A 140712-nucleotide genomic window follows, 5' to 3' on the forward strand; every position below is an offset into this window, starting at 1 on the left:
CTTTACAACAGCTGGTACCAGACTGGCCACTGTGGTTTTAAATTGGCTACAATCTGAGGGGTTACTATATAACCGGCCACTTGTCAGGAATAATAGCAAAGACATGACCTCAGTGTTTTCCTGGTTGCAGCGACGCCCCTGACCTTATCTTTGTTAGTAAGTTACTTTGCAAATCCAAAGTAGGACAAAAGTTCAAGCACTGCATAAGTAATAGAAGCTAAACGACGACACATTCACACAGAGTTATAAAGTGGTGGTTATGCCCCTTTCATGTGTTTGAACAAGGTTGTACCATTCGGGAGTAAAATACTTTTCTTTTCCTCCATCGAACCTCAACATGGCTCATACTAACAGCCGCTGTTTGCCTGCTCCTTCACTTTCTGTATGTCATTTACCATCATGGTCATACACGTGGACCCTAGGAAGAGCCCAAACAGAAAAGAAGAAATCCTCCTCCTCTCTAGCTCATCTCTATTCCATGCTCGAAATCCATGACCGGTCTCTTCTCTGGCGTGAAGTCCCTGTCCGCCCTCTCCACGTACCGCTGCAGAGTGCTGTAATACTGCTCGCTTCTGGAGAAGGTGTAGTGTGCGGAGATCTCCTCCCAGGCCTTGTGATTGGGGAAGGGAAACGGATCAGGGTGCTTGTTCTCGAAGAAGCTCTGCAGGTTTCTCTCCGCTAGCTTGGTGGCCTGGTCCAAAGCGAAGGTGTCAAAGAGCTGCTTCTCCCTCTCTGAGTAGCGTTTCCAGAATGTGAGCTGCAGGTAGCTGACCTGGGAGCGACAGTTTTTACAGCAGGTACCCAGGAGGCCCACAACGGCCGAGAGGATGATGATGCACCAGCCCAGGATCTGTCAACATACACAAGTATGACATGAACTGATTGTCAGTCAATACATTATGATATGACACTAGTAAACATATATTTAATACATTACAATACATAGAGCGGCTCGACACGATCATTTATCTCAATAGTCGAGAAAAGAAAATACCTGAAAATGAATCTACTAAGTCACAACATAATGGATAGATATGTCAAAGTTATCTATCCAAGACCATTTCAAATCTTCGAGATCATGAAAAATATGTGTAATCTACAGCGTTCTACCCTATTTTTTTTTCAAGTAAATCTATCTTTTTATGAAAACATATTTTTATCACCTTCTGAAATCGAAAAAACTCCCCCCCCCCCCCCCCCCCCCCCCCCACACACACACACACACACACACTTTCTTGGTTTCTGCCAGGGAGCTTTTAACTTTATCTGAGTTTGCACGTCAACTGTTATCATGTTTGCTGGACTGAAGTTTTACTAGGTTAAGATTGTGGTAGTAGAGAGGTGGAACAACCTGTAAAACACCTCGAGGCCAAAATCCTGAAAAACTTGCTCTGTACTGTAAAGTGCTTTGAGAGGTCGATTAGATGAGAAAAGTGCTTTTACAATACAGTCCATTTATCATTTGTACGGTCCTTCTCTAGTCTTATCGACCTCCCAAAGTGCTTTACAGTACAAGTACCATTCACCCATTAACAGACACATTAATACTTCCTGAGCCACAGCTCCGCCCCCAGATGTACAGTTGTGAGTTGAAAGGAAGATACATATACTATGTCCAAAACAGGACACACCAGGATCCAGAGATTCAGTAACGTAACTGACAAAAGGGACTATAGCACCTGCGATATCTGTCTCGTCCCCTAAAATTGTGGAACAGCAAATACTAATTTATGTTGACCAAATTGCATTGAAGTTAGTCCTTTTGTCATTTTGTCCATTCACTAAACTCCACCTGACTCATATGACAGTTGAGGCACATTATATATATCCACTGGATTTAGAAAAGGAAAAATCCTGTTTTTATCCGCCCACTCCATGTGGCTTGAGGGTTTCTCCAGCAACTTACTATATCACCTCAATGAAGTCAAAACTGGCGTGTTCTCCAAAAACACTGGATCCTACATATCCCATCATGCATCTTTCAGTAGATCATCCCTGCTTGGTAAACGCCCTACTCATTAGAACTCCAGACCAGAGTTTAATCATTGTGTTTTAACAACATCAGTCGATCTCCGTGAGTGGTCCAATCCTCAGCTTTGGCTGTAGAGCAGTTTTCAAATCGGGGATGGATTCAGATCATCCTTCCTATCATCTTTTCCTGTCTACTGTTCCTTGACCTCAGTGGAAAACGTCATGAGGCCAAGGAAAGGTGTAAAGGAGGATTCATAGGACTTAGGAAAAGCCGACAGCGCTGCTCAGAGAAATCCGACTTTCACTAAACTACGTCATCATGCGACGGAGGATGTGATTGACGTGCGTCAACTTTCCGAAACATGGACTACAAAAACCTCAGCGGCTCCATCAGTATGTTTTCAATGTGTTTTACTGCCGTGTGACATGTAAATGATTCATATGTAACAGTAACTTACATGATGACGTGCATCTCTTTTGGGTCATATTTATACTCTTCTACTACTTCTACTTTTATTTCGGATTGAATCGTTTACGTCTGTACATGGCGCGTCACGTTAGATATCACTGCCGCAATGAATTGTGGGGCATCTATATCTCCTTTCCTTTCGCATAGGAAGCTCCAGTGTACCCTATGCTAAAGGAGATAGGAAAGGAAGCATTGAAGCTCCTTCCCTTTACACTTGGAGAATCTGAACAGCTCTTATCATGGCGGCCGATGAAATACTTCCGGGTCACTTTGAGATTTAGGAAACTTCCTAAGCCAATTTGACAATTCGACCTCACCCCTGGTCATGTTTTCTTACCTGTGACTGGGCCCTGAGCATCAGCAGCAGCTCCATGCGCTCATCACTGGACAGTTTGGAGCGGTCGCAGGGCACTCGAGCCAGCTCCTCGCGACACGTCAAGGTCTTGTTCTTACAGAACACACCCACCACCAGGTTGTCGTCGAGACCGCTGACGGCACACTCATAAAAGGTCCCGTTGAGCAGGGCCACGGAGAGCCACATTATAGGGGCCACGCAAGCCCCGGTGAAGATGCTGGCGAACGACCTGAGGCAGCCGAAGCAGTTCCCGCGCGGGCAAAGCTTCGTGGGATTGAGACAGCAACCGGTGTACACCCTCCACAACCTGGTGCTGAAGAACAGACCGAAGACCAAGAGCACGGCAGCAGGACCCAGCAGGAAAGTCAGCCCATAGGCAAAGTTCTGGTCGTGGTTGCATGGACACTGAAAGGAAACCATGGAGAAGACTCGCTCCCCGCCTATCGTCAGAAGAGCCATGAAGCTGTAGCCAATGGTGGCCTTCTGGTCCAAGAAGAAATGCAAAACGGTCTTGAAGTTGTCCATGTTGTTGGCGGAGGACACTATCTGTACAAGAAATGAAATACAACAACAGTAGGGAGTATATGGAGAGAAGAAGTTGAGTGTCGGTGCAGCGTCGGTGCAGCCTCCCAGTCATTCCTTGCCTGCTCTTGTTTCACAGCTGAAGACAAAACACAATTGCCAAGCCTCTCTATGCCCCTCCCTACGCCGACTGACTCTTCTCCTCAGGCTCTTTGAGTCGGTGTGACGCTCCCGCCCGCCCCTCTGCCTCTTTACTCAGCATATCTTCTCTCGTCAAAAGGAAAGACCGTGTCTGTAAAGCCCCTTTCTTCAGGTCACATTACATCCCTGTTTACGTGCCTCCTCCCTGCAGCTCCAGTCGCTAATTTGGAAGGAAAAAAAATCCTGCTGGTCTGGTTCCTTATGATTACCAGTGTGTGTTCGTTGACAGGGATGTTGTGTGGAATGCTGTGAGGGGAAAAAGGAACTCCACTGGTGTCAGCTTCTTGTTTCGGTTGACTCTTCTGTAAAGCATTAGAGAAGTTTGAACACATTCTGGCAAGGCTTTATTCCGCAGGAGAGTGGACAGACATAAATACAGTACATCATGCAGAATGAGAGCATGTTTTCATTTATGTTTCCACGGAGACATAAATGAAACCATTGTTGCAGAGACAGAACGAGGCAGCGGAGCGGGGAAGTGATCACATCCTCTCGTGGTTTTGTGTGTTCAATTCCCACCCTGAGTGCATTGTGCAGTAAATCACATTATTATCTGTTGGCATCATTACTGTCAAGTTTTTAAAAAAAGAGTACAGAATGTTCAATAAGTGTTGACAGGGTGTCACGTATAAAAGGAATACATCACTGATGCTCATACGCCTAATGTTTGCAAACATGTATGCAGCAGTGCACAGGAAGTGGTCAACTCTTGAGATCAAAGTACAAACGTAACACATTTCCTGTTTGAGCCTATACACATCGGCTGCAGGTGAATCTCTTTGCGATCCTCACCTCGTTGCTGTCGTTCAGGTTGTTATGGGAATATTCTTCTCAATGACATTCATGGTTCCTCATAATTCTCCATCTCGACGACTGTCGGGAGTGATCAACATGACTATCGGATCAGACGTTAACGTTCTCCTCGGGGTGGAGTGTAAAAAAAACCTTCTCTTTGTCATTAAGTGCCATCGTCAGGTTTGGAATTTCCGTTTGGATTATGACCAAACAAATCTCAGCCTCCTCTCAGAACTGCAATCTCAAAGCGAAGCCTTATATGGTTTTTTTTTGGGGGGGGGGGGGGGGGGGGGGGGGGTGCGTTGGTTATACTAATTTGCCATCCTCGTGCACGCTCGCTGAAATACGCTCAGGTGAGCTCACGGTGCAGAGGAGAAATTGAGGATAATAAAGGCAAATGAATATTATCTCGACTGTGTTGATTTACTTGTGTGTGTTACTCATCCAGGGCAGTCCCTACAGCAATGCTATTGAGGATCACATAAAAACACACACATGATGGGTCACATGATACAGACGTTGTCACTCATTTCTCCCATTAAACTAAACAATATGAAAATAGAATCTTTTCAGCGTTTCTGTGTCGAGACGCAGTTGTATGGCTACACTGGGTGCCAACAAGAAGCTAAGCAAATCCATCCTCTTTCAACCGCAACACATGAAGTGACTCCTGCAATTTAAATCATATCAGCAGACATGGTCTTAAGCCTATCTTAAGGTAATCTTTTGATGCCGATTATCCTCACAATGGATTGTGTCCATCATCTACAAAGTGAAGAACAGCAGGGATGTCGTCCACACTGTCGCGTGACCTAACCGAAGCCATCCTCATCATGTCGTCCGACTCCACGTACTGGTGCAAGGTGCTGTAGAACTGTCCCTTAGTGCTGAATTTGTAGAGGCAGGAGATCTTCTCCCAGTCCTTGTTGGAAGGGGTGACGATGGGCGCGGGCGGCGTCTGGTTGAAGAAGCTCTGCAGGTTCCGGCCGGCGAGCTCCTTGGCGTGTTTGGCGGTGTACGTTTCCACCAGCTCGCTCTCCTCCTGGGCGTAGGCCCTCCAGAACTTGAGCTGCAGGTAGCTGATGGGGGAGGTGCACTGGGCCAGACAGTTCAGCAGCAGGTTGAACAACATGACCGAGGCAATGAGCAGCCAGCCCAGAATCTGTGGTCACCATCAACACACGGCATGGATTAATGCTTAAAATCATTCAACAACTTGATATTTGACACACGTTAGAAGGTGAAATGAGAGGAAGATAGATAGAGATAAATTACAAAAGAACAATGTTTTATGCAAATTTGCCTGTTGTTTAACTGACAGAAAATGGGTTGAAGTTGTGTACTGAAGGGCTGTAAGGACATGCTAGCTGTGATATGTTCCTGACCACTGTTTGAAAGATTATGAAGGTAAACGTGTTGTTCGTGGTTCAGAAAACTTCTAAAAAACACATGAGAAACACATCAATGAAAAGCATGAACCTGAACACTGACATTTGGAGAGAGAAGAAAACTGGTCAACAGTGATTTCAAAATCTTACAGTTTGAGTATTGAGTTTTGCAGAAAATCATTTTGCAGAAAATACACATCTTTCAAGACATTGGCTAGCTGCTGCACTTTCTTTCCGACATAAATGTGATCATGGCAAGATTGTTTGAGTATATGCAGTACGTACGGGTGTAATGGTTCACAAAATTCACGGTTCGGTACGTTTTTGATACAGCAAAAAAAAGTAGAAATATCCTTGATTTTTAAATAACACAATGATGTTCAATGTTTTTTGACTTTGAACAATGAGCCGTCTTCTGGGGTGTCTTCATAGCAGCATACAAAACAAAAGCATATTTTTTATAAAATAATGTGTAGTATTGTTGTAGTTAATTATTGTCACACCACTCACAATCACATGACATAAAGTGCTTGTTGGAGAGAGTGGGCGCAAGTTGTTCAGCACTGACCTGGGACTGAGCCTTCAGGTAGAGCAGGACATCCTCGATTTCAGCTGTCGGCACGCTGCTGTCTCCACAGGGGAACCTGTGCAGATTCTCACACTGGGCCGTGGAGTTCCTCTTTTCACACAGATGCTTGTTGAAGGCACCGATTCCCGTCATCAAACACTCGTAGTAGTTGCCGTTGAGCAGAGCCACAGCGATCCAGCTGGCGGGCGCCACCAGCGCTGTGGTGGTGATGTGGTAGAGTACCACTGCGGTGGCCCTCAGCCTCCTGCAGCTGCACGGTGAGGCCTTTGGCCGACACCGACCCGTCATCAGCTTCCACGTCCGCTGATTCAAAATGTAGCCCAACAGCAGCAGAGCCAGAGCAGGCACCAGCAGGAACACCATGCCGTATATGAAGTTCAGGTCATTGCAGGGGCAACTGAACACCGCCGAGGAGAAGATCTGCTCCCCTCCCGCCGTCAGCAGGGCCACCAGCCCGAAACCAAGGTTGCTCTGCTTGTTGGCAAAGTTCAGGACGACTCTGAACTTATCCATCTTCGACGGCAGCAACAGAGCGACTGTTTTCTAACTGTCATACTTTCATTTCCACTTTGTTCCACCTAACTTTGAACATTACTCGCCCACCCCCACCTTCCAAAACCACCACAACCCACATGTGTTATTCACTCAGTTCTGACGAATGAAAGGAGGACGCAGTAAGTTACAACAGCGGAGTCACTGAAAATTATTGATTTTTGAATCGACACAAACATACAAGACTAAAAGGGTTTAAAGAGAAATATGTTGAAAGGAAATCAAGGTCTGACGGTGAGATGTTTGGATACAGTTGAGTCACTGATGTCACCCAGTATGACGCATTATGAAGAGTATACAAATCAGATGCAAATGCATATGTATCTAATGTGCTCACTAGAATAGCAATGAATCTGTTACCGACATGACATGGAGGTTTGTTTTGTTTACAAATTATATTTTGTACACCTTTGAAATAAAAAACAAGACAATAAAGTGAGTGTGTTTTTTGCAGAAAGACACAATTGGCTGATAATATTTTGTATAAGTGCCAAAAGTCTGAAGTGAACAAAAAATCGATCTGAAAAAAAGAAATCTGAAGATTTTATTTGACACTGTAAAAGATTAAATCTGAATCTGAAAAAGAAAAGACCTCAAATGTCGTGAAAAATGTAAATAAACGATTCATTCAAAAGAATTCCAGAATTAAATCAAAATAATATTAAATTTGAAAAAAACAAACCCTTTTCCCACACTGTTTTTTTTTTCAGTGTTCAAGATCAAAAAGTGAACTTTCAGTTTCAAAGATTTTCTTCAAAATAACAAAACATTTGGCCCCGATTTCTCTTTCTCTCTCTCTCTCTCTATATATATATAAATATATATCTCCTGCCACTTCCATATCTGAGCGGGCGGGGGCGCTGTTGCCAATGACTCGTCGGCCGCAACCAGCGAAGAAGAATCTGTTTAGAGTGGAACAAACGGATTTCGGCCACAACATCAGCGTGAAACAAACTAACTGCTGCCTCTGCAATTTAAACGTCCGCGCTCCCGACCTACGGAATATCACGCATCACTATCTAATATAGTCTCATCCTCCACGGGGGGTTCTAACTGTCCGGAAAAACGAGCCCGGAATGGCAGAAAACGCAGGTAAGTGTGTCCGCTAACGCTAGCTGCGCGTAGCTAGCTGCGGGTAGTCATGGAGCTAGCTTGTATGTTCGTCAACGGACCGCGCTGTTAACTGCAGTTTTCTGGGGGGCGAATACGCGGCGAAGTAGTTTTGCGTAGAATCGGTCACTGGGCTGTGCTGTGCCCCTGTGGTCCCTGCGACCTCTCCCTCCCTCACGACCGTCTGTCACTGTTAGCTTAGCCGTGACGTGCGTTGTTGCCCCGAAGTCTCGTCCGGGGCAAAACTTCATTCACAAAAACAACACACACACACACACACACACACACACACACACACACACACACACACACACCCATCAATCAGACATGCACATGAAACTGGTGTGAAGTCGATCGACTGCAGCCGGAGCCAAAGAGGACTCTCTAAGATGTTGTCAAAGTTGAACGTCCGTGGATGTCAACATCTTTGAACGTGGCTCTCTGACCGTCACGTGATTCCAGGGGCCACTTCCATCACAGGTGCACCTGCCCCCCTCCATATGGATATGTGATCGGTCAATCATGCAGCAGCAGTTTCCTAAATCTTGAAGTCCCCCTTGAAGTATTTGATCGGCAGCCATGATCAGAGCTGTTTGGATTCTCTAAATGCATAGGAAAGGTGCTTCGATGCTTCCCTTCCTATCTCCTTTAGCATAGGGCACACTGGAGCTTCCAACGCCAAAGGAAAGTAGATATAGACGCCCCACGTGACGCGCCATGCACGGACGTAAACGATTCAATCTGAAGTAGAAGAAGAAGTGTAAATATGACCCAGAGGAGACGTCATCATGTAAGTCACCGTAACATATGAATCATTTACATCTGATGTCACACGGTGGTAAAACACTGAAATTGTAGTTCATCTTCAGAAATTTGTAGTTCATCTTCGGAATCACGCTATGATCAAATGTAACCGTAACTTACATGATGACGTATCTTCTGGATCATATTCATACTCTTCTTCTTCCTCTTTTACTTCAGATTTGATCGTTTACGTTTGTTCATGGCGCGTCACGTTAAATATTGCTGCCGCAATGAATTGTGGGGCGTCTGTTTCTCCTTTCCTCTCACATAGGAAGCTCCAGTGTACCCTATGCTAAAGGAGATAGGAAAGGAAGCGTTGAAGCACCTTTCCTAAACATTAAGAGAATCCGAACAGATCGAATCATGGTGCCGAGGTAATATTTCCGGGGTCACTTCAAGATTTAGGAAACTTCCTAAGCAAATGTGACAATTTGACCGCACCCGTGATCCCCTCCACTGGGACGTGATTTCCCTCCTGCAGAAAACTCGCTGGTCTGATCACAACCGATTGTCTTATAATGGGCGGGGTTTATACCATGACGTGGGAGAGAAACAACTCATGTAAACAACCAAGATGGCTGCCGCTGCCAAACGAGCATTTGACTAAAAGTACGAGATATTCTCACATTTCTCCCACAAAAAACAACAACAACACTGGGTCACAGACATTGTGGAGTCATCATCACAGACACATCTCCTCTGCTCTGGTCTGTTGCTCAACAGACGTCACATGATTCATTGCTCTCACTGGTTTCAGGTCTGTCCAATTGTGTCTGGAGGCTTTTTGGCTCTTAAATGAAAATTAACCGAGAGGTCCCAGACTAATACGTATTTGAGTATTGTTCTTCCCTTTTTTAACCTTGGTGAACACCATTGTAAGGATGTCGATATGATTTTCTCTCTTTCTTTTTCACTTTGATCAGAACAAGACGAGGCGAAACACGACGGCTCAATGTCCCCAGGAGTGACGGACCAAGAGAAAGAAATGGCGACCAGAGCATATGAAGCTTTTTCGGTAAAAAGACAAACAATTATCAAATAGTTGGCGATTAATTGAGTAGTCGATTACTGATCGATTAATCGATCAACTGTTGCAGCTGTATAAATTTGTCTGTTAATAACCTCATAAGATTTTATGAGGTTATGAAAGTCATGTTTCAAATATCAGAGGTTTTATGTTTAATTTAGTGAATTACTGATTCAATATGAATGAAAGTTGAGTCTCTGAAAGTGACGTGAAGCAATCCTTTTATCATATAAGTACAGGGTATGTTTTGATCCATGAATCATGTGAACAACATTGTCGTAGAAAGAAAAATTCTAATGTTGCAAATCAAACATTGGGTATTTGGTTGAAACGGGGTTCCTGTTTTTGTCCTCGCAGGCCGGCAAGTACGACGAGTCTCTCAAACACCTCGAGGCGCTGCAGGAGCTCAACAAAGAAGACTACAAGATCGCCATGAACAAAGCCGTTGTTGAGTTTTATAAAAGCGACCAGTCGACAACAGGGACTCTGAAGCAGACACTAATGACGATAAAGAACCAGGTAACTGCTGAGTTATTGTCTTTTTTAAGAAAAAATGGATAAAAAAGTTATTTTCCTTTTTTAAGAAAATCACTATTTTTCGCGTAGGCGTGATGTCGTCAATCATCCCGTCTTTTATTTTTCAGGTCCACACATCGGCGGAAGACGTCGACGGATTGGACGACGTCGAAAACAGTTTGCTTTACTATAATCAAGCCATCATCCACTATCACATGCGACAGTACTCTGAGGCCATTGCCATCGGAGAGAAGCTCTACCAATTTCTGGAACCGTTTGGTATGTTCTGAATGAGTCTATTTAATAATTAGATAATCATTCAACATGATTGACCTGATTTTTCTGGCATCAGGTCAGGAATCTAAAATCAAATTTCGACTTCCGAGTTTTGTGTAACCCAGCGTGATCTAGGTAGTTTATTTAGTAGCTTTGAGTGGCATTGCAGTCATCCTGTCTTTTTCCACCGGCAGAGAGGTTTGCTCAGGCCGTGTGCTTCCTGCTGGTGGACCTGTACCTGCTCACCTTCCAGCCGGAGAAGGCCCTCCACCTGCTGGCCGTGCTGGACAAACTCTCTGTGCAAGGCGGCAGCAGCAAGAATGGCAAAGGAGAGGTACGGTACCTCGCTGACAGAACGGTACAGTCTCACACAACAAGGTTGAATCATGCTGATTTTTTTTTTAAAAGCTGTGGATTTTGAGTGCTGTGCTTTGATTTGCAGAACAACAGTTCAAACAAAGACGGAGCCAACCAGAAAGCAGAATTCATGGCCATGATAGAGGCGGCCAAATCAAAGATGCACCAGGCAAGAGCGACATCCGCAGTGTCTCCTCGGTGTGAGTCTCCTTCGTGTCGACTCCGACCAACTTACTGACTATCGTTTTCTTTTACAGTACAAAGTCAGAGCCTACATTCAGATGAAGTCTTCCAAGGCCTGTAAAAGGGAGATCAAGTCGGTGATGAACACAGCGGGGAACGTGAGTCATCGTCACGTTTTAGTTCAGACAGTGTGACATCACTTGTGTTGAGCTGGGAACACACACACTTTGCGTTTTTTTTAGAAACACTGTTGTTAAACTCCAACTCACTGTCAGAGTACGTCGTCTGGGATGTGAAGCCAAAGCAACTTGACTGCTCACGCCGAGCATTTGAAATGCTCCTTCTGAGGCACAGAAGTTTGTGTTTACCATAGAAGAAGAACGCTGACACAACAGAAATGTGCGTAATCTGTGAGCTGAAACCTAAAAAAAAGAGGCACCGCTGTATATGGACTCACAGTGCGTGAGTCCATTTATAAACATTTAACAATAATCCTCCAGCAGTGAAGGGACCCTCCACCCGTAGTGATACGCTCCAACACACTGACTCTTTATTATATTTATATAGTATTTGTTTCTTATACTCAAAGCAGGGTTCCTACGCAGTATGGAAAAGTATGGAATTTGGTTTTAGTAATTTCCAAGTCTGGATAAGTCTGGAAAAAAGAAAAGCGAGTATGGAAAAATATTGTTTTTTCCAGACTGAAGTCTAAACAGACGTGAATCCAAAGATTTTAGATACTAATGATAATAATAGTTACTTAATAAACATCTAGCTATTTGTACTGACATCTATTATTTCTGACATCGGACCGCCCGACGGCCGCTTGCGAGCAATTAATCGCTGTTCGCTCGCAAACGACGCTCGACGAAGCCTAAAGAGTCGGACAGCTCGGGCTTTAATCGCACAATGTATGCCCAGCTTCAGCAGTGAGGATTGATGACCTCCCCCCCCCGGTTTTCTTCTGTGACCTCTTTTTCCCTTTTTCTCGCCTCCCATCAGTCTGCGCCCTCACTCTTCCTCAAGAGTAACTTTGAGTACCTGCGAGGAAACTACCGCAAAGCAGTGAAGCTGCTGAACAGCTCCAACATCGCGGAACATCCCGGCCCCATCAAGACAGGTGACGACCACTGTACCTCGCACAAATTCGAAAGCCTTGCCCTAAAAAAAAAAAATCTTTTGAGTTTGAATTAACCACGTCTTCTGTTCTGATTTGTCTCGTTCAGGTGAATGTGTTCGGTGTATGTTCTGGAACAATCTGGGCTGCATTCACTTTGCGATGGGGAAACACAACCTGGGCATTTTCTACTTCAAGAAGGCACTGCAAGAGAACGACCACACCTGCGCACAGCTGGGAGACGGCAACAACGGCCAAGGTGGGTCACACGGCAAGCATCGTGTCCTGACACTACTTCCTTTCATCAACGACTTACGTCCTGAAGGCCTGGAAGGTCTCAGCAGCTCCATTTGATTAAAAGCGGTTACAGTAGATTCATATCAAACCTTCCAAATAATTAATCAATATTAATATTAATGATTTTTCTGTTCATTTTAGTTCAAAGTTTTAGGTTTTAGGGCATTGACGCTGTTTACTTGACATGCGTGGGACAAATATTAATGTGTGCAAAGCAGTGGAAATAGATGTTGAATTTACGGAAGAAATGGCCAAGAGGAAGTAGATAGATGATAAAACAGAAGGGGCCACAGGACAGAACCCTGGGGAACACCGGTAGTGAATGGAAATAGCTGGGATTTGAATGTTTTGAGTTGGATGAACGGCCAGAAAGATTTGTGTCAGTGATTCCAATGGAGGTAACCAATATTTGAAACCGATATTTGTCTGGAGTAAAACAAGTGTCAGAATTTAGAATAACACAAACTGTCGACTTCCCCCCAGTGGAAATCCATTAACATGTTGGTCCTTCGATCATAACACGTGCATTTCTTGTGTTTGTTGTCTTTATCCTTCAGCTAAGAAGTTCACGGGGATTCCGATGTGCGCTCTACTTGCCAACAAGCGCTACGAGCTGCTCCACAACTGTGGCATCCAGCTGCTGCACATCGGCCGGCCTCTGGCGGCGTTCGAGTGTCTGATGGAGGCGGTGCAGGTTTACCATTCCAACCCTCGGCTGTGGCTGCGGCTCGCAGAATGCTGCATCGCCGCCATCAAAGGGGTAACGACTGAACCGACATCCGTCCTACTGTGTAGCTTATTAATTTTTTTTCCCAGATTTATCTTTTTTTAGTTCATTTTAAAGATAATGTGTCATTTTGCACATTGTAATATGCCTAAAAAGCTAAATATTTTCTAATAATGATTTGAGCTGCAACAGTCAATCGATTAGTAATCGATTACTGAATTAATTTCCAACTATTTTGATAATTGATTAATCTGTTCAAGTATTTTTATGGGAAAAAAGTCAAAATTCCCTGATTTCAGCTTCTTAAATGTGAATATTTACTGGTCTCTTTGCTCTTTTGTGACAGTAAACTAAATATCTTTGGTGTGTGGACAAACAAAACATCATCTTGGAGTTTTGAGAAACACAATCAATATTTTTCATCATTTTATGATATTTTATGGACAAAACAACTCATCGATTAATCGAGAAAAATAATCGATAGATTAATCAATAATGAAAATAATCATCAGTTGCAGACCTAATCATGATAATAGTTTTGCTTCGGCAATTATTCAGATGCTACCATGTTCTAAATGGTTTAAAGGATGAACAGAAAATCACAAAAACTTGTTTCCCGTCTCTTGTTTCCAGGGCTCGGAGCAGGAGAGTAAAGGTTTACCTTGTAAAAAAGGAATCGTTCAGTCTATCGTCGGGCAGGGTTACCACCGCAAGATCGTGCTGGCGTCACAGTCGACCCAAAATACCATCTACAGGTCAGTGTCCGTCCTCCAGTCCCGAACTGAGCTGAACTCTACATTCATTATACACTATATACGCTTACAAGCTGCAATACATTACAAGACTATTAACAACAATATAAACACTACAGTGATGATGATAATGATGATGAAGGTTAAATTCAAGAAGAAAGAGCTAAATTGTCGGTTGGAAGTCGTTGGAGATGCATTCGCAATGGATTATGGGACGAGTAGTTCCTTCGCTGTTAAAATAATTATGTACACAGTCTTGTACCTTTTGCCCTTTTTTTCCGTTTTCCCTTTTTTTTTGCTCCAAATAAAACGTTTTATGGTAACGATTCATCTCGTAGCTGATTGTCTTGGTTCCAGGATTAAAACTCTTTATATAAGTAATTTTATGAAACATCAATGGGAGTAAATGATTGAACGGGAAATTCACTTCCGGAACCAAAGCTGTTCAAGAAGTGTCCGCTTCCTGTTGCGCTCGTTACATGGTGTTATCGCTGTTTAAAAAAATCTAAAACTCGAATACCGCTACATACAACCAATGTCAGCAGCATTTCATTGTGCAAATGCGTTACGTCTTGTGTATGTGAATGTGCCTGATGCTCTTTGACCTCCTCTGCGTTTGTGTTTGTGTGTCTGTGTGCAGTGAGGGCCAGTCGGCAGCGATCCCAGTGGCCAGTATGGAGTTTGCAGCCATCTGCCTGAGGAACGCGTTGCTGCTGCTGCCTGAACACCAGCAGCCGGACGCCAAGACAGAGAACGGCTCCAAGAGCTTCAGTCAGTCGGCGAGCACAGAGAGTGGCAGCGAGAACAGTGACGCCTGCAGGTCAGACCCCCGACAATGACGTCGTAATTCAGTGATTCTCCTTCTGAGAAACAGCAACTGGCAGCAGTGAGAATCTAACACAGAGCAATGGGAACAGAGGAGGCGTCAACCGATACCGATTATTACTGATCTAAGAGACCGATAACCTCTGTCTGCCGTAAAAAAGAGTCAACATTTTAGAATAACACAAACTCTTAACACAAAACTTGTCTTAAAGCACATGTTTAGTTTTGTCTACTTTTTGTTATGCGACATATTGTCCCAGAAATGATTGCGATAAACAATATTATCGTAATTTTACTGAATCATGTGAGACACGAGTTGTGTTGCTGCTGAGAGAAATGTTATCCAAAGTTTAGACTTCTGTTTCGGCCTCAGACAAACAAGCAATTTTTAGACATGGTGCTTTTTAGAAAAATACTAAGAAATCCATATTTTCTGACATTTTATAAACCAAAACCACTGGTTTATTAATCATACGACAAGAACAGATGAGACTACAGAAGCATCGAGACTTTGCTGGACTGTTGTTGACGTTCATTCTCATGTCAACACACACATGTCGACACAATGGCTGTTATTGAGGTCAATAAAATTATTGATTTCATATTCATGCATCATACGATAAGTCGATAATTAAATTATCGTGACAGGCCTAGATATATTTAATACATCGAAGTTTTGACCTGACCTGAACACACGAAATGCAGGGAGCTGTCAGCAGCATTATTATGAAGCTTTGCTCAGCTTCATAATAACATGGACGGGACATTGATAAAGTCCAGAGAGTCGTGACTGCGGCTGCATCAGACACAAAGTAGCACATTTTAAAGTGAAATTATCTAATCGGTAAATCAGCTTTAAAGAAAATGGCCGATAATGATAATCATAAAAAATGGTGAATATCGGCGCCTATAATCGGTTCCCCCCCTACAACTGAGGCATCCCCCTTCACTTGGGTAATGTGGTCACGTTTTAAGTAAAGATCAGCTGGTTCCTCGTGGTGGAGATTAATGCGAATGTGAAAACACAGAACCACACTCGTAAGGAACAGTATTTAATTGGAATCGTTAATGTGACACACAGGATCAACTAATACAAACATAACAAGATGGCCGAAAATGTCCATATCGGTGGATATTTATCACAATATAATTATTACGATTAATGTCAGACTGTTTCTTTCCAGTTTTTAAAGACTGATTTTTTTTTCGCTCCTGTGGTTTCAAACTCTTCTTTATGGGAAGAGAATTGAACAATGACACTTTAGAAAACTGAGGTAGAAAATTGATGATGCATGAGCAATATGTCGATATACGTTGAGCTTTCGTTATATTGCTATCGATGAAAATTATATTGCGATCATTATTGTTAATGTTTTGTTACCCAGCAACTACATGATACGTTTTCCAAAGCTGCCAGTCTGCTCATATTCTCACATTGAAACACACACACACACGTTCTGATGGATGGTGTGTTTTACAGTGGGAAAGGTCCGGAGGCTGATAAGTTCTTGTCTGCAGCTCCATCGTCTCCTCTCAGAAAACAGGAGGTAGAAAATCTCAGGTAATGATTCTTCTCATCTCTTATTATTTCAGCTGAAACACGATTCATTATTAAGCAGCGCAAAAATTATAACATTCAGAATCCTCATTAGTGTCACGTCCACCCGTTTTCCGTGCAGGTGCTCCATCCTGGCCTGCAGCGCCTACGTGGCACTGGCATTGGGAGACAACCTGATGGCACTAAACCACGCTGAGAAGCTGCTCCATCAAACTAAGGTGTCTGGATCTCTTAAGTAAGTGATCCACTTACTTACCGCATCATCAAGGAGGAGGCCCTCTCTCCTCCGTTAGTTCACCTGCTCCGTTTCTCCACAGCAGCCACCAATGACCGACCACGCCGAAACGCTTTAGGGTTTAGTCCGAAAATCCTTTAAAAGTACCGAAGCGCTGAACTGCATAAAGGGGAATTAAAAATATCTTAGGTGTTTCTCGTTGTTATGACATGTTTTTCTCGTTATTAAGACATGTTTTTTGCGTTTTTACGCCATGTTTTTTCATTATAACAAGAAAGTTTCACGTTAAAATGCGATAATTATCCTGTTAAAATGTGATAATTATCTTGTTCTTAAGAAGTCGAAACCTACTGAAGAGTGTTTCGCCAAACATTTTAGGAAACAGGTCGATTTCGACTTCTTAAGAACTTACAGTCCCTCCACGTGTCTCTCCATCCTCTGCCTCCCAGATGAGACGTGAACAATGTGTTACAGATTTCGTTTTAATGAGAAAATTATCACGTTTTAACAATAAAAATGTGTCGTAATAACGAGAAACACCGAAGCTATTTTTTCCACTGTGACAGTTCCGTATAAAAGAACTTGGATGCAGTCGAATTGAAAAATTTTGCTGAGGAAGTTTCCCATGTCCTGAAATGACCCGTAAGTATTTCATCCGCAGCGATGATAAGAGCTGTTCGGATTCTCTGTTTCCTATCTCCTTTAGCATAGGGTACACTGGAGCTTCCTATGTGAAAGGAAAGGAAAAAAAGACGACCCACAAGTCATTGTGGCAGCTATATTTAACGTGACGCGCCATGAACAAACGTAAATAGAAGTAGAAGAAGTAGAAGAGTATGAATATGACCCAGAAAAGACACACCATCATATAAGTTTTTTTGTTGCTTCGGAAACGCAACGTCGATGACATCCGCTTTCGCATAATGACGTAGTTTAAATGTAAGTGGAGTCGGTTGACTTTTCCTAAATCCTATGAATCGTCCTTTACACCTTTCCTTGAACTTGTGACGTTTTCCACTGACGTCAATGAATAGTAGATAGGAAAGACAATCCCAAATCCACTCCCTGACTTGTCTTTGTGCTCGTCCTCATGTGTTCAGGTTCCTGGGTCATCTCTACGCTGCTGAAGCCCTCATCTCATTGGACAGGATCTCCGACGCCATCGCTCACCTCAACCCAGAGAATGTCAGCGACGTGTCGATGGGCGTGCTGAGCAGCGAACAAGACCAAGGTCTGTGGATTTAACTCGGTACGAGACACGACATGACTTGTAGTCGTGTTTCATTTATATCAATGTTTTTTTTTTCTTCCAACAGGGTCTGAGAAAGGAGATGAGCCTGTCGAGTCATGTGAGTATTTCTTTTTTGTAATGGATCCTTCAATCAAAAATCAACTACAGGACATTTAAACAAGAATTAATGGATATTAATTGTACATCATTACATAAAACTAAATTTAAAATCATCATCATCAGTTATGACTATGAAGGTTCCCTTCACGTATGTGAATATATGTGTGTTTGTGTGCAGCAGGGAAGCAGACTCCCCTGTGTTACCCCAGCAGTGTGACGTCAGCACGGGCCATGATGCTCTTCAACCTGGGCAGTGCCTACTGCCTGAGGAGCGAGTACGACAAGGCCCGCAAGTGCCTGCATCAGGTAACCGGGGCAACGGCAACATGACTTCTGCAGGTCCAGGAAATTACGTAGATTAAAGTCCCCCTCCACTCAAAAAAAAATTGACTACAAGGACTTGTATCTGGTGTTTTCACATTTCTCTCCTGGAGAAGGAGATTTCTATGTGACTTCTCTGCAATTTGAAATTCAAACGAATCCTGTTCAAGCTAGATTTTGGTACGTCACACATACAGAAAACCAATCGCTGTCGTATATGCAAATGTGAGGCAAAGAAAACCAGAAACTTCCAGTGCAGCAGAGGCAGCGCATCCACGAGAGGACGACCGGTGTCAGCAGACAGTGAGCGTTAGCATTAGCAGTTAGCATCCACGAGTGGACGGCAGGTGTGTTGTTAGCACTTGATGCGCACATTCTTCCAACGGTCAACCTAGCGCGAGCAGCTCGAAGGGCGGGGCACGCTGGTCTTTGAAATTTGCATATCATGAGATATCATGATATCATGATTCATAGTCTCAGAATTCCTCAATGAGGGAGAGAGAGTGGATTGTTTACAGCCCCATTTGAGAGTTGTTGTTTTTTTGAAACTTTTTTTTGGGTAAACAAAGTTAAACAAAATATATTAGGCATAGCAGATTATTTTTTGATATACTTTAAAACGTGACTGGAGGCGTGCTTTAAGATTATTTCAAAAGTCCAACTCAGAGAAACCCTGTTCTCTGAGTGTGGGAAAAGTTGTTTGTCTTAAGTCTCTCTTGTTAGTTTGACAGTGAGGTCATAATTCAGAGGTCATCCCAGTTATGATTTGTGGTTTATCTTCATCAGGCTGCATCTATGGTGAACACCAAGGAGATTCCACCTGAAGCGATCCTTCTGGGAGTCTACCTGGAGCTACAGAACGGTGAGAACTCCACAAGACGCTCGCTGACTATCTGATCTTAAAATTAACTCGGACGACCATGATATTCGATACAGTGGACCCCGCAATTCTGCTTCAGCGCCTTGAACTCTGTTAAGGCCTCAGAGGCACTGTTCTTAACTGATTTTAAAGTTGTCAATAGAGACGGAGGAGGTCCAGGTGATGTAGATATTCCACACGGAGTCCCTCATGGGTCAGTTCTCTGCCCACTGCTGATCAACTTGGTATATGCTCCCGCTTGGGACCATTGTTCAGCAGCAGGACAACATTTCATATCACTCATACGCTGATGATACACAGTTATACATATCTGTTCGGACCAACGACCTCAGCCCAGTCAATGACCTCATCCGATGCATTACTACCGATATCAAAATCTGGACGGCTCAAAACCTTCCGACAGCTAAATGAGGACAAAACCGAAAATCTTTTAGTAGGTCCCCGAGTCAACCCCCCTGTCCGTAAGACACTGTGAGCAAGCCAAAACAAAGAAGCATATATCAAATATCTCCAACATTGCCTTTTATAGTCATAGAAATATCTCCAAAATTAGAGAATTGATTTTAAATCTACGAACGGTGTAACTCCTTCCTACATGAGTGACATTTTCACAGAACACAGACCAGTTGGATCCCTTCGATCGTCATGTAAAGGTTTCACTTTACCCAGAATTCAAAGGATCGACTAGATCAAATTTGCATTCTACATGTTTTTATTAGAGCCCGACCGATATGGATTTTTGGGGTCCGATGCCGATATCGATAGACATCGGCCGATGTATATATATATATATTTATTTTTAAAATCTCTTAATGATGCATAATGACATTTATGACAGAAATGTAATTGAGGCTTGATATTTTAGTTAAACCATTAACTTTATCTTAGATAACTAGAAATTGAAAAAAAGACAAATACAACCAAATAAATAGAATTAAGAAAATAATAGTTTATTTTGCATAAAATCTAAGCATAAATGCACATTTAAAGGCTCATATCACCTGATAATATCGGTCGGGCTCTAGTTTTTATCCCATGTCTTGTCGTGTCATTTGTTTGCCTTTTGGTTTTTATGCTTGTCAAATGAAATGTGCCATGAACATAAACTCGACGTGACTGATGTTTGTGTGTGTGTGTGTGTGTGTGTGTCGTCAGGAAACACCCAACTGGCTTTGCAGATCATCAAGAGGAACCAGCTGCTGCCCACGGCGGTGCAGAGGGTCTCGCCAGACTCGCGCAAGAAACAGGCTCCGTCCTTCCAACCGCCATCATCCTTCACACAGGTTCAACGCAAATGAGCCTCCACACACACACACACACACACACTCACACTCACTCACACACACACACTCAGCATCAGCAGCCGTATGAAATGCGGGTGCGGCCGCTGACTGCTGAGTGACGTGTCCATGGACTGAGACAAGCCAAGCTTTTATTTCCATTTCACTACGGTATCTGTGTGTTGTCTTGAACAATGAAAATAAAATAAATTTTATTTACTATATGTGATGTGTAAGTATATTCTTGCTAGGTAAAGCCGCGGTGGATCACAGGAGATGTAATAGGGACATGCTGACGGCGCTCAGCAGAAAGATGGGAAGTGAGCTCTGATAAATATAAACACAGCTGTGTTTATATAATGAGCTGAACGCAGGTTGAACGTGATCACTGCTGTGAAATGTCAGCTGAAAATTCATAAAGTCAGCAAACATGCACGTAGGTATTAGAGCCCGACCGATATATCGGTTAGCCAATTGGCCGATATTAGCCTTTCACAGACATATCGGTATCGGCCAATATGTTTAGGGGCGGAACCAATTTTAACGGTCAACTGATATGAGCCTTTAAATGTGCATTTATGTTTAGACTTTACGTAAAATAAATGTTTATTTTCTTAATTCAAGTTCTATTTGGTTGTCATTTATGATAGTTTATGGTTGAACCAAATATCAAGCCTCAATTAAATTTCGTCATAAAGGGTTGATAATGACATCTTAGGAATCATTGAGATATATATATATATATATTTACACACACACATACACATATATATATATATATCGGCCGACGTATCAGTATCGGGAAACTTTTACTCCCTAATATCGATATCGGCATCGTCCCCCAAAAATAAATATCGGTCCTGCTCTAGTAGGTATGAGTGTATAAATGTCCAGGAAGCGCTGATCACGGCCCTGATCTTCAGGTATAAACATTGGTAATATTGTGGGAGTGTCTACGGGCCACTTCACTGTGTAGTGGTGCTGGGTTAGTCAGATGATGGGCAAGTCGGCAGGTGTGAGGCTGCGGCGGATTTGTCAAATTTTGCTTAGGAAGTTTCCTAAATCCTGAAATGACCTGGAAGTATTTCCGCAGGAGCCCTGATAAGAGCTGTTGGAATTCTCTAAATGCTTAGGAAAGGTGCTTCAATGCTTCCTTTCCTATCTCCTTTAGCATAGGGTACACTGGAGCTTCCTATGTGAAAGGAGAAATAGACCCCCCACAATTCATTGCGGCAGCGATATTTTACATGGCGCGCCATGTACGGACGTAAAGATTCAATCTGAAGAAGAAGAGTATGAATACGACCAAGAAGAGACGCACATCATCATGTAAGTTACATATGAATAATTTACATGTGATGTCACACAGTGTCATGGTGATAAATGAGTGGAGCAAAACATTCTCAATGTCACAACCTGTTCATTTCAGTTTCATTACCTAGATTATTGATTTTATTTCAATTCCAACCTCGGTAATGAATGTATATATATTTTTCACTGTGTTTCCTCAATGTTTAGCATGCATCAACACGCTAAAAGAACTCACAAGGCCAAGTCGCCTACAAGACGTTTTTTGTAGTCCATCTTCAGAAATGTGAAGTTTCACCACAACAGACGTACGTGGATAATATCTGCCATCGCATGATGACGTAATTTTGTGAAAGTCGCGTCCTCCTCGACACCTTTCCTTGACCTTGTGCCGTTTTCCACTGAGGTCAAGGAATAGTAGATAGGAAGGACCATCCCATCCACCCTGTCAGAGTGAAATCCTCCTCCGCTGCTGCAGCTACCTGGCTGTCTTTGTCACCTGTTGGTGAGAGTTGTGGATCCTTACCTGCTCATCTCTCCACCACGACTCTACGCCTCGATCCCGCCGGTTCTCCTCCCGTCCGTTCACAACCATCAGAACCTCCACCACACCCACTGGTGGATAATCCTGGTGTCTTTGGAAGTTGTGGAGAATATGGATGAAGATCAGAAGAGCTTGGTGCCTCCTCTTACGCCCGTAACGACAACTACTTTTTGTAGCACGATATATTGTCCAAGAAATTGTTGCGATAAACAATATTATCGTCCTTTTATGACCATTTCTTTATACTAAATTGTGTGATCTCGCCTCAGACAAAACAAATCAAGTTGTAGACATGGTGCCTTCAGGAAAAATACTAAGAAATCCATATTTTCGGACATTTTATCGAGCAAAGCAGTGATTTATTAATCATGCGACAAGAACAGGAACAGCGAGACTTTGTTGGACTGTTGTTGACATTCATTCTTGTCAACACACAGAAGGGCTGCTATTGAGGCCAAAAAAAGTATTGAGTTCTTATTCATGTATCGTACGAAAAGTCTATAATGTAGTTATCTTGAAAGGCATCCTCTGTTTGCACCTGATTTTGATATTCATTTTTTAATAATGGAACATAAACAACAGTATTTAATAGCATTTAATTTACAAAACCATCAACAACATCTGCTTCTCTGACTTTCTGTCAAAAAAACTAACATTTTATGCAGCATTAGTGTTTTTAATCGTTTTCATTTTCATCATTTCAATGATGTCCCCATGGGGGGAGCCCTCAATCTGACCATCCATTTCTCTTTCTCTTTGGCTCTTTCCAGCGGGAGGATAAAGTGCTTTTTGTTCCGAGTCCGCATTAATCTTGAACGAACCACCTCAGGTCTCCATCCGTTGTGACGTCCTGACATGTTGAAGATGTGTATAAGTGCTGCCAGAACAAACACCTCTGTCCGAGTCTGGACTGAGTGAAACCCTGTGTCTCTCTCTCTCTCTGGGAGTTCAGCTCTTCCAGTTCCAGGGGAGACACAGGTCCCCGTCCTGCATGACCGAGTAGAAGTGGGAGATGCAGACGTGGAAGCCTTGCATGAGGGGCGAGCGCTGCTCCACCAGCCTCTTGCAGCACTGGATCATCTGCCCGGAGCTGACGCTCGGCTCCTTGCTCAGACTCCCCAGAGACAGACTCTGGAGACAGAGCTTCACCGCAGCCTCCTCCTCCGCCTGCAGCCTGGACACAAGAGTCAATAACAAAGCTGACGCACCAGAATGAGGTGGCCGAGGTCGATCTGTGACGAGCGGCCGCGATCGTCGGACAGTATCTCAAGCCCTTTTCGGTTTTTCAGGTAACTAATGCCAAGAACACACTACACGGAGTCGTAAGATCTCCGTACCCTTCATACTAATAATACATTTATTTGTAAAGCCACACACCACAAGGTCCTTCAACAGGAGAAATGTCTCAGTTAGCTCACTGGGGTAGCGTCGGCGCCCCATGTGCAGAGGCTTGGGTCCTCCTGCTGCAGGTTCTTTGATGCATGTCCTCCCCACTCACTCCCCACTTTCACGCTGAATACTATTATGTCATCAAAGGCTTAAAAATCCCCAAAACTTTTTTTTAAAATAAATGTCTCCAAAGTACCTTAGTCGTGAGAGAATATGCGATACAACCCACGAAACAGGGATTGTTTGTCACTTTCTTACATATTGAAGGATACTCTTATATTGAAAGGGCAGAAACGGGAAGTAGTTTGAGCGGACGGTCTGTGCTGTGTGTGTGTTGTGTGGATGGAGAGAAAATGACTTGACGTATTAATATGTGGCTCGAGCTCACGTCATCTGTGGCGGTGAAAACGGACAACGCGACAGAAACAAGACCTGCGAATAGTCTCCGTGATGATTTGTTCAGAAACACAGAAAAGGAAAAGGCAGAGAATATCGGTGAAGAGTGTTGTTGTGCTACAGTTCCTCCCCTGTGTTTCAAGGCTCGCACTACAGGAGAGGGCTTCACACATTGCGAACGAGTGCCGGTGAACGAGCCCTGATTTCACACCGATCTTCCTCCGATTTGCGGCGAGCTCCAGGATTGGTCGGCGAGCGGGAAAAAAAATTGGCCTTAAAATCGCAGAGTGTAAACTCGGCATAAGACTTAAAGCCCCAGTGTGTAATTTTTGGCATCTGGTGGTAAAGTTGCAACCGCAACCAACTGAGCACCCGACAGGGGACACTTTATGGCGACGCACCGCTGATTCCATTTCCGGTTTCCGACAGCGTCTGAAAATTCAACTCGAATGCGACGTATTCTTGACCGTTTTGTGCAACAACCGTATTCAACGCGACGTAGCAACCATGGAGACTCACACGGAGGTCGGGTCCACCTCATGTAACTATATTTAACTCATTCAGAGTTGACGAAAAAACATTGTGATTATACATATATGAGCACATAGTTATGGACGATATATTAAATTTCTGTGAATGACTTCTTCTAAATATTACACACTGTAACTTTAATAGAACAAAGTGATACGTTTGACTCACCGGTTTCTCTGTTGTGTGCGCCGTCTGGCTTCGGCGGCGTGGCCCTGCAGGAAGACCTGCAGCCTGGGAGGGTCACAGTTGGCGGGGATGATGAAGTGACCCATCTCGTGAAGACTGGGGTTAGTGCGGTGGCTGCGATTGACACAAGTCAACAGATGATGTAGGACGCACGCAGCAGTGAGTCGTGTGTTCTGAGGCGTAGTGCTGAAGTGTTAACGTGTGACTGCTTACTTCTCCAATAAAATGGAGAGCCCCTGCAGGCTCCGGGGGTGCAGGCGGAGGTGTGGGGACACCAGCCTCTTGTGGAAGGTACTGAGGGTGCCGTAGTGCTCGGCGATGGGCTGAACTGGGCCCAGCCTCTCCACGTGGACCACCTGGGTGCCCCCCAGCAGGAGGCCGATCCTCTCCTTCAGCCAGTCCGTCTGCTGCTGCAGGCTGCGATAGCTGGGGAGCTGCTGGAACAGCTGCAGACACATACGAGCAGAGCAGGGCTCAGAAAAAAAAAGAGGAAACACTCAAGGTAAAATGTGACAACAGGAGCTCTGTCGCTTGCGTTTACTTTAATCCACTGACTGTGAACGTCCATGGTTCCCAGCATGATGTGTCCAGAGGCGTTCATCCCTGACTGGTCGGCAAACACAACAGTGTGTCCTGCACAGACGTTGGAGGAGAAGATTGAAGAGGAGCTTCATCCACTTAACGGGGCAGTAAGCGATTTTTGGAGAAAGCTCGTCTTTCTCTTCGTTGTTGTTGTTGTTGATGATTTTACTGCACTGGCCGACCCGCGAACCGGCCCTGAGAATGGACGCGCTACGCAAGTCGTAGCGTCTGTCGCTAGCATGTCTCTTAAGGTGTCTAAGAGTGATGTTGTTGAATGATGCGTTTACATGCAGTTTAAAAATCTGATTATATTCAGGTTACGGCAATACCCCGGTTTCTCAAACGCCATGTAATGTAGTTCTCACACCCCAGTTCACAGACCTAGATAACTGTGATTTTGACAAAAGTCGGGCGGAAGAAAAAGGCCTTATTCCGACCTGTTGTACGCTGGCAGAGCGCCACCTACTGTACCGGAGGCAGAGTTACTCCTGTCATTCTTCCCTCTACTCACTTAACCCTGTGAATATAAACGCTGTGACTGTTCTGAGGTGTCGTCCATTTTTTTGTTTTCGATTTCCGGGGCCTGGGCTGAGCCGAAAACCCGGATTTTTGGTCCGGCAGGGGCACAGAGCCGACAGCTAGCGGACCGTGAGGAAATATCCGAGGCAGAGTTTTACAAAACATGTATTGCTTTAGAATCACTTACTGCCCCTTTAAGTCTGTTTTGATTGCCCAACCCCCCCCCCACACACACACAAAAAAACTTGCACAGTTTAGCCCTCTAAGGAAAGGATGCAAATGAAGAATGTAAGGAGACAATTAAGACAAACAGGAAGCATCCTGAGGAGATCACAATGAAACCTGACATGTGTTTAGCTGTGGCGGCCCTTCAGTTAAAGTGAAAATAAATCACGAGCTGTGGTCAGGAAGACAGACCGTGTTTAGAGGCGTGGATCACTGTCCTCTGCTCACTGACACTCTGTACCTTGAAGGTGGATCAGAGCCTCTGGGTTCTGCTGAGACAGGCGGCTCAGACTCTGTAGCTGACAGCACCGGTGGGCCACTCCCCAGCTGCGCTGCCACCTGCACACCACACAGTCATAGTAACATGCTGTAAGATGTACACTACTGTCCGACTAGTTCATGCACACATTCCCAGTCCAGATCGGGAAACTATATCCAAATGAAACCAACGTGATGGAATCCAAAGGAGCCAGGACTGAGCTGCTGATTATTATGAACAAGGCTCATCGGATTGTTGAGACAGGGGCAAATAGACACATCCAGGTGGGCTACAGTGTTTGTCAGTGGAAGAACTGAGTACTGTACCTGATATCAGCCAGATTGAATCTGTGACACAGTTCCTTCTTCAGTCTCTTCAGCTCTTCTCTTCGGGGAAGACTAGCGTTGTGCTTCTTCGTGGCCTCGGGTTCGTTGTTCCTCAGCCACAAGCTGACAAAGAAAAGGAAACGTGAAGCCACTATGTCACGACGGACATTAGCATGGAGCAAGAAGACACACACACACACACACACACACACACACACACACACACACACACACACACACACACACACACACACACACACACACACACACACACACACACACACACACACACACACACACACACACACACACACACACACACACACACACACACACACACACACACACACTTCTCTCCTAACCCTGCCCCTAACCCTAAATCCAATTTTAACCCAAACCCTAAAATCAAGTCTTGACCCTCAAACATTGAAATTGCTAAAATGTCCTCACAACTTCAAAATGTCTTCAGAACGATGGTTTTGAACCAGAAGGACAAGGACAAGGACAAGTACACACACACACACACACACACACACACACACACACACACACACACACACACACACACACACACACACACACACACACACACACACACACACACACACACACACACACACACACACACACACACACACACACACACACACACACACACACACACACACTTCTCTCCTAACCCTGCCCCTAACCCTAAATCCAATTTTAACCCAAACCCTAAAATCAAGTCTTGACCCTCAAACATTGAAATTGCTAAAATGTCCTCACAACTTCAAAATGTCTTCAGAACGATGGTTTTGAACCAGAAGGACAAGGACAAGTACACACACACACACACACACACACACACACACACACACACACACACACACACACACACACACACACACGCACACACACGCACACACACGCACACACACGCACACACACACGCACACACAAAAGGCATAAGGGATTGTAGGCCTTGGTGAACAGGTGGGTTTTAAGGAGTTTTTAGAAAATGTCCAAAGAGGGGGCAAATTATTTGACCAAGGGAGACTATTTAGATGGTGAAAAGGGGGGTCCAAGCATTGAGCCTTGAGCCTTGAGGCATGCCTTGAACTGTTTGGTATATCTTTATTGAGGTATAACGCTGAGGTTTTATACAGTGGCCCACATTGGGTGCTATATGCTCGTGAGTTGAGGTTCCGTCTTACTAACCCGAGTGTCGGCTCCACTCGTCTGGCCTGCTGTAGCTCCTGCTCAGGGTCTGTGAAGCCAGTGAAGGTGTAGTAGCTCTTATCCCACCTGATAGGTCGGTAGAAAGGGACACCTGCTTCAGGTGGACTTTCACAGGTCTCTGTACTCGCTTTCAGTCCCTTCATGTGGTCCACCGACAGGCTGCAGGACTTTAAGATATTCACCACTGTGCTCAAGACATCTTGAGTATGCAGCGTGAAACTCACCGACCGGAACCCTGAGAACCAGACGGGAGATTTTTGAAGATAGAGGTCTTAAAACAGAACAAAAGAAACATGATGAGCAATATCAATGGAACCAGTACCTGAGATGAGGAGGTCTGGCTGCATGTCACCGCTGTCTTTTGTGTCCCTGACGTAAAAGGTGAGCTTCACAGGCTGAAGTGAGCGGGAGTCGGGCTTCTGCAGGTTTTCCAGATAGCCATTTAGTCTCTTTAATGAGTTCTCGTTTACTTCCTACAACACAACGTTGAATGTTCATGATCATAATCACAGATGTGCGATGAATATTGCTTAATAACCCACTATACCGAGACACATAAATGACTTACCCGTTCTCTGGGATGTTGACCAAAGAAGTCTGGATGGACGGCAAAATAAAATGGTCTGAGTGCGTAGACAGCATCTGCCCCCGACAGAGCTCTTTGCAGGACAAAACGTATGGCCACGCGTTTCCTCTGTAGCCTGCAGGGGGGGGGGGGGGGTTGTAATATTCACAGAAATGGAATATATTGTCCTTAACTATGTGTTCATATATGTATAATCACCTGCAACAAAGAACAGGTTGTTCTGAATGTTTCTTGTCAACTTTGAATGAGTACAATATAGTTTTGTGAGGTGGACCCGACCTCCGTATGAGTCTCCATGTTTTCTACGTCGTGTTGAATACAGTTGTTGCACAAAATGGTCCAGAATAAATCTCATTCGTGTTGAAAATCAGCCCCACCATAAAGTGTCCCCTGTTGGTTGCTCAGTTGGTTGCAGTTCATTAAGGAAAATCTCTTCGTTAGCCGTGGACTCTCTGACGTCGGCTTTGTCATGCTGTCAAATCTCTACGTCAACATGTCTGACCAACGACTGCTCATGTTCCTTAAGCCAATAAGGCAGATTGTTAAATATCATTGAAAGTATCACCTACTATTTTGTGTCCCATTACCACCATAACCTACATATTGTCCTCTGGAGGTTCCTGTCCTATTTCCACCTATTTCCACATCGATCGCCAAAAAAGAAAGAGAGAAATCTCTATGTTATACCTCAGCAAATGTTTTTTTTTCCTTTTATATTTGATATCTCATTATTGAACTATAGTCAGAGCTGCTGGGGGGGTATCGCCACACTCTTTTGTGTCGAAAACAACAAATGTAACAAATCATTATTTTGATTATCGTTCAATCTATCACTTGTTTTTCAGAACAGAACTGGACAGGCGGCCTTTGCAAACGTTAACTCTAGTTGAGGAGACTGAAGTGCTTTGATGTCTGGACTAATCGGTGCATCGACAGTCATCAACGATGAGATCAGGAGCATCTGGAGCAAGAGCTTTTTAATGAGGTTAAATGTTCTCACTATTACAATCTGAAGGTCATAATGTGTATGGTATAGCGCATCTGTGACACAATGTTCTTTTGCAATCGATTCGTTTGATTTAGGTGTCGGTGTGTCAGACGGCTGTCTCACAGATATGATGGATCGCCATCATACTCTCATACTGTGTACAGAGCTGGTACAACAGCTACAGGTGGAACCATTACACCACCACGTCGTCGTCGTCGTCTCAGATCAGTGTTACCTGAGGCTGCATCGCAGGAGCGAGTTCACAGACATGGCCGGCGCTGCTCGTCATCAGATCGGCGTTGAAGTCACGGCCTCTCCGGCCTGTCCATCAGCAGCGCAGCCGTCACGGGAGGCGCCATGATCTCCCCGACGTGTCGTCACCCTGCGTCCCGGGAAAATGAATTAATTCAAGCAGGAGGAAATCACTGACTTTGCAGGGACGTTCTAAAACGCTTCATGTTTTAACGTGACTAAATGTTACAAACCAGCGATCAATAAGCGACAAATTTCTCAGACAAGCTTAGTCATAAACACTTACGCCTCATGTTATTATGGACATTTCCTTACGCGATATATCGTCCCCCCACCCCGGAATGATCGTGATTTACACAATATTACTGTCCCTTTAAGACAATTTTTTAAAATACTGAATTTATGTGAGCTTGCGTTTTATTGGTCCTACACGATTTGAGTGAAATGTCATCCAACATTTTTTGAAAAAATACTGAGAAAAAATTCATGTTTTCGGACATTTCATAGAGCAAACCAGTGATTTATGAATCATGCGACCAGAGCAGATGAGAGAACAGGAGGAGCGAGACTTTGCCGGACTGTTGTTGGCCCACTCTATCCCATGTCAACAGACACACACGTCGACGCCGTGGCTGTCACTGGACTTCACGATGATGTAATCGTCGTGACGGGCCTCAGTGCAGCCGGTTTACGGAACAAACGCGCAGAGATAATGCGTAACGTCCTACGGAAGCCGACAGGTCCGTGCTTCGGCGTTGTTTGAGAGTCCAAATTAACGACGCACACAGAAACTATGGCCGCACTTCGCGACTCCAGCGAGCGTCTCTAGCCGTCGACAGCTCCGCACGGCGGCTGTGAAACGTATCGCGGTTCGTGCGCCCTCCTCCTCACCGTGGCTCCTCACAGTCCGCACCGCCGAGTGACCTTCCCCTTCCCCTGCCTTCTTCTTCTACTTCTTCTTCTTCTTCTACTTCTTCTTCTACTTCTTCTACTTCTTCTTCTACTTCTTCTTCTGTTGCTGCTTCGTCTGCCCCCGGCTGGACCGGAGGAGCAGCGTCCGTCTGAGGCCGAGCAGACTGCTTTGCGCATGCGCGTTGTCGCGTCGCCTGGGAATTCCAAGGATGGCGGACAGTGACGTAACATCTCGCATATTTTTTGGTTGGTTTTTGTTTTTGTTTTTTTTTGTCACATTTAAAGCTTTAAAAATGCTGCGTTTGATTTGGTTACGGTTGTACACTACGTTTAACATCTAACGATGCCTTTTTTTTCCGAACCTCAACCAATCAGAACGGACAGTATATTGGTTTTAAAAACAAAAGATCACTACAGACGATCTCTCTTCCGTCACTTTGCCGCCAATTTGCAGCAGAAGGTGACGATACTGCGCCTGGTCACCATTAAAACGAAGAATTTGATTGATCGGTTGATTTTGATTCATCTGGAACCATCGACAAAAACAAAAAACAAAAATCAGATAAAAATACAAAGACAAAAACACAATCAGATAAATCGCTCAAAACAAGGATGCGTTTGAAAAGGAACAGGGAAAAGTATAGTGCTTATATAGTCGTACCCCAACTTTATGATATTATATTATTGCAAAAAACAAAACGAATATGTGGATATATGCTGCATGTATATATGCAGGTCATACAATAGCGTACTGTACAACAATACACAAAGTAATTGCAAAATATTATATTTAGATTTTCTCCTTTCTGTAGTGGTCAAATATTATTTTCTTGTATCTATTTTTTAACTGAATAATAGTATGGCTTGGGGTGCTGCTGACGTATTGGCATCCCACCGATTACATAACGAGATGAATGTAACTATGAAAATAATACTTATACTTAATATTATCGTATTACTACATGATGCTGATGTTGATACGTGCGGCGGAGATTGTGTTTTTCGTCACGGAGACAAAAGCCCTTCAAAAGTTGTCATGATCATATTGTAGGGTAAATTGCCAAACACACAATACAGGTCTAACCTTGGTTAAGTAAAATATTTTTAAAAAAATGAATGCACTTCAATCTGTTAAAATAGATTTTAGCAGAGAGAATGAATAAATACTTCAGCTATGATGTTGCCTATAGATTAGATTTGAATCTTTATTTCAGACAGTGAAAGGTCCATATCAGAAAAAAGAAAAGAAAATATAGAAATTCAACACAAGGATGACAAGGTCTTAGGTCCTTGCCTAAGGAACTGGGAATCGAACCCCCAGCCTCCTGTACCAAAGTCGGCGGTGTAACCCACTTCCATAAAATCCCTCAACTCTGCATTAAAAGGTCGGAACATTTCTAGTGTGACTGTAGCACTCGGCCATGTTTTGTTAGTGAAGGACAAACAAAATATTGGGCCTGTGATGTTCTGTGAGTTTTTACTGCATTGGTTCCCATTGGCTGGCTGGAGGGGGAGTGTCCTCTACTGAGGGGGGCGGGGGGGGGCAACCCGGGATTTCCAAAATAAATACGCAGTGACGTCAGAGAGAGAGAGAGAGAGAGAGAGAGAGAGAGAGAGAGAGAGAGAGAGAGAGAGAGAGAGCACCTCCGGTATGTCAACAGTGGGGCAGCAGCAGGATGGAGTAACGCACCGCAGCATCACCTCCTCAGTACCTGCGCGGAACCCCTCGCACCTCGGCTCGGCTCGGTTCGGCTCGGCTCGGCTCGGTTCTCTGTGGATCTCTGCGCCGGTCGTCCATCGTCACGTCCAAAAGTCGGAGGGCAGCGAAGCGGAGGCGGCAATGAACCGCGCCGCGCGTCCCGAGAGCCCCGCTCGGAGCCCCGGCTGCGGGAGGCAGGAGCGGCGGGGCGGCCAGCCGCGCGGACCGGATGCCGCTCAGCGCGGAGTGTGCCCCGGGACCGGGGACGGAGCCACCGGGTCGGGCCCCTCAGCCCGCCGCCGCCACCACAAGCGGCACTTGGAGGGGGTCCTGAAGAAATACACCAACCTGCTCCAGGGCTGGCAGAGCAGGTAGGGCGACGGTGTTCGTCGTGACGCCCCTGGTCACACATGATGTCACACTGTACTTTATTCCCATAGTAGTCCTGTCGGTTTCTGGCTGCTGCATCCTCCTCAATCTATGGTTCACATGACACCAACATGTTTTTCGATTCTTTTTTTTTCTCCTCTCCCACTTAATCTGGTTACTGACAGTCGATCCAAGTACACGATATTAATGTTTGATGTGATTGCTGTGTCCATCACGCCTTGACTTTGTTCAAACAGTAAAAACTTTTCATTGAGTATTGAGCCCCCCCCCCCCAATGAGAGGTCAGAGGTCTTACATTTAAATAAAAAAAATAGCACGAATGCAACAATCCCAATGTGTATAATTTAAAAATAAACTTCAATGTCAATTCTTTTTCATTGCCAAATCAAAATTTTGACCAATAGGTCACGTCGCAACCAATATGAACCAGTAACAGTAGGTCTGCATTCATCCTCATGTGCATCATTCAGTGAAGCTTTCACCCTGTGCTGACGTCACAGTGAGGGGAGATGAGGGGGGCGGAGTCCCAGAGGGACAGAGTGAGTCATCCAGGCTCAGGAAAGCCCCCCCCCCCCCCCCACCCCCATCTCAACACTCTCACTCTCTCATGTGTGTGAATCGATAGGAAAAGCATCCAATCGTGTGATGAGCTCGAGCTTTGACCGTGTGTGTGTGTGTGTGTGTGTGTGTGTGTGCGTGTGGTGTACGGTGTACTTAACTTCACACATCATGTCTTACAAACGCAGCTGTACTTGAGTCCTGAAACAGAAAAAAAAATTGTGTGTGTGTCCTCCAAATCGACCATTTCCTAAAATAGCGCCTCTAGGAGGTTTTCGCCACAAATACTTTTCGCCTCAGAGCATCGTGGGGTTTGATTTGATTTACCAAAGCATGCTTCTTAATAATACTAATAATCATCATAATTGTATTTATTTAGCACCTTTCAGAAGCAGCTTCACAAAGTGCTTTCACAAAAACATACAAATTACAGACAATTCAAAAGGCGTTCCGACAAGAATACGGTGCGCAGGGCTCATATCTGTATAAAAACAGATCCAAAAAGACATAAAAGGACGACATCACATACGTGATGCTGTCTATTAAAACCAGTGAGAAGCCTAGCTGCTCAGTTTTGGACTAGTTGGAGGCGGGCAAGGGATTCTTTTTTTTTTTTTAGATGAGCTGGCAATAGTTAGGGTTAGGGGTTAGGGTGACATTGAATCAGCACGATTGCTTTACAGAATATAAGCAAATCCATTGAAAAACACTACAAAAACCTGAACCTTGACTTGTCCGGTCTACGGTACGTCTACTGCTCACCTCCTGCGGCCATGTTCATAACGCCGCGGCCTTTAAAAACGGCCACATAAGTGGTAATAAGCTGCTTGAACAAATGAGTCCATGTCGAGGACATGCCTGCTTTTAATAGTGGTATGAATATGTTCATCCGTCACAAAGACAGTAAGAAAAGAAGACGACAGAAAATGTTTTACCCCCCCAGAAAAAGATAAATAAATTAAAATCCTTATTATATGTATGCAAATATTGTGAATTTTAAGATACATTTCTTATTCTATAAACAGCCTCCACTGGATATGATGTCTTAATCTAGTGTACGAGCTTCAGTCCAGATTCAAACCTTTCCAGACTGAAGTAAATGACTTCCCCCCAAATTTTTCAAGGTGTTGAAGAATCTGTATATCTGAATATCACTTTATTTTGGATCTCTCATTTTTCCTCTCCTGCAGATATTTTGTACTGGACCCAGAGGTCGGCCAGCTCCAGTATTACCTCAATGAACTGAGTAAAAGCAAACAGCCCCCCCGGGGGTCTCTGCCTCTCCTCGGGGCAACGGTGATCTCCAGCAACGAGTTTCCCTTCATGTTCACAGTTCAGTCCGCTATCGGGGATTTCTACAAACTCAGAGGTGGGGAGAACGATTGAATTGGCAAAAAATCGTCTCAATAACCGTGAACGGCACATGGCGGGTCGTTTAATTCAAATGTAGTATTTTCTTCAGTATCCAAGGATGTGCAGTTTTAAAATATTGAGAATTCTCCTTCAGCGAGTATCTGGCAAAAGCTTCGTGGCGTCGGCCGTTTCCTCACACTGAGTCTGTTCTCTTCCCGTCAGCACTGGACGCCCGGCAACAAGAGTTATGGATGACTCAGCTTCAGCTGTGTTCCCGACGCCACTCTGACAGCAGCGCCCAGGTACACAGACACACACACACGCACGAAAACACACACACGCACGCGCAAACTGCTTTATGACTCTTTAAAATTTGACATTGAGCTTGAGACGTGCAACTTTCCATATCATCTTCTCTTCCTCCTAATGTGATTACGGCCATTATAAACGTACAGACGGGCTTGGTTAACGGATATAATGGAGCCCGACTGTATTCCCATCAACTTTGTATCTTGTATATTATCCGTGGTTTGTGTTCCCTGCCACCATTTTTCATATCAGTTCCATTAAAGCTACAGTGTGTCATATTAAGAATAACTTATTCACAGAAATTTAATATATTGTCCATAAGTGTTCATATATGTATAATCAACTGTGAATGAGTTGAATACAGTTCCATGAGGTGGACTCGACCTCCGTGTGAGTCTCCATGTTTGCTTCGTCGTGTTGAATACGGTTGTTGAACCAAACGGTCCAGAATACGTCGCATTCGCGTTGAATTGTCAGACGCTGCCGGAAACCGGAAATTGAATCGGCGGTGCGCAGCCATAAAGTGTCCCCTGTCGGTCGCTCAGTTGGTTGCGGTTTGCAACTTTACCACCAGATGCCGCCAGAAAATTACAAAAATGACACACTGGGGCTTTGAAATTGATTAGACCTCTGACTCTAGAGGTGAAAAACGTCATTGTCTGAAACGGTGGTAAATATTAGACTGTGTTTTGGTTAGCGCGATGCTGCTGTTACCGCGGTTACAATTTGCTAACTGTCTGCTTGTAGGCGATGACCCAGACTGAAGGGCAGCAGAACCTCGTCAACTCGATTGAGTCCCTCGCCCCCCAAGGTGGACCCCTGTCTTCTCTGGACGAGGTAACGCGTCGGTGATTCGTGCATACGGGTCAGAGAGAGACCACAGTCATCTTTTCCCATCAAAAGAAGAATTATGTAGTAGCTCTGCATGACAGTCCATATCACTATTGCAATTGAATTGCGTCTTCCAAATTCTCTAGTTAGTTAGTTGCATCTCTGTTACCTGTTTAATAACTCTTCAAAGGCTTTTTGTTTTCTTCTTTGTGGACTATATTGTTTTATGTATTCTTTGCACCACCTGGTCATACAGCACTGTTTTTGTTTTTGACATGAATTGAAAGGTGAATACTCCTGTTGGTCGACCTGAGAGCCGTTCAGGTTGTGCCTATTCCTGCTCCTCCTCATCTTCTCCTCTTTCTCACGTCAATTCCTCCTGTCTTCCCTTTCCTTTCCTTGGTCAAGGATCTTCTCCTTTTGAAGGCGGCTTCTGCAGCCACTCTGAGCTGCCTGGGGGAGTGCCTCAGCATGCTGCAGCACAACGTCGTCCAGGCGCTCAACCAGAACCAGAACCAGAACCAGAACCAGAACCACGTCCCTTGTCCCAGCCTCTGCCATGGCTCAGCGCCCAAGGAGAGAGTTCAGTCGTGGAGTCAGCAGCACTGCAGCTCCGGTGGGATCCAGCAGCAAGCGCCTGGTGGCCTCAGCTCCAGAAGCCAAAGCCCGACTCACAGCAGCTTCGGGAGAAGACAAGGAAGTGGCCACAACCACGTCCAGAGCCAGAGTCATGCAGGTGAGTCGAGTGATGGTTGGAAATACTTAAAGTCCCCCTCCACTCAAAAGAGTGTTTGTCTTCTGTTCCCGTCCTCTAAATGTCTGACATTGACCACAGGGACTTGTATCTGGTGTTTTCACATTCCTCTCCCAGAGGAGGAGATTTCTGTTTTTCACTTCTCTTCAATTTGAAATTCAAACGAATCCTGTTCAAGCTAGATTTGGTACGTCACAAATACAGAAAACCAATTCGCTGTCGTACGTGCAAATGTGAGGCAAAGGAACCGGAAACCAGTGCAGAAGAGGCCGGGCATCCACGAGAGGACGGCCGGTGTGTCAGCAGACAGTTAGCATTATCATTAGCAGTTAGCATCCACGAGAGGACGGCCGGTGTGTCAGCAGACAGTTAGCATTATCATTAGCAGTTAGCATCCACGAGAGGACGGCCGGTGTGTCAGCAGACAGTTAGCATTATCATTAGCAGTTAGCATCCACGAGAGGACGGCCGGTGTGTCAGCAGACATTTAGCATTAGCATTAGCAGTTAGCATCCACGAGAGGACGGCCGGTGTGTCAGCAGACAGTTAGCATTATCATTAGCAGTTAGCATCCACGAGAGGACGGCCGGTGTGTCAGCAGACATTTAGCATTAGCATTAGCAGTTAGCATCCATGAGAGGACAGCAGGTGTCGGCAGAAAGTTAGCATTAGCATTAGCAGTTAGCATCCATGAGAGGACGGCTGGTGTCGGCAGAAAGTTAGCATTAGCATTAGCAGCTCGTGAAAGCTCGTAATCTGCAATGTTGAAACAAAAAATTCAGCATTGCAGATTATTTTTTCATGTACTTTAAAACGTGACTGGAGGGGGGGGGATGAAACCATGAGCCTATCTCCAGCCGGTTTTTAATAATGTGATCTATTTCGTTTATTTGGAGAAGAAAAATGTAATTGTTAATTTGGATGAAAATGTACAATGCCAATGCAAGCAAATTATCCAGACCACTTCAGGAAATGGTCTGGCACACATTGGCGTGGATCGCTGCCTGGCATTAATGACATGCAGTTAGACCACAAATATATAAATACAGTTTATAAAAACCTATAACTGGCAGCTCTAGCGCATTTCCTTTGATGCCCATCGAAAAGCCACAGATGAGTCATTTCCTCTACAGACAAGATATAAGTAGCAGAGTCACTTCAGGAGACTCCTGAGGGATCAATATTAAATTAATGATGATGAGCAATGTTGAGTTTACTGTACCTTCTTCTCCCGCTCTCATAATCCTCTCACAGTGTCAGCAAGGCAAAACAAGGAAAGAAAAATAGCACAAGGATGCCTTCAGGTTCCTCCGTCTGTCTCATGCTCTCACCTCGCACATCTTGGCGCTAACTCAAGAGTATCTCTCTCGCATCACGTCCGTTCACTTGAGACTGCCATCTGTTCACACATTCAGATTTTACACAATTCACGTGTTCACAATGCAGAAAAGACATCAAGAAAACAAGAAGCCATATTTAAGAAACAGCCGAACTAGAAAAGACAGGCTCCACAGATACACACATTTATATTTATGTGCACAAACACTGAAAAAGGGAATTTTGCATAATATGTCACCTTTAAAGAAATCTCCACAAAATCAGATGAGCTCTAAATTTCACAATTTGGGATTAATTGTGGTCTTGTTTATTTTGCCACCAGACAATTCCACTGGATTGTCCAGACCTTCCTCTGAGAACCAGGTGAACGACGGCGCACAAACACCTCTGTCCTCCACCACCGGGCCCGAGGACCCAAACCTCCCCCAAGAGGTAAATCCATACCACATCACTGGATCATACTGTACTCATTTTAAATCACTCAAATTGTTTCATGCTTTTCTTTTCCTCACACTGCTTTTCTTGTTTGAAACGGCGACATTCTGTTTCTGATGGTCTGCTTGAAAGTCTGTATCACTCTGAAGCACATTTATAAACCTGCTCATTGTCTAAAGACGTATATTTAGATATTCACTGCACCAAACATCAGAGACTTTCAAAATAGCACAAATGTGTCAGAGTCAGAATTCCTAATTGAAGCAGAGAAACATTTTTAGGATTTTCTTGGTCTAATGATGTTTGAACTGTTGGATCTCTTTTGTTGAGTGAGATCCAGGGCCATCACTAATGTGATCTCTAACGTGATTTCTAAACATTTTTATGAATGACTAATCTCCTTAATACAGTTTTACCAGGGGGAAATTAGGCAGAAGTATTCTCACTCACTGGACCAGAGGAAGCAGGACGATAGAGTGAAGTAGGAGGAGGGATTCATTTAGGACGGGTTCTGGTGTAGTGCTGTGTGTATGTGCAGGGGGGGCGGGGCGAGGGGGGATTATCAGCATCACTCTGAAACCTCCCATCAAAAGTACAGAAGTCGGCGCTCTCCTCTCCTCGTCGTCTGGTCTGTCCATCTCCCCCTTTCTCCTCCTTCTCCTCGTCTTCTCTCCACACTTTCTGTCTCTTCGTCGTGGTTGATGTCTCGCTCTGGCTCTCCCCCGTCAGCCAGTGTCTGCTCCCTCACCTCGATGTCCGTCCCTCCGGACTCCAACCAAGTTGTCGGTAGTTGAATGGCAGCCAAACAACCTGAGTGTAGGATCACATACTCTGTGTGTGTTTGTGTGTGTGTGGCAGAAAGACAGAAAAGCATTACAATAGTCATTTCAGATGCTGACTGTGACTGCGCCATCTTACTGTACATAGCCTCAGAGTAAACCAGATTTTTAATGAATAATTTCATAGAAATATGAACAGACTGACACTGTGTGGTCAATTCACTTCGTTTTATTGTTTTCACCCTAAGTTAAATGAAAGTGCAGTGTAGTTTCATCTCTGACTATAAAAAGTTGTATATTTGGCAGCAGCTTTAAATTTGAGTGTAAACACAACTTGATGTGTTCACATACTTAAAAACACAAGATGGTTGTTTGTCGAGCTGGACTTTGATAATATTCATCTAATTTTTCTGCATCCATGTTATTGTATTACAGTAGGCCAGCGCCACTATGTCCACTAAAGATTATACTCTGTGCTCTTAACATGTAGGTAAAGATATGCAACCCAGACGCCATAGATCCCAACGACGAAACCACAGACACAGAAGATGAGGAGGAGGAGGAGGAGCTGGGAGTTCTGGATGATCAGCGAAGCGTCATCATCCATCTGTTGTCCCAGCTCAAACTTGGCATGGATCTGACGAGGGTAAGAGTCCGGTTCTGCTTTCATCATTTACCTGTAGCATCTGTAGTGGTAAGTGAAAAGACCACACTATAAAACCAGGCTCCAAACTGTCTGAAAGGAGGCGTCCTATGTGGTCGGCTGTGAGTCGTCCACTAAATAGAACAGAAACAGAAACCACAAAAAATACGACTGCTTTTTTGGTTTTCTGTTTGTATCTCTTTTAAAATTTGAAAATTTGACTATTTAGCACGATATCACAAAGCAACAAAAAAAAACACAAGAAACTTGTACAGCTGAGATTTAGAAAAAAACCTGTAGAGGCTTATGAAAGCAATCTCACCTGGATATGCATTACAGGAAAATACAAACCTAAATACAAATGTCATGTAATCCACAGAATAATCAACCACAAGATCAGGTAGCCAACGTAAAGTATATAATATAGATCAATTTAGATAATGTAATGAGGGTGTGTGCGCTTTAGCATATGACTGAGTGTGAATATGATCATTTTGGATATCAGACAATTCCTAAGCCTTTATTTTAAATTCTTGGCTGAAGTAAAATCTGGATTATAACTGTTCCATAGCTGAGCCCCTTTATATCGGATAGAGAACTGGCAGAGCCCAGTACGGAAAATGGGGAGGTGTAACTGTTTGGCACGTCTCGTATCATAGTTGTGTACATCGTTGTTGGGCTGAAAAAAGTGCTTCATGAGGGTACGGGAGGCAAAGCAGGCTGATACAGTCTGATAGATCTTCTCTGTCGATCCCTCTCCCAGGTGGTGCTGCCTACCTTCATCTTGGAGAAGCGCTCCCTGCTGGAGATGTACGCCAACTTCATGGCTCACCCTGACATGTTCCTCTCAATCACCTCCGGCCGCACAGCAGAGGAGCGCATCGTGCGCTTTGTCGAGTACTACCTGACCGCCTTCCACGGGGGCCGGAGGGGCGCGGTGGCCAAGAAGCCCTACAACCCCATCCTGGGTGAGAACTTCCACTGTTCTTGGTACGTGCCTCGGGACAGCGTTCGACCTCTCAGGACCACAAACTGCACTGGTCCCATTTCAGCCCCCACGGCCCCCTCGAACATTCCCAGGTCTTCACAGAGGGGAACAGATTGCGGCGGCGGCGGCGGCGGCGGCAGCAGAGCAACTTCCGACTGCTACTGTGTTCGCTTCGTGGCGGAGCAGGTGTCCCACCACCCGCCAGTGTCAGGCTTCTACTGCGAGTGCAAGGAGAAGAAAATCTGTGTGAACACACATGTCTGGACCAAGAGCAAGTTCCTGGGCATGTCGGTTGGAGTCTCCATGGTCGGGGAAGGTAAGAGAACATGTAGCCTGTTCTAAAGATGACTGACTTTGTGTGTGTGTGTGTAGGCAGAGTTCAATTTTTGAAAATAGCGGAGGGGGGGATGACTCGATAAGGTGTCGCGGCTGGACCAATGTGACACAAGCTCAACAAAACAAATCATGCAATAATTCCAAATATTTGCGCTTGGTGCATGCATTGATCAAGGCGGATTGAACCAGGATGTTAGGTGAATCGCACCCTTTGTGTAGGTTAGATGACATACAAGTTTTTATTTCATTCTGGCAGTTGACAAGTGAAAGAGGGTGCTTTGGTGCTTAGATAAAGCTGTGTATCATCGGCAAAACAGAGTAAACTGAGACGATTGCGGATTATTTGACCAAGTGGGGTGAGCATGTAGATGGTGAAAAGGAGGGGTCCAAGCACAGAGCCTTGGGGCACGCCTTGTTTGACTGGGGCTGGGGTGGGGGGCCGGAGCTAGAAGGTGACGAACTGTTTCCAGTCGGAGAGGTATGACTGAAGCCAGGAGAGCGCTGAACCGGTGAGGCCAACGTGATCCAGAAGAATGAGGAAATGCTAATGTGGCTGCGAGGAGATCATTGGTGATTTTAACGAGGGCGTTCTCGGTGCTGTGACGTGCTCGGATGCCAGATCGAAGGGGTTTCGTAGAGCTCGTGGTGGGACATGTGCCGATGGAGTTGGGCGGCAGCTGCTCTTGCCAGGATGTTGCTGAGGGTTGGAGATTGGTTCGTTAGTTAATGAGGTCCCCCGGGTCCAGACTGGGCTTTTTGAGGCTTTCAGAGAGTCGGGCCGTGTTGCCTCTCGCTGTAAACTTTGAAGTCCAGAGTTTTTTTAGTTCGCTAATCTTTCAACATTTGCACCGTGTTCTTGCTGTCGTCGTACTATGTGTTCAGTTTACTGCTATAGGAGCACCACATGTCTCCACCTCGGGGACCCACTGCTAACTGGTGCGAATATTATTGGTTGACAGTCTGCAGCTGTGCACTATGTGTGTGTGTATCTGTGTGTGTGTGTGTGTGTGTGTGTGTGTGTGTGTGTGTGTGTGTGTGTGTGTTGGGGCTTTGCATATGGGAACAGGCTGTAGCACAGGACAGCTGTTTGTTATGTAAGAGGCATGGCGGGAGGGGGAAGCGAGGCGGGGACGGGAGCTCAGGAAGGACAGAAAGTCAAAAAAACAAAGTGGGAATACAATTCTTAATTACAATGTAACTGTATGCTACTGTACTTACACTACACTTCTTTTGTGTTACTCATACTTTCCTTCAGTGTTTTTTTTTATTTTTTACCTCTACTTCCCTATAGATTTCAGAGGAATATTGTACAATAATTAAACAAGTGTCCATAACATGCTGTCTGGGCAATTGTCACAGTAATTCTCTCCCCTTCAACCCGTCCCCCCGCTCCTCCCAGGTGTTCTGTACTTGTTGGAGCATGACGAGGAGTACGTGTTCACACTTCCGTGCGCCTACGCCCGCTCCATCCTGACCGTGCCATGGGTGGAACTTGGGGGGAAAGTCACCATCAGCTGTGCCAAGAGCGGCTACTCTGCCGCGGTAACCTTCCACACCAAACCCTTCTATGGAGGAAAAGTACACAGGTACTCAGCAATCGTGGGACGTTAAATAAAAACTGTGTTTGTCCAACTTGTGGCAATGTGTCAGCAGGAAAATACTACTTCTGTAAACATTTCTTTTTAATTGTTATGCATTTATTCGTTTATTTGTCAGTGTTGCATTAAAGGGTTTCTAGCATATAGGCTAATTTGCAATCCCTGTCCCTATTTAGGCTTTTCTACTTTAAAAAAAATGGTCATGACATATCATTACTCAAAGTACAGTTAAATTAGGCACATGATGAATAGTGATATTCTCATACATGTGACACAATTATACAAAATATTTACATCACATTACAATAAGTTGTGCGTGTGTGTGTGTGTGAGTATGTTCCCTTAATCATAACAGTATATGTGTTATGCATAATGTTTTTATTTTATCTATTATTAGTATTTTTCGATTATTTTTTTATTTTAAGTGTTATTTTAAATGATCATTTTACTCCAATTAAATTGCCAAAACAACAAAGTAAAAACACTCCTGCATTCAAAAGTAAAAAGTTGTTTTGTTTAAGTACATATTATTACTATTATTAATATTAAAAATGTACTTCCAGTATTGAAAGATGAAGTACTTGGCCACTGTGAATAAAACATGTTCATATATACAGTATTTCACTGTTGTAGCTTCTCTAGGTGAAGCTAGTTTGAACTTCTTAATACAATATGTGGTTAAAGGAAGTGAAGTTTAGTCATTTCCAATCTGGTGGTTGGGCCGTGAGCAGCATATACATGTACAGTATACTGAAGGGTTGCCCTATTATATATGTACATATAAAGTTTGTGTGATTTAATTTGAAGTGGCCAAATTGCGCAATCATCAATCAACCTATTAACTAGACAAAGAGGGTTTATGGGATGACTTGAAAGCAGGAGTTTGGAGACACCGTCGTCAGGCGTTTACTCATGGTACAGTACGTAATACATCCCGAGATCGTGAATGCTAAAGGAACTCTCTCTGTGGATTTCTCTCAAGAGTCACGGCAGAGGTGAGGCACGACCACACGGGAAACCTTGTGTGTAAGGCGCAGGGGGAGTGGAACGGCATCCTGGAGTTCACCTACAGTAACGGGGAGAACAAGGTGATCGATACGTCCAGGCTGCCGATCGCAAAGAAGAGAATCCGGCCGCTGGAGAAGCAGGGACAGTACGAGTCAAGGTGAGTGCAATAAAGTCGGTCGCACACATTTTCAAATGACAAAATCCCTGTCTACATGGAAACCTGCATAAGTGGATCAGCCTCATATCCCATCCTCTGCACGCTTTACTTGAGGTTTTCATGTTGACCAGTGTTGGCAGTAGTTGTCACTTTGGTTTCTTTCCAAAACTGTTTTCTCATTTTTACATTTTGTACACACGCCCTCTCAAACTCTAAACATTATTCAGCATGAATAAACCATTTGGAATAATTAGTTTTGATGGCGTAGTGAGCTGTGTATTTTATAGTTTCCGAAGCAGACGAATGGCAGTTGTTTCTTGTTCTTTGTTTCCTGTGTGTAGGCATCTTTGGCAGCATGTGACAACATCGCTGAAGGCCGGATATATGGACTCGGCCACAGAACACAAACACTGCCTGGAGGAGAGGCAGCGCAGCGAGTGCAAACAGAGAGCCTCCAGCAAAACGCCCTGGAAACCCAAGTACTTTGTTAACGAGGTGAGGAGCAGCGTGACTCGACGCTGCCTCTGAGCCCGGTGACAGGTTCACAGGTTGGCAGATCACTCACAACATGCTGGACAGCAGAGAATATTACATATAACATGTCATGTCATCCGTTTGTGACATTTGTGGCGCCCCCTATAGGTTGGTCACAAAATGCTTTAAGTAGAACTGTAGCTAATCACAGCTGTTAGTTCTGTGCCAAGATTTATGATGATTGGATAAATGGTTAATGACTTATAGCCAATATTCTTCTAAGCCCCGCCCCCTTTGCAAAGACATTTCAGCGGGTAGCGGCCATGTTTTTCAACCAATCTTGCTCATTTACAATAGAAATGTGTATTTTGGATACGTTAAGGCTGCATGCCAAATTTGGTGTTGATACAGTATACAATTTCTAAAGTTCTATTCATATTACAGTTTTTTCAGTTTTTGCTACTTAGCGCCAAATGTTTGTGAGGCTTTCTGTAGAAACACGTTGAATTTGACGCGTGTGTGGGGGCTTGGCCTTTCCAACATTCCTAAAGATGTTTAAACCTGCCCTATGGTTAGTTGACAACAGTTTATCAACATAGAACTTAAAGTTTTCCATTTTATTCCCGTTAACTTGTGTTAGTCATGAAAGCATTGTTTCCACACATATATTAATACTGGTCAAATGATTGTGGCCCCCCCCTTCCTTTTTTCCTTCCTGTTTTCTTTTACAATACACTACAGGATTTTCATGACATTGCAACTTTTCACATTATGAATTGTGGGTTGTAACTAAGCCAGCAGAGTTGCAGACTCACAGGAAGTGTATTCATGAAGTGAACCGGAGCAGATACCTAATGACTTCACAGCAGGAAAGACAGATTTATCAGGAGTGTGTGTGTGTGTGTGTGTGTGTGTGTGTGGGTGTGTGTGTTTTCAGGGTGAGGGCTGGGTGTACCACAACCCTCTCTGGAAAGCTCACTGACCAGTGGTCTGCAGGACGATCGGGGGCTGAGGAGGAGAGAGACAGAGATGAAAACTCTCTCTGTGCCCCGACAAGAGATGCCAAAGACGTCCAGTACGAAACGGACAACCTAACCGTCCCGTCCCAGCGGTGGGGTGAGACCGGTCTCACTGGCAACAGCCACTTTTGATATTAACAGATATTCAGACACAAACTGTACCTGAGTTCAATGACAGAGTGAGATCATTACAAACCACCACTATAAACAGCTACTGCCCTTCTCACCAATTAGTTGTTCGCACAATGTACTTAACAAGTGTTTTGTCACAACTGTTTTGCACAATTAACTGTAAACTATATATCTATAATATATATATATATATATATCGATGAGCCAGAACATTTGATAAATATAGTTATTGTGTTGGATGTGGGAGAAATGTGCAAATGTAAAGACCTGAGCCACCAGATGAGACCGGGCCGGACAATCTTGTGAAGTGCTGCTGGTCAGCAGTGATCAGAGGAGGCTCACAACCCGCTGGACTCAAAGGTGACATATAATGCAAAAAAGTCACTTCTTCAGTATTTGTGCACATTAATGTGTGTATCTGTGGAGCTTGTCGGCCCACAAACTCTGGGCACAGACCACCCTGTAGTTTTTTTGTGAGCTGGCTAAACCCTCCAGCCTGGCTCTGAACGACTTTCTTTCAGATTTCTCTCCCACTGTGATGTCACAGTTGGACTCTTTTGGGGTTTGTAGCCCCGCCTGCAATCTGAGAATCTCCACTCTTCTGTTCAAGGGGCGTGACATTTCCTACACGTTTTGAAAGCGGGTTGACCACATCACAACAGACTGGACCAGCCTGCCAATCAGAGCAGACTGGGGGGTTTATCGGGAGGGGGGCGGGGCTAAAAGAAATCCAGGTGAAAAGAGGGACTTTCAGAAGTCTTGTAGAGTCCCTGCTTCAGCCGACCCATTAGACAGGAGTGGTCGTGTCATCAGTGTAGTGGAAGTTATGTGTGTTTTCATGTTTATATCAGGCCAGTTTGAAAAACAAGCACCGGAAGCACATTTCACAGAACCGAGAAGGAGCTGGGCAGGATGTCGTCTGACTCATCCTCTCTTTGATGGAACAAACTTTTGTAAAAAAAAAAATGTTTAAAGGGAGAAATTATGTTTTAACCGAGGTCATTCTTCATATTGACTCGGGGAAAGGCTTTGTACACAAGAGTAAATAGATTGATCATATTGAGGCTCAACAATATTCCTTCTCAGCATCTAATGAAACCCAATCGACCATGACTTCACTCGAAAACATTTGCAATGACGCAGTTTGATCCGGTAGAGTTTTAAAGGTGAGTTCACCAATATTACTGTAGATAAAACATACACCTCGTCCTCCACCTGACTTCAATGTCAATAAAGCTATGCAACACCTGACCCACCCCACAGCCCTGTTTTGAAGCTGTTTCAAAGCTCTTTGTTTAAAATAAATATTGCATCTCAAACCTGCTGTTTCCTGGATTGTTGGAGCTTTTTTGTCATTGTCTTGTTGTGGTGTTGGTAAACGCGTTTATCACAGAGCTTTTCTTATTGAACACCTTTATAGCACAAGTTCCGTTCACAAACACACACAAACTGACAGTGTTGCTATTTAACGTTGACTGTTTCTGTCCAATCATACACTGCCTGGAGAGCCGTCAGTGTGTGTGTGCGTGTGTGTGTGGTATTATAAGCAAAATGTACTTAAAGCTACAGTGTGTAAATATATAGAAGAATTTATTGACAGAAATTGAATATATTGTCCATAACTATGTGTTCATATATGTATGATCACAATGTTTTTTCGTCAACTCTGAATTAGTTAAATATAGTTGCATGAGTTGGACCCGACCTCCGTGTGAGTCTCCATGTTTGCTGCGTCGTGTTGAATACAGTTGTTGCACAAAACGGTCCAGAATGCGTCGCGTTCACGTTGATTTCCAGACGCTGCCGGAAACCGGAAATGGAATAAGCGGTGCACCACCATGAAGTGGCCCCTGTCATTTGCTCAGTTGGTTGCAGTTTGCAACTTTACCACCAGATGCCACCAGAAAATTACACACTGGGGGCTTTGAGGTTAAATACACAGTTCTCCCGTGTAAAAGTGAATAGTTCTCATAACAATTTTCACAGTCTTAGCCTATATTATCAAGCGATGTATTATGCAGTAATATAAATGTATTATTATTACTGACACATTGGCTGGTGCCAAGTTAGTTGAGTGAAGCCACAGTGATGTTAACTACTTAATGTTAGAGGTTAAGTCTATGACAACACATTATATATCTGAAGCATCAAAGTAAATCATAGCTATAGCTGCCACATTAATGTAGTGGAGAAATGAATTATGATATTTCCTTCTGAAATTTTGTAAAAGTACATTGAGTTTTAATATAAATTAAAATCAATTATTTAAGAATCTAATTCAATTCATAGATTAGAAGAGTTTAAATCAGCTCGATGAATTATTACATTTGTGAAAATATAATTTGCAACCGTACTTGAGTAAATGTTTGTTTTTCACCAATGAATATACATGCATACGGCACCGTTGGCACATGTAAGTGGTAAGTGGTAAGTTTGAGTCATCGAACTACAGTTTATTTTGTTGTGTGAAAACCAGTCGGAGTGTTAATGTTTGATCGTGGTATCAGCAGTGGACCGGTCTAATGAGAAGGACTGTTATTAATAACCCCATGTGACCCTGAACAGGATAAACAGTTCATCATTAATCTAGTATATGAAGAGACTTTGTCACTGAATGGGAAAGACAAACGAGACTGGAAACAACAATCAAACATTGACAGACAGACCAATAAAGATCAATATATCACTACATTAGATATGAGGACAGTGAGTAGCCTGATATACAGTAATGGCCTGACCAGTGGCCTGAACCACGAAGCCAGATGACTTCAGGTTTCAGTGTGTGTCCGATGTATTTATGTACTGCATGTGAGCATTTTCAAATTGTTGTTTGCAAAACAAACAGCAAAAAGAATAGTAATCACCAAAAAATGATAACCGAAATAATAACAGTAAAGATAATAACAATAGGAAGAAGGGAATTTGGCAATATTGATAATATTAATGGTAACATTTGCTACACATTTAATCGCTTGTAGCCATAAATCTCAAGTTAACTGAGCCAATTGATAACCAGCTTCATGGTACAGCTTATTAGGACCGTCCATGATAGGCCCAGTGAAGCCAGATAACTGGGTCAGTGTTTGGGGCTCTGAAAACATGGTCAGCCTGATATTCCGTATGTTATGATGGTATGAGATTGGTTACAACAAATTCCACCAGGTAATTTGCTGAGAAGCTGAGCCAACAAGCACAGAGACGAATATTAAAACATAACTGTAAGCCGTTAAAGCTCACTAGGCTGCTAGAGAGTTCTGGGTTTACATAGCCCACTGGGTAAAGGCGCTACAGTGTAAAACTCAACGCTGGGTCAGTTGTCGACTGCAGCATACGCCACAAACACAAGAAGTCATCGTGGTAGTTGGAATGTGATCAAAACACATCTCAACAGCGGGAAAAAAAAGTGAAAGAGCTGGTTTGTTATCAGGCTGATAAAGGAAACACTCTGTGTTTTGATCCACGTCGCAGTTTACCCTTGCACCGAAAACACGCTTATGCAAGACAAAACATCAGTCGTCCCTGGAAACTGTCCAATATGAATTAGATGAACTATTGGACTCAGAGAGTGTCATGGCGGGGTTAAGACTGGAATGGCAAAGTAATATGACAGTGGGAATAGGTGAGGGTGTAACTATGGGGAAGAAGGAAGAGCATAGCAGATAAGACCAAACCATTGAATGGCCTCAAGTGTTAACCTTCAAAAATAGTACATACAGAAACCCTCATCACTTGAGACACTGTTGACACTGTGGACTTGCTTGGGTCTCAAGAATCCCAATAATACTTACTTCAATGATGACGCAAACTGTCACACATTTACATTTCCCCATTGCTGCAGTTGAGCTTTAGTGGACAAAACTGTTTGAATTATATATTTTTCTGTGGTTAAAGCATTATGGACTTAAAGGGATAGTTCAGAGATTTTGATGTGAGGTTGTCTGAGTTATTTATACATAGTTAATATGTTACCTTATGGAGATGGTGATCAGCGATGTCATTTAACGGAGTTTGGAGGAGAAGTGGAAGTAGCGTCCCACTGCAGCAGAGGGGACCACCGAAAAAATTGTGGTGAAAAAGACTTTTTTTTCGGTGGTTCCCTCTGCAACAGTGGGACTCAGACTTACGCTTCTTCCATTTCCCCCCCTAACTCGTTAAATTAAATCACTGATAAACATCTCCATAAGGTAACATATTAACTATGCATAAGTAGCTCATCCAACCCCACTTCAAAATCACTGAACTATCCCTTCAAGTCCATAATGCTGTAATGACCGAGGAGTGTAAGACCTTATGCGTGTGTGGTGTACAAGGCTGCTGCTTAAACAAGGAACACATGCAGGCACAACACTGTTCACAAACCACTGTTCTCAAACTATACTACACAAATTACTACGTTCATTATCCCAAGGCACTTACCATAGTAAGGGCCGGACACCGGTTTTCAGCCACCATCTTCAACCGACCCCGCAGCTCTGTCGCCGCTTCAAAAGAGGCCAACCTCAGCAGCATCGCTCCCCGTACCCTCTCGTCTTACGGGCCGGTTGAAACTGCTCCAAAGATTTACCTACCTCTCTTGGCATTCCTTTCCCCTTGCTCGACATCATGTCTCTCTTTAGCATCATTACATATGCTCATTCCATTCCCGAGGTTATCTCCTACTCAAACCCGCAGTTTCCCGTGTATCATACTCCGGGCATCCATCTCAGTCTCTTCCGCCTCGAAGTAGGGAATCCCAGACTGCATAGTCTAAATTCTGGACAGCGGTCCTCCCTGGTTTATCTGGCATTACATCCAAAGCGATTTAAACAACATCAGAAACGTCCATATGTGTATATCCATATATCCAAATGCACCTGGATGATCGAAGAGACGGCAACCCCATTCAGAGACTCACTTCCCCTATGACCTTCAAACCCTTCATCCCCTACCCTTCGACCTTCCAACTCTTCATCACTCACCCAATGACTTTCCAACCCTTTCATCCCTTACCCCCCGACTCTTTCATCCTTTTGACCCCTCATCCCTTCATCGGTTACCCTTCGACGACCCCCTCATCCCTCCCATTTTCCTCATCATTGCAACATGCGTTGTACGCAATGAACTTCAATATCCATAACTTTGGAGGTGTGGTCCTTGTCAGTAAAATTAAGTTTTATAACTAGGTTCGGGAACAAGGAACACGCCTCAAACACATCCATTTTCCGCACACTTGTTCTTTTCTTTCCTACATTTTAATATCCATAAGTTTGGAGGTGTGGTCCTTGTTAGTGAAATAGTCCTTACAAAACGAGAATCGCTTGCTCTTGGTAGATTATTTTTTACAAGCTGATAGGCCTATAAGGTCTACATCAGTGTGTGTGTGTGTGTGTGTGTGTGTGTGTGTATGTGTTTGTGTGTGTGTGTGTGTGTGTGCGTGCGTGTGGGTCCCCACTGTTGGCTCCACACATGAGGTAAACTATGTATTGTGAGTGTGAATAGAGTTGTGTGGCAGAGCAGGGGATTAGCATGAGAATGGTGTGTGAGTGCTAGAAGGCCAGTACTGTACAGTACTTCTGTCACTCTGCAACTCATGCTCTTTCACCTCAGCTCGACTCTCCACCGCCGTCATTGTTGCCTTACTCCAACCGTTCTCAACCTTCCTTGTTATCGTCTTCCTGCTGCCAGGAACTGGTGACAACATGGAGGATGTCCAAACCTTCCTGTACTTTGCATACGGCAGCAACCTGCTGAAGGAGCGGCTGCAGCTCAAGAACCCCTCTGCAACAGTACACTGTGTGGCCAGGCTCAAGGTATGGTCTGATATGAAGTGTTCTGTTCTGAACTATAAACACTCAAAGTATTTCATTCTCTCTGTTTCAGGACTATAAATTAGTGTTTGGAAACCATAAAGGCTTTGCCAGTGACCGGTGGCGTGGAGGTGTGGCCACCATAGAGCACAGCCAAGGGGATGAGGTGTGGGGTGTGGTGTGGAGGATGAACATGTCTGATCAGGAGTCTCTAGACAGGTAAAACTTCGTTTGTAGAATTTCTTAAATACCCACATTTCCTGTTTTCCTGTGAAACGTTTGTCTGCTAAATGTGTTTTTGTGTGTGCACGCATTCAGTCAAGAAAATGTGATGGTTGGTGCCTACAGTCCTGTGGAGCTATTGGTGAAGACAAAAGGCCAGGAGCTCAGCTGTCGCACTTACATAATGAACAGCTGTGTTTATGCCCCACCATCACCACAGTACCTACAGGTAAGAGACTGCTTTCACTGCATCCATGTTTGTGAGTGAGGCCACCTAACTGGAGGAGGAATTTCTTCTAGGTCACTGTGAATTATTTAAGTTTAAAGGAGACATAGTACAGCACATAGTCAGGTTCATAATTTTTATTTTTATTACTTGCTCCAATGTTCAGAAAACACATCAGTTTCCTGCAGCTCCTCTTGCCCAGCCTCCGTATGAAACACTTGGTTTTAGCTCCTGTCTATTTAAGGCCCCTCCCTCCTGATGAAGCCCAGTCTGCTCTGATTGGCCAGCTGGCCCACTGTGTTGTGATTGGTCAATTGCTTCCAGCGGATGTAGGAAGTGTCGAACTCCGCTATGCTTTACCTGGCTTTGACTAACCAATAGTTGTAAGGTACCTTGGGCACCACCTGTAACACCGTGATATCATGGTGGGAACCTGAAGAGACATTTCAGGAATCTACTGCCTCAGGACCCTCATGAAGGTGGATTTATTGTTGTTTTAAGCAGCTTTATTTTTAACTACAGTATTTGTACTTCTTAAAGTGGCACCAGATTGTAAGTAAACACCATGCAATAATGAAGCTCTCCCTATAAATTTCCAGCTATTACCTCAGATAGCCATTGTTGTAGGTTTAATTTGCCTTATTCCATGTAATTTGAGACTTATTGGCTTCCTCTCTTAAGAATGTAACTGACTCCTCCTGCTGGCATTTTCAGGCAGTGCATGGAAGGCCAGGGAGTTTTGCCTGGCATGGTAATTTGGGGGGATGTTTAACAGCTCTCCCTGCCTTACTTCCCATGAAAGCTCATGGAAAGGTAGGGACATGTGCTCTCTCTATCTCAGGCATTCCACGTATGCACGTGGAAGAGTAGGTAGGTTATTTTTGTATAGGTCTTTAGCTGCTGCCCTCCCTGCCTCACATTCCATGTAGGCTAATGGTAGGGCAGGGAGGTGTGCTCTCCCTACCTCAAGCTTTATTTAAGCTGCTTTAGCCTGCACCTGCTTTTCATGCTGTATCTGACCTAATCCATGTCATGTGTTGTCATTGATCCTCGGTCTGTTCTGTGCTGGTGGTCTTTAACTGCTGCTCTCCCTGCCTCACATTCCATCAAGGCTCATGTAAGGGTAGGGAGGTGTGCTCTCCCAACCTCAGGCTTTTCCAGGTATGCACGTGGAAGTGCAGGGAGGTCCCCAAATAGCAAAATATACTGCCAAACACATCTAACAATTATTGAAATTAATACATTTTGTCTACAGTGGTCCTGACTGAACTATGATTAACAGAGTGGAGCGGTACGTGAGTACACTGGGAAGGCTCCAGATATTGGCTGTTGGTTAACTAAGATAAGTTTAGTTCATATATGGATCAGTATCTTTAATTTCATTGGTGTCCCATAACAACGTAAGGACTTCAGTAACAATCTCAGCCAGTGGTGGATTTTTAACTGGATATTTAAGAAAAAACATCTGTGTATAACTTGAGACTTAATGACCACAATTAAATGAATGGTGAAATTCTAACCAGTCACCCATCGTAGAGGGCCTTTGAGTGACGTATGACATTTGGTGTTTTGAATTGGGAGGACGAAACAAATACACTCATGAATCAGGTCAGGGACATCATCACCTACTGTATTCACTCGCACCTGTTTCTCTCTGTGAAGCGTCTGGAACAGGGATCAGTTCTGGTCACCTGACCGTGTGATCATCAGGTCAGCATGCGGAGAGTGACGACGTGGCTTTGTGGTCACAGCTTTGTCCTCTGTAGTCCATGTACGAACCGCTAGATGTTCCCAAATTCCCTGGGATCTTTGGATCCTGACATAATGTAGCTCACACGGCTGTAACATACGGAAAACAATAGTGCCCAGTATAATGCAGAGGTGGAAAGACTACAGTACATTTATCCTGTACAGCACCCCAATCCAGTGCATATTTATTACATCCAAATATATATATATAAATATGTATATATATATACTACTATCTATGTCAGCTAAAGGGAATCGGTAATGTGATGAAGACGGATCCTTGTAGACGTCGACAGAGGTCTGCTGGTTAAAGATATTTGATTTGTGTAATATAACAATGAAAGAGGATTTGAACAATGGGCACTTCACCATCAATGTATTTCTAATGCGTGATTTGAAAAAGCTATCTTTCAATATTCTTTATTTTGAAGACCACGGCCACTGTGAGTCTTCCCAAGTGGCACTGAAAGAAATTATGAGACCTGCTGAGCAAAGAAAGAAGGGGGCGGGGCTATGGGCTATGGATGACATCATGTTTCATAAATGAACCTGCTCACTGTATCTAATGGGATTGGCTGACAGGTTGACGATGATAATGATGATGATGATGGAACAATTGATGTATTGATCTTCATTGACCACTGCAGGTGATCATGATGGGAGCCGAGCAGAACAGTTTGCCAGAGGACTACCGGGAGAAGCTGCGGGCGATCAAGACCAACATGTACGAGGGTCCTCTGCCCATGATGGCTGAGCTAGAGAGAGAGAGGAGAAGAGCCAAAGAGAGAGAAGACTGTCAATGAAATATCTGCACAATTCAGGTTGACTTTTTCTTTTAATCATAGGGAAGTCCTTGTTACACTGTATTCAACCCAATACCCGTGGCTTCAGTTCACCTCAGGTCACATTCATACCTGACTTGGTTAATCTGAATTCCAGAAGCCAGGACTAGTTCGGACACCACTCAGAGAATACAGCGACGATGGGTCCGTGGTCTAACTGGACAAGTTTGTACTAGTGGAGTGAATAAGATCGAATATGCACAAGGTATTTTGCATCTAAGAGTGAGACTTAAACCATGAAGTTTATTTTTGTCCGATGTGGAGGTAGTTCTGATTTTGACCTCCACATTGACCAGGCAATTGATGAACAGAATTTCAGGCTGTCAAATTTTATTTATCCATTTACACTTTTTACCTTGGCTTAAAGGCAGAATGCATCAGGTATTCTTCATTGTTACGGTCTCGTTTCACATAGAATGGAAGCTAGATTTGCCGAGCATTGTTGCTGTCATGTCAACGTCTCTTAAACCACCCAACAATGACATCATCCGTTATCCGTACAGTATGTTCATGTGTTCCCTGTCTGAGCACATCAGCTTCCTGGGCATGAGCAAAGGGCAACGCACCTCACGGCAGCCTTCTTGCACATTAATGAATCAATGAATTCCTTAATGAATCATTTTATTAATAGGTTTCACATGAGCAAAGGAGAAAGATAATGAAATGCAGAGTCCATATATAAGGATATAATACTGACACTTATAGATGCAATGACAGTGTGGTTAATATTACGGATAAGGATAATAACAGCCTTGTGGATTTAATACCTTGTGGAAATACTGTTAATGTAGAAAAAAAAAACAGATGACTTGGAGGTTAAAAAACTTACAATGAAGATCAGTGGCCTTAATTTGGAGTGAACGAAACATGAAAGACACATATGTTTCTTTGATGCTCTTTATGAAATGTAATATTTGTTTCTGTCCCTGCTGTCACGTTTGTAGTTTACAACTTGTCACGAGCTCTTGAATGTGCCACATCAAAAAACCCTTTCTGATTATTTTTGGGGGCATTTTCTTTTAGCAAAGAGGATAATTCATATTAACTGGGCATACATTATATATTTGTTCCATTAAAATGCTCAACACCAATTGATGGAATGAAATATTAAATGTCAACATCATAAAAATTGAATATTGAAAACTATAGTCTTAATTCCTTATTTTCTGTGTTTGGTAACATTGTTCTTGTTCTCTCTGTTAAAGAATACAATAAACTGTAACTGTTGTTTTTTTTGTTCTTTTTATGTGATGCAACGAAGCATAACATATTGTATTAAGGGTGAGAGGTGTAGGACGGATTAAATGTCTTAAACTAGATGAAGTGGGTTTGGTGTATTTCTACTTCTCATGTCATCTCCTCACTGAGTTGTTTGTTTGGTGCGGACCTTCGCACTTTTAACACAGAACACTTTACGCTAATTGCAGGCAAATCAAAAAAAACATGAAACAATTTAAAAATGAGAGACAACATCCACCAACATTCAAATCAGTGATCTCTCGAGAAATAACCCAAATATGAAAGCTTGGTTGGGATATAAATGAGTGCAGGAATCTTGAAGGTCAGACTATTATGAAAAAGTTTAAATTAATGTCAGACTACTGTTATCTATCGATATATATGTGTATATAATGGAGGCCTTTGTCACTTACATGTCTACAGAAGTTTTGTTTTTGGGGAATTTGCTGAAACAGCTTATTATTTAATTTGTCTTCTTGGGAGCATCTTAGCTGTTCCCAGTACTGCACTCTCTTCCTTTTAATATTTAAAATGTTATTAATCTGACCAACAATACAATGAATTTAATTTGTTTCATCACATCATGGAACTTGAACTACAGTCCTGAATGCTGAGCCCCCCGCAGGCCCTGACAAACATGGTCTCTTGTGTGTGTGTTTGTGTGTGTGTGTGTGTGTGTGTGTGTGTGTGGGTGTGTGGGTGTGGGGGGGGGGACGACAACAGTTAAGTGGGACACAGCGAGAATCCACTCGTGGGTCATCACCCGAGCAGCTGTATCCCCATCCGAGAGTCCCGGTGACCTGAATGGAGCAGTTTTCTTTGAAACAGTTAGACATTGAAATGCCTTGAGTAGAGATCTAGTTAGACACCAGTTCAATAAAATACAAACAAGTCTTAACAGGCACTCGAGCAGTGACTGGAAATGCATACGTCACACAAGTACATAACGGCCATAGCGTGTTTCATGACTACAGCCCGGCTGCTTTTCAAATTGCGATTTTATTGCTCAACTATATTTTAACAGTGTGAAAGTCTTTAATTGGGCTTCCACCACTGCGGGCACGTTACACAATCACACAATAATCTCAGAGCGCAATCAAAACAAATCATTAGATGGAGCCTGCGGCTGTTGCGTGCAAAAAAAACGGGGCGATTTAGCCGCAGGATGTAAAACAGCATGAGAGCTTGTAGGGTCAGGGGTCACCGACAGGCGGACCCAGACGCCGTCCTATCTGGACCCAGACCCACACACACACACACACACACACGCACCACTGGTTTAGTGGCCCATGGGAAGCTCACAGATGTTTGCATGAAGAATGTGAGCAAATATTGTTACTTCACTGTCTGTTTTGTTCATCCGTATTTGCAACGCTGTACGTTTTGCCCTCATTTTTTCTTGACGTGAGAAGAGAGTACTTGTTATTCATAATTCCTCTAGTTCTGTATGAAAACATGACAATTAACATTGTGGAAATGTTAGTGAATTGGAGGCATATTTCCTTAGTTGATTTGACAGTCAGTTGTTGTCAGCTGTCGATACAACCCTACACTTCAATATGGCACTGAATCATAACACAAGTTGGATTACACGTGACATTGGGATGGTTCCGGACCTCTGCTCGAGGGGCATTTCTCTAACTGAGCCTCCTTGAATATGAATTGAATCCCCCCCTGATTCCTGGAGACCGGCTGATTGTGGCAGGTTCAGGGGCGGACGAGGACAGCTTCACTGTGGGGTTAAAGAGCCTTTACAATCAAACATTCACCTGGATTCCCTCCCATGTGTCCCGCCCATTCCACCCTCAGCAGCCCTCCCTGTGGGTTTCATTTAAGCAAAGAGGAAGGTTTATGTCTATATTTATGTGTGTGGGCATCTTGACATGTGCAGTAGATCCTCACATTATACAGAGGAACCTCCTCCCGACGCACTACAGCCACGGTGAGCTCATGGGAGAGCTGGCGGAGCGCACGCCTCCACACACCTCCACACACACACACCTCCACACACACACACACACCTCCACACACACACACACCTCCACACACACACCTCCACACACACGAGCGCGGATCTGTTTCCCCGTCGCCCCACTGCTTCGCCGAGGCTCGGCCGCTGAAGACGCTCGCCAGACGCACAGATGGAGAAAGACGCGAGACCCAGCTGGGACAGCCCCGTGGAGTTCTTGCTGGCGTGCGTCTCCTACGCAATCGGACTGGGGAACGTGTGGCGCTTTCCATACCTGTGTCAGATGCACGGCGGTGGTAAGTGACCGGGCCCCCGGTGATCTCTGCTGACAGAAGACGCGTTGTATGGTCGTGGACGCGTGACGCGCCAAATCGGATTTGTCCAAGTTGACCAAAAAAACGATTCACTGTCATCAGCGTCGCCACTGTCGTGATTCAGCTGGACGACAAGTCAGTGTAAATAATGTCCAACCTCTCAGAGTGATGATGCATTCATAGGTGAAGAGATGATAGAGTTATGCTGAGGCACCCTATCCACTGATCCTGGTGGAACCTTTCCGAACGTTTACTTATCACACTGAATGAGCTGTTGTCAAACAGTGTCAGTTGACTCAAAGTTGAAACGAGCAATTAAGTAACCCGAGGTCACATAGGGTAGTAGAGGTGTGTGAAGCCTACCAGTAATTACACACTGACCACAAATCAATACACAATAGATAAAATTACAAAAACAAATATTGGTTTATCAAGGACAAGACAGAGATAAGTAAAATCTATGTATGTATGTATGTATCTATCTATCTATCTATATAAATATATATATTATAGTATAACAATGTAAATCTAGTCATGCAGGTACAGTTCAGTTAATTTTTGGATATAATAGGTAACATTTAAGAAGTAACATGAATGCAACACATAACGAGTTACATTCAACAATTAACATGTGATGAGTCATTTAACAAGTGACATGTACCACGCAACAAATGATAGGTAACAAGTAACATGGAAAATGGAGTAAATTTATAATTGACCCATAATTGACATGTAACAAGAATCTGTAACTGTAATTAGGTCCAAGGGGGAAATTTGAAAGCCCAAAATTTGAATTGAATAATATTGAAAGAATATTAAAATATTCATTGTTATTTTCGATATACTGTAGGTTGCGTAAAATCCTGCGTGTAGACCTGACGTGCTCTACTGCACTTTGTATTACTAGTAGCTGGAGGACGTATTTTTTCACTGCTTTAGTTTTCCGCCAGAAACCAGTGAAAAAAAACGTTCCCCAACGTACAATTGAACGGATACTTTTTTTTGTTAGGTAAGCATTTAAAAATGTGGCGAAAAATAAATTTTTCCCTGGTCCCCTCTGCAACAGGACTGAGACTTACGCTACTTCCATTTCCCCTCCAAACTCCAAACAATGACATCGCTTATCAAAATCTCCATAAGGTAACATATTAACTATGCAGAAGTAATTCATTCAACCCCACTTCAAAATCATTAAACTTTCCCTTTAAAAGGTGTTTGTGATATGCTGTCCCCATCATCAGTGTTAGGTGTAGGAAACATATAAGGAAATAAACATTAAAAACTATTTATGTGAAGATAAACCTCAAAAAGGTATATTGTAGGGATACTGGATTGAACTTGATTATATAGTGACGGTGGGACACATTCTTTGCTCTACATTACTGGACTGAAATTAAATCTCGTTTTTGCTGATATGGTAAAGTATAACTATCTTTCCACATTCAGGAGGGTTCTTGATTCCATATCTTATCATGCTGTTTCTGGAGGGTCTGCCCTTATTCTGCTTGGAGCTTGCCATCGGTCAGAAGATGCGTCTTGGTAGCATCGGGGCATGGACTGCCATCAACCCTTATTTGGGAGGAGTAGGTAAGTGCTGACGGAATAAAGTGTAGGAGTATAGCATTAGGGTCGAGGGGTCGAAGTGATGAAAAGTCGAAGGGATGAGAATTCGAAAGGATGATGGGTCGAAGGGATGAAGGGTCAAAGGATGAGGGGTCGAAGGGATGAATGGTCAAAGGGATGAATGGTCAAAGGGATAAGGGGTCAAACGGATGAAGGGTCGAAGGGAGAAGGGGTCGAAAGGATAAAGGGTCGAAGGGATGAAGGGTCGAAGGGACAAGGGGTCGAAAAAAAGAAGGGTCGAAGGAATGATTAGTCGAAGAAATGAGGGTTCGAAGGGTCGAAGGGAGGAGGGGTCGAAGGGTCGAAAGGATGAGGGGTCGAAGGGATGAGGGGTCAAAGGATGAAGGGGTCGAAGGGATGAGGGGTTGAAAGGAAGATGTGTCGAAGGAATGAGGGGTCGAAGTGTTGAATGGATGAGGGGTCGAAGGGATGAGGGGTTGAAGGGGTTAAATGGATGAGGGGTCGAAGGGATGAGGGGTCAAAGGGATGAGGGGAGAAAGGGATGAAGGGTCGAAGGGATGATGTGTCGAAGGAATTAGGGGTCGAAGCGTTGAATGGATGAGGGGTCGAAGGGATGAGGGTGTCGAGTGTTGAAGGATGAAGGGGCGAAGGGATGAGGGGTCGAAAGGATGAAGGGTGGAAGGGATGACGGGTCGAATAGATGAAACGTCGAAGGGATGATAGGTCGAAGGAATGAGGAATGAAGGGTTGAAGGGATGAGGGGTCGAAGAGATTAGGGGTCCTTGTCCCTGAACCAATAAAACTCCATTACTAGAGTGCAAGATGCAAAGTTGTGGAATAAGGCCATATTCAATTTGTGATCTTACAGAGAACTTATACGGTTCTAAATGTTTGACCTCCCAGATAACTTCAAACATTGTATGTTAAGAGGTACATATAAAATATGTAAAATTGCAAACAAATTGTATATGATAATGACAATATGAAAATTTTTGTATTATTCATTTTTTGTATTCATCTTGTGTTTTAGGTCTGGCTAGTGTCATGACTTCCCTGTATCTGTGTCTCTATTACAACATCATCAATGCATGGAGTTTCTGGTACCTCTTCAATTCATTTCAAGTGAGTGAATTACAAGTAGCTGTCATTTGTTCAATGTATTCAACAAAATGCTGGTTGTGCTTTGGATATTAGGATAACACACTTAATATCTGTATTCTTTCCAACTCAGTCGGTCCTGCCCTGGGCAGAGTGTCCCATCAATTCCAACCGAACAGGACCTATAGAGGAGTGTGAACTGGCCACGCCCACCCAGTACTTCTTCTACAGGGAAACACTGGACATTTCTTCTTCGATTGAAGAGAATGGGGGCGTTCAGACCGGCCAGGCACTGTGCCTCCTGCTTGCCTGGGTGATTTCTTACCTGTTTGTTGTCCGAGGAGTAAAGTCAACTGGAAAGGTAAGAGGCCCCAAGGCGCTTCAATTATAAATACTGGAAGCACACACACCCACAGATATGTACATGACCCCGTCCTGTCTGTAAGTTGTGACTGATGACTTTTAAGCAACGCTTAAAAAAAGTCAGGGACTGGGAAATTACAGAGAAATAAATTGCAATCAAGTCATCATTGATAATCTCCTTTGGATTGTAGGTAACAAACTTAAAGGGGCAGTAAGCGATTTTTTTCCTGGCACACACAAAGAACCAACAGTTAGCAGACCGTGAGGAAATATTCGCAGAATTTTACAAAAAGTGTATTGGATTAAAATCGCTTACTGGCCCTTTAAACTCTTCTGGGTGCATCTCCAGGCTTGTCCGTCCCGTTCACTTCCAACTGAACAGGACCTTTAGTGTTTATTTTCTCTTTAACTAACTTATACTGTAGACATTTTTTTTCTCCTGTTTGATTAAGTAAATGGACGATTTGTTCATTTTACCAGCATCAGTGTGACTCAGTGGTTAAAGATAGTTTACACAAAACATTCAAGCCATTTTTGTACAAAGCCCCTATGAAGTGATTTAATCTCAAATTTCTCAAAATGATGACAGTAACTACCACTGTAACATAAGATGACTATTGAACTATTCACTCCTGTGTTTGAACTTTGACCCTGACTTTTGTTGTGTGGCACCACTTTTAGGTGGTGTACTTCACCGCCACATTTCCATACGTGGTCCTCCTCATCTACCTGATATGGGGCTTCACTCTTCATGGTGCCATCAATGGTGTGAAATACATGTTCACACCCAAGGTAGGGTCATGTTGGGCATTTTGTTAACATTTAACAGTCTCTCGTGTTCAATTGCGGATATTTTCTCATCAGGTGCATCGGGGCAAAAATAACATGCCTGTGTCTACTTTTAGATGGAACAGCTTGCCAACCCCACTACATGGGTCAACGCAGCCACGCAGATCTTTTTCTCTCTGGGTTTGGGTTTTGGGTCGCTCATAGCTTTCTCCAGCTACAACCAGTACAACAACAACTTTGAGCGCCAGGCCGTCGCCGTGTCCATCATCAACAGTGGAACGTCCATCTTTGCCAGCATTGTCACCTTTTCCATCTATGGGTTTAAGGCGACCATCAACTACGAGAGCTGTCTAGAAAGGTGTGTCTTGTGCCAATGTGTGTGCATATGTACTGTTTGGACTCTGTGGCCTTGTAATCTGCATGTGTGTGTGTACTGTGATTTTATATATATTTTTGTCATTGTTGTTATTTCTTATTTGGTGCAATTTGAAGCCGAAAAAAGACAGTGAGAGCAAAGCAAGACGGATCGTGTACATGACATCAACACAGAATAAGACAGAACAATATTGGTGATAACATGAGGTTGTAATCAGATGCAAAGGTTTATGTGGTGTGTATGAAGTGTATGTGGTTATAGTCTGGAATAGATACGGGTGATAAAAGACACCAAGTGCACCTGCATAGTGTGGCAGAAGTCAAGGGGAACACTATGCTACACAAGTATATTTTTACTTTAAAAAAATTGGGATGTTGCCCGCCTTGGACGCAACCTGTGTTAGGGACTCGCCCCTCTGCCCACTGCTTTACCACCAGTTGTTGGCTTAGGGTTTGCAGAAGCATGTTTAATCGGGTGTTTGCAGGTTTGTGTACCTGTGACCATGCACAGTGAATAAAAAGATCAACAAATAGGACTCAACAACATGTGCAGACGGTTTAGGGAGCCACAGATATAAAGTGAGGTAGATAATAGAGAGAGTAATGCAAACACAAAGGAGGATGAGAGGGTTTGGGTTGGATGTGCTAGTGAGGTTTAGGTTAAACAGGTTAGGTTGGTAAGTCACATCAGTGTTGGTCATACCCACTGGTATCATACTGAACCATACCCAGCAAGTGGTGAAGGATATTGAAATATGACGTTTGTGTACTTTTCATGTAACAGACCCTTTTGTTCCCGCTGCAGGACACGCATACTGCTGCTGAACACCTTCGATCTGGCTGAGGACAAAATCACGATGGACACGGTGTTTGAGTGGATTGAGAGGCTGAACGCGACGTACCCGCAGCAGTTCGCTGAAATCAGCAGCAAACTGGAAACCTGTGACCTGGAGAAGGAACTCGACACTGTATGTACCTCATCGTTGGAGATTTAAAGATGTGACGTATGGATGTCACGGATATAGTAACCAAAATCACCACGGTTATCAGCTGTGTGTTGTTTTTTAAATATGATGAAAATGTTCAAAAAGTACTGATACATAAACCTTTCAAAAGAACGGCTCAAAGTTCTTTACTTTCTTGTAAAAGATCCATCTCGTGCGGAGATGTGCCGGTGTTTGATTCCGCTTTACGACATAAACACAATGAAACGGCGCTCCCTCTCTGCATTCACTCTGTAGTTCGCTCGACCACCGGCTTTCTCGACGTGCAGGAGGGGAAACTGAAACTTTAAAAGTTTGTGTTCTGCCCTGAACCTAGACAACACTTTTGTCAACGCCAAGATGTGCCCATACTTCTGACTTAGTGGGTCTTAGGACGACTGAAAACTATCCTGTGCGCTGTCACTGCCTTCCGCCATGCTGCGCCTGTGTCCGGGAGAGCTGGACAGTGTTCACTGGGGTAATCTAACGTGGAACTCAACTGCGGCTTTAATGATAATTAAAAATTTAAACGGTAGAATTAAGCGCCAGGAATTTCACAGTGAAACCTGTAACTATTTCATCCTGCCAATACCCGCCTAGAGCTCTAAAATGTGTATTAAGAGAACCGGACTCAGTTGTGGGCGGAACAAGGGGTCAAAGCACATTTCAGTTTCCATTCCAGGCCTTAAGTTCTCTCTCTGTCCTCTGTTCCAGGCAGTGGAGGGTCCAGGTCTGGCCTTCATAGTTTACAGCGAGGCCATTAAAGACATGCCGCTGCCTCAGCTGTGGTCGGTGCTATACTTCTCCATGCTCCTGCTGCTGGGAATGGGCAGCATGCTCGGCAACATCACCGCCATCATCACTCCGCTGCGGGACTTCAAGGTCCTTTCCTCCATGAGCATCGAGTTGTTAAATGGTGAGATCCAGATACGGTGGTAGTGTTTTTTATGTACGTGGCACGGATTTCTCTCTGCACTCCCTTCAAAGTGACTCAGACATGTTTGTTTTTTGCGACACGTTGCTCAAATAAGAGGCTTGTCTGTGTTTTCAGGGTGTAATGGGCAAATCAGATTTTAGGATTTAATTTGTCCCATATTACTGTGACCAATCAAGGATGAAGGTGAAAGGTTGAACTGCCAAGAATTCCATTGGGACTTAAAGCTACAGTGTGTAATATTTGGAAGAACTTCTGAACAGAAATTGAATATATTGTCCACAACTATGTGTTCATACATGTATAATCTTTTTTCATCAACTCTGTTCAGCGTATCGCAATTTCACCTAATCAACTCCCCAAGAATACCATATAAGGCTTCGTTCCCCGCCACATGTCAGGAAGTGTTCATACATAAGAGTAGTGATGAACGTATGAACGGTTCTTGCGAGCTCTGGTTGAGGTCCGTGTTCGTGGGCCACAACCAGCCAAGAGATCCTAACTCGATTGGTTGTACGCTCTTCTTCTTCTACTTCTGCGTCATTTTTAATGGCGGTTGGCGACGAGCCTCACAGGCGCATTATCGGCACCTTCTGCTCCGGAGGGTTAGGGGTTCGAAAGAAGTTGTCGTTTGATGTTAAATGTAGTGTACGACGACAACGAACCCTAACCATAACCACAATCCTAACCCTAGCGGCCAAAACAGAACTCAAAATATCAGAAATTATTATTAACTAAGAATTCACCAAAAATAATTTCAAAAAAATTGAACACCACAAAAACTGGAAAATGGAAAAGGTAACCAAATAATTATAAAATCCAATCGTTGGAACATAAATACAACTGAAAACGACAAACAAACTTGTGGGAATCATGAATAAAAAAAGAATGTATAGATTGAGGACAGATACATCACCAATATATGATCAAAGAAGTAACAAAATCCAATCATTGGAACAAAAAAAAACGAAAACGACAAACCCACGTATGGGAATCAATTAAAAAAGAATGTTATAATTTTTATAGAAAAATTACGTCAACAGAAAAAAGGAAAAAGCCAATCATTGGAACATAAAAACGTCCAAAAAAGACAAACCCAGCTATTGGAATCATATAAAAAGTATTTATAATTGGTGACAGATGACGTCACCAAAAGGTAATCAAAGAACTAACAAATTCCAATCATTGGAATATAAAAAACCCCCACAAAAACGACGAACCCACCCATGGGAATCAAATAAAAAAGAATATTACAATTTTAAAGAGCAATGACGTCACCAAAAAATAGAATAAAGTCAAAACCGGACCAAAACCATAAAACCATAAACGAATACTCAGAAATAAAGAGGACACATGGTACTGCATGGAAGTAAAATGACGAAGTGTGATGGAGAGTTGCGGTCTACGAGCGTCGGCCCGTGCACTGCCTTCGATTCCCCGCCCCCACCAGAATCCAGATTTCTGCGAATGTGTGTGTGTGCGTCAGTGACCGAGTGTGTGTTCCGCCCGCAGGTATTGTGTGTCTGTTCTGTCTGCTGCTCGGCCTCGGCTTCACCACCACGTCAGGGAGTTACTGGTTCACCATGTTCAACGACTACGGCGCGACGTTCTCCCTGCTGTTCGTCGTCCTCGTCGAGGTCATCACCGTCAGTTACATCTATGGAAGTAAAAGGTTTGTGTTGTGCGTCTGCGGCCCTGCAGTTCAGCTTTTGGTTGTTCTGTTTTCTGTTCGGGCAGTGGCTCCATGACATTCTCTTTTCATTTCAAGGTTCGAAAAAGACGTGGAAGACATGCTCGGTCATCGTCCAAACTGGTACTGGAGGATCATGTGGAAATTCATCAGTCCTCTTCTCCTCATCACCGTCTTCGTCTTCTACATCGTCAACTACATCAGGGGCGGGACGCCCACCTACCAAGCATGGAACAAAGAGCTGGTGAGATTTTTTTACTGATGTCCTGTACATACTAAATCATGAAATCATGTGTGTGTGTGTGTGTTCTCTTGTGCCAACAAGACAGATGAACGACATCATGTTAAAACTCTTCAGTGATGAACTGATTTGTGTGAAGGGAGGTGTTGACTGTGGCTGTTGTTTCTTCAGGGTCAGTCCGTGGTGACGGAGTATCCGGTCTTCGGTCAGGTGTTCATCGGGCTGCTGCTGGTGTCGTCCATCAGCTGCATTCCCCTCACCGCTCTGTATGTCTACTGCACAAGGACAAAACGTGGGAACCGTCGCCGGCAGCTCACTGTGAGCACGGTATCTGCTGAAGGGCTCGCACCATGACCCCCGCACGTCTGTCCTCAGACACGGCAACGGTACAATTATTTATCTGCTACAAAAAAAAATCCAAAAGATTAAAGGAGACATATTATACTCATATTCAGGTTCATACTTTTAATTTGTGTTACCACATGAAAAGGTCTACATGCTCTAATGTTCAGAAAAGGAATCAGTTTTCTCATAATGTCCATTCCTGTACCTCCTCTTTTCACCCTCTGTCTAAAACGCCTGGATTTATTTTAGCCCCGCCTCCTGATAAACCCCAGTCTGCCCTGATTGGCCAGCTGGCCCAGTCTGGTGTGATTGGTCAACCGCTTTCAAATTTGTGTTGGAAATGTCACGCCCTTCACCAGAAAAGTGGAAATTCTCCGATTGCAGGCGGGGTTACCCCCAAAAGAGTCCAACTGTATAATCTGAACCAGTTGTTCAGAGCCAGGCTTTAGGTTTTAGTAAGCACACGAAAAAAAATGACATGGTGGACTTTTTTCACAATTTGCGGGCCGGCAGGCTCTGCAGATACCCACATGTATGTGCACAAACACTGAAAAAGTGATTTTTGCATAATATGTCACCTTTAAAAGCAAATCTGCTCCTCAAAAGAAAACAAACCGGTGGTATCTGGAGAAAAGCCACAGCTTCATCGTGGAACATGTTATTAATGCAGATACAGTTTATTGTAGCTGTAATTCAGTGTTTCCAATGACACTAGTTCACTAAATGATCTTGATATGATGGATACATGTCTGTAGATATGTACCACACTCTACCACAGTAGATTAGTTATTTTTAATGTTATGATGTTTCATATCCCTTGAATAGTCACGTATCTCTTCAGTAGGGCCAAGCCAAGTTCATTTGTAGAAATACAAAATCCCTCGGTGGGATTTTAGTCAAGCGACAGGATTACAGAGAGCCACGCTCTGCTGCCTATTAACTGTAACATTTCCTGTTTTATGAAAAAAGGAAATTTTTGAAGCATAACAGAAGAGGAAACTCCTAGCAAACATCACACCACATTGAGTTTCACCTGTTTGAAGAAAATAAGATGTTGGACTCGAGTCTAGTCATGTAATCATAGCTTGTATTGAGTTGTCTAGTTAGTAGATTTGTGTAATCTCTTTGTACAAAAAACGTTTTCCTACATATGATGAATTTTTTGATAACTAGTTTTATATCTGTTTGATATCTGCTGCGACTCCCTGTCTGTAAGAGTAAAGCAGAGCACATGAAGTCACTTGTCTGAACCATGAGCAGTGCCACGGGCCAAATATGAATGTAACACTGAAATGCATTGCTGCATGCAACGTGTGAACTGTGTACATATTGTACAAATGCGTCTTCCGACGACAATGAATTGCAATTAAAAAGTTTCACATTGATTGAAATCTAACCGAGTGCGTCATTCTGGTTATTTGGTCATTCACTTTTGGCATGTCATGTGATGTAGAGCTCGTCAGTGAAGAATGTTTATCACCACCGCTCTGGATTTAACTGCTTTTTTTTGTTTTTGCTCTACTATAACTTTGCAGACATCTGCCGCACATTCACACCGCTCTCGTGAAAAGTCTGACCTGGATACGGTATTTCATTGAATGTGACGAAGTCGGAAGTTTGGCGGCTCGCAGGTTGGACAGGTCTGACCTGCAGCAGCCCCCCCCCCCAGCTCACTGAGCCTAATCTGAACCGGCATTTTAATCTTGTTGTTCCCTAATCATTTGATCCCCATCGGGGCAAATGAGCCCGAAAAATGAAAAACATTGTGGTATTAGCAGAGGTAGAAAAATGTACTAAAAAACCCTTCACACGAAAACAAGAATTAACACCGCAGGGACCTGATACTGTAACGACATACAGAATTCCGTCTTCACGGTCAAAGACGTGCTACATCTGGTAAAAGTTACAACAACCGTCAGGTTGTGTGTGAGGGACGAATTAGGGAAGAAATGAGTCGACGAGTTGTTAATCAGTCGTATCTAAATAGTTACTAGAGAAGAAACTGGGAGATATATTAATGAAACATCACATAATCCATAGTTGTGTCATGCTGAGCGGTACTCCACTCCACCGCTCATTAACTTCTAATAACGTGATCATGACCTAGGACGAGCAGGTTATATTTTCATTTCTGTTTTTGTCTGTTTGTCACCAGGATTTTGCAAAAACTACACAGTGGATCTTTTCCTTGCGGAAGGACGGGACACGGGCCGAGAAAGAACTCTTTGAATTTTGCCGTGGATCGGAGCAAAGGGGCAGATAAACGTTGGTGTGTCAGCCAAGACAACCACCTACTGTCCAGAACCGCAGACATCTCGGGAAGGACGCGGCAAATCTTATCCAACCCTGGAACTACAATGTTTTTAGTCTACCTCAATGATTTCCGCTCAAATGAGAGACATGCTCCCAAGTGAGACTACCAGCTCTGAATTTACACCACGATCCATTTCCCTACGCCTGTTGGCGCTCGGGCCCTAGCTATGAGACTTGCGGTAAGACTAATCACAACGATTGCGGCGATGGGTGTTGAGCAGGATCTTGGCGACAGTGAGTGGTTTCGCGATCACAGATCCAGATTCTGCAGGCGGTGGCACGGTTACGGGCACAGATTCAAGTCTGAATATGATAAAAGAATAATGGAATCAAGTAATCTGATGTCGGCGAGGGAGGTTGAGGAGTAGCTCATCCTCAGCAGAGGACAGAGACGATTCAGACGCTTGAGCTTTGGCGAATTTCTTCGAAGAATGCATCCAATCCATAACATTGTCGACTAGAGCATCATCCACTTCATCTGTAACATCTCTATGAGGCCCAGGAATCAGGGGAAGGTAGGAGCCGTTACAAAAATCCAAACGAGGCGTCTTCAGACAATCTACCGGATGACACGCATTTTAATGTTGTCGAAACATGAAGTCTCCAAGATGTTGTTCGCGCAAATGGGTTTCCAAAATGAACGAGTCGGGGTGGGGGTTTTGATTCGAGACTTACACGGGCTCCTCATGCGTCACACATGAAGCCACGCTCCCTACAGTCGCCGCTGGGTTTCCCGTTTGTCTTTTTCTTTTCCAGAATTTTGCAGAGAGGAGTCCTTTCGCACATTGAGGTGGTGAATCTCAGACGAGTGGAATTCGACTCCCATCTTCTTTTTCTTTTTTTTTTACAATGTCACAAAGTACAAAACAAATGAAATCACATAGGCTCAGTCATAACACATATGAGCAATAAAGCGATAGACGGAGATATAGAAATAAAATCAGTAGAACTCGGAAAAGCAATACACATACAATAAAGCAATAATTAGGTGGAATCAATTCCTGCATCATTCACTGAAAGATCAAGACTTCAAAATACGGTTATCATTATATTTCCAAATCTGTTTAATGACATAACTATCGTCTAATAATCTCATAAAAAAAACACTCCCGTTGTGGGACGAATAAAGGATTATCTTATCTCAAAACCTGATAAAAAGATCCTGAAATAGACTCCAGTTGTAAACATGGCTCACCGTTTTCAGGAAGCTACAAATCAATTGTTATGGATAACGGACTTTATATACTGTATTTATGTACTGTAGCGTTTTTTTTAGGGCCCGAGCACTGGATGTGCGGTGTGTCATCTCTACTGCAAGCCTCTTGGAGCCAACAGGAAGTCAGCCATTTTTTTCTCCACAGCTCATTTTTCGTCTTTTTACACATATCATACTTTTAACAGACTCCTCCTAGACGGTTAATCAGTTCCACCTCAAACTTTGGCAACGTACAGAAAAGATGAAACGTGGTGACACGATATTGCCATGAAACAGAAAGCCGTTTTTTTAAGGGGTTAGGGATGCTTGAAACCGCACGAATCTTGTCACACGCGTTACAAACGATGAGTAGGTTCATCTGACATGGGTCGTGGCCTTGGCTCATGCGAAATGGCTCCCTAGAAATTTTCAAAAACGAAGCCCCTCCTCACCGTGTCATCTACATGTACGAAGTTTAAGAGGCACGTTTATCATCTGCAGCCTGAAAAACCAGTCTCTCTCTCACTTTAAGTCCATTCACTCTGATGGAACAGCCATCAGGGCCACTCCAGGGTTCAGGGGTTTGACCCAAGGAACCAATCATCTTCAGTGGGCGACCCGCTCTTCCTCCACAGCTGCCCGTGGTGTTACGTCCATAATATATTTATTTTAACTGTATCAATCATCTGAGTGCAGATTATAAGCTTAAAAAGAATTCATTCATTCAGTCACAAGATCAATCACCTGATACTGAGCGGAAAGGCAAAAGTAACAAGACTCGTCAGGTTCGGTCCCGTTTGGACTCGGATGTGATTTTACTGCTTAATAACTTGTCATGTCATCATCTGCACGACGGCACATTTCTGGACAGACCACAACACACGTTTGCATTTATGAGTAAATGTTTCATTTAGACCCAACTGTGACTTGTCAAGGCTTGGCAGTGAAAACTTGGATTAACAACATTTCAGACAGAGAAAATCAATATCTACAACACACAGATTTGTCTCTTGATTTTAGGGTTGGAACTAAAGATTATTTTCATAATCGACTAATCGATTAGTTGTTTGGTCCATAAAATTTCATAAAATGGTGAAAAACGTCAATCGTGTTTCCCAAAACCACAAGATGTTTTCTTTTGCCCACACACCAAAGATATTCAGTTTAATGTCACAGAGCAGCAAATAAACCATAAAATATTCACACTTAAGAAGCTGAAATCAGAGAATTTTGACTTTTTGAAATATCAAAATAGTTGGCAATTAATTTAGTAGTCGATTACTAATCGATTAACTGTTGCAGCTCTACTTGATTTCCCCCTGACACTCTTACAAAGCCCATTGAGAATAATAAGCTATAAATCAATTTGTCATAAAGTTTGAATTTTGTTTCTGTTGTCGTTTTCTCCAGGAACAACACAAACCAATCAAACATGTTGAAGTTATTTTCATAAATATATCATTTGCTGAGGTAAAAGAGCGTTTCTCTACAGTATAAAGTGGAGAGTCTCCAACATGCTGATGCTATGTTTCATCACGAGCCACAATACGACAGATATAATTAAACCTTACAGTAAGAAAAAGAGAAGTTTCCTTTCATGTGTCCACCAACATTGAGACCTGTGCTTCCTGTAGGTCCTAAGGCAGATTCCCGTTTTGTCCACTGAAGGTGTTGCAGGTCTTCTCCGTCCGTCCAGGTCACATTCGTCTGCAACACACTGGGCCTTTTTGTGCGAAGCATTTTCATAAACAGGCAAATTTTTCCATTCACAAAAATCTTACCAAGGAGCGAAAAGAACAAAATCTAGCAAGTTGGGCAATATCAAGCTGTCGTAATCTGAGGACCCCGAAACAATTAAAAATATGAATACAGCTGCCCACGATGTGTCACCAGAGCAGAAACTGTACAGTGACAAGAAGATGGAGAACGTGTGATATGAAGTTAAACATTTTTAAGGTCCTAAAGTTACGTCGGCCATGAGAGCTCACAGCACAGCAATTTGAGAAAACACAAGCAAATTAAGAAAAAACATCTTCATCAATGTGACAACACATGCAGCATTTAGAAAACATGCCGCAAATAGGCACATATACACTTCCGTTTCATTGCAGTCTGTTTGCAGCGCGTTTTCTAAATGCTGCGCATGTGTTGTCAAACTGAAGATGTTTTCTTAATTTGATGTGTTTTGTCTGCTTGCATGTGTTTTCTTAAGTTGCGGGGCTGTGAGCTCTCAGGGATCAAACGCCTACTGTAACAAAACTACTGTTTTATTTATATATTTGACTTCATTTTAGTAAAACATGTAAACTCCCAATTCATATAGTTTAAGGCTTTATGATTTCAAGTGGAGATTTGACAGATCTGGACCAAAACTGCAGATAAAAATTCCACAAACCACAAAAATTTGGAGAATGCTATAAATTCCCTTCAATCTCTCATGGAATAAATCTGTTCGTACGAGGTTCTCGCACGAGGCCCGTCGATAAAGAAGCCAAAAAATTAAATTTAAAAAAATCAACCTTTCCAGAGACGAAATACCGAAAATCATGATCAGATCAAAACCAACACCAGCACCATGCGCGTTGAACTTGGGACAAGAGTTACTGCACAGGGACAAAACGCATATTGGCAAAAAGAAAAAATCAACAATACAAACAATCAATCATTTACAGCTGTTCTGATTCTGATCCCAATGAAAAAGGTAAAGGACGCTGCAGGACAAACGTGGATTTTTTTGTCCTACGAAGGTCCCACCACATTCTTGTGTCCAGTGAATCCTGTGGACACTCAGTCTTGTCCACGTGATAATCGCTGCAGTGTGGACAGCAGCAGGCTCGTGCACTCCAGTCACACCTGACGTTCTCTCTCTCTCTCCACCGGTGTCGTACACGAGGCCAGGCCCTGCCGCCCATCGCCCTCCTCCACCACTCCCCTCCTCCGTCAGTACAGGCTCCAGGCCTGCTGATGCTGAGGGTAAAGTGACGCCGAGCTGGTGGACGAGGCGGTGAGCTCACCGGGGCCGAGCTGCTTTCCACACGCACACATTCAGTCCAGCTTCTCCTTCTGGACCAGCTTGGGGGCGTCGACAAAGTCCCGTCCGTTGAAGAGGATGAGGCCACTCGTCACCACGCTGGCCGTTCCCCAGAAGAGAACGTAGGCCAGGGTCTCCGTCCATGTGTCGCCTGTGGGAGGGACTGCGGGTCAGTGGAGGAACCATCGGCCATCGGGCATTTTTTTAGGCTGATATGCCGATGATATAATTTCATTTTAAAAATGTGCTACTTTGATGCAACTGCAGTCACGACTCTCTGGACTTTATCAATGTCCCGTGCATGTTTGTTTGTTCAAATTCATGATAATGCTGCTGACAGCTCCCTGCACTTTGTGTGTTAAAGGGGCAGTAAGCGATTCTTAAGCTTCTGTGTGCGCCTCATATCACTGTGAGTGCAGTTTGTTAACATCAGTCGTCGACACCTAAAGAGACGTGCTAGCTGGTGGCACTGCATCTCCGCGGTTTTGGCCTTGTGGTTAGCGTGTCCGGCTCACGTACCTGAGGTCTCGGGTCCGCGCCCCGACCAGAGCAGTGATATCAACAACAACAACAGAGAGAGCTTGTTTCTCTCTTTGTTGTTGTTGGGATTTTCCGCGAACCCGTGACCTCAGCTAACCACAATGCCAAAACCGCGGAGTTGCAGCGCCACCCGCTGGCCCATCTCTTAAGGTTTCGACGAGTGTTTTTTTTTTTTTTTTTTTTTAAAAGGCATTTCAACAAAGTTTTGTGTTAAGACACTTTTTTACAGCAGACAAATGTCGGTTATCGGTCTCTTAGATTAGTATAATAATCGGTATAGGCCCCAAAAAACCTATACCGGTTGACCCCTAAAAAAATACTGGGGACACTTTCCAAAAACAGTAATAAGAGCATGATACAAATTAATTTTGAGACTTTTTAAAATTAATTTTAAAACCTCATATTGAGGGTAAGAAAACATCTGTTAACAGGAGTTGAGCTGCAGTTTGTCTTACCGGCCATTAGCAGGCAGATGATGCACATGGAGAACGCCACCACCATGATGATGGGCAACTAGAGGAGGAGGAGAGGAGCAGCTTCAAGTTAAACATGTCAGAGGGAGCGAGACAGACGAATGATCCAGTTCAGCTCACTGAGCCTTTCTCACCGTCAGGAACTTCCAGTCTTTGGGGTCGCGCAGTGGGGTCGTCCAATCAGCTTCGTCTGCCGCGTAGTTCCCCAGGAACAGATCGATGGAGTCCTGCATTCAAACAGACCTGCTGTTTCCTACTGGTTCAACAGTTCTGCAGTGACGTTCGATACAGTCGTGACCAGGCCTGTCACGATAACTACATCTTGTCGCACGATATATTGTCCCCCCGAAATTATTGCGATAAACAATATTAACGTTCTTTTAAGACCATTGTTTTGGTACTGAATCATGTGTGCTTGGTCGTTGCTGCTGAGAAAAATGTTATCCAGAGTTTAGATTTTGCATTTAGGCCTCAGACAAAACAAAGCAAGTGGTAGACATGGTGCCTTTTAGAAAAATACTAAGAAATCCATAGTTTTTGACATTTTATAGACCAAACCAGTGATTTATCAATCATACGACGAGAACAGATGAGAAGACAGAAGCAGTGAGACTTTGCTGGACTGTTGTTGACATTTATTCTTTCATATTAATGTATCATACGATAAGTCTATAATGTAGTTATCGTGACAGGCCTAGTCGTGACAAACTGTTGGATCGTGTTCAGGCTTTCGTTTTGTTCCCTAAAGCTTCAGCCCGTTTGTTTGGAATGAATTTCCACGAAACTTCGTGGAAGGATGGAACATTAGCCAATAGAGAACCAATTACATTTTTTGCGCAGTGTTATTGTTGGAATACTACATACTACACCAAGTATGAGCCAGGAAGCAGCTCTGTAATCTACACACGGATGTTATGGTTTTGGACCCACCTGTCTGAAACCGTCAGAGAAGTTGTTTTTGTAATATCGGATCATGGAGTTCCAGCCGTCCATCAGCAGGCCCAGCTGAGTTCTCTTCCCGGTCCTGAAAGATCAACATGTGGGTCAACAACACCATGGAGAAAATATCCAATGCCCCCAGAGGACACACCCGAAGCTGTGTGAACACTCACCTGGTGAAGTCCGTCTTCAACGCACCGGTACCGGCATACTGCTTAGCACAGGCATCGGCATTGTCTGCCCAGGCTGCAGGTGGACAGACGGAACACAAAGCAGAAATATAATCAGAAAGAAACACACACAATCAAATCTACGAACTGACAAGTAGATATGGCAAGTGATTAATTCGAAGGACACAACTGAGCCCACCGTTCTTGAACATCTTCTCAAAGTCCAACTGATCCTCGATCCGCTGACCCATGTGCAGGACTCCCATTCTCTGTAGGTACAAACATCCAACATTAACCCACCGACCCAACCCGCAAAGGATAGTGCTTAAACTAAAAGCTACTGATACATATTATTAAATGTAAATAAAGATGGAAGACTCATCTCCACTTCCCCGTTGAGTCAGTCTCAGCTGTCAGTCAGCACGTCTAAGCCAATACATTGGTGTAATAAGAACTTACCAAACAGAAACCATCTTTGAGAAAGATTAATTTCTATATTTATTTCCCATCAACTCAAATTGGGAGGGGAAGCAGGGTTCATGACCTATACTGAAGCCGACCACCAGGGAGCAGTCAAGAAGATTTGGCTGTGTGGCCGGGGTGGCTCAGTGGATAGAGCAGGAACACATATACTTTGAGGTTTGTATGTGCCTCGACGCAGAGGTCCAGGATTCAAATCTGACCTGTGACGATTTCCTGCATGTCTTCCCCCCTCTCCCCCTTCTCATCTAGCTGTCCTGTCAAACTAAAGGCGGAAAAAGTCCCCAAAAACAACATTCTGGGAACTGACATGTCGTCCATCATTATTTGACAGTCTATGGTAAATATCATCATCATATCATCTCCCTGTTTTCTGCTCCTGTTTTAAATAATCTGATGGCAACACTGCCTCCATGTTCACCTGTTATCTTTGGTTGCTAATTGTAATGTAGCAATAACTACTGAACACTGAAGATACAATGTAGAAACAACTACTGAACACTGAAGTTAAAATGTAGAAACAACTACTGAACACTCGTTATAATGTAGCAACAACTACTGAACACTCTAGTTATAATGTAGCAACAACTGCTGAACACTCAAGTTATAATGTAGCCATAAATACTGAACACTCAAGTTATAATGTAGCAATCACCACTGAACACTCAAGTTATGATGTAGCAACAACCACTGAACACTCATGTAAAAATGTAGCAACAACTACTGAACACTCAGGTAATAATGAAGCAACAAATACTGAACACTCAGGTAATAATGAAGCAACAACTACTGAACACTCAAGTAAAAATGTAGCAACAACTACTGAACACTCAGGTAATAATGAAGCAACAACTACTGAACACTGAAGTTATAATGTAGCAATAACTACTGAACACTAAAGTAATAATGTAGCAACAACCACTGCACACTCAGGTAATAATGTAGCAATAACCACTGAACACTGACGAAATAATGTAGCAAGAACTACTGAACACTCGAGTAATAATGTAGCAACAACCACTGAACACTCAGGTAATAATGTAGCAATAACCACTGAACACTGAAGAAATTATGTAACAATAACTACTGAACACTCAGGTTATAATGAAGCAATAACCACTGAACACTCAAGTTATAATGTAGCAATAACTACTGAACACTCAAGTAATAATGTAGCAATAACTACTGATCACTTATGTTCTAATGTTATTATAACAACTACGTCCCACCTGTAGCTGTGACTGCAGCGACCGTCGGGCCAGCAGGCTCTGAATGACGTTGGTGCGGTCCAGACAGTCCATGCAGTTGCTTCGAAAGGTCCCGTCCTGGTTCGACAGCACCTTCCCTTCTGCATCCACCAGGAAATACCTGAATCCACACGCACAACATTAATACCTCTGATGTAGAGTTCACGTCTGCCTCGTCGTGTACTCTGAGGTAAGAGCTTGGTCGTCCACTAACCAGAAATTTTGGTGGTTTGATCACTGGCTGCTCTAGTCTGCAGTGTCCTCGGGCAAGACACTGAAGCCCAGATTGGCCCTGATGGCAGTGTGTGAATGATGTGTGATATGAAAGTGATGTGTATAGAAGCACTGTATGAATGTGTGTGTGAATGGGAGAAAGTGACTTGTCGTGAAAAGGCCCTTTTAGTGGTCACTGAGACTGGCGAAGTGCTGTATAAATGCAGATAATTTACCATAACTAACAGGGGTTTACGGCCACCTGGACTGTCCGTTTGGTGGTCGTCGGCCCGGCTGGTATTTGGAAGGGTGATTAAATTTCTTGCATGCTTTGTTGTGCATAAAAAAAACGTGCTAGCGCCAGATATAAGTGCCCTTGAGTTTATGCTGCGTTCCGTTATTCCTCGGAACTCTGATCTCCCAACCCGGAAGTCGGGGTGAATTCCAACTCTGAGGTTGGTAATTCCGAGTTCCGAGTTATACTGGAACGCCAAACCCGACTTCCGAGGAATAAGGGAACGCGTCTGTCTCACGTAACAACAATTGTGGGTTCAAGGCTCCTCCGTGACATGTGATCAAGCGATCCTCCCTTCTGTTTATTTCACACGTCGCACCATGAACAGCTCTATAGTAACTCGTAGTGTCATTTAACCCAGCCAACAATCAAATTCACACCCATTCGTCCCCGTTAAAATTCCTCACAAACTGGTCACAAACTCTTTTCATAATGCATATCAAAACAAACAGTTCTTGCGGTGTTACGTGTTAATCAGCACAGTTAGCGGAGGTGGGGCCTATTTGTGGGGGGAAAGTCCAGGGTCGTTTTTTTGAGTCAAGTTTTTTTGTTTCTCTCTTTTCTCACCCACAACTCACAACCAACGTGAAAGCACACTGACCCATATTCCTCCTGCATTTCAGCGACCATGTCCAATAAGAGCTCCAGACGGTGCCATCTCATCCGACTGCACTCCTTATGAAAGTCAAATGCTACATACCTGCAGAGAAGAAACATGTTTACCAACAATACAGTGACCTCAACCATATCTAAGGCAGAGTTCATATGAGGCCCGAAAGGAGATTCATACTTGATCATGCCATTGCCCAAGCTGGTCACCATCTTGTCAAATGCCAGCTCCAGTGGCTTTTCTGAGCCCTTTTGGTTGATCTGTTACAAAGATAAATGCAAAGCGCCATGAATTCATATTTGTAACTGTCTTTTGAAATGATGAATTAAAACCGGTGGAATCGATATCTATCTGACATACATAGATCATAACAACGAAAGGAGTACAGGTTTGATATTTGTCTTTTCATCTTACCAAGTTTAAAATAACTTGTCTTCCATAGAGAATAATCTGCGAATCAAAGTGTCTCTGGAATCCATCCAACTACAGTGAAGAAATTTAGACCGAAAGAAGAGAAACCACATGAACAATGAAGACAAATCAAATCACAAATACACGAGCAGGTCTGGTTTTTGTCTTTTGTACGTGTAAAGGCAGCTTACGTGGTTGACCGTTTTGCTGATCTGTGGTTTCGGCTTGTACTTGAGATTGGGCCTTTGGGACCAATAGAAGGGGATGGAGCCTCTCGTCTATGGAGAAAAAGGGGCATGATTCATAAATACACCACCGTCCATCTTTTTCAAGCAGTCATTCTTCCATAACAGCTTATACAAAAACATTCATATATACATATACATATATAATGTAAAACTCGGGAGGAATATCAACACAAAAATTGGCACAAACTAGAATATGCTCAAATTGTTTTAACAATATTTTGAGGGATGATATTTACAGTGTACAACAACAAAAAGGTGACGTGACATCAGCATTGAGGATTCTGGACTCACTGTTGTACTCCACTGACTTCTGAGAGTTCACTCACATCCTGAAGCTTTATTCCTTTGACTCACCTGAACAAATGAAGCCTTGGCGCTGCTGTGCTGCACGATCTGCTCCGTTTCTACATAGTTAGCAGCATGGCCTTCCACGTCAATGCCTATAGCCCAAAAAAAAAAGTCTGAGAAGCTATACATCTCAAACTATCCCTTAACATGTTATTAAGTTTAGACTTTTTTCCACACATATTTATGTGAATAAGTTCTTCTTAATATTACACACTGTAGCTTTAAAATGTAAACATAAATGCACATTTTTCCCCAGAATTTTTTATTCTGTACAATAAAAGATTTATTTTCCGGAAACATCAGCGCTGATACTGATATGTCTGTGGAAGGCTCATATCGGCCGATATTATCGACAAACCGACATATGGGCTGGTCTGGGTTTTGTGTTACCTCGGACATAGTAGCGGACCCCAGCTCGAAAACAGCTCCTCCTGGAAATGATGCTCCACTCAAACTTCTTTCCATTGATGCAGCTCGACTTCATGATGATGACTAGTCGAACGAATGTGTTAAGAAACTAACAGTACTGACAAGGAATAGAAAGGAATCAGTGCTACAGTGTTGATCTGATGCCTACTGAGTCTTTCTCTGTCGCTTATCAAAAATCTTTATTAATATCATAGTTCCTTTTTAGGCTCTACCGGAGACTTATTTTACCACAACCTGATCAAGGACATAAAAACACACTCACTATCAACACGTCAAGAGTATAAGTTTCGAAGGTCATAAATGTAAAATGATAAAATAATAAACCAATAAAAGCTCACACACATTATGTTATGTTATATTTAATGATTCACTCCCATAATGTGGTGAGATGAGATGAAGTCTCACACTCCTTCGCTAAAATGCTACTGTACAATTTACCTTTTATGAAGGCAGGGATCAACAACAGAGAAGGATACAGCCGTGGATGACGGGAAACACAAACTTGTGTAACTGTAAGATTAGAGCAGTGTTAGATGATGAAATGCATTACTGTTTGTTATTATTCAATCAAATTCAAAGATTCTTTTGGTTACCTGTGTAACCTCGGCTCTCTGAATAGAGTATTTTAACATCAAGAGAACGTTCGTTTCGTCTCACCTCGGGCTGAGCGATGAATTCCCTCAGCAGGTGGCCGTTCCACACGAACCGCTGGTCTGCCTGCAACAGTGACAGGTAGCACACATTCACACACTGCCAAACATACAGAAAAAGAAATGTTCCTGAGCGATAGGTGATACAAAGTGGACCATGTCATAAGAAAAGTATGTGAGGTTTGTCGAACCCTTTCCAGGAGGCTCATCTCCTGAAACTCAGGGCTGGTGTTGGCCAGGCGCTGCAGAGTGTGGGTCAGGTCGTAGTCCGTCGCGAAGTAGAAGCCGTCTGTGTGAAGCACATTTCTGATCATCGACAGGAAGGTCTTGTTGTCTTGCATCTGAAACGAGACACGAGTCAAGCACCAGAGGGGGCAGATACAAACACCAGCTATGATTCCGTCTACATGTCGAGCGGATTTTAAGCAAACTTTTGAAAGTTCACAAAAAAGAACATGCAAATTACGTGCGTTTCCATCAACTGGTTTGGAGCAAATAAACTAGAGTAGTTTTGTCAGAAGATGGCGCTATAGGTTACGTAGGCTGACATGGCTGTAATAGAACAGTAGAAGAATAAGAGGTTGGTACCACAGAATTTATTAGGCAAAGTTTTTTCCATCTTGCATTTTGCGTATTTTCGCAAAAGGCACAAACCACCTTAAGTAAGCGGGTAAGTTTTTTGCGATATGCGATACTTTAAAACGCGCATAAAAATAGGTTGAGGGAAACACAGCTACCGACTACAGATGGGCATTTATTTCTTCCACAGTCAGAGAGAAGGAGAGAGAGAGCAGCAAGGCGGGGCTGTGCACATAATTTCACTACACACAACTCAAGAGTGAAAAGGGATTTCATCCTTTTGAAATAGTCAAAAAACTCAAATCCATACTGTGTATGCTGGTCAATAGCAGTGATCACAATCAATCCAATGGATGTGAAACACTGATTTGAAGTTTTAAAAATAATTCTAATTCATTATGAAACTGTAGTGGGTCAAAGGACATCAGCTGGTCCTTCAGTGTCACGTTTATATACTGCTGAGAGGTTGTGGACATGTGAACCCTGAGTGGTCGGATCTCAAATGTATCCTCAATGCATCTTGGGTGCGATCAAACCTGCATTCAAGCCGCGCACCTGAGATCAGGTCACTCAGGACGTATGTTAAAGCATGTTACATTAGGAATATTGACTTGGTGTGTACTTGTATTGTGGGACTCTGTAGTGATCTGATAACGGATCCTCACTTTGATTTATGACAAGTACAATCAGGAGTCACACCATTTAAAACCATTGGAGCCTACTGTACCTGGTTGTCTGTCAGGTGCAGTATTGTCTTCTTATAGGAGATGATGTCAAAGTCCAGAGCCTTCCACACAGCATGACCCAGCAAATCTCCCACCTTCTGCTTCTTTGTGATGACAACCAGGTACATGCCTAACACAGACAGATGGCTGGAGGTGAGCATGCTAGAAACTCACAGTTCTCCAATAGCTGATGGAGCTGTTTCCATATTTTCACAACGCTGTCTCAAACATAATCCTCCTGCACTCCGTGTTTAACTTACCTGCCACCAAACGTAGAGTCCCCATGAGTCCACATATCGGCCTGGTCTCAGCCGACGCAGGGATGTCCCTCTTTACTGAGGACACAACAAGGGTAACTTAGTGTCTGCACGGTTTCCGGCTATGTACATCTTGCAGCGGCGACCTGCTGCTTCAAAATCTTTGGGCAACACACATTCGAGGAGAGGCAGAAAGAGAGAGACAGAGCGGGTACGGACGGACAGAGACGGTGAGAGAAAGGCTGATTTAACAAGCTAAAAGGTGAAGCCTCCACGGATCGGACTTGTTTGTCCAGCACATCCCACAGATGCACGACTGGATTGAGATCTAGGGAATTTGGAGACCTAGTCAACACCTTGCATCTATTGTGTTCCTCAAACCATTCCTGAACATTTCTTTTAGTATGGCAGGGCGAATGGTCCTGCGGAAAGAGGCCACTGCTGTTAGGGAATACTGTGTCCATTAAGGGTAGTTCTTGGTCTGCAACAATGTTTAGCGCCTTTAGCCATAGTGCCCCAGGTATGCGACGCACATGGCCGTCCACATGATATAAAAGAAAATGTGATTCACCAGACCAGACCACCTTTTCCCATTGGTCTGTGGTCCAGTTCTGATGCTAACCCCCCCCGTAGGCACTTTTGGCCGTGCACAAGGGTCAGCGTGGGCCCCTCGGTGCAATTTTATCCAGTTACAACTAAAAGCAGGACAAAATATAGTGAAGGGGTCTGAATACTTTGTGTTGGGAGTGGACCCAGTGCTTACCCGTGAGAGTCATTTCCGTTGACACCCTGTCAATGGCCAAGACATCCTCGGAGTCATCATCACACGCCTCGATGTAGAACTTCTCTGGTGTGGTGCGCCTGTCGTGACAAGGGACAAGAGCGGAATCTGACACAAGGTACCGGTGAACTGACCTGAGCCAACCGGACAGAAACGAGCAGCTCGGAGCCGCGAACAGGCACGTTCTAAAGCTCTGAACGCGAAAAGGCCTAAAACCGCGGAGTCACAGCGCCGCGAGCTTTCACATCTCTTAACCTGTCCACGTGTGGTGTGGTGCGGTCCGCACCATTTTTTTTGGGGGGGGGGGGGGGGGGGGGCCCTTTAAGCACATTCAGTCGCATTTTTACCTTATACAGGGCTTCTATTGGGGAAAAACACTGAATGTAAGATAACGTCCACGGGTGTAGCTGTTCATGACGAATACAACGGGGCTGTGACGTGATAACTGATCGCCACCCTGGCACATTAAAGTGACGTCAACCCTTTTTTCTCATGGGCTAGCTATAGCAAAACGCTTAATGTGAGATACCGTCCACAATTACGGGATTTCGGTTTGGACTTCTCTTCACGGGTGTAAGTGCTCGCGACATGCGGTGATTATCGATCGCTGCTCTGGCAACATGAGAGGGACGTCAAGCCTCCTCCACCTGCCGGGTGCCAGTCGCCGACACCGTGTAGCTACACTCAGGAGCCGGCTGAGTGTCGTCATGCTGTCGAGTACGAGCGAATGAAAATATGGAACATATGTACAGATCTGTGTGTGTGCGTGTGTGTGTGTGTGTGTGTGTGTGTGTGTGTGTGTGTGTGTTTGGAAGCGGGTGTAGCAGTGTAGCAGTGTGTGTGTGTGTGTGTGTGTGTGTGTGTGGGGGGCATGTAGCGTGATGACAGAGCCGAGCGGAGAGAAACGTCGCTCCGCCGCCGCCTCGTCGTTCGCCCGCCAGGGTGACGCCGCTCCGCCTCTCCGCTTAGCAGGAAAGTCGAAAATATAGAGTGCCGCGATGTTCCCACTGGACTGTTTACACTCACAAGTTGAAACTCTCATAGGTGCTCGCCATCTTTTCCTGCCGCTTGACCTCAGTGACGTGTCTTCTCGCTCTTCTTCTGGACTTCCGGCGCACGGGACGGCTCGCGGGACACCACTGCCCCCTTCTGGTTGATGACTATATATCTATATCTATATCTACAGTATATATAGATATATCTATATATATCTATTGTAATAGAAAATATTCTATATACTGTGTTACATATACTTTATACTGTGTGAGTCATAGTTCTATATCGCGTGCACTGTTCTGTGAAAACTGATAGCTCATGACTCCTCACAAATTCTTCCCTTACCTTGACCTCCTACTCCCTCCCCTGCCACATAAATCTTTTTGCAACATTACACTGCTTGTGGGCAGAACTCTTTGCTTGAGTGTTATCACTGTGAACTCCCTTTTTGCCTTAGCACTATAAAGCTCTGAGGAAAATAGACCTCAGTGCGACACTTTTCAGACTGCCCTGTGAAACCTGTTTGCCTTTGGCTCACGACAGAATAAAATACTTAGACGAAATCCACTTTGTTCAAAGAATCTTTATTCCAGCCTCTCCACCGGACACACGAAAGATTTTCCACGACAATATATAGATATATATATACAGTATATATATATACTGTATATATATATATATTAGGAAAAGTTATTGTCCATAAGTAAGCAATGGCTGAGATATTGAAAAAGGCATTATATGACTCCTAGTTAGAGTAGGGAGGGCGTGCTTATTATAAGGCCGCTATTATCCTTTCACAGACATATCGGTATCAGCCGATACGTTTAGGGCCCGACCTATGTTATCGGCCGACTGATATGAGCCTTTAAATGTGCATTTATGTTTTGACATTTTTATTTTCTTCATTCAAGTTCTATTTATTTGGTTGTATTTGTCATTTTTTTCTTCAATTAATAGTTATTTACGATAAAGTTGATGGTTAAACAAAAATATCAAGCCTCAAAACTACATTTTTTCTTCATAAAGGTTTGTTAACATCTCAATCATTGACAGATTTTTCTCAGATTTTTTTCCCATCTGCACCTGTATCGACCGATGCATCGGTTTTGGGAATCTTGTACTCCCTAATATCGATATTGGCATCGGCCCCCAAAAATCCATCTTATCATGTCTTGTTTTTTTTTCTAATCTGGATGATTAAAAATGTATTTAAAAATATATATATAGAAATGAATTCCATGATGCATGTATCAATGGCAGACTGTTTTATTAGATGAAAGATTTCCTCAACCACAGTTGTGAGACAGGTGAGAGTTGAGGATGTTTTTTTCTGTTGATATTGATCGTGGTACTTCAAGCCAAGTCCTGTTTAATGTAAAGATGAATGACATATTTCCAAAATTCAACAAGGTCTTGGGAAGTATTTATTTGCACCTTACCCTTACCCCAAAACACTAGCTCACCTTTATGTGGCACATGACTCTTGAAGAGAGATCCAAGCACTGCTGTGAGTTGGCAAAGTCGTATAACGAACCCACATTTAGTTTGTTTGGGAAGAGCAATCTTCCCAAACAAAGGTGGAAAGACAAGATGGAGGTGGAAAGACAAGATGTTTTGGCTGAAAGGCCACATGGACAGTTCCTGTGGTGTCTCAGATAGTAGAGCCAAAGCCAAGTGGCACCTTGCGTTTGTCTCTGACACAAGAGCAACTCCACAAATGTGTAAAAACCCCAGGCATCCTGGCAAGGGGTAGAATTTCTTTTTGTTTCTTTTTTGAAAATCTCTTTTTATTATGATTTTCTAGGTCCACACAATCAGATATAATATATAGCGTTCTTCTCATTTAGCCATCTGTAAGGACTCGCTGGACATTAATACATACTGTATTATATACACAACCATATTCTGAAAAGAAATTAAAATAAACGATCAAGACACACAAATCCCTCTACGAAGGGGTTATATATAAAAAACATTAAAAAAAACTAAAAAAAAAGGACAAAAGCCCATGTTAGATGAAGGATGGTCGTATTGGTGTGACATACATCATCCTTATTTCCCATCTTATCAAAAAATCCTTGTTGCAACCTCAAAGTGAAGGTTATGCTTTTCATCTTAAAAATACCATCGATAATGTCAATCGAATCCTCTACAGTAGGTTTTCCTGGTTTCAACCTCTACTAATGGCTTTTCTGCTAGCAGCACTTAGGATCCAAAATAAATATTTGTCATTTGAGGAAACATTTTCTGATGGCAAAGCACCCAAATATAAAGACTCTAATTTAAATGGAATGTCCGTCTGAATTTTTTTTTGCTAAATGTTATGAACCTCTCGACAAAAAGCATTCAACGACCCACAAGAACAGAACATGTGAAAATGATCTTCTTCCTTTCGCACAAAGTTTCCTTCCCTTTCCCATTTTTGTTTTACATACAGTGAATTACATTTTTTTTGTTGTAACTCCTTGTAAATTTTTGAGATGATTTTTTTTTTTGCTTGTGCCAACAAGATCAGCATCTATAAAGACATTTAGCAGAATGTTATCCCAGCTTACTTGTGTGGACCCCTTCCGTAGTTGGTCAATGTAATGTCGGACGTGAAGGAATCTGTAAAAAAAATCGTCCTTGTTCAAGTCAAACTGCCTCTCCAGATTCTGGAAGCTATTCATAGTCCCCATCTCTTAAACCTTGCGTCCCATCTTTTAGGCATAACAATCTGAATCAAATGCACACCATCTCAATACTTTCACTGCCTCCCTCGGGTGATTTTGTGCTATTACCTTGTTCCACATCTTAAGTGACAAACAAATCCACGGGTTTCCCAATTCATTTAAATGATTCATCAAGCCCTTATCCCCAATTGCACCTTGAATTGGAAATTCCTCTTATATGGCACTTTCAATCACCTCCTCCTCCTCCTCTGTGAGATAGCGTACAAAAAAAGACAATTCCCAAACCTAACCCAAGCTGTCTTGACACTCACACAGATTGTAGGCATTATCATCTTTACTGCTGCAACATGTTGAATAAAGGAATATAGCTACATTTCGGGTTATTTTACATTAGTTGAATATACGTTGGAATATATAAACATGCACTTTTTATCAGCCTGTTTCCATTTATAAGCTATATTTTGCTTTTAATGTGTCATGTAAACTTGCTTTTCACAGTCCTTTCCATTTCCAGTCACTTCCTTGCCAGATTTTCATAACGATAAAGCAGTCAAATTAGACAAAAGTGATATTACTGATAATGTACTTCGCCAAGTGGATCATAAAAAGGCACAATGACCAAGTTTGATTAGATAATAGTGGTTTGAGTAGCTCACAGCCCTCTCCGTCTGCCGTCTCGTCCACCACACACCCCCTCTATATTTTTGCAATTCGTATGTTTTTTTTACATTTGTTTTTGTATATATTGTATATATATTTTAAAGTGTGTTGTGTGAAACTTGCTGCTGTAACACCGGAATTTCCCAGCTTGGGTTAAATAAACTACCTATCTATCCATCTATCCATCTATCTATCTATCTATCTATCTATCTATCTAATGTGTGTATCTAGATAGTGGCACTCTAGCCGGGTTCTAATAGATGAATGAGTGTAAGTCCAAAATTATTGTAAAAGAGAAAGTGACCAATATATACATTTTCATGTCTACACAAGCAATATTTGTTCTCTTTCGGACTTGAAATCATGTATATGTAAAAGTTTTTTATTTCAACAATGAAAAACATTTATGGAAATGCAATTTTGAGGTACTTAACTTAATTATTACATTTAATCTATGCTTGTGCTCTACACCTGTCAGATGCATTAACTTAAAAAAGCTCCATTAAATTAGTTTGACAGCTGTACTTTACAAATTAAAATTTAACAAAGCATACTGTATGCTGAGTTTTAAATTTGACTTCCATATAATTACATTAAAGTAAATATTTGATGATAATAACAATAATATATGATGCTTTTATTATGTTTATCAATGATGTATTTTTAAATCATGCTTCAAATTATCCTTATAAAGAAATATATGAACGACTCGCATGGATAAATCACAAAAGGGGAAGTATAGCGCGCAGCAAATATTTCCAACGAGACTCAACTATCAAACAAAGTACCAACAATGTGTGCAAAGTAAAAGCACGAAGCCGCTAAGCGAGAATGAAAAAGGCGCCTACATGTCCCGCGATCGAGTCGACGTCGACGCTCGCGAGACTTGAATAAACGCGTCCGACCCCGCGTGCGCATGCGCAACATCATTCGAAAAACTTACACGGTGAGCGACGCCGCGGAGCGAGGCGAGACAACGACGCGGACGAAACACACAATGGCGACGGCGGCGACAACGGCGGGCGGGACGGGCTCCGGTGGACCGGCCACCGGCCCGGTCGGCGGCGGCGGAGCGGCGGTGGGACGCAAGAAGGACGGCGGGCCGTCCACGAAGTTCTGGGAGAGCTCGGAGACGATATCCCAGATGGAGACGGTGCGGCTGTGGATCGGGAAGCACTACAAGAAGGTGAACTGGCTGCCATTGATTCGCACGAAAGGCCCGAGTCCCGCTGGCACAATGGGCCGCCGCTAGCTGCCGCCACACGGAACTCCCGCGACGCGGCGGCCTCTTTCGGGCTCGTTCGCACACGCGGTGACTGTCGTTTCACGAGCAACGGCTCGCGCCCGCTGTTCGGTTGGATCGTGCAAAAGCGGAGCGCTACGCAGACGGGCCGCTACTTTAGCTTTAGCCGAGCTGTTTACCACTTAGCTAGCTTGTTGTTAGCAAGCTAACCGTCCAGCCCGCGGAGCTTCCGATATCGCTCTCGGGGGGTTAACGCGTTCTCGAAAGCTGGCTGCAGGTGACCGCCGCAGCCGCAGTTACTGCACAACACAACACAACACAACAAAACACAGCCGAATCCGCAGAAGTTCTCCGCGATGCGAGCGAGGCACTCGTCCCAGTGCCGCGGACGGACCGAGGAGCTAACCCGCAGCTAGTCACGGGACACCACGCAGCCCCATGTCCATGTCAACCAGATCGAGGTCTGTCCTCCAGCCCCGCTCGGAACGCGCATTGCGTTCAGCAAATAACCACCAGATACTGCGCGAGTTGTGAACACACCCACACAGTCTCCCACCTTTCAGCAGGCAGCATCACCACCACACAAAAGAGTGGTCCTGCCCGTCTCCTCTCGGTTTTCATTCAGCCTCACCCGACGCACCCGGGAGGGCTGTACTGAGCGAAACGGAGTGGAGCAAACCTAGATCGACCATAGAGGCACACCCGGGATGAAATGTCCCATTCGCCCACCCAGATGCTTGGATTGAGGTTGTCACTGTGTCCACCACCGAGAAGTTGGGAGCCGTGTTGGGAAGGCTCCTTCACACTGTCTTTGTCGTAAACAGACCAGCTCTCGTTTGGAGGTTGTCTGTGCCACACTGGCTGTACGCCACAGCGCGACTGAGCGTTTACTTGAGGCCACTTGAGGTCCATGTTTGCGTGAGATTTAACAAAAAAAAAACCCCAAACACGAAACGCCCCACGATGACGACTAGAAGGGTCCTCCTGCAACACCCAGGACCACTGTCACCTGCCGTTGTGTTTCGGTGTCGTTGACCTCGATCCCAAGACCCTTTCCATAGATGCAAATGACATTGAAGCGGCCCCTTTAACTTGAGTGCACCTTTACTTACAATGATGGCACCATTACACACTTATTATCTTCAAACGTTCAGACAGTTATGTCACATCATCTGGGTCTCTATTGTTACTTCTAGTTGTCAGTGTTTTTGAAAAGATGGTTAATAGATTGACTTAAAAAAAAACGGCGCTTATGTTAAAAACGGAAATAATTATTATTATTTGCAGTTAGAACTGTGACAGTCAGTCAACAGAAAATACGTATTATTTCTGCAGTTGCAGTCCTATCTGCTGTTCTTTGCGAAAGTTGGCCCTTTTTTGTTGACGTTGTGTTACTGTCTTGTTTGCGACATGTTTTGCGTTGATTTGATGAATGGTTTTTTTACCTGTCTGGTCCCCAGTATGTCCAGAACGACTCCCCCTCCAGTAAATCCTTGGCGGGCTTGGTTGTCCAGCTGCTGCAGTTCCAGGAGGACGCGTTCGGACGCAGGGTCAACAATCCTGCTCTCACCAAGCTACCTGTAAGCACAACACACACACACACACACACACACACACACAAACATGTTATTTGTCCTTTAAACCCACATGCATTACGTGTGTACTTGTGATAATCAGTACAACCCATAGCTATTAAACCCTAAGAGCAGAAACGTCATATCCTCTTTCTTCCTCTTCTATTTTCAGGCCAAGTGTTTCCAGGATTTCAAGGCAGGTGGTGCCCTTTGTCACATCCTGGGGTCGGTCTACAAGTTTAAGAGCGAGCAGGGCTGGTGAGTTGACATGTGGTTCACCTCCACTGATAGAACTTGACCTGAACTTTACAGTTTTCACTCATACAAATCGTGGAAGATATTTCTTTCCTTAGAATCCTAAAAGTCTATATGCGATTGAGGGTAAACAAACAATAATGGCTCTGCACGTTGCTTCTTTGACTGTTTTCTGTCCACCTTTGCCAGGCGTCGATTCGACCTGCAGAATCCCTCCCGGATGGACAGGAACGTGGAAATGTTCTTAAATGTTGAGAAGAACTTGGTCCAGGTATGAACTGCACTCTCCACACATAAGCTTGGAGTGTTTGTAAAGGTGGCTGATCAATATCCCCAATTCATGATGTTCTTTCTGTTTGATTAAACGTGATTGTAGAATTTTCTAAACTAGTTCTATCCTTTCATCTAGGTTTCATTTTATACTGTTATTACAGACCAGAAAATACAGTTTTAGTTAGCTGACATTATTCTGCTGTTTTTATAACTTCCAACCTAACTACATGGGTAGACAGCTGGCGACCGTCCTATTTGTTAATTCTGGGGATTAAAATATTGTGTCTGATTCTAGCTTAATGTCTCTTTACTTCTAGAACAACTGCCTGACTCGACCAACTGTCTTCCTGTCGCCGGACATTGAGCAGAAACAGGCCAGTAAGCTCAAGGACGTCATCAAAAGGCACCAGGTGAGCACCAACTTCATACAAAACTAGCCAATGAAAAGATTTATCTGTCAAGCAGAGAAGAGTTCTTTCTAATGTCAAACGCTGTTGTATCTCTCTCTCTCCCTTCGCCCTTAGGGCTCCATCACTGATGATAAGTCAAAGGCCACCCACCACATTTACCCCTCACCATCCCAACAAGACGAAGGTACGAATTGTCTATAACTCAAACATCAACTCTACTCTTAATCACATTTTAGTGAGAGATACGTTTTTCTTCATTACTATTTTCCCTCAATGTAAAATCTGAAACAAGTCTTTTATATATTGTGGCCAGGAAACCGTATGTTTTATATATAAAACACTAAGGATTTTTTAAGTTGGTCAGCATTGGTTTGTGTGTGTTGCAGAAGAGTGGCTTCGCCCTGTCACAAGGAAAGACAAGCAGGTGTTGGTGCACTGGGGTCTCTACCCAGACAGGTGAGCAGAGAGGCGGGTTAAGAGGCTCACGAATTTGCCCTTTTAACGAACATTGATTTCAGTTCTTACCACATGGGTTTTCATGAACCTGAGATTTGGCAATGACAAATTAACTCAAGTTACCATAACATGCAAGAGATGTGTCTTTAAGTCATATGACTTGTTGATCAGTGTTTTGTTTAAATGTGATTTTGGAAAAAATATTTTGGTGGTCACGTCTTGGTTACTCGGTTGTATTTGTCATCACTGAATTTTTACATTTTTTTATGTGTAAAATAAGTTCTACCGAATCCCTGATTTTTAACATTAATGAAGAAAGTAATTAATATTAACGCTGAGATAATAATCTCCTTTCATACCCGATTACAAAACCCCTTCCCCGGTTAAGGGCATTTGAGACAAAGTCGGTTCAAATCGGGGTCCGTGGCAGAATTATACACGTGGATCATATGTATACTTCTGCTCTGTGATATGACAGTGTTTTGGTAACTTGTGTCGTTATTACTGAGTCACGGCTGCACTTTATTCTGTAGCTATGATACCTGGGTATCAGCCAGCGAGGTGGATGGTGACGTGGAGGATCCTCCCAGCGCTGACAGACCCTGGAAGGTGAGCAATGAGTTCAAGCAGAGCTGAAACATGACGCCAGTTTAAAATGTTTTTTGGTGTTGAAAATGAATAAATTGGCAGCCAGTGACAAGTTGGGTCAGCTGTAAGTTGAGTCAAATGGAGCCACATGTCTATTGCAGAGCTGTCTGCAGTCTTGCTACAGCCGAAGCTGACCACCTCCACGACACGCATTATAATAATACATTTATAATACATTTATTGAGCGTGGCGTTTGTTTATGAGGTCAGGTTTAATAGCTCAACTAGGAAACTCTGTGTGGTTGTATAACAAGCACATGTCACATGTCACAGATGTTTGTCTGGCTGTTAATGATGCAGCAACATTAGGCTTAAGCAAAAACATTTAAATGTGCAGTGCGTGTTTATTAAAAGTAAAATTATTTCTAATATATTGGTGCTATCATCACAAAATACCCAAATGATTCTCAGGTTTTTATTGTGCAACACTGGAAAATGATGAAGGGAAATCAGGGCAGCTGGGTAAAATGATGGTTAGATTCCGGCAGGATGAATTATGACAGATATAAATTTACCCTACTCTTCCTCGTCAGGTCCATGCCAAGTGGGTTTCAGACACAGACGCCTTCAACGAGTGGATGAATGAAGAAGACTACGAGGTAGACGAGAACAAGAAGCCAGTCAGCTTCCGCCAGAAGATCTTCCCCAAGGAGGAGGAGGTAGGTCTTGTGTGTGACTGTGAGTGAGAGAGAAGTATTTCCAAAGTTTTATTTATTTATTTTTTCCAGTACAAATTGAAACCAAATTCTAAGAAGACATTTTGCGAATGAGTCCAGAGTTGTACTTGTTTTAACAAAAACCAACAAAAGAAACTGAATGTTGAGCAGAATTTTTTACATTTAAACATTAAAACCAGAACATTTGATGATGGGACTTTTCCGAGTTACAAAATGAGGATGCATGCTTTAGTGTTTTGTCGGATGTGGTTATGCCCTGTGGACTATGCATCGTCGTCCTCCTCCTCCTCCGTCTCTGTCCGTTTGTTGCTCATCCTTTCCAAAGCTTTCCTTTCTCTTTGTCTCCTTCCAAAGTATTTTGGGGTTTCTGTCCATGTTTGGAAAAAATAATGACGTGTGCTGGTAGCCTTACATAGATTCACTAGCCACAAATTACTTAACTTGGCCTGGCAAGTCTGCACATGATTTCATTTGAAGGTCTTAAGGTGAAGAATTCTTTCAGATAGAATTCACTGGTACCTTATGCTAACGTGAAGCTAACTGCAGATGTTTCATTGCTCCCCACTTAATTAAAGACAAATAAATTATGCAGCCAATAAGAAACCTGTTGGATTCAAAGGTGATGCATCAATTTCAGTGGCCTAAAAAGTTAGTGAACGATTAAAACTTCAGTATTGAATCCAATATTACAAAAGTTTGTCTACTAATGACATTTTATGGCAGATTAATATTTCACTACAGTGCACAAACCCAGAAGTGAAGGTTTGTGCGAAAGAGAAGCTACTTCAAGAGAATGGCACACAGGAACCCTGATCCTCTCCTCCACTTCCACGACGTACCCCCCCCCCCGCCCTCCCCGCCGTCGTTCTCCCAATGCTTCCCCCTCCTTGTGTGTGCAACCGTTCCATCCTCTCATTCTGCGGCTCTTTCTCTCATCCTCCATCCCTCGCTCCCCTGCGCTGCTCGGGGTTTGTCTGATCAGTCTTCCCGTACACCCGATCGCAAGGAGCGCAAAGCCAACTCCGCCGGCAAGAAGAGGAGGCGCTCGCCCTCGCCGCCCAGTACTCCCGCTGAGTCCCGGAAGAAGGGAGGAAAGAAGGGGTGAGGAGGCCCAAGTTTTAATATTTCTTCACAAGACTGGTGTTAATCAATGTTCTATCAATCAATCTTTTGGTCATCAACTCTTTCGAGCCAACCAAATTGCAGCATGGTCCATCTGTCAATACATCTCTTTGGTTCATCATAATCTTAAAGGAGGTCATGGGTATATAGTTTTATTTTCAGCAAAGACTAATTTTTTGGAGACTTTACTCAAGCATGAGAAAACTGTCAATGTTGCCAGATCTATACACATTTGGTGCCCACCAATAATTTCCACCAGCGGACTCCAGACCACTACGGTAGCTGCAGTCATTGTCTTTAAAAAGCAATGTCACACACATCACAGGTTTTTTTTATTAGAGCTCCGCTGTCGTCCAAGCACCATCACACAGATAAATAAGATGAATCACAGGCAACACTTATGCAAAACACATATTTTTAAAAAGAAAATGTAAAATATCACCAAACATGTCCTTTTCCAAAGATTATTATGCACTGCAAACAAAAGACAGTGGCAGAGTTGCAATGATGTCAAGTCAAACCTCTGACTTAGTCATTTGTCTAGAAGATGTTGTTTAAGGAAGATTTCCGAAACACCTTCACAGCTGCATCAGGCCACTTCTGATTTCTAGATGTCCCGTTTAAATCTGAAGTGAACTGCAAAGCCATTTGATTCCGTGTATTGAATTCAACTGACGTAAAATGTGCTACTCTCAGGAACCCCGGGTCTCACTGGAAGCGACGGGGCCACAGAGGCGAAGAGGAGGACACCGAGGAGGACGTGACCAAGGACATGGACGACTCATCGGCTGGTGCCAGCATGGAGGAGGGCAGCGTGTCCAAAAATGGTACGGGTCTTTTTCTTGTTTGCTCTCATTTAAGATTTTTTTTTCTTTGAATGCTGTGCTAAGTAAGTGATTTTCTATGGTGGGTTTTTCTCTGGTTCCCTCTGTAGTTGTTTTTCACTGGGGCGAAAGAATGACTTGAAAGTAGGAACACAGCCTGAGGATGTGTTTTTGAAAAACCTCGGATGAATGGAGCTTGATATGTCCTCTCCCTCTTTCCTTTAAAACCATACACACATACTTAAAAATGCTGTTTTTAGACCCGGTCCCCTTTGCGATGTCCCACTTTAACAAAAATATCCTCCTTTTTTCATTCCAACAGACACATGTCTATTGGAATGTTGGATACCATTTTAGAGTCCTCAGCAAACCAGAGTGCTGGTTAATGCGCCCATGTCCACAACTGAATTAGACTCTCTTTGATTTAAAAAAAAATAAATAACTTTTTTACCCTTCAGCATATTTTTCTCTTTTTTTCCTCCGTACACAGCAAGTTCAAAGAAAGACAGCGAAAATACTCCAGTGAAAGGAGGGAATGTGGCCGACTTGGGTATGTATTTATGACAAGACTTATCTGCTTTGTACACACTGCATTAAGCAGTTCAGTTCAGTTTGGGGTTAATAATTCGTTTTTCTTGTTTTTATTTCTTTCAGATGACATGGAGGACGACTCAGTGCTCTCAGGTGGAAAGGTAAGATGACAGATTCCCCAGACAGATTCCCCCCTGTCAAACCCATCACTATAGGTGTTCGATTGCCAGCTTGGGAAAGAGACAGTTACTTAACCGTTTGCCTTTCAGGGCAGTTACCAAGGTTTATATTATATATCAATGTATTTCAAAAGATTTGAAACACATTTTGCATAAGTAATTCTCCAGTTTATAACATTGCACAAATATACACAAGGTACTAGTGGCCAAAGTTATTCTGTCACTCAATTGAAGAATAGATTCTAGTTAAAATATTACCACTGCTTCGATTTACTGTTAACAATCACACAGGAGCAGCGTCCTCAAGTAACGTGACACTTAACTGTGCACTAAAAGTATAACCAGTAAAGATTACAAAAATTATTAATCAGGAGAAAATTTTTTAATTTCTTACAAACTGACATCAAGTAGTTTTTCTTTTTTGTTCTACCTCAATCTTCCACATTTTTTTCTCAGAAACGCCCGCCCTCATTCTGCTTTTCCTAAAACATCAGCAATTGAGACAGAAATAATTTTTAATGGCGAAGTGTTTACTCAAATGGATCAGAGGAGCAGTCCTTCAGGGATTCCAGGAAAAATGTCTGAAAGATAAGAAAATATTGTTCAATATGATTGATTTAACTTTAATGGATAAAAAAAGGAAAGTAAATCAAAGTATTTGCACACTTCAGGAAACTATGCCATTAAAGTTAACAAGTAATCGTATTCAATCTGTCTCAATCGATTTTACACAAATAGCAGTCTAAATCTAGCCCGGCTTTACCAGGCAAATACTCAAATGTGTATTAGTCTCAGTTCATGTTCTGTTTCCAAAAGACGTTACCAACGGACGCAGACGAAATGCCTTGTGACTAGGGATGGGCCTGAGTGATTAATTCCTCGAGCAGTCCTCGTTTCAAATGACCTCGATGACATGCACATTTTACTGAGCAACAATTAAAATCATTTTAGGTTTTCAGAAAAACAGTGTTTCCAGATTTAATTTGTGTGTAAATTTGAGCCTCAGTTTTGAGTTTTTTTTACCATTACAAGCCTGCAGCGGTTGTTCGACGTCAAGTGTGACCCGTGAATTTAATTCCGTTTTTGTAAGGAAAAAATGTTTGGAAGTTGTTGTTGTGAAAAATAAATCCTCAAAGGTTAACTGTGACTGTTTTGATTGAGAATAAGCTTTACGTGTTGGGCAGGCTGTAGTGCTGTGCATCGCCATTCTCGCAGAAAGATGCGTTGCGTTCTAAAAAATAGACTTAGACAAATGAGTACTCGATCGGCCCTCGAGGAATTGATGCGATCCCTCTCATTTACTACTCGTGCACACCCATACTCCGGACGAAATTGTATAGACGTACAACCAGTGAGAGCAACGAATCATGTGACGTCTGTTGAGCAACAGACCATAGCAGAGAGGAGATGTCTGTGGTGGTGATTCCATAATGTCTGTGAACCAGTATTGAAATGTAAAAAGTACTTTTAGTCCAATGCTCGTTCATCAGCGGCAGACAATCCTGACTGTTTACAAAAGTCACTTCTCTCCACGTCATGGTATAAACCCTGCCCATTATCAGACAATCAGTTGTGATTAAATCGGCAAAATTCCTGCCGGTGGGAAATCACGTACCAATGAAGGGGATCCAGACCAAGTCTGGCAGACCCTCCCAAATTTGTCTGGGTCCCAGGCCTGTGTGAATCCTGCTGGCGTGTCTGACTGTGTCTCGCTGTGCAGGATGACGAGGACCAGGGCAAATCTGAAATCAACCGGCTGATAGACGCTGGCGAGGACAACGTGACTGAACAGACTCACCACATCATCATCCCCAGCTACGCTGCTTGGTTCGACTACAACTGGTAAAAGCTGATTTTTGTTTTTTCTTGTGATATAATAATGGGCACATTAGGCCTCAATATACCCTGCGCTTTCAGTGTTCTTTGTTTATTCCCAGTAGAATAGGACAGTTAGTGTATTATTTTCACTTTGATGAATTTATATTATTCAGCCATTTTTTTTAAATCACTATCTTTACCCATTTGTCATGAACACAGGAAATATGTCTTCACCATTTAATCAGGTTCCAAATTTGTAAATAACTAAGAGCCACTATAATGTTTAATTGTTTAAAATCACTGGCAATTTCCTTTCTTCATCCTGATCTGTTCTTCTCCTTCTTACTTAAACTGTTACGTTGTTTTGTCCTTTCTTTTCAGCATCCATGAGATAGAGAGAAGAGCCTTGCCCGAGTTCTTCAATGGAAAGAACAAGTCCAAAACTCCAGAGATGTGAGCTCATTCATATACACATATTACCAACAACTAAACACGTGTGATTTTACCTGTCCCCTCATGCTAACCTCTTTTTGGTCCAAACAGATACCTGGCCTACCGTAACTTCATGATCGACACGTATCGGCTGAACCCTCAGGAGTATCTCACCTCCACCTCCTGCCGCAGGAACTTGACCGGAGATGTGTGCGCCATCATGAGGTGAGAGAAGTCCTCATGTGCGGTCTTGGCTGGGATGGCTCTTTTAGTGGTCGCAGAAATTTGGTGTATACAAATGTTAAGCTTAAGATGGACCATCTGCAGAAGCTGCCAAAACAACAATAGGTCACTATATTAATTAATATACACTTGCTTGATTTCCTAAAAATGTTTCTAAAGAGATAACATATACTAACACATGTATTAAATGCCTCTGCTGTCGGTCTCCAGGGTTCATGCGTTCTTGGAGCAGTGGGGTTTGGTGAATTACCAGGTCGATTCCGAGAGCCGCCCATTGCCAATGGGCCCCCCACCTACACCCCACTTCACTGTGCTGGCTGACACGCCCTCCGGCCTCATGCCCTTGAACCACCGACCCCCACCGGTAAGCACAACTTTAAAACATCAACCTGACTCTGGAAATTCCTGTTTTCATTGCTGAGCTTTTCGAATCTGAGCGAAGAGGGAAATCAAGAGTGAAAATCACAGCAGGACAATAATGAACCATATATGTTTTTATAATGGATTAATTTGCAATGAAAAAGTGATCAATACACACACGTGTCTCTAACACACTAATCAGTTCTACATAAACATTATTGGTGAATATTCTGTGTTTCATCCCTGTAGATTCCTCCTCCACAGCCGATGCCCAACTTCGCAGACAAAGGCAGAGACAAGGCCATCGACCTGCAGAACTTTGGCCTTCGCACCGACCTCTACAAGAAAATCCCCAAGGTTGGCACCACATGCTGACTCACTCAGCACCCAAATGTGTTTTTAGCTTTTAAGATTGTGTGGTTCACTGACGAGGTGATTTCTCAACTTTTCTTAGATGCTAAATAACAGGAAAACAGCTTAATGCACATTAAACATAAAAACAAACACCTGAAACATTATCTTTATACCATGTATGAGAGGGTAGGACAAACATTTTTAGAACTTTTTTCCTATTCTATTTTAAACTTTCCAGTTGTCTTATTACCTGTCTTCATGTGATTGTTTTGTTTTGGTTCTCTACAGGGTAAAGCCATCACCTCTACCAGGGAATGGACCGAGCAGGAGACTCTACTGCTGCTTGAGGTGAGTCCTGCAGGAAGAAAAAGGAGTAGCATGCGTCCTGCTGTCATGGTTATCCTGCTTGGCCTCTATTGCTCTTTACCTTCCTATCACCCTCACTCCTCCTTCTTTTCATCCTCTCTTTTTGAAAGCTGACTTATTTTTTCTTTTGAACTTCCATCCCTTCCACAGTAGGTATTGCTCCCTCTTTACCTCCATCGTCTCTTCCTTTATCTTATAACCCTTTAGTTTGTACCTCTGTCCTCCCTCCAGCTGCTTTACTGATCATCATACTCCTATACTAACTGTCCTCACCTTCTCCCAGGCCCTGGAGATGTTCAAAGATGACTGGAACAAAGTGTCGGAGCACGTTGGTTCACGCACCCAGGACGAGTGCATCCTGCACTTCCTGCGGCTTCCAATCGAGGATCCCTACCTAGAGAGCACAGAGTCGTCTCTGGGCCCTCTGGCCTATCAGCCCATACCCTTCAGCCAGTCTGGAAACCCCGTCATGAGCACAGTCGCCTTCCTGGCCTCTGTGGTGGACCCCAGAGTGGCATCTGCTGCTGCCAGGGCAGCCCTAGGTGAGAAGTGAAAGCGTCACATCTCTTACAAGAGTTTGGATCTTTTTCGGCTGTAGTTCGACCCTGAATCTTAATGTAGTAAAACTTTATGAAAACTATTTTATTTTTTTAACGATTTTTGAGATTTTTGGGTGTATATTGAGAAATGGACTTCAAAAATTCAAATTTATATTTAGTCTTCTTGTCAATTTAGTGTTACTGCAATTATCCCTGCAAGTTAAACTTGCAAAAACTACGAAAAAAAGACAACAATACTCTTGTCACTCAGCTAAAAACCATCAAAGGCAATGAGCTTGAAAAGTGTAAACTACACGAGGAGTTAGTCATAATGAAAAGTGTTCCACTGTGCCAATATTGTCCAGTTTATTATGCTTTACTTCATATTATACAATATCAGATTAATATCTGTTTTGTATCATAAATTGATGCATTTTTCCGTCTACAGAGGAGTTTTCCCGCGTGCGAGAGGAGGTGCCGGCCGAGCTAGTGGAGGCTCACGTGAAGAAGGTGCAGGAGGCGGCCAGGAACACAGGGAAGGTGGACCCCGCCTTCGGCCTGGAGAGCAGTGGCATCGCTGGCACCGCCCCCGAGGAGCCAGAAAAGACCGGTGAGTAACATGTGGACAGAGGAGTAGAATTGGGAGCTCAAGTCACTGGTTAAGATCTTGACCTGCCTGGAAAAATCCATATTTGATCAATTTAAGTGTTAAAGGGCCCGTATTGTCAAAATTGCTCTGTTAGTACCGTTAAAGTGCCCAGGAAGGGAGACACGCCGCCACAGTCTCAGCTGGGCGCTGCTCAGGTCCGGCAGTCGCTAACTGGCGGAAGCTAACTGCTTAGCGACTGGACGCTGCTAAGCAACCAAAACGTGAGTTGGTTGGTTGTCTCCTGTCATCAACATGTTACCTGTGGTTGGCTGGGCCGTGCGTCACAGAGAGGCTCATGAATAATTATTAGACGGGCCAAAATCGCCTTGTTCCTGTGCAGAGCTCCTGAAAGAAGAGATATAAAGCCATATTGAGATGTTTTTTGGTACTAAAAAAATCCCAATTATATCTTCTTAAGGATATCAAAACAAAAATACGGGCCCTTTAAATTGTGTCAAAATTGAAGGTTTTCCTAGGAAGTGTGGTTGTCGGCTTCCAGAGGATGTTTGGTAGTTCTGTGTTGTGACGTCTGAAGCCACTGGAGGGCGTGCGTGTGACGCTGCCCTGGTAACCAGTGGATTAAAACATCAGTGGCAGATGGGGCAGGAGGAGGGGAAAGAACTGGGTCATCACACTCCAGCATGAGCTTATCTCTTCCTTTCTGCTTTTTCTCTGTGCTTCCTTGAAATATTTCTCTCTCTGTCTCTCTTTGATTTTTCCTCCTTCTCTCTCTCTCACACGCGCACGCACAAACACACACACACACACACACACACACACACACACACACACACACACACACACACAACCAATCATTTATTATACCTTGAGTATATATATATACCCTTTAGAGCCACTGTTTCAATCAATAACCTTTAATGCGTTCAGTGCCTGAAGTACTCGACCGACACACATCCTCAATCAGTCAATATTCAAACCTTAAACACACTCAAGTGCACTCATGACACACTTTAACACTCAGCCGCGCACATGTATTTCCCCGTGTATATGTGTGCACACACTTTACGCCCTTCCCTGCGGGCCCATTCATTTAAAATGCTTTTGACCTGGATTTCCTCTCTGGACGCAGCTCCAACACCTTTTCGTTGTGTTTAACTCTGAGAACCAATAAATACTTTTTTTAAAAATTTTAAGCAGGACAATAATTCCCTTTTATTTATCCGTCACAAGTGTTGAACGTGTTGTGTAATTTCTCTATGGTTGTTCATCACTGTGCTCTGTCTCACCTTGGTGTTTTGGCAGCATAACGAATTCAAAAGGTAGAATTGTTGATCTGAAATCAATCAATCTGAGATCAGTGTATTTTAATCTCCCATCACCATGTCAATTGCAGAAACCACAGAGCCAGAGAAGATGGACACTGACACAGACTCCCAACAGGCAGATAAGGTAAGACCATCTCTCTCTGCATCCTGCATGACATGAAAGACATGTTTTTGTTTATTTGTTGTTCTCTTGTTTATTCGTTTCCATTTGGGGATTAATATGATAATTAGAGATGTCCCGATCAAACCGCAACTATCGGTATCCGGGCCCGATCAAGGCATTTTTAACTGATCAAGGATCGGCTTTATTGAACTCGATTCAGTGGGGTCGAGTCCAAATCAACTGTGTGTTAGTGGTTTAAAAAAAAAGGCGTCTAGTGCAACAGCGTGTCTCACAAATGTGTTTTCACTACTTTTTGGACAGTGGACTTCCTCTTAAAATAGTTTTCCAATAACCTTTGAAATGGCTTTCATATCATTTACAACTCCTGAGTTGAAAGCATTTAATCAGAATATCAGTTCCAGTCGGTTTTTCCACTCCTCTGTGTTCGGCCCTCTTCTCTCGGTGTGAAAACGCCCAGCGGGTGAATTTAATGGCTCGGTGGTTGATGGTTTCCCCATTAGCATCCATTAACGGCTGTCAGACACTTGGTCCAAATCACAGTGATTGTCCTCATAAGTTGGGGTCACAACAGGAACCTTTGTTCCATTCACTTAGCGACGATGCCCTTCAACAATACAATTCATATCTCAGTCAGACTTGTGACAGGAAGCCTGGTTCCTGCTTCTTGTGGCATTTGCCTGTGTTACTAATTGTTGTGTGATCCTTCAGGCGGAGTCGAAGGACGAGGCAGAAAAGCCCAGTGAGTCTGCAGAAAAGATCGACAAGACGGACGCCACTGAAAAGGTGAAGAAGGAGCGAACCGAAGCGCCGGAGCGCGAGGAGGACAAGGAGGAAGGAGAAGAGGCCAAGACAATTCCAGCAGGTAACAGGGCAAAATATAAAAAGCTTGCAACTAGAATGTTTCAGTCACAAATGGCTCCAAATTAAATCTGCAACCATCAACTAACTATTACTTCATTGACTAGTAACCTCGTGATTAATTGATTATTTCTTTGGTGAAAAGTACTGAAAATCACAATTTCTGTAAGGGAAGATGACGTCATCAATTGTTCGATCAACAGTCAATAAACCAAATTTATTCAGTTCACTTCAAAGTTTGACAACGAGCGGCAAATTCACATACTTGGAAGCTGGAACTAGGCAGTTTTGGCATTTTGACCTCAAAATTACTTTAACATTCATCACATGCAGATACTGATTCAGAAAAAAGGTCCACATTTGTTAAAGTATTATATCTGTCACTACCAGACAAGGACAACGAGGAGGCCATGGAGACGTCGTCCTCGGACCAGGAGAAGGAGAAGGAGGAGAAGGCGCCTTCAGAGGAGGGAGAGGACAAGGGGAAGAAGCTAGAGCATGACATTGGAGAGGGAAACATCGCCACGGCGGCCGCAGCTGCTCTGGCATCTGCTGCCACCAAGGCCAAGGTGAGACCGCAGGAGAGCTGACTGAACCACAGGGGAACGCAAGTCTGATTTTACCAAAGTTCACTGGAGTTTATATTTTTTTAAACTTTGCAGTAAGACATTGTCCATTTTCTGTAGATTGTTGCAGGGGAATTTTGTACAATGTGAGCTATATGAAGAAACGACTGCAACATGCAACAACAGGAAATCCAATCGAGTTCTGGTCCCAAATAAACTTCCAGAACGAACCGGTGAACTTAATTTCATCGTATCACGATGATGTCTTTGACTCTGACATTGTCCGTCTCCCCTGTTCCTGAATCTTTTTCAGCACTTGGCGGCGGTGGAGGAGAGGAAGATCAAGTCCCTGGTCGCTCTGCTGGTGGAGACCCAGATGAAGAAGCTGGAAATCAAGCTGAGGCACTTCGAGGAGCTGGAGACCATCATGGACCGGGAGAAAGAGGCCGTAAGTCAAAAGGCATTTGTGTTGTTTTTCAGCTATGGTCCTGCACAAGGTGGAAAGACGCATTGTATCGATTATTGCATGCACTCACATTCTTTGGTTATTAATAATGCAGTTTGAAGTCACACCCACTCCCTAAAGTGTCAATTTAAATACCGCCGACACTGAACTGGAAAGGTTTTCAACCTTCCCTCATTCAGTCATCACTTTCTCCTGGTTAAGTATCATAATTTTCTATAGTGAAGTGAAGAGTTGTGAAAAGTGTGAAAAGAGAAAGTGTGTATCGTTGATTTGATTGATCTATTTTTAGCTGTGGTACTTCCTTTTTCAGTATCCAAGCAAATTTAAGAACTGTGTTTACATCTCAAACTGGTCACATAGCCACACCTGCTGCGTCTCTGGTGAAATTGACTCGGGTTAATAAAACACATTTTTAAATGTGCAACACATATGGTACCAGTACCCCACTGGTACCATATGGTTTGTTACCGGTAAACATGCAAATATCTTTGAGGGGAAACTTCTCATAGAATTGACTGGAAAATTAAGTGCTTTTGGCGAGGAGGTCACCTCAGTGTTGACTGTCTACATTTTAAATCCCAAGTAAAATCAATCCCAAACAGGCTGTGGTAAAAAATAAACAATAATAGTAATATAAAGCCCCTTTCACACTGGCCAAAAAACCTGTTTAAACCCGCTAAAAACCGGCGTTTTGAAAAACATGTGAAAATGTTTAATCGGCATTCAGCCCCGGGTCAAATGACTCTGCAATAGACCCGGGTAATAATCGGCTTCACTTCTGATCGGCATTGATGTGAACGTCACACCCGGGTGAACGCGCTCATTTGCGTGATGACGGCGGCAACGAAGGCTCGACTTCTCCGTCGGTAACTGCTGTTACCTCACCAGCTGTAGTAAAGAGACCTCTCGTGTGTAGCTAGCTCGCTTAGCCTAGCTCTGGCTCGGTGGTGGTTACAACTAACACAATCCAGATCATCGATGAGGTTCAGAACGGGGCACTTTATTTCAACCCTTCGGGGGACATACACGGCCTCATCAGGCGGTCTCTCATTACACAGTGGCCATAAACTGTCGGTAACATGGATGATGTGTGGAGCCCATTCTCCTTGTGGCTGCAGCTACGTACGCAAACACAGCGTGCAGCGCCAACCTTCTTCTTCTCTCACACACACACACACACACTTCAAAACCCATATGGCCACCTGCGTAAAGGGCCAGGCTTGGCTCGTAACACTGCGCTGAGTTTTCTACACTGTTCTTCCTCTTGTTTTATGGCGCACACCGCTCTCTATGGCCGCCAACTGTCACTACACAATCATCAGACCCTGGTCTGCTCGCAGTGTGAAAGAGGCCAATTGCCGACTAAACTGGGGTCGACCCGCGTTTAAAAAACCCGGGTCTACACTGTAATTTTGGTGTGAAAGAGGTATTAGACAATTGGTTTACTCCCCCCGCCCCCTATTCAGCTCCAGCAGAGCCCCCTGTCTTTTAACAGTTTACTGTACCGCATAAAGGTTAAAAAAAATCTAGAAAATCAGTCACCCATACATATAAATAAGTTAATTCTATATCACAAAACTCATGGGTGAAACGGAAGATAACCAATTAAAGACTAAGCATAGAAAAAGAAAAAAATGGAAAAGAAATTTAAACAATAATAATAAATGAGAGGAAAAGAAAAATAAACAACAATAATTAGGGTTGTATCTAAGTAACTATGTAAGATGTAATACAGGGTCTGTGTTAAACAGTTACTATATCAGTAGCCTCCATCATTCTTACATACATTAAAAAAGGTTGCCATGCGTTGTAAAATTTCTGGTGTAGGGTTAGATAATTTCAAACATCCTTTATCCGAAGCCCAAAGATTGGGGGAAATGTATCTTTCCACTTCAACAGTATAAGTCGTCTGGCTAGGAGAGAAGCAAAGGTTATCATATTTTTTGCCTGACGACTAACATTTATATCTCAAGGCTGTTAAAATAATGAATTCGTCATTGTAGGAACATTTTTTGTATGATGAATGATGGTGTGTGTAGATACAAAAGCTTTGCACCCAAAATGAAGTGAAAAAGGAAAAGTGGGCAGTGAATTTTAGCCATGGCCATATTAGTTTAGTTTAGTAGTCCCACTTGTTCCAAATCCTCCACAGAGACCGGGAAGGAGACGGAATGACTTCTTTGTGTGGGATCTGAATTGCAAATAAAAACAATTTTCACGGCAGAGCTGTTGTAGGCAAGTGGGACTGTTACCTGTCTGTACAAGGCGGACGAAAAGCCCTCAGCTGTGTGTGTGTCCGTTTGCCCTGCCCCCCCGAAGACGAAAGCGAGAGTGCAAAACTGTGTTTTTCCACAGTGGAGGCGTCGGGAGCGCGGCCCATTTTCACAGCTGTAAATAGTGCATGAGAAGGACTCTGTTTTACATAAGAGGAACCAAACCCATGCTGCTGCCATAGGCTAGAAAACGCTAAGCTCCTGGGAAAAAAATATGATCCACAGAACAGCAAAGAGGCGATAGACAGTTTGACATAAAACCTGCTGAGCTCGCGTCTTTTTATTTTATTTTTTGACATTTACATGTCAGTGTAAAATGAATCATTCTGGTTTTAGGCGGCTTCCTTTTGGTTTGAAATATCGGCCGATATTCTTTATATATATTTATATATTTATGGGAAAGCTAATTTCAACACATGATACATCTACATATTAAAATGTGTGTATATATAACAAACCGATCATATATTTTATACCAAAAATATTCATCTGAAAAGTAACTAGTAACTATAGCTGTGACATAAATGCGTTGGTCGGAGGGTGTTCCAAACCGCGAGTCCCGGACGAAAATAGTTTGGTGTAAACACGTGTCAAGTTTACCATCAGTTACCACTTCTATTAATGTCGTAACGTGGCGTAGGCTAAGATGCTCACACATTAGCTTCCACTCAGCTGACGAGCTATGAAAGTAGCTACGTGGTTTAGCTTTCCAGCTCTGCATCTCACCAACTAGGTAACAACGTAGCGTGAAATCAAACCCTCAGCGGTCTCAATCCACCGCCGCACCGTTGTCTGATGTTTACCTTTCAACCTGCCACACTACTGACTGTCCTGACGAGCTATAGCGTGAGTGACGTGCCAGTTGTCGGGATAACAAAATTAGAGTTATATTGAAGGGAAATGATGGGGTCATTGTTTATTCACTTCCCTGTATGTAGTTCACAAACTAGTAACACTTCACATATATTTTTCTGATAGGCCCATACGTCGATTATATTGGCCAACTGATAAATCTGTCAGGCTCTACTTTAAACTAAAGGATAGAATAGGTTTAATGGTCATATTAAATTACACTTAGTGATCCTTTCATAGACCCATATGTGTCGTCTGATACAACGATCACCCACCAGTTGTTGACAAATGTCTTCATTTTACTGTCTTTTCTCTGCGTTCCCCCCGTCTTTCTGTGCAGTTGGAGCTTCAGCGGCAGCAGCTGCTCACCGAGCGGCAGGCGTTCCACATGGAGCAGCTCAAATACGCAGAGATGAAGGCGAGGCAGCAGATGGAGCAGCAAGCTGCCGCCGCCGCGGCTGCAGCCGCAGCCGCCGCAGCTGCAGCTGCCCAGGCCCCCGGATCTGGACCCCAACCAGGGACCCCTCAACCGGGCACACACCCTGGAGGACCCCCGCCACACCACGGAGGACCAGCGCCCCATCACGGAGCACCGCAACCACACCACGGAGGGCCGCCGTCCGGCTACCCCCCGATGGGTCACCACCCTATGGGCCCGCACCACCCAGGACAGACGGGTGAGAAACAAACACAAGAGCGTGTGGTTCTTGATATGAAGTGTTCAGAGAGGAAGAGAAACGGGATGAAGCAAAGAGATGGACATTATCTGTTTTCTCTGAACGGAAAGTAGCGAGTGATTATGTATTAATGAAAATTTTGTAGTAATCCTGACGTTTAGGCATGTTGATGTCATAGTGCGGTTTAAAGGGACTTTTCTATTTTTTGTTAGAAACTCGTTAAAATAGTTAGACACCGAAAAAATTCCCATCGCCCAGATTTCTGCACCTGTATTTCATCCGCTCCCGAAAATCTGCCACGTCTAAATTTGTCCCGACTTTATATTTCCCGGACTGCAGGACCGATGGGACCGGGCCAGCCGATGCCTGGACGTATGATGCCTGGCCCGCCCTCTGCAGGCCCCCCTCCGGGCGGCATGCCTCCCATGATGCCCCCGCGCCACCCTGGTGCTCCCAACGGAATGTGTGAGTGCCACTGTCTCATTGTGTTTGACTCGTGTTTTTGTATAAACTTGTATGTTTGTGTTTCTGAAGATTATTTAGACGGACCCACAGCGATCTGTTTGGTTTTGTGTAGAGGGTTTAATTCAATAATTGCAGAATCCAATATTTACACCACAAACAACCAGAAGATGATTCTGGGAATTCAAATATTGCTTTGACTTGGATTCCTGACAACTGCTATTTACTTTGCATGTCAACCGCAGGTAAATGTTTGGGACATTGCCGCTTCTTAGCGTCACCTCACAAAGTTTTTGTGAAGCAAAGATGTGTTTCTCCTGTTAATCTTCCCATGGCAGCCCTTTGAAGGGCTCAACTCCCCTCCATGGTCTCACCTTCAGCCCACAAAGTGCTTCTTTCTGTCTCTAAACCCCCCCCCCCTCATTCTTTTTGCAGACCCTGGCCCAGCACCTCCACAGCCTGAAGCGGTGCCCGCTGCTGCTGTGGGTCCTGCAGCGCCCCCGAGTGGACGAGTGGCTGACAACTAAGACCCTACACACACACAAACACACACACGCGTACACAAACAAAAGCACACACACACGCACTCAAAACTAACTTAATCTCTGACACCCGCTCCCCTTTTTGAAGGCCTTTGCTACTGGCTCAATAATTTTTGTCCTCAGCTCTCAAAAACTCCATATACTTTGTGACAAGACACATACTCGCACTCACACTCAGGGTTCAGTGGCAAGGGTAACCCAATTCTACACACACACACACACACACACACACACACACATCCAGACTTCCTCTCAGGTCACAGCGGCAAGACTCGTCTAGTAATAAACACTGTTTTCTGCTCTGTTGGGCCAAATGGAGGCTGGAGAGAAAGACTATGTACAGAAACAAAACAAGGAGACAGGACAGACTTAAACCTCAGTGTGTCTCTCTCAACTTCCTCTTTCCAATGCTGTTTAAATTGACACTGTAACCCCGTCCCGTCTCGTAAAATAACACACACACACACACACACACACACACACACACACACACACCTCTCTCCGCTCTCTCCGTGTCCGGAGCTTCGTTCTCCAAGCCAGTCGCTGGGGGAGCTAGTGAGACCAGACGTCCAGTCAGACATGCAGGTGTGTGTGTGTTCACGTGCTCCGAGCTGTAACACACACACACACAGACACACAGACAGAAAATAATATGAATGAAACACACACACACGGAGAAGGGGTTCCAGCCTGCCCCCACTCTTGTCGAGTATCTACCTCTCACTCCTCTTTTAAATGATACACTGTAGTTCCGTGTGTGTGTGTGTCTTTGTCTTCGAATGTGTGTGCTGTCGAGATAGAGGGGTGTCTGATGGCGGTTCACTTGTCTGCCTTCTCTGAGCGCAGTTTGTACGATGTTACAACAAAAAAAAGGTTTCAATCCGGAGAAACGTCGCAAATCATCAGGCCAAAAAGAAAAAAAACTCAATCTTTTTCGAGACATGTAAATGCTTGTTGAAAAACCTTTCTGTGTTTTAGCTACGAAAAAAATAAACCCTTCAAGTCCCCACTTCTTGACCCAAACAAAGATGTCACTGAGCTCTCTTTGGGTCGGGGAGTGGAGGACACAGCTCATGTGCTGAAAGCTGCGATTTACTGCTCAAGGAAAGGCGTTTGTGTCCCAACAAGATGGAAGACAGTCTTTCAAATTGCACCGGGTGTCTTGCCGGAATTATCGAATAAAACTGTCTGGGTTCTATATTCTTCTTTTTGTCGACGAGACCCAGGAAAGAGCCCAAAGTCAACAAAGTGCCGAACCAGCCGATTTGTTCCAACCGTACAGTTAAATCTTTAAAAAACGGTAACAATAGCATCATTTCCTGAAATCAGATTGACAGCAAAGATTTTGGCATAAATTACTCAAAATGGTGCTGTTGCTGGGACTATAGTCGTGTGTGTGTGTGTGTGTGTGTGTGTGTGTGTGTGTGTGTGTGTGTGTGTGTGTGTGTGTGTGTGTGTGTGTGTGTGTGTGTGTGTGTGTGTGTGTGTGTGTGTGTGTGTGTGTGTGTGTGTGTGTGTGTGTGTGTGTGTGTGTGTGTGTGTGTGTGTGTGTGTGTGGAAGGACAGTGGTAACAGTGAAGCTCTACGGCACAGGGGAAGATTAATCAGGTAATAGTGTTGGCGGGTTTGTTTTGTTGGTCTTTGGGACTTTTCATTCCATTTGTTGATGTTAGGGAAAATATAAGATATCGCCAGGCTTTTTTCGTTGAAGCGTTAGTCTCCGATGGGATGACACGAGAGTTCACCCCCCAGAACGATCGGTTTAAAGCCTCTGAGGAAGAACGGGATGGCTGAAACACACCGTCGTTCACACCAGCCCCAGCACTGTGACACACACACACAGACACACAGACACACAAACAAACAAACCGAATCCAAGCCAAGCTGAGGCTCACACTGGAGGCTGCGAGCACACACCGTCTTGGCCAGACCCTGCCACAAAGCACAGAACACACACACACACACACACACAAATGCATACATACATTTAATCTCCTGCTGACCTTTACAGAGAGGGAGACACCGTGATGCGGCTCGACTGAAACACCCGGTCGTGAACGACGCTCTCGCTCCTCTGCGCCGTGGGCTCGTAGACGTTTTTTAGGTGCTGATACTGTAGCGACTAACTACCCCCCCCCCCTCCTGACCCCCACCTCTGCTCGAAATTTCCTAACGCCTAGTGCTGCCTACCTCGCTAACCACCTCCCTCACGGTCAAATTTAGCAATATCATCACTCCTGTGGGTCAAACCTATCTGTGGTCTGTACACTGAAAAATCCCGGGCTACCAATGACAAGCAATCATGATTTCACCTTGTGGTCAAAATTAAAAGAAACGTACACGGGGAACAACCACTGAACGATTCACTACTGGGCTGGAAGTAGTTTTAATCTGGAACTCTTTTAATGATCTGTTCAAATCCTTCTACAAGCGAAACCGCCCACTCGTCTGTGGCTCTAGTGTATCCAATGTGAATTTTTGCTGGTTTTCTTTGTCTTTAATAATACTGAATTGCGTATCTTTGTATCTCAGACTTTTTATGGTGGTCCTAACAGGCATATTTGACGGAAAATATTCTGCGATTTAATCAAGAAAAATGATAAGCGGATACATTTATAATGAAAATCGTCTTGTGGTTTTGCAGCCGTATTTATTTGCATAATAGATTAATCATTTTTGAAAAGAAAAAAAAATCAGGGATTATTTCACAAATGCTTGTTTTAATTTATTAAACAGAGAAAAGCAGCAACGTCCGAGATTAAACGGCGGAATGAGCAGACACTTAAACTGAAAATACTGCCAAAAAATACCATTCTGTCAGTCCATTATTGGGATTGAAAGTTAACCATATTTTTTGTACGTATTTCATATAAAATTCCCTTGAACGTGTGACTTGAATTAGTTTAGTGCATTTGCCATTAATATAAGTCCGGGGTCGACACGCATGTTGACTTCAAATCTGTTTCACGATAACCGGTTTATCATCCGCATCAGAGTTCCAGCTCACCCTGCTCGTTTCTTTGGATAATAGAGCATCATTGTGCATCTGTCGACGCCCGGTTCAATGCAAACTGATATGCGGTTGTTTTAATGTGAACTCCTGAGCCACTCCCGCCCTCCCCCCACTCCCCCCCTCGCTCGCACTGTTAGAGTCTCTGCTACCTCTTTGTCGTTCATCCGCTAGCTACCTCTTCTAGAAAAATCTTCCTCTCGCTCTGTGCTACCTCTGCGCACCCCTTCGCTACCTCTCGTTCCTTTCTTTTAACTTTTCCTTCCCCCCCCCCGCCCACGTGACTGCTGCATCACTCGACTGTTGCCCCTCCTCCTCCTCCCGGTCTGTCGGAAGTAGAAGAAGAAGAAGAAAAAACACGCCAACCATATTGTCAACCTCCCGTTCACCGAGCCCTCCTTTCCCGCTCCACATCGTAACCCGGCTTGTTATGTAATATCACCTAAATATGACGGGAATCCCCCTAACATATATTATCTTTAATCGTTACTCTTTTTTTTGTGTTAATGGTAATGTATTTTTAAGGAGAAGTTTTGTGTAGATTGAAGTCGATCTCTGTTCTTTGGGAGTTTGTAGAATTTGTTTTTCCTTTTTATTTTATTTTTTTTGTATGGGGTCCGTTGGTACTTGGACCTAGACACTGTCGAATAAACTGTTTTGTATGAGCCCGGTGTCTCTGTTTGTGGATACATTTTGCTCAAAAAATATCCCAGCCTCAGTCTCACGAGCTCAGGTTTTTATTTTGGTTCACGCCCACCAAAGGCCGGACGATGTCACCAAAGATAGTTCTCACAACATCTATCTAGAATATGCCTATAACAGAACAGGTGTTAGATTTTAATGGCTGCAGCTGGTTTAGCATTGAATTCAGGATGTATTTTGCGTCTTAAAAAATAATTTAAAAAGCATTCGAGGCGCCACCCGTCGCCCGGATGTCCCAGAAATGACCCCGTCGCTATCAACGCGTCTGACACGGGGCAATCTTCATTATGTGAACCGTAAACTCTGTTAAAAGACCTTTTATCTCCAGTTCATCTCTGAAAACACGAGGCAACAGCGGTGATGACTTTGAATGAATGTTCAAATAAATGTCGCTCAAAAAGTGCTGTCGGTATGTAAAGATGGAGCGCACACCGGCCCCCCAGGTTGTGAAAGCATATCAAGTTGCTCAAAGTGGAAAAATGTTCAGAGGATGCGGTTAAAGCTTATTTTATTATGATAAAAAAAACCAATGAGCTTCACATAAAGCAACCCAAAAATTCTGCTGAACAGACAATGAGTTAAATAGGTCAAAATGTTCAGTTCATCCGGCAGAAAAACTAATGAGACGAATGAAGTTTTAAAAAAAAGGTCACCAGAGCGAACAGCCAATTATACTAATAGCCAATAAATAACTGCATTCAAGAGATTTCAAAGAGCAGAACCACATATTGTACAAGTCAACAATTCACAAACCTAGAAGTGATTGTATTAAAGATGGATAGTGTGTTAGTAATCTGGTTCCATGCGAGCTGGATCTCCGGTCACTGTGCGCATTGTTTTTCACACAAACTGCAGATTATCTCGTTGTGTGTCTCTTGTCTTTGTGTTGGGATTAGGGACGTGGCGACAAAGCAGCTGTACTTGATTCTTTCATCGTATGTAAATTACACATTTTGCAGAGACATCACAGTTAACTGGCTCTTCTGCAAATGTGCGTTTCCTCCTTTGTATTGCGGATTGGCGGATGGTTACAAATGTATATTCATGCATGAATAATAATTATGACCCACAGTGCTTTTCACACAAAGTATAATTTTCATGATATTACTTGATTATATTTTCAATTCAGGAGTATTTATGGTATTAGTACCTTTACTTAAGTGAAGTGCCTGAATATATACCCCACCGACACACCCACACACATTGTATACAACTTAAAAAATGACAAACTGTACAGCGCAGAGAGCAAATACGTGCCTCTTTATTCTATCTGCCTCTATATTAGGGTTTAATACAGTCACACTTTTGTATTAATCCGTTATTGAATTGACATATTTTAACTGTCTAAATTGTTAAAGAGAATGATATAATATATATAAAATATAATATATATAGAATAAAGTTTTATAATTACCATTTTACTTTGTAGAGTTACAGTTACAAGTACAGAATGAACGGGGTTGAGGTTTTGGGTTGAAATGGCAAATGTCATTTTAGGATCATTAGAATAACTTTCTATACACCCAGATAGATCAAAATTAAAAAAATGAAATTTATAGAAAATAAAGTCATTAGCCATTGGTTAAAGATGTCCTTGGTTTGGTTGTTTTGCTGCCGTAGCTGCTTAGCTCTCTGACTGTCGCAGCTCTGTGCGTACACATGAAGGGGGGAAATGGGAAGAAAAACACGAGTCCCGTCGCAGTTTGAGAACCTAATCCCAGCCGGCCAGTGCTGTAATCTGGTGCGAGGGGGGGGGGACTCCTCCGTCCGGCAGATTGACCGGGAGGTTGTTATTGAGAGGGATGAGGGGCGATTACTCCCGGAGTGGGATGGGCAGAGGGGGGTGGGGTGGCGTGTCGGATGAACTGTGGGAACAAGGATGCTGCAGTCTCTTTTCTTCCTCTCCATAGTCGCCAAATGGCCAAGTGCTTCATCATTGTGGGGTTTTTCTTTTGTTGGGTTTTCTCATTTTTAATATAACAATATTGACCTCACTGTGTAAAGCGCCTTGAGACAGCGTACGTCGTGATTTGGCGCCGTACCTCTGTGTCGGGAGGCGCCGTGCCCACTTTCAGCAACTGGCGTCTTCAGCTTGCCTGCTCACGGGGGCAGCGCGCCGCCGATTCTCTTCGGAAGACGACCTTGAATTCAGGCGTGCAATCGTCCAGTCCCAAGTGTGACCCCGGAGCCTGCGAAGCCCCCCTGCCTTCTCCGAAACAGCCAAAACCCCCAGACCGGCCGTCTGCCAAACAGGCAACGAGAACAGACCAATTTGCATTTGGCTGACGCCGCAACGGAAAAAAACTGTCTGACAGGGAGTGAAGAAGAAGAAGAGGTTGAGGGCATTCATTTACTTGACACGTGGCCTCCAACGGTGACCTTTCCGTTACAGAACCTCCGCGTTCTGCTGCGTACGTCGCTGCTGAGGTCTGATCTTTTCTATGTTGACGGTGTACGGACGTCCCGTTCCTTAGTGACGGAGGAGACGAGCAGGACTCGACACGTCTGCCCAGGTTCGCCCCTCGCCGTGACATTTGCGTCACAACTGAGGTGGGAAGAGCTCCCAAGGACGGGTTATAACACCTTCATACACATTTCACGCTTTGACTTCAAAACTGTCATTTGACAATCTGATCTTGCCAACTGGGATTCTTACAGTATCAGGAGAACACTAGACACGTTACTAGACACGTTACGCAACGGGGAAACAGAGACGGACGTTTTGAGTCGTGATGCCGGAAGGTCACTTGACTCAGTCAGACGATCTTCCTTACGCAAAATTTGCCTTCCACAAATCTACCATCGGCCCAATTGAAGCGCTTTATGACAAACCATCCGCGAGGATAAGGATTAGCGGTGATTTATCAAATTCGTTCATCCTGGAACGAGGAACCGGACAAGGCCGCTGTGCCTCACCACCACCACCATGCGCCTTGTTTATAGAACCCCCTTGAGCAAATGGATTCTGATATTAAGCGAATAGACTCCAAAAAGAAAGACAATTTGGCTCCGTTTGCTGATGACGACATGATTCACCTCACACAATCTTCACAGTCACTCCCGAAACTGAGGAGTCTAATGGACAATGAAGAAGAGTAAAGTCCCCTCTTCCCGTCCTCTAACATGTCTGACATTGACTACAGGGACTTGTATCTGGTGTTTTCACATTGCTCTTCTGGAGGAGGAGATTTCTGTGTTTCACTTCTATGCAATTTGAAATTCAAACGAATTGGACTCGAGCCACTTGTATTCTTATTCTTATTTTATGTTCGCCGAATTATTAACTTCTTTTTAAAAAAAATAATGATCCCCACTTCATTCTGCTGCAGCACCCCAAAGCTTATCTTAAATGCAATAGAGTAAAAAAAAGTACAATATTTCCTTATGTGTTGTAGGAAACTCAAGTGAAGTCCAAGTACCTCGAAAACTATATTAAAGTACAAACTGCGAATTGTCCTGTGCTCACCGAGATTTAAAATCTAGGATTTGGAAATGTGACATGAATTACTGTCTCGAACTTGAACCAGAATTTACTTGTTTCCATCTTTAACTTTGTGGAATGTTGAATTTATCACGAATATGTCTTCTTTCAAGTGAAATAAATTTGCTGCATGGGCAGATAATTTCACTTGCACTAAGTATTTTATCACCAAAACCAGTGTTTATTTCTTCTATTTGAGCTTCTCCTTTTCTTTTTTTTTGTGCCTCTAATGCTCCGTTCTTTCCTCCAGGGTCCCTGGTCCTCCTTGAGTGCACAGGCCGGGGCCGCGCGGGACGCCTCACTGAATCAGTGATGGCGTTTTGAAAAAAAATGAACCGCCGTCAGAGTCAAAAGAGCAGAAGCACCTTGGACAGGCCGCACTGCTCTCACAGCCTTGTTCTGCGTCTTCTGTGTTGACACCGCAGGAAGTACAGAGCAGTGGCGGTATTCCCTCACGCGCCGCTCATTCCCTCGGTTGCCCTCCATCTTCTGACAGCTCCCCGGCGGGTGCACAGCGTAAATACATGAATGAAATTACAATTTTTGCAACCTCTCAAGTTTCTCCGCAGTCCGAGCTTCACCTCTCCCTCAAGCAAGGACATGGGGGGAAGAAAATCTTGACACAGCTTGTGTGCACACAGAGTGCGTCTGTGGTGTGTGTGATTGTGTGATTGTGGGTGACCGCATACACTCTCTCGAATGTATCACAGTTAACATGGCTGCTCCCTCCGGCCGCCCACATCTGCACTGAAATATGCCACTGATGGTCTTTACTCTTTTCCCCTAGCCTGGAAACATTGTCTAATTACACATAAGAAATCCCTGGGAAATGCCAGAACCACAGAATTAAAAAAAAAAACAAACACAGGACGAGATGTGTTAAAAACTGTCCATTGGGCCAATAGGAGGCGAGCACTTCTACGAGCTTTGTGTCGAGAGTGGTAAATTAGGGACAGGTGGTTATCTGAGTTATGTGGGAGGCATATCTTTGGCTCGGGAGGAGTTCCAGGACTGTTGTACACCGGACACATCGCCAGTAGTGTGCCTTTGCGTCATTGGGTGTTTCGGCCTGTCGACCCTCCACAGGGGCGGCCCGCTGCAGGGTGACCAGCTCCTCAGCTTGTGTCCTGTGCCCAACAGCCCCTAAAAGCCAACCTGCTGTTGAAAAGCGGACTGGTGGAAGATCATACCGCCACCGTGGTTCATGCTGTATTTGGGGACCAGCACGGCTCATTCCGCTGGATCCAAATCCCCTGGCTACTTCGTTCAGCTGTCTCCGAGAGTGATTTCATTGTTTGCCGCAGAGCCTGACCGTGGCATCCGAGTCCCTGTAGCAGTCTTGATGGTGGATGACGCCACAGATCCTCTGCATCCCACTTCCGCTGGATAGACGTTGGTGTCCCAACCGCGCCGCCTCGCTTGCATAGCGCAGCTTCTCGCGCTCATAGGCCTCTTCAATCGCGCTCTCCCTTTGGACTGTGAGCTCTAAGATGTAAGCGAAGGGGACCAGAGGACCGTGTCTGGCCTGAGGTTGGTGGGGGCAATCTCTGGTGGACAGATTAGCTGCCGGCCGATGTCCGTCAGCATCCTCCAGCCACGTGCCATGCCTGGGTTCCCGCTTCAGACGTGGGCGAAAGGAGGTTTCGCTGTTTTTCTGTCCTCCTCGGACAAGCGTTGTTGTTTTCAGGGGGTTGGTTGTTCCCGGAGGCAGAGAGCTGGTTGCGCTCCTCCTGTTCTCCAGGACTGCTGCCGGGCGTTTTAGGACCCGATTGTGCCACCGGGTGCATCTCCCTTGTGTGAGGCTGAGCGTGGCTGGGGTTGGGCCGAGGGCGCAGGTTGGATCTCTGCCGTACCGCTGATGGAGATCTTTGGGTGATGGAAGCACGTCACATGTTGCTTTAACAATAAAGCCGATCTTATTTGCCATAGCTCCCTCCAGCTGATCTTTCTCCCCTCCACATCTTCCCACTGCATCCATTGACCCTGTTTATATATTATTCTTCGCTAATAGAGGAATATGAAAACAACCCCAGGTTCCTCTGCAGCTCTAGACCCAGATATCTTAGCTAACTACAGACTCATATCAAACCTAAAATCCTTGAAAAGTCTGTTGCTAACCAATTATGTGACCGTTTACACAGGAATTGTCTCCTTGAAGATTTTCAGTCGGGGTTTAGTCCTAGGACAGAAACAGCACCATCGACCTTCTCATGGCCTCAGACAGTGGACATGTTTCTCTTCTCCTCCTAATAGATCTCAGTGCTGCATTTGATACCATTGATCATACAATTCTATTACCACATTGGGATTAAAGGAACACCATTAGAATGGTTCAGGTCTTACTTATCTGATAGATTTCAGTTTGTTAACGTTAACAACAAATCTTCCTTTCATACATAAACACCTCAGAGAAACATTATCTGGGCATATAGTTACTTTGGATGTTATAACCATGTCAACCATAACAAAAAAAACGATTGATCAGATTTAAAACCTACACTTTGTGGGTGTTGAAATCCACAAAATTGTGTGTGTGTGTGTGTGTGTATTCACTGAATCCTGCAGCAGCCGAGGCGCCGCAGGTGCTCGACCTTTTGTCGAAGGAGCCTGTTGCTATAGCGATGGCTCCATAGTTACTGTTGACAGCCTTGTCTGTCAGGTGGGTGTCCGAGGCCTCGCTGGCTCAGTGATGACCGCAGATGCTTTGCACTCATAACCCAAGCACCTGCGGCATCATATAGATAATTATAGTTTTGTTGCCTGGAAACAGCTTGAGTCCAGTTTTGTTTCCTGTCAGAGTTGACAGTTACAAAGCCTGCAAAAGGACCAAAACAAAAAACCCACAATTTTTTTTAATGGATGACAAAATGACTATGAAAGCGTTCTGCCCATTTTCCTGCAGCTACTTTTCATTGATGCATCATAGACTGCATATAAAAATAGATGACATGACAGCTCCCAAAAGTGAAGCCAAAACATCTCAATCACCCCCTGGTGGCTGGCTGCAGTATAAACCCTGCCTCCTCCATGTTGGCAAATGGTACATGGGCCAAACTAAAATGTGACGATGACAAAGATTGACAACAGATCTCCACTTCCTCGCACTGTACAGAAATGAGGCCAGAATATCCCAGATACAGGTGCTGTCATCTTGCGCTGTTGACGTCACTTGGAGCCAGAGTCTGCGCACTAGTAAGCGTCAAGTGGAGCTGGGGTATCCAAGTCCTGCCAATACACGTGCTTGACTAATGACAAGTCAGTTTCAGCCTTCAATCATGACGTCTCGTCAATCTGACGTAGATCAGTTGATCAATTGGACATAGATCAACTGTTCATCTGTTGTCTGGTTAGCACCAGAAATATCTTTATAATATAGAAACAGCAGTGTTGAAGGTCACCAACGACCTTCTCAAGGCCTCAGACAGTGGACATGTTTCTATTCTCGTCCTATTAGATCTTAGTGCTGCATTTGTCACCATTGATCACAAGATTCTATCACAGAGACTAGAACACCTTATTGGGATGAAGGAACAGCACAAGTATGGTTACAGCAAATCTTCCATTAATACAAAAGTTAGTCATGGAGTTCCACAAGGTTCTGTGCTGGGACCGATAAAATTCACTTTGCATATGCTTCCCTTAGGCAATATTATAAGCAAACACAACATACATTTCCATTGTGATGCATGATACCCAGCTGTATTTCTCAATAAGTCTGTGAAAAGCCTCCAGTTAATCCAAAAGGCTGCAGCACGACGCCGTTGGAGTTTCGGGACGATGGGCGCTCCACAGTCTCAGAGCTGCTCATTGTGGGAACTGTTGTGTTTCTCTGTAATATTGTGAGTTCTCGACCTCACTATGTAAAGTGCCTTGAGATCATGTATGTTGTGATTTTGCGCTACACAAATAAATATTGATTGATTGATTGATCAGTGCGATAAAAAAACTTTCTCAAATGACACAAAACCATTTTTTTTTAAAAAATATATCAAGTGGATTTTCCTCCTTTTTCAGGGAGCTGTCATATTGTCCATACATGGTTAATACCATGATAGCAGAAAGGGAATAAGGGGAAAACTTACATTTTTCACCAACGTGGGACTCTAAACTGATTCTCCCTGTCGCTGGCCTGGTAGTCTCATCACTTACAATGGTCCAAGTTAGTTGATTTGAATTGTGTTCTATGTTCGTGGGAAGTCTTCGCCTGTTTGTGCTGTGACTGCTCTGTTACATGTTATCAGCTGAACTGAGCGTGTCTGTGTCCATGTTTTATTCGATGTCTATGTGGACATTTTGTTTGCAGTCTCACAATTACAACTTGCAACAAGCCCGCGACCGTGTTCTCCCTGCTATGATGGGAACACCAGCAAATGCTGTAGGCCGTCTGACTGAGTAAATGAGTGGACTAAACACAGGACTGGCTAATATGTTTTATCGCAGCAGTATTTATGAAGTCCAGTGTGCAGTACACCTGCACAGAGAGCTGACTGTGTGAAATGCTGTTTCAATCGGTCGACATTGCAAACCACAGGGATTTTCTGTTTTTCCAGGTTGCTCAAGCGTTTTTTCATATTTGACATTGCACTGCAGAGTATGCATGCTTATGAGGGTCGTTGTGTGTGTGTGTGTGTGTGTGTGCGTGTGCGTGTGCGCGCGCAAACGCATGTAACAGTGTCTGACAGGTTGCAGCCTCAACAAGTCCACATTGTCATGGCTGTGAGTGTGCGTACAATCACTCCAGCCTTCATGTACTTACGGTATGTACCAATAGGTATGTGTGTGTCCGCATGTGGGACTTTGTGTCATAAAAAATGCAGAAGGCAAAAGTAGGCCAGTGGTTCCCAACACCACAGGGGCTTGTGGGGTTGCAGGAGCCCGACTCCTCCCTCGATCTCTGCCACCCTCTTTGTCTCCGTCTTCTCCTTCCTCGCTCTCTGTCTCCGTTCTTCTCTCCCCTCAAGTGTCCCATCCTGGATTGTGTTGCTCTGCTGTTTTACTGGGGGAGGCTGTTGTCCAGGAGGAAGAGTGGTCCTCCACCGATTGCAGGGGTCAGGGGTTTGATCCCCCCATAGCCGCTTTCCACCAACGCAGCTCAAGGGCCGGTTCGGGCTCGGGGGCCTAAACTTGAACCGGCTCATCACGTTTCGACTGCCTAACAGAAAAGCTGGTTTGCCACGGAGTGGCACAAACCTTTGGCTGGTCTGGAAGAAAGAAACCCTTGCATCACAGACTGTGGGCGGGATCCTCAGGGCCAAAAAGACCGACCAAAACTTTGTGACCACCATTTAAACAAAATGCCCCGAAGCCTGAAAATGTTAGGAGAACTCACAGCGAGGTGGCCGGTGGATGACTGTGATCCGAAACGCGTCGCGTCCTGCCTCCCGCCGCTCTACACAGACGTCACGCGACGTTCCAGAGATTTTCCGGCCGTTGTGAACGCATCCGACTCTGACAGTCTCCCGCTGCGTTTGTCACGCACAGGACGGCGAGCGCCAGGGAATGCCCGGACGCAATTCTGCAGACATCTTCCGTCTGAAAAGAAGCTTTACGGGGACATTTGAAAACGACAAGACCCTTCTTACTGTTAACGGTATCACCTGTGCTTTCCTTTCAATGACCAATCAACGTATCTACTCAGGGCATTTTATTCTAATTTCCCCAAACATCAACTCAGGCTGTTGAAACCCGGCGTTGACGTTCGCACAACGTTAAGAATGTGGACTTTGTTGAAGATAGCACTAACACAGCCGGTGTGGCGAAGAGGAAAGATCACAAGTACTTAAAGAAAAAGGGAAAAAAAGAACCTCTCCTGGAACAATGAACCAGGACAAGGCATCTCATTTCCATATGTGAATCGCCCTCCGAGGCCGGATTGTGTTCTCATTATCACCTATGTGTTCGAGAGGAGACTAATGAGACTTGATGCAGTTGCACATAGAGAGATGTAGGTCATGGAATAACCCCAGGTCTCAGCAGGTTGACAATGAAGCGCTCGCTTTCGAGGAGGCTCCAGTTGTTCGGACCGAGGGGCAACATCGAAATTCTGGCTGGTGGGCATTTCGATTCATGGGTCACTGCGCTGGTGGTAGGAGAGGATTTCTTGAGCAGCTGGAAATAAAAACTGGCCAACGTTTGCTGCTGCCGATATGCCATATTCTCTGCTTTGAAGAATAGATATGGTGGGGGGGGGGGGGGGGGGTCCCTTTATGTTTTGGGGGGTGGACAGGAGGGATTACATGGCCTCTAATCCCCGTGTTGTTGAGCACTGTCCCTGATTTGATACAGTATCACTGAACCATTCGGCCTTGGACTGTCACAACAACAGCCTGTGACCCTGAATGGGTCATGATAGCTGTAAGATGCATTAACCCCGGAATACAGTAAGAGATGCCCGACTGCCAGACATGGTGTGCGTGCGTGCGTGCGTGCGTGTGCGTGCGATAACCGCAGAGCAGATTCTTGTTCACTTGTCTTGCACATTTACACAACTACACTTTACTGCAGGAATGAACACAACATTCGTGAACACCGGTTACAACATTAATGGTTTCTCAAATCATTTATGAAGCAAAAAATACCAGAAATTCCCCGTCAGAAGTGGAAACTTACCGATCGGACATTGAATTCCCTTCGTCCGTTGCACTGCTGGTCAGACAAAAGGAGTTTGAAACTTCTCTTTATTTGATACATTTTCACATTTCGGAAATATATATGTCCCTGGGAAAGGCGAAGGGCGAGGAAACATATTCGAGGTACAGGAATGGTTATAATGACAGGAAGGAAAGATTAAGGTTGAGGGAGGGATAGAAGGAAAAAGTCGTGAAGAAGCCATTTGAAACTTCTCTCATCATATTATCACATTTCTTTTAAATATTGTGTAAGCTAATGTTTTGATCTTCCGGGGGATAAGCTGAGTCTTGGTTGATCTTTGTAGCTGTTTGTATCCTTTTCACTTTGTCATTTACTGCTAAAGTGTGAATTTTTAGCTGAGGTCAACACGTTGGAATTTGTTTCCATCAAATCTGTTCCAATGTTCATCTTTCACACTAACCTTGGTGATCCTCTGACCTTTCATCGAGCTCCACCAACAGGTCCAGGTTCTCGCCCATCCGGCCAAATCGACGCCACGGATTCCCACAAGACTCGAGTCATTTAACGAGTTCAACTCCTTGGCGATCCTCCGTCTTTTCCTCTAGCCCCACCACGATGCTCACAGGCATGGTCGACATTTTGTGCAGACTCCAGTCGTGTTGAGCGTTCAAAGCATTAATTGTGAGAGTCAGTGCGTTTTCGCACTCGAACCTCCCGACCATGGTCCGAAACCCTCGCTCGTGGTTTGGTTCGTTTTTGGTTCTCACGTCGCCACTTTGCGAGCGCACTGAAGAACTTTAGCATGACTTGCCTATACGTCCTGTCGTCATGTCCTACGTGGGCTGCGTGTCCTCCCCATGCTCGACTCTGATAGGTTTGTAGACGGAAAAAAACAGAAAACAAGTTAAAAATGGACTTTTTTATTGTTTTCCTCTTCTATGACAGCTCGCCGCCTCAACTTCCTGTAGGCTGTTTCCCAACGTCTGAACCATCCCGAAAATAGTTTTCACACCACAAACAAAACCGAGCCATGGTTGAAGTTCGATCCGTTGGTCCGGGCCGTGGTCGGAGGGACCGTTCACGCCTGCATATTTCGGCGGGACACGCGAAGACAACCTGCACAAAGTGAAAGTTCGTGAAACTTCACATTGCTGTTGGCTAGTGTCCATGTGACACAGAGGAGGCAGACACCATCCGGCGAAATCGGACGAAAGCCGACGTGAGCAGTGAAATGTGTGGATGTGAGAGGAAGACGGAATGTGTCAGGTGAAGAGTTGGTCCTTCTCCCTGTTTGGGCAGGATTTTCTTTTAAGGGAGGATCCACATTGTTCACGCAGAGTTCCAAAGTCCTCTGCCAGACAGGGAGCAGATTTCCTATTTCATTTGAAGTGAGGCCACCAAATTGTCCTCATGACCTACTTTACTTTTCACAATTCGCTGAACACATTTTCAATTTCGCTAAACATTTGGATTTCTTCTCTTTTTTTTTAACCCGCTGCCGCTGCCGCTTCCACACACACACACACACACACACACACACACAAGCATAAAGGAAGAGAGATGGGCTGGGCAACAGGAGATGGTCTGTGTGTGTGTGTGTGTGTGTGTGTGTGTGTGTGTGTGTGTGCGTGTGCGTGTTTGTGTGGAAGAATGCCCTCGACCCCCCACCACCATCATTACCCCGGGGCCCTTGGGCATTCATCACTGTGTGTATCCCCTCATTTACCCCCCCCCCCCCCCCCCCCCGCCCCCCTTTCATCCAGACATCAACCTCCCACCCCCCAATGCCTCCTCCTCTTCCTCCTCCCCCCTTTTGTTTGCTCCCCTGTGTCACACCATTAAACAAAGCTGGTTGTTTTGACGGCTTCAAAAAAAAAAAACCTCATCTCAAACTGCCTCGTCCTCCCCAACAGTCACAAAGAGAGAGGAAGTGGAAGAGATGGCAAAAAGAAAGGGTCAGGAGGTGAAGGAGGAATAAGTTGGAGTCTGAGAGGCGGAAGAAGAAGGAGAAATGAGTCTTTGGGATACAGGTGGATGCAAAGTAGGGGACGTCGGGGGGCAGGGGAGGAACATATCTTTGGGAAAACAAGGATGTAAGAGAAGAAAAGAGGATAGAAGGACAGGGAAGGTGGAGGACCAATGAGGAGGAGAACAAGGTGGAAGGGGTAAAAAGGTTGTAGGACAACAGATGGAGAGGGGACGGAGGCAGGAAGCGTCAGGCGCAGGTGGGAGTGGAGGAGGAACATTTTCATGGAGAGTAAGGATGGAAGAGAGAGGAAGGAAAGGTAAAAAGCAGAGGACAAAAAAATCCTGTGGGTAAAAGGGGATAAAAAGTCCAAGACGTACAGGGACATAGAGGAGGTGAAATGTCTGTGGGCCGGGTTCGAGGAAGAGCAAAGACGTGGGTGTGTTGAAGGAACAAAAAAACTAGGAAAGTACTTGATGGAGAGATGTATGTGAGGGAGGAAACAAAAGAGAAATGTGGGAAATGTGTCGGAGGGAGGACGAACCGTCTTCTTGAAGGAGAAAGGAGACAATAAAAGTTTATGGAATTTCTCGAAACATGAAAAAGAAAGTGGAGGAAGAGGAGGAAAGAAGCACTAAGGAAAGAAAGAAAGTTTTGAAGAGAAGAAAGAAATGATAATGAAATGTGTGTGGGGGGGTCTTTTCGATTAACTGAAGCAGGTGAGGAGGAGAACTGTGCCTGGAAAAGAGGGAGGACGGAAAAATGTTATTAGGACGAGAAATTAAAGCCCAAAAAAGTAGGGAAAGTTTGGATGGAGAGGAGTGGGGGGGGGGCTTGGGAAAATGAGGGAGGGAGGGGGGATGAAGAAGAGGATGGGGGAGGAGTCCCCCCCCTGCCCAGCTGATGAGGAGGAGGAGAAGGCTGCCGAGCGCGTCGCACTCCGCCGTGCGTCTGCGTCCCTCTCAGCCACCGAGTGCCCAGCGCGCCGATTCCTCCCCGAACCGAGCCGAGCCGAGCCGAGCCGAGCCACGCCGTGCGTCTGCCGCCCCCCGCCCCCCCCCACACCCCTACCCCCTAAACGCACCCCCTCGCCACCACCACCGCCACCCCACCCTCGCTGTGTCCGACCGCCGAGCTGTGGCGATGGAGCCGTGACCACCCTCGGCGTGCGCGCAAACCGAACCGAGCGTGTGAACCGGGCAAAGGATCCGAGGAGGCAGCTGAGACCGAGCGGCTGTGGAGGAGAGGAGCGCAGGGAGGCTGCAGTCCGCCGCGCGCCAATCGACAGACCCGCTTGTCCGGATTACTCTTTTTCTTTTTGCACCATTTCGCCTCCAACAGAAGAGGGACTTTCTTCGAGGATGCAGGGGAAGGGGGCGCGCTTTCGCACGGGATGCTGGAGACTAACGCTGCTGTCGTGCGTCCTGGCCATGCACGCGATCCCGGCGCCGGTCCACGGTAAGAGGCTGCGGCGCTTCCACCTTCCCCGACCGTGCCAATGACGCGTCCGCGTTCGTTTCGCTTCGTGCCATTGTGTGTTCACGCTTTGCTGCAGCAGCAGCAGCAGCAGCAGCATTGTCCTCCTTGTGGACCTCGACGCGCTCCCACCGGGCAGCCCGAAAAGGAGGTCAGCGAGGCCCGGCTTGTGGCTTAGGAAAAGCACTTAACACTCAACTAATAGTCTGGTTTGTTCCAACGTGATTCTCAACACCTTGCATCCTTTTTCTGGTCACTTGCCAGTGAGACTAGTGCATTTTCTCATGGAGCCCGGAGCCAATAATCTCCTCGTCTTGGATTTGACATCGATGGCACAAATGGCACCATTAACGCACAGAAGAGTCAATAACTGTCACGTGTCCCTGCAGGAATAATATAAAGGAGACACAAATGGCAGAACCCCTTCCAACAAAAAAAAAAAATTAGGTCACAATTAAAGTAGACAATTAAGTCCCTGTATGAATATGATGGGAGACACCGAGGGGAGGTGACAATTGGGGTCAGCAGCCAATCGAAACCAGTCGGACCTGATATCAAGACGTCCATTAAAATAGTGTAACATTGTAAAACGTGTGTTGGGATTAATGTTTATATGTCTCCAGATGTGAATATGCGCGATCCGCTCGAGGCTCGGTGTCGGGTTTTTTTGGTTGTCATTTTTTTTGTTTTTGAAGCATTGGCGCAAAGAATAAAAATAAATAATGCTTTGACTCATTCAGCAAAGTGGAATCCGCACACATGCACCGCGGTTTTCGGGAGAACATGACGAGAGATGTGCGGCGCTCGGAGGCGCGCTGGCACCGCAGCGACACAAAGGAGGATTAGAGCCCATGAATAATGCATGACGGGACCCGAGCGGACATTCTGATACACACACACACAGAGAGAGACGACTGAGTAAACATTCTCTTTGTAAAAAGACCACGCAAACTCTCTTTCTTTGTCTTGAGATCCATTACGCATGGCGGACTCCGCCGCTGTCCGATTAATAATGCAGCTGCGTGCGCCAAGATGAAAATCGTTGTGGCGTTATAATCGAATGTTGTCTGGTTGATTCTTCTCATGGCACATGGCCGAAAAACGCGTGGGCGTCTGAGTGCAAAGAAGTGAAGTCCAGAAGAGAGAGAAAACAAAATGAAGGATGTTTTTATTGAGCTGGAAACGCGAGTGGAACATCCAAGACGAGAGAATGATGTCCTGTCAGTCACCAGCCTTAGTTCCAGTTTTCCTTGAACTGAAATGGAAATGGAGTGTTTTCATTATTATTATTCCTATTATTTATTTTATTTCAGTGGCAGGTTTTTGCCCCCCCCCTCGTTCCCTATAGTGCCCTGTAGGAAATGGTGTGCAGACAGTGTAATGCATTTGAATATGAGATGTTTATGAGGAATTGATTGGCTTTAGCTCCCTTAAATGGAAAGAGCAGGCTCTGAGAAATTTGCCAGTGCTTGTGCTAGAGAAGATTACGGAAGATTACGGGTCAAACTTAAGTATGGGTTCGGTTCGTTAGCGGTGGAAAAACAAGTTTCGGACCAATTTGCAGGAAGCTGAGGCGGCGAGCTGTCACAGAAGAAAGAAAAGAGCACCGTAAGGAAAAGGCTAAACCTGGCGGATAGACAACACACATAGGTGATAGCGACAGGACGCAGGTATGGCATGTGAAGTTCTTTAGTGCGCTCGCAAAAACTGCAACATGACACCAAAACTAACCGTCTTAAAAGCGTCGGTTCAGACCTTGGTCCGGACAAGACTTTGAATCTCTCGTTTGTTTTATCCATAGTGGAAGTGTGGAGTTTTTCACCAGTTGACCTTTCACCCTCACGATGATGACAAGTATACAGTTCCCCGAATGTTAAACTTCTTCTCCTAAACTTCTCCTTTAAGGACGCAAATCGACACATCGTCATCCGACCTGCAAACGCCAATGCAGGAATGTCGCAGGATGTTGGAGCAACGCAGACTTTTCTCTCTGATGAAGTGCCCTTGAGCAAAGCACATTACTTCTCTTAACACATCCGGCTGGCGCCTCGGCCTTCTTTTGCACTTGAAGAAATCCTCATTTCATCCAGTATCTTTTTCTTCTTCTTACTACTACTGGGCCAGTGACAACATCCTTCAAACGGAAAATTTTGAGCTTTTTTGAAATGTATTTCACGTTGTCCTTTGAAAGAAGACGGCGTGGACACAGTCCATCCGCAGTGGTTTGAAATGATCTCACCACCTGGGTCAGATAAATCTTTTACTCTTTTCACACGATTTAGGAAAATAAGCATTTTAAGGACCAAATAACAGACTTGCCGGCGGCCGGCTGCACTTAGCCACAGCTGTGGAGGCTATCCCGAGGGGACCATGAATATCTGAATTTCATTTCGGGCCAATCCGTCCGATAAAAGATGAGCTATTTCAGTTGGTGGGCCGTGGAGCCCCGCCACGAGCAAGACTTATTTCATAAGATGGACATTTTAGTACGCGAAGGGATTACTGTGGGATATTAAGATAATAAAACACCATATGATCACCTTAGGCGGCACGGCGGCGCAGTGGTTCGCACTTTCGCCTCACAGCAAGAAGGTTCTGGGCTCGAATGCCGGGTTCAAACCAACCAGGGCCTTTCTGTGTGCGGTTTGCATGTTCTCCCCGTGTGTGCGTGGGTTCTCTCCAGGTTCTCCGGCTTCCTCCCACAGTCCAGAGACATGCAGAATGGGGTCAGGTTCACTGGAGACTCTGAATTGACCGTAGGTGTGAATGTGAGAGTGAATGGTTGTTTGTCTCTGTGTGTGGCCCTGTGATAGGCTGGGACCTGTCCAGGGTGTACCCCGCCTCTCGCCCAACGTCAGTTGGGATTCCCCCCCCCCGCGACCCTTAAGTGGATAAAGTGGTAGATGATGGACGGATGGATGATCCCCTTAGAGTAAGATTCGAGCTCTAATAAAAAGTGCTCTGTGACTCCCCTTTGTTTTCGCTCCTCGATGCTTTATTTCACGTCGAATCAAGCTCAGGTGAATGTTTGAGTAAAAAAAAGGTTGGCAGATCTGGTGCAGACCCCCCCGAAAACAACCTTGGGCCAACCCCTCCTCCACTCCCACACACACACACACACACACACATTCTCCCGCTCCACCGGTGAAGTGTGGAGGCGGCAGCTTGCCCCACATCTGTGTGTGATGCTCAGTCGACCGAGAGCCCGAACTAGTGACAGCTGACCTGAAAGGCGTCAGTCAACTCGCGTCTCGCTCCTTTTCTCCAGTGGCCATTTGCAATCCTGCGAGATAAGAACCGTCTCCTCCCCCCTGAAGCACGCTTTAACTCGAACTAGGTGATTGACGGAGGAATGGTTTTCGCTATTCTCGGTATAGACTCTGCTCCTCTCCTCTCCCGTGGCCCTCCTCCCTCACTCCCTCCGTCTTCTCCTCTGGCCCGCTGACACATATCTGCTCGCTGACAGATTATCTTTGATGTGCAGTGGGTCAATCTTCCAAGCCAAATCCTCCCTCCATGACTCCACTAACCCAGTCCTGCCTGTTTTGAAAAAGGAAAACAGGATCGGTGTAAAACCCCCACAATAACCCCCAACAATAGATGTGCACTCGCTCTCCCCTCTCCCATCTTCCTCCTTTCCCGTCGCCATGGAAACCACACGCATCCGTCGGCGCCGGCTGGCAGAGCAGTGTGTTCACATCGCCGCCATAATGTGTTCACACTTTGAATTTCATGAAGCCTTCAAAATGTTGGTGGGATTTTTTGGCACGCGCTGGCGTTGCTCGCCAAGTCTGGTGGCTCGGCGCCTGCTGACCCTGCATGAATGTGTGTGCGTGTGCGTGTGCGTGTACGCTCGTCTAAAGCCAGCCGCAGTGGGCGTAGTCCATCATTACCAGCTGTTTTCTGAAGATGATAATCATCATTCGCCCTGGTCGTATTCGCCATTTTCTGCACGGCGGTTCCTTGTGCCGTGTTGTGCGTTCCACTTCCAGATGTGCCGTTGTCGGCTGCGCGAGCAAACGTCCCTTGTCCTGTCTCAGTCCTGAGCGACGGAAAAAAAGCCGTGGCCGTCGTTTGGAGAAAGTCTTGTCTTTCGGAGCTGCGTTCGTGTTTGTCACCTCTGCAGAGCATTTACAATGCCTCTCGATGACGTCTTGGAGCATTGGAGAATCAAAGTCTCCTGCGGCACAACTGCATTGTGCAGAGTCCTTATTTCAGACGCGGCGTCGCGTTGTCTGCGCTTGTGGGGCGTCTGATGCTTTCGTCTGCAGGAGCGCGAGCGATGGACGCGTCGTCGCAGCGCGTGACCGCCCACGTCGGACGACCGAAGCCCATTACGGGCCCAGCTAGCGGAGCGGTTCGCAGCGGCGTGAGATCCTGTCGGAGTCAGACTGCGACGGCAAAAGAGACGGACGGCGGCGGCGGCCATTTTGTGGCTTCAGTCTGATAACAGCGTGCACGTGTGTGTGTGTGTGTGTGTGATGTGAGGAGTTTGGGATGTTGTCGTGGCAGGAAAAAGCACAGGTGTGACCCTGCGGCGGCGGCTGAGGTCGACACGTAGAACAGCTGAAGCGGCTCAATGGAATCCAACCATCGCTAGTTGTTTTTTGGGGATTCAGAGTCATTGTCCAGTCCCGTCCTGTCCCGTCCCCTCCAGTCCCGTCCCCTCCCCTCCCCTCCAGTCCCGTCCTGTCCCGTCCCCTCCAGTCCCGTCCCCTCCCCTCCCCTCCAGTCCCGTCCCCTCCCCTCCCCTCCAGTCCCGTCCTGTCCCGTCCCCTCCAGTCCCGTCCCGTCCCGTCCCCTCCAGTCCCGTCCTGTCCCGTCTCCTCCAGTCCCGTCCCGTCCAGTCCCGTCCTGTCCCGTCCCGTCCCGTCCAGTCCCGTCCTGTCCCGTCCCGTCCCGTCCAGTCCCGTCCTGTACGTGGGTCTGCATTTGTGTTTTCGACGTTTTAAAATGTGTGCGTTGTGGGTGGAAGATTTTCTAAATGTATTTAACATTTTCGAGAATAAAGTCGAAATAAAATACTTTTCCGTAGATTTGGTAACATCCATCCATCCATTATCTTTACCACTTTATCCTTTTGGGGGTTTTGGGGCGAGAGGCGGGCTCCGCCTTGGACGGGTCACCAGTGTATCGCAGGGGCCGACATGCAGGGGCAAACCAACTGTTCACTCTCGCATTCACAGAGTACGACGGTGCAACCCTGCCGCCTTTACTATCTGACCTGCAACAGCAAATTTGTTTTGTCAGAACGAAATTATGGCAACATAAAGTTTCCTATGTTGCTGATTTACATGTTTGGCAAGTGGCAAATGTGTCGATGCTAAATGTGATTGTTATGAGGTAAATTAAATTCTATTGTTATTCATTTTCCTTTTTTGAAACACATTTGCTCACAAAGGGATAAACCCAGTGGGGTCTCGAGTCAGAAACAGCTGAATGCGTTGTTCCTGACTCGACCTTTTTAAATTCACGCAGAACTTTTTGGCGCATTGTTGTTTACGTCTGATGCCGTTAGCTGTGCATCCTTCATGAAGAAAGTGAGGATGAGGAGGTTTGGTCTGCAGCACATGTCACACTTGTCTTTTTATAGATTCATTTTTTCAAAACACAATATTTCCTAAACATCACTAAGTGTTCTTAGTTGCCACACAGAGATCATTTTGATCATCAATTGATCAATTTACGTTTTTAATCACGAACAATTGGAGCATATTTATTGACTTCCGCTTCTCATCCAATCAATTTACTGCTTTTCTCAGCTTCATGTCATTGTAAATCGAGCACCTTCGACCCCCCCCCCCCGCATTTGTCAGAACAAAAGAAGCAATTTGTCCTTAACCTTTGCTCCATGGATAGTGACACTAATCTGTAGTTGCAGGTTGGTGTTTGTGATTTGAGCAGTTTTTGGACTGAACCACCAAAAGGGACAGAAACTTTGTCTCGCAGCACTAAACTGGGATCAACGGCGGTTTACTCATCCGCATAAATCTGTTTGTGGGGGAAACTGAATGATCCCTAATCTCATTTGTGACATCCTCCCACCTGGATCTGCCTGCAGGCCAACATCAGCATACGTAGGTGGCCACGCAGGCTTGACCCGACCAGCTGCTGGCTTCTGTCTGAGCTGCTGTGTGCTCGTGTGTGGACGTCCCCTCCCCTCCCCTCCAGTCCCGTCCTGTCCCGTCCCCTCCAGTCCCGTCCCCTCCAGTCCCGTCCTGTCCCGTCCCCTCCAGTCCTGTCCCGTCCAGTCCCGTCCTGTCCCGTCCCGTCCCCTCCAGTCCCGTCCCGTCCAGTCCCGTCCTGTCCCGTCCCGTCCCCTCCAGTCCCGTCCTGTCCCGTCCCCTCCAGTCCCGTCCCGTCCAGTCCCGTCCTGTACGTGGGTCTGCATTTGTGTTTTCGACGTTTTGAAATGTGTGTGTTGTGGGTGGAAGATTTTCTAAATGTATTTAACATTTTCGAGAATAAAGTCGAAATACAATACTTTTCCGTAGATTTGGTAACATCCATCCATCCATTATCTTTACCACTTTATCCTTTTGGGGGTTGTGGGGCGAGAGGCGGGCTCCGCTTTGGACGGGTCACCAGCGTATCGCAGGGGCCGACATGCAGGGGCAAACCAACTCTTCACTCTCGCATTCACGATTTAGTCTCCAATCCACCTCACGCCCGTGAAACTTTGCCGCATGTTCCTTCCGGCTCAAAGACAAAACAATTAGGAAACAGTATGTGTGCTTTTTCGAGCGGTGCTGAGTTGGCGTTGTTCTCAAACTCTGCGTGCCCTTGGGCAGTTTAATTTGCATGTTTGCATGTGCGTGTGTGTGTGTGTGTGTGTGTGAGTGTGTTTTAATGTAGGAGGTGAGTGTGTGTGGAAGAAAAGATGGAACAGGAGCACATCTTTCTGTTTGTGCGTAGGCTCCGTCTCTCCCTCTCAATGTGTGATGCTCGCTGCAGTGCGTTTGATTTCTGTCCGTGTGTGTGTCTGTCTGTCGGTGTGTAGTGTGTCCTTCCCCAAACGAGTCACTGAGTTCATTCTCATGCAAGAGCTCCTCTCTCCTCTCCTCCTTCTCTCTTCCTCCTCTCCTCCTCTCCTCCTCCTCCTCATCTCCTCCTCTCCTCCTCTCTTCTTCTCTCCTCATCCTATCCTTCTCTTCCTCTCCTCTCCTTCTCTCTTCCTCCTCTCCTCTCCTTCTCTTCCTCTCCTTCTCTTCTCCTCTCCTCTCCTCTCTCCTCCACTCTTCTCCTCTCCTCTCTCATCCTCTCTTCCTCCTCTCCTCCTCCTCCTCATCTCCTCCTCTCTTCTTCTCTCCTCATCCTTTCATCTCTTCTCCTCTCCCCCTCCTCTCCTCTCCTCCTCTCTTCTTCTCCTCTCTTCTTCTCCTCTCCCCCTCCTCTCCTCTCCTCTCTCCTCTTCCTCTCCTTTCTTCTTTCCTCCTCTCTTTTTCTCACCTATACTCTCTTCCCTTTTACGTTTCCGGTTGAGTGTGAGCGTGAGTGGCGCGGAGATTTGACTGTTGTTTTTTTTCCGGACTTTCCCTGTATTTCTTCACCTTATCTTTGTGCACGATCACGTCAGCGCTTCCTTTTTGGATTAATTGACTGCGTATTGGCCGAGTGATCGACAGTGTGCCGGGCGTTTTCCCCGGGAGGAATGGCGTGCTCCGAGAGGCCACCTCCGTCTATCCGACAGGCAGCGAGGACAGACCCGCCGGATAACAAACGTGACCGTGGAGGAGGTTTGGTTGGCTGTCGGGGAACAGCGAGGATTTGTTCATCGCCTGACAGAGAGCGGCGTTTTTTTTACGAGGGATTTGTCAGTGCAGGTGTCCCCGCTGTCAGATCATGAACTCCGGAGGTTGGGGGAACTTGCCAGCCGCTTTAAAACTGCGAGTTTGGGGCTGTAAGGACCCCAACCTGGAGCTCGTGCAGTCTCTGAGGCGGCAGGTGTTCGTGCTCCCGGACTCACCCGGAGGCGTCTTCCCGGGCGAAGCACGGTGACGGCCCGTACGTGGTTCAGGCCAGCTCCGGGACAGATGAGGTCGATATGGAGCGTGGAGATGTGGGACACGAACGGGTCGGGCGCTGCGGCGGTTGAAGTTGAGCAGTCTGTGAACACCGAGCCGGGTGGAACGGGAGCGGCCCGAGAGGCAGCGGTTGTCAGCGCCGCCGCCGCCGCTGGCGTTGAGTTTGTTTTGAGTGGAGGGCTGAAAGAGGAAATTGGAGGTCTCTGAAGATGTGGTGGGAGGTTGGCAAAGCACAGATTCCTGTCTTCCCGTTTCCACTGCTAAGATCAAGGCAGCTGTTCAGGAGCTTGAGAAACACCATCGAGGACATTGAAGAGGGCTCCCGCAGGAATCCAGATCCAACCACGGGTCACCTGTTGCAGGAGAGGAGGTTGGCGTTGAGCTCCTCCCTGCAGCGGAGAGTGAAGGGAGGGTCTGGTAAGGGTCTGGCTTCGTTCAGCCGAAGGACATGGACGCCCACAGCCTCTTTCTCTTTTAATCTCGGAAGGTCAGCCGCTCAGGGGAAGCAGACGACCTGCCTTCAGCAAAGTTGCTGATCGGTGTCCGGCTTCTCAAATTTGAATATTTTGTAATTTGTAGGTATGATCTTTTCGGTTCTTGACTGGTGGTCAGACAAAGTCCTTTGAGGATGTCGCTTTGGGCTCTTATGGATTGTAATGGACGCATTTCTGGTATATTTAAACGACTAATTGACAGAAGGAAATAGTCACTAGTCGTCGCCCATAAAGACTTGAGCGTTAACACAACATCGTGAATTAATACATTTTAATCCAAAATCTGACGTAAAACAAGTTGAAACACAGGGATGCAAGATATAGCTAAGGTGGACAGTGATGTACATCAGCCTTATACTTTGGTTCGGTAAGTTTTCCGGAATTTCCCAGCTTGGGATCAATAACTATCCATCTATGTTGTATTGTTTTTTTTCAGATTTCATTTTTAATATATCACTGAATAATGTACAATACCACAATGTCAATGATTGAATTCCCAGACCATTGTTGCATATCAAACCCAAACCCACATCAAATATCAGTTGACTGGAACTCTGTAACTGTAAAAGCATGGACACACACACACGCGCGCGCGCACACGCTCGCACCTGTCAATTTTAATGTGACTGGCCACTTGAACATCAGGATGTAAAGAGGTGAAGGAAAAGCTTGTGTGTGTGTGTGCAAAGTGGACATCTTATATGCATGGTTTCACACACGTGCATGCTTGCACACGTGTCCTTACACACACACACACACACACACACACCGGCACAGACAGGAATTGCACAGCGTCACATTTCATCTCATAAAACCACAGTTCTACAAAGATGAACTCATCATTAGGTGTGTGTGTGTGTGTGTGTGCGTGTGTGTGTGCGTGTGTGCATGTGTGTGTGCGTGTGTGTGTGCGTGTGCAGATTTTGACAGCTTTGCGGCGCCGTGGCGGCTCTAGCAAAGGCTGACCCAGTTTCTATGGCAACCCATCCTCCATCCTCCGCCACCTGTGGAGTCGCGAATGACAGCGTTTATGTGATGGAAGGAGGCAAGGGGAGCGTCAGACAGGAAAGACGGGAAGCAGAAGGGAGGGATGAAAAAATGAATTAAGGAGATACGGCGTGGGAGATTAAGAGGCGATGGGGAGATGGACTGAATAAGAAATGAAAAAAAAAGATGAGTCGAAGAAGAAGAGTGAGATTGGCTGATGGATAATCGATGCAGAGGTTTTCAGCGTGAAGGGAATGGGGACCTGTAGTTCCTCTTTATATCGATGTTAATGAGCAGCATTGAGTGACGGTTAAAAAAGCCTCATGTCTTATTCATCAGTGTGTGTGTGTGTGTGTGTGTGTTTCTCTTGAGGTTCAGGTATTTGACGCCGAAATCAATGAAAACAAGTTCAAGAGGCTCTCAGTCTCTCTGCTTCTTCCCCGCTCGGTGCGGCCATTTTCATAGGCATTCACTTCATTCTCCCTCGGGCGTGTTAAACGTCCACACGCTCAGTCAGAAAACACAGAAACCGGTCACTTTGACGTCGTTGTTTTCCCGGTGCATGTACAGCAGAGGCACTGGTTAAAAGCTAAACGACACAAATATCATTTTTAAGGTTCGTGCTGGCGGCGTTAAAAATGTTAAGACTCTCCTCGTTCGCAGTGTCCCGTGCACACTTAGATGGATAGATATACAAAAACTAGGTCGCGCGAATGAATGCAAATTTGACTTTGAGAGAAGAAAGATGTTCTGTAGTGATTGTCGGAGGGAGACGCTTTTTCCACAATTCAGAAGAAACATACTGCGGTCAGTCACCGCCACAGACTGTATATAAAAATGGACGTAGTCAGACATTTTTTTGACCAGTATTAAAATGCTCAGTGTAGAAAATGAGTTGTTTAATGAGTGACATTAAAACATATTACATACAGATTTGACTATAAACAAGACTGAGCATATTGTCCCTAATGGAGCCTGTAAGCCTTTGTCTGTTTGCCATCCAGTGTCCAAATTTCCCCCCTCCTCCCTCCTGTCTGGGTCACCAAACTGGCCGTCGGGCCCGAGCTGTCAGAACCAATCAGGCAACTCTTTACAGTCTGTCACAGCCAATCAGAGTGCCCCGGGTCCGTGAGTGGTTTAGTGGCTTCCCCTCTCCAAACCGAACGGGGGTTAAACAGAAGGGGAAGCCTGAGGGTCGGCGGCTCGCCAACACGGGCTAACTGCACTTGGCCTTGAGGCACCGTCACCCCCAAACAATCAGTCTGAGACACACATGCGCACACACACACACACACACACACACACACACACACACACACACACACACACACACAAGCCAAACTCCTCTCATTATGACCACCCACACCCCTCAGCAGAAAAGGATGGAATCCACCCCAATTACCAGTGTAGTGTTGTACTGGCAGAGAGACAACAAACACACACACACACACACACACACACACACACACAGAAAACATGTGAGGAGTCTCCTTATGTAATGCTGTTTGATTATCTCCCCTAATTTGGGAGAGAAACAAACAATGACGCCTTTATTCCGTTGGTTTGGTCTCATTTGGGGTCTCAGCCGAACTGTCCCGGACGCAGACTGAAGCCGGAGCTCCGAACCGACCTGTCCTGACTCGACCCGACCCTGACCCTGCTATCTGATGTCTTTGGCTCTAATTGGGTAAAAGACTCTGGTCGTTGTTGGTTCAAATCTACTAACTGTAACTCCACGCACCACAGAATATTACCAAACCAATCTTCTGTCAAAGACTCAACATAGCTGCCAGTGCGGTGAGATAAGGTTCTGATGAAATTCCCTTTGTTCTAAATATTGAACGATCAGCTGCATCTCAGAGATGTACATTCATTTGTGAGTTTGTAGGCTTGAGGAACCTGAGGTTCAAAGTTCATACCTGAGCGTGGTAACAATCACAGAAAAGTACCGGAAGGATATAAGTAATAAGATATTACTTAGTAAGTACATGAAAAACCTATGAGGATTACCTAGATGGTAATACAATCTACGTACTAAGAAAGTAACGATCGGAAAGGATGTAAGTACTAAGACATTACTTAGTAAGTACATGAAAACCTATGAGGAAACTAGATGGTAATACAATCTACGTACTAAGAAAGTACCTATAGGGAACGGAGGTAAGTAGTAGTTTCTTAATACATAGATTGTATTACCATGTAGTTTCCTAGTACGTTTCCATATACTTACTAGGAAATAACTTAGTAATTAAATGAAGTTATTTTGGTACTTTCCTAGTAACTATATTTTGTTACCATCTAGTTTCTTCGTAAATACCAGGTAATTAGTGGACTGTAAAATAATACATTTTTTATCTTCATTTGGAGAAAAAAGTTGTCCGGCGGTTGTTCCAGTAGCTCTATACCTCTGCACATTATTCATTTTTTTTCCTACTTTACCGTTGGCCCTGTCTGTAGCATGACACTGTCGGTCGTAACCAACGGTAATCTCACTCCGAAACAAGCCGAGGAGGTTACGTCTTCACCTTCACCCCCGTCTGTTCGTCTGTTGGGTCAGCAGGATGCCAAAAAAACAAACTACAGAACGTATTTCCACGACACTCCACGACACTCGGTGGAATGATGGGACATGGGCCAAGAAAGAACTCATCAAATTGCCCAGGGAATAAGTCATAAGTCAAAATCAGACATACTTAGGGGACTGATATCTATGAGTGTGAGCAGTTTGGCGCAGCTTGATTGAATTTGAGGAGACTGCTGAGTGCCATTCTAGTTAATAATCTGATGATTGAGTTTCATGATACATGGGACCTTGAATTTATTTATTTCTTCTCACTGTACAGTACAATTTAAAAACCACAAAGGCTGCAGATGAAGTGCAGTTCAATGGAAATCATGGCCGTGTTATAGAAACGTTCAAATATCACTGTCTCCATTTCAGAGAATTTTCCACACAATCGTGTCTTCTCTTCCGAGGCTCTTTTTGTGCATTAATAGTTTATCCATCTATGCATTGCTGCATTAACTGCGGTGCATCACAGCTACTAGGACAAACAGTGCTGTTGTGTGGCGGCGTGATGCGGAGCTTACCTTCTGGAGCCGCCACGCCGCTCCTGAGCCAGCCGTCCGTCAGTAGGTTCTCCCTCGTTAATCCAATTTGGCTAAGGAGGCGGTGAAAGGGAGACAACTCGGCCTAATTGGAGCTCAGTTAGGAGATGCGCAGTGAGGACTCTGGCAGGGAAACACCAGCGAGGTTTCCTACATCACACTGCCTGACGTCTGAGGTGTGTACTGGCAGATGCGTGTGTTATTACTGTACTCAGAAGAACCAGGACAGGTGAGGCTGACAACCTATGTGGCAAACACTATTACTGTTTTTCTTTGATTTTATATTTCATTTGAACCCTGATTAGACTTAAGAAGTGCACTTTGTCTTGTCCATGGGGATCCATCAAGTAGTTGTAGAGACATTTCTATCTATCGTTTCTATCTACAAATGTCAAGCCTTGTGATGCCGATAGAGGGAAAGCCAGGCGATCGTGAAAGTCATAAAGATTCACCCTTTGGCCATCATGACTGGCTGCAGCCTATTAAAATAGTGGTAGAGATATTTTGATCCGAACCTAAGGGTTGGATTGGCTGACCGACCGACCGACGTTGCCATCGCTAGACCAAATGACCCAAACTGAAGATCAGGGTTGAGAGTTGAGAGACGGCGGTTGACCTATTTTAGCTAATGTTCATTCCGTGCATTTCCAATGATCAAGGCACAGCTCAATGTTGACGCCCATGTGGAATTGCCTTCAGCTGTGAACGTATTTGCTCCGATCACAAATAGATAGAAACTCCCAGTTGGTATTAAATTACCAAAATTTTTTCCCACAGAAAATCCAATGTTGGGCTTTCACTTCATGTAACGTGAGTCTTTCTGGTGAAAGACGTGAATGTTTGAGGTTTTTTCTTGATTGACAGGCGACTCACCCTCAGCTGTGGCGGTTTTCTGTTAACTTGTTCCGCCCAGGCTACGCCCTCATTCATCCAGATTTTGGCCCTACGGACTGCAAGTTTAATGCCAACAATGAAGCAATGGTGAAGTCCAGGCCAGATTTGCAAGTTCACTTTTGTTGATGGCGTTGGGAGAAAATATAGACGATTTGAAGCGTCATATTTGAGGTGGGAAATAACAGATCCCTAATTTCGAAAGGATTCATTTAGTTCCATTCAAACATTTGCACTCAATGTAGGTGTAGTGAATTGGAAGTAATTGCAGCACCGTACAAAGACACAGCAGTAAGTGAACCCCTCCTTGTTGACAACACGTTATAGCTGCATTCCCAACGTTCCCCAAGAGCAAGTTTATGGGTCTTTGCACCGCAGGGGGCGGGGTCTAAATTCAGTGTCGGGTAAATCCTTTTAGCCCTCAAGAAGTCCCCTGTTGGGGGAGTAGTACTTTTCATACAGGGACCTTTGGGGTGGGACTTGCAGTGCTGAACATGCCTGATTGGTTGAGTTTCATTGCAATCTATACGATAGCTCATAAAATCTGTTTCCTTACTTTAAGTTGAACATGTGAAGTATTTCGAATGCCTTTTTTTTTTTGTAGGCCCTCACCTCTTCCGATCATACGAGCACATTTTGAATCTCCTCCGTGTTTCCATGTTTATTTCATGGTGTTGCTTGACTTGCGGAGCATCATTGTGTAATCTTCTGAATTACCGCCACCTGGTGGACTGGAGTGGGACTGAGCTTGTTGTAGCTGTCACCTGTTCACACGTCAGCAGGGACGTTCATACATCCTTGGTCTTCAGGCCATAGTGGAAATGCAGGCAAACTATAATCTGTAGGAAACGTTTAGTTCCTTGAAAAAGGATTCGTTGGACTAAAGGCTCTAGGAACTTTTGGTCAAAATGCAGCTCTTGACTGAGCACAGTTTTGCACCAAATTCCATCTTTTGCTGGTTTGAACTGTTCCATTGTATAAAACTGGGTTTGCAAAGGCTCCGTTCAGCTCAGCAGTGATGAAAAATGCTAAACACTTTTAATCATCATAACCATCAGCGTCGCGTCATGGTTTTACAAACATGGCTGCTTGTTTATCCCGCTGTTCAGAAACCTGGATATTCAGGCTTGGAGCACTCCAACTGAAAACAAGGATACTGTAACATGTAAACTACCTCGTGTGCAGATTTGTCATCAAACCATCAGTCCGGGAAAATCAAAAATATGATGTGGTGATCAACAGGCTGAAATAACATCTGATGATGCAGGCGCTGCAGAACATGAACTTGATTGCTATTATTGTTTTCCATTGCTGGTCATAAATCAGCAGGGTATATGAAATGCGGCAGTTGAAACCCTGTTGATTCAACTAGATACAGCAAGGAGTGGACTGGACCGTAGGGCGCTGCTCGTGATCTGAGATTCAGGTTTTCCACATGAATGACGACATATCCCAAACAAACTGGCCATAACTCAGCGCTGAGTCAGAGCTCTCAGCTCAGCTACTTCAAAAAATCGACAGGTCACACACAGAGTCGGTGTCCGTCCCTGGCACTAGTTTAGCATGTCGGCAGATCACAGCGTTCCAAATGGTTTGCAGACTGATACAATAATGCAAACCTGCGAGTGTTGTCAACCGCACCGGGAGCGTCGCACTTTGAAATAACCTGGCAGAAGCAGTGTGAGATCTGAGGCCAGCGAAAGTAGTCTGAACAGAGACTTTCACGCTGTCCTTTTCACCATCTCTCCATCCCGCACGTTGCCAGATCCTCCTCCTCCTCCCTCCCTCAGTCTTTTTCTTTCAGGCTCTTTCTCTGGCCTCTCTCTCTGTCACAATGTGTCTCTTCTCCCCCGTCCCTCATTACCATCCCTCCTCATCATCCCCTGTCATCCTGTCAGGTTGCAGGCCGAGGAGGAGGAGGAGGAGGAGGAGGAGCATTTGGCTGTGTTGAAGGCTGTTGAAGGTTTTCTCTGAAGGTTTCATCCAAAAACAGCAGTCCACTGGACAAGCTGTCACTTAATGCGTGTACTGCTATCAGGTCTGTGTGTGTGTGTGTGTGTGTGTGTGTGTGTGTGTGTGTGTGTGGTTTTGGAATATTATCCCATGTGGTTTCGGTTGACGTGGTAAACAGCAGCGGGCTGTGGCCGGGCTGGCTCAGTGGATAGAGCAGGCACACATATACTTCGAGGTTTATGCCTCAACGTAGAGGTCCGGGGTTCGAAATACGACCTATGACGATTTCCTGCACATATTCTTGTGATGCTGCAGGAAATGTTAAGGACTCCCAATGGAAAATGATTTGTCTGATCGGATTAAAAAACGATTAGTTAACTTTTCGACTGAGACCGGTTTTGTTTTCAGATTGTGTCTGTATTGTTGGCCTACATGAATAAAATCAACTTATTTTAAACAAGAAGATCATGTGAAAAG

At 44.5% G+C, this 140712-nt stretch overlaps 10 protein-coding genes across 21 annotated transcripts in view; 6 read left to right on the forward strand and 4 right to left on the reverse strand.

Annotated features, from left to right (window-relative positions):
* Window positions 1-3692, reverse strand: part of LOC118284673 (calcium homeostasis modulator protein 5-like) — a 4926-nt gene extending 1234 nt beyond the window's left edge. The window contains exons 1-2 of the mRNA XM_035607604.2: window positions 2778-3692; window positions 1-850 (exon numbers count right to left, since the gene is read on the reverse strand). The exon at window positions 1-850 is cut by the window's left edge and continues 1234 nt beyond it. Coding sequence (XP_035463497.2) covers window positions 461-850; window positions 2778-3320 — 933 coding nt within the window. The 5' untranslated portion in view covers window positions 3321-3692 and the 3' untranslated portion in view covers window positions 1-460. The remainder of the gene's footprint in view (window positions 851-2777) is intronic.
* Window positions 3693-4598: 906 nt separating this feature from the next.
* calhm6 (calcium homeostasis modulator family member 6) lies at window positions 4599-6870 on the reverse strand. The gene is made up of 2 exons (XM_035607612.2): window positions 6270-6870; window positions 4599-5475 (listed from the first exon to the last, which is right to left on the reverse strand). The coding sequence occupies exons 1-2, from the start codon at window positions 6801-6803 to the stop codon at window positions 5056-5058; spliced, it is 954 nt and encodes a 317-aa protein (XP_035463505.1). The 5' UTR covers window positions 6804-6870; the 3' UTR covers window positions 4599-5055.
* Window positions 6871-7714: 844 nt separating this feature from the next.
* cnot10 (CCR4-NOT transcription complex, subunit 10) lies at window positions 7715-20682 on the forward strand. 3 transcript variants are annotated; one of them, XM_035607548.2, is made up of 19 exons: window positions 7715-7934; window positions 9680-9771; window positions 10141-10302; window positions 10428-10578; window positions 10770-10933; window positions 11018-11101; window positions 11190-11273; window positions 12118-12235; window positions 12342-12491; window positions 13087-13289; window positions 13890-14011; window positions 14649-14828; window positions 16314-16394; window positions 16513-16626; window positions 17727-17857; window positions 17943-17975; window positions 18159-18283; window positions 19085-19160; window positions 20334-20682. In XM_035607548.2, exons 1-19 carry the CDS (start codon window positions 7919-7921, stop codon window positions 20474-20476), a joined length of 2229 nt encoding a protein of 742 aa, XP_035463441.1. In that variant the 5' UTR covers window positions 7715-7918; the 3' UTR covers window positions 20477-20682. The 3 variants fall into 3 exon arrangements, with proteins under 3 accessions (XP_035463441.1, XP_035463440.1, XP_035463442.1); XM_035607547.2 differs by having other exon boundaries at window positions 7716-7934; window positions 18156-18283; XM_035607549.2 differs by having other exon boundaries at window positions 7716-7934; window positions 10770-10909; window positions 18156-18283.
* Window positions 20683-22887: 2205 nt separating this feature from the next.
* On the reverse strand, window positions 22888-30810 carry tcaim (T cell activation inhibitor, mitochondrial). 6 transcript variants are annotated; one of them, XM_035607569.2, is made up of 11 exons: window positions 30662-30810; window positions 29754-29900; window positions 28513-28645; window positions 28267-28417; window positions 27924-28179; window positions 26724-26846; window positions 26380-26477; window positions 25354-25445; window positions 25026-25258; window positions 24795-24926; window positions 22888-23509 (listed from the first exon to the last, which is right to left on the reverse strand). In XM_035607569.2, exons 2-11 carry the CDS (start codon window positions 29786-29788, stop codon window positions 23116-23118), a joined length of 1647 nt encoding a protein of 548 aa, XP_035463462.2. In that variant the 5' UTR covers window positions 29789-29900; window positions 30662-30810; the 3' UTR covers window positions 22888-23115. The 6 variants fall into 6 exon arrangements, with proteins under 6 accessions (XP_035463462.2, XP_035463465.2, XP_035463464.2 ...); XM_035607572.2 differs by having other exon boundaries at window positions 30675-30748; XM_035607571.2 differs by having other exon boundaries at window positions 30555-30696.
* A 1508-nt stretch (window positions 30811-32318) lies between these two features.
* On the forward strand, window positions 32319-46066 carry LOC118285467 (oxysterol-binding protein-related protein 10-like). 2 transcript variants are annotated; one of them, XM_047335141.1, is made up of 13 exons: window positions 32319-32752; window positions 34520-34698; window positions 34905-34984; window positions 35739-35828; window positions 36231-36558; window positions 38237-38346; window positions 39079-39159; window positions 39619-39774; window positions 40535-41075; window positions 42495-42681; window positions 43676-43858; window positions 44200-44353; window positions 45270-46066. In XM_047335141.1, the coding sequence occupies exons 1-13, from the start codon at window positions 32334-32336 to the stop codon at window positions 45312-45314; spliced, it is 2553 nt and encodes an 850-aa protein (XP_047191097.1). In that variant the 5' UTR covers window positions 32319-32333; the 3' UTR covers window positions 45315-46066. The 2 variants fall into 2 exon arrangements, with proteins under 2 accessions (XP_047191097.1, XP_047191098.1); XM_047335142.1 differs by lacking the exon at window positions 39079-39159.
* A 4758-nt stretch (window positions 46067-50824) lies between these two features.
* ggctb (gamma-glutamylcyclotransferase b) lies at window positions 50825-55621 on the forward strand. 3 transcript variants are annotated; one of them, XM_035607632.2, is made up of 5 exons: window positions 50825-50933; window positions 51148-51272; window positions 51343-51488; window positions 51588-51720; window positions 54114-55621. In XM_035607632.2, the coding sequence occupies exons 2-5, from the start codon at window positions 51162-51164 to the stop codon at window positions 54267-54269; spliced, it is 546 nt and encodes a 181-aa protein (XP_035463525.1). In that variant the 5' UTR covers window positions 50825-50933; window positions 51148-51161; the 3' UTR covers window positions 54270-55621. The 3 variants fall into 3 exon arrangements, with proteins under 3 accessions (XP_035463525.1, XP_035463526.1, XP_035463523.1); XM_035607633.2 differs by lacking the exon at window positions 50825-50933 and having other exon boundaries at window positions 50996-51272; window positions 54114-54287; window positions 54406-55621; XM_035607630.2 differs by lacking the exon at window positions 50825-50933 and having other exon boundaries at window positions 50997-51272.
* A 1801-nt stretch (window positions 55622-57422) lies between these two features.
* Window positions 57423-67628, forward strand: LOC118284658 (sodium- and chloride-dependent transporter XTRP3A-like). The gene is made up of 11 exons (XM_035607556.2): window positions 57423-57812; window positions 59277-59417; window positions 60445-60536; window positions 60646-60873; window positions 61557-61667; window positions 61781-62022; window positions 62845-63007; window positions 63737-63938; window positions 65469-65628; window positions 65725-65890; window positions 66059-67628. The coding sequence occupies exons 1-11, from the start codon at window positions 57689-57691 to the stop codon at window positions 66239-66241; spliced, it is 1812 nt and encodes a 603-aa protein (XP_035463449.2). The 5' UTR covers window positions 57423-57688; the 3' UTR covers window positions 66242-67628.
* A 3002-nt stretch (window positions 67629-70630) lies between these two features.
* sacm1lb (SAC1 like phosphatidylinositide phosphatase b) lies at window positions 70631-83497 on the reverse strand. The gene is made up of 20 exons (XM_035607566.2): window positions 83193-83497; window positions 82149-82246; window positions 81389-81463; window positions 81131-81258; window positions 80016-80165; window positions 79832-79891; window positions 79651-79684; window positions 79136-79237; window positions 78752-78837; window positions 78341-78427; window positions 78153-78221; window positions 77919-77998; window positions 77730-77828; window positions 76603-76741; window positions 75093-75162; window positions 74897-74969; window positions 74715-74808; window positions 73919-74011; window positions 73767-73824; window positions 70631-72922 (listed from the first exon to the last, which is right to left on the reverse strand). The coding sequence occupies exons 1-20, from the start codon at window positions 83219-83221 to the stop codon at window positions 72786-72788; spliced, it is 1761 nt and encodes a 586-aa protein (XP_035463459.1). The 5' UTR covers window positions 83222-83497; the 3' UTR covers window positions 70631-72785.
* Window positions 83498-87433: 3936 nt separating this feature from the next.
* smarcc1a (SWI/SNF related, matrix associated, actin dependent regulator of chromatin, subfamily c, member 1a) lies at window positions 87434-111227 on the forward strand. 2 transcript variants are annotated; one of them, XM_035607534.2, is made up of 28 exons: window positions 87434-87680; window positions 89198-89317; window positions 89484-89569; window positions 89756-89837; window positions 90157-90249; window positions 90364-90433; window positions 90636-90705; window positions 91239-91314; window positions 91886-92011; window positions 93036-93130; window positions 93848-93978; window positions 94466-94525; window positions 94630-94667; window positions 96406-96527; window positions 96885-96956; window positions 97047-97160; window positions 97389-97542; window positions 97788-97895; window positions 98181-98240; window positions 98542-98800; window positions 99246-99407; window positions 100801-100856; window positions 101565-101718; window positions 102105-102283; window positions 102594-102728; window positions 106212-106548; window positions 106888-107013; window positions 107446-111227. In XM_035607534.2, the coding sequence occupies exons 1-28, from the start codon at window positions 87492-87494 to the stop codon at window positions 107535-107537; spliced, it is 3366 nt and encodes a 1121-aa protein (XP_035463427.1). In that variant the 5' UTR covers window positions 87434-87491; the 3' UTR covers window positions 107538-111227. The 2 variants fall into 2 exon arrangements, with proteins under 2 accessions (XP_035463427.1, XP_035463426.1); XM_035607533.2 differs by having other exon boundaries at window positions 87435-87680; window positions 93012-93130.
* Window positions 111228-124233: 13006 nt separating this feature from the next.
* cspg5a (chondroitin sulfate proteoglycan 5a) overlaps window positions 124234-140712 on the forward strand; it is a 45202-nt gene continuing 28723 nt past the window's right edge. Inside the window, exon 1 of the mRNA XM_035607578.2 lies at window positions 124234-124760. Coding sequence (XP_035463471.2) covers window positions 124664-124760 — 97 coding nt within the window. The 5' untranslated portion in view covers window positions 124234-124663. The remainder of the gene's footprint in view (window positions 124761-140712) is intronic.

This window comes from Scophthalmus maximus, chromosome 10, assembly GCF_022379125.1.
Source record: "Scophthalmus maximus strain ysfricsl-2021 chromosome 10, ASM2237912v1, whole genome shotgun sequence".
In the NCBI taxonomy this organism is placed as follows: domain Eukaryota; kingdom Metazoa; phylum Chordata; class Actinopteri; order Pleuronectiformes; family Scophthalmidae; genus Scophthalmus; species Scophthalmus maximus.

Bases quoted from the DNA above. Each gene is read 5' to 3' on its own strand.
- LOC118284658 (XM_035607556.2), top strand. From the start codon at position 57,689: ATGGAGAAAGACGCGAGACCCAGCTGGGACAGCCCCGTGGAGTTCTTG. The intron at 61,668-61,780 runs GTAGGGTCATGT...GTCTACTTTTAG, and splicing joins AATACATGTTCACACCCAAG to ATGGAACAGCTTGCCAACCC. The intron at 65,629-65,724 runs GTTTGTGTTGTG...TTTCATTTCAAG, and splicing joins TACATCTATGGAAGTAAAAG to GTTCGAAAAAGACGTGGAAG.
- sacm1lb (XM_035607566.2), bottom strand. From the start codon at position 83,221: ATGGCGAGCACCTATGAGAGTTTCAACTT. The intron at 81,259-81,388 runs GTAAGTTAAACA...TGTCTGTGTTAG, and splicing joins GACTCTACGTTTGGTGGCAG to GCATGTACCTGGTTGTCATC. The intron at 77,829-77,918 runs GTATGAATCTCC...TCTTCTCTGCAG, and splicing joins TTGGGCAATGGCATGATCAA to GTATGTAGCATTTGACTTTC.
- cnot10 (XM_035607547.2), top strand. The intron at 12,236-12,341 runs GTGACGACCACT...TGTCTCGTTCAG, and splicing joins TCCCGGCCCCATCAAGACAG to GTGAATGTGTTCGGTGTATG. The intron at 19,161-20,333 runs GTGAGAACTCCA...GTGTGTCGTCAG, and splicing joins CTACCTGGAGCTACAGAACG to GAAACACCCAACTGGCTTTG.
- tcaim (XM_035607569.2), bottom strand. From the start codon at position 29,788: ATGTCTGTGAACTCGCTCCTGCGATGCAGCCTCAG. The intron at 28,418-28,512 runs GTAAGTCATTTA...GTTGTGTTGTAG, and splicing joins GTCAACATCCCAGAGAACGG to GAAGTAAACGAGAACTCATT. The intron at 23,510-24,794 runs GTGAGTCAAACG...CTGGTGCGTCAG, and splicing joins CGCACACAACAGAGAAACCG to CTTTGTTATTGACTCTTGTG.
- calhm6 (XM_035607612.2), bottom strand. From the start codon at position 6,803: ATGGATAAGTTCAGAGTCGTCCTGAACTTTGCCAACAAGCAGAGCAAC. The intron at 5,476-6,269 runs GTCAGTGCTGAA...TGGTGACCACAG, and splicing joins ACCTGAAGGCTCAGTCCCAG to ATTCTGGGCTGGCTGCTCAT.
- LOC118285467 (XM_047335141.1), top strand. From the start codon at position 32,334: ATGTCAACAGTGGGGCAGCAGCAGGATGGAGTAACGCACCGCAGCATC. The intron at 38,347-39,078 runs GTAAATCCATAC...CTCCCCCGTCAG, and splicing joins ACCCAAACCTCCCCCAAGAG to CCAGTGTCTGCTCCCTCACC. The intron at 42,682-43,675 runs GTACTCAGCAAT...ATTTCTCTCAAG, and splicing joins TATGGAGGAAAAGTACACAG to AGTCACGGCAGAGGTGAGGC.
- ggctb (XM_035607632.2), top strand. From the start codon at position 51,162: ATGGAGGATGTCCAAACCTTCCTGTACTTTGCATACGGCAGCAACCTG. The intron at 51,273-51,342 runs GTATGGTCTGAT...TCTCTGTTTCAG, and splicing joins ACTGTGTGGCCAGGCTCAAG to GACTATAAATTAGTGTTTGG. The intron at 51,721-54,113 runs GTAAGAGACTGC...TGACCACTGCAG, and splicing joins CATCACCACAGTACCTACAG to GTGATCATGATGGGAGCCGA.
- smarcc1a (XM_035607533.2), top strand. From the start codon at position 87,492: ATGGCGACGGCGGCGACAACGGCGGGCGGGACGGGCTCCGGTGGACCG. The intron at 87,681-89,197 runs GTGAACTGGCTG...TCTGGTCCCCAG, and splicing joins TCGGGAAGCACTACAAGAAG to TATGTCCAGAACGACTCCCC. The intron at 99,408-100,800 runs GTGAGTAACATG...TGTCAATTGCAG, and splicing joins CGAGGAGCCAGAAAAGACCG to AAACCACAGAGCCAGAGAAG.